This window comes from Phallusia mammillata, chromosome 6, assembly GCF_965637545.1.
Source record: "Phallusia mammillata chromosome 6, kaPhaMamm4.hap1.1, whole genome shotgun sequence".
Taxonomy (NCBI): domain Eukaryota; kingdom Metazoa; phylum Chordata; class Ascidiacea; order Phlebobranchia; family Ascidiidae; genus Phallusia; species Phallusia mammillata.
Genome location: NC_137257.1, coordinates 262,429 through 404,724, shown reverse-complemented (window position 1 = coordinate 404,724; position 142,296 = coordinate 262,429). Strand labels below are relative to the sequence as shown.

At 34.2% G+C, this 142,296-nt stretch overlaps 2 protein-coding genes and 5 long non-coding RNA genes across 18 annotated transcripts; all 7 read left to right on the top strand.

The window, feature by feature from the left end:
• The first annotated feature begins 27,524 nt into the window (after positions 1–27,524).
• On the top strand, positions 27,525–78,821 carry LOC145234029 (uncharacterized). 3 transcript variants are annotated; one of them, XR_013861250.1, is made up of 8 exons: positions 27,525–28,144; positions 28,479–28,581; positions 29,278–30,180; positions 30,515–30,617; positions 76,050–76,152; positions 76,926–77,027; positions 77,362–77,464; positions 78,236–78,821. It is a non-coding gene; the product is annotated as an uncharacterized LOC145234029 (long non-coding RNA). The 3 variants fall into 3 exon arrangements; XR_013861249.1 differs by lacking the exons at positions 27,525–28,144; positions 28,479–28,581; positions 29,278–30,180; positions 30,515–30,617; positions 76,050–76,152 and adding exons at positions 76,159–76,366; positions 76,512–76,532; XR_013861251.1 differs by lacking the exons at positions 27,525–28,144; positions 28,479–28,581; positions 29,278–30,180; positions 30,515–30,617; positions 76,050–76,152 and adding an exon at positions 76,159–76,366.
• On the top strand, positions 32,917–37,718 carry LOC145234026 (uncharacterized). Of its 3 annotated transcripts, XM_080098800.1 has the most exons (8): positions 32,917–33,305; positions 33,561–33,720; positions 34,267–34,355; positions 34,435–34,573; positions 34,844–35,029; positions 35,420–35,707; positions 35,980–36,306; positions 36,577–37,718. In XM_080098800.1, exons 6-8 carry the CDS (start codon positions 35,650–35,652, stop codon positions 36,618–36,620), a joined length of 429 nt encoding a protein of 142 aa, XP_079954926.1. In that variant the 5' UTR covers positions 32,917–33,305; positions 33,561–33,720; positions 34,267–34,355; positions 34,435–34,573; positions 34,844–35,029; positions 35,420–35,649; the 3' UTR covers positions 36,621–37,718. The 3 variants fall into 3 exon arrangements, with proteins under 3 accessions (XP_079954926.1, XP_079954927.1, XP_079954928.1); XM_080098801.1 differs by lacking the exon at positions 34,267–34,355 and having other exon boundaries at positions 32,917–33,720; XM_080098802.1 differs by lacking the exons at positions 32,917–33,305; positions 33,561–33,720; positions 34,267–34,355; positions 34,435–34,573 and having other exon boundaries at positions 34,615–35,029.
• On the top strand, positions 42,476–81,348 carry LOC145234027 (uncharacterized). Of its 2 annotated transcripts, XM_080098803.1 has the most exons (11): positions 42,476–43,001; positions 43,272–43,410; positions 43,715–45,852; positions 45,976–46,214; positions 46,382–46,484; positions 46,922–47,120; positions 47,894–47,961; positions 48,155–49,073; positions 75,613–75,714; positions 79,814–79,924; positions 80,259–81,348. In XM_080098803.1, exons 8-11 carry the CDS (start codon positions 49,025–49,027, stop codon positions 80,330–80,332), a joined length of 336 nt encoding a protein of 111 aa, XP_079954929.1. In that variant the 5' UTR covers positions 42,476–43,001; positions 43,272–43,410; positions 43,715–45,852; positions 45,976–46,214; positions 46,382–46,484; positions 46,922–47,120; positions 47,894–47,961; positions 48,155–49,024; the 3' UTR covers positions 80,333–81,348. The 2 variants fall into 2 exon arrangements, 1 of the variants encoding a protein (XP_079954929.1); XR_013861247.1 differs by lacking the exons at positions 75,613–75,714; positions 79,814–79,924; positions 80,259–81,348 and adding an exon at positions 49,125–49,562 and having other exon boundaries at positions 48,155–49,034.
• Positions 81,349–92,362: 11,014 nt separating this feature from the next.
• Positions 92,363–102,250, top strand: LOC145232929 (uncharacterized). Of its 4 annotated transcripts, XR_013860962.1 has the most exons (16): positions 92,363–92,783; positions 93,039–93,198; positions 93,745–93,833; positions 93,913–94,051; positions 94,324–94,509; positions 94,904–95,191; positions 95,465–95,791; positions 96,217–96,343; positions 96,648–98,724; positions 99,271–99,359; positions 99,439–99,577; positions 99,848–100,033; positions 100,415–100,702; positions 100,976–101,302; positions 101,728–101,854; positions 102,159–102,250. It is a non-coding gene; the product is annotated as an uncharacterized LOC145232929 (long non-coding RNA). The 4 variants fall into 4 exon arrangements; XR_013860961.1 differs by having other exon boundaries at positions 92,364–93,198; XR_013860964.1 differs by lacking the exon at positions 93,745–93,833 and having other exon boundaries at positions 92,364–93,198.
• A 1,171-nt stretch (positions 102,251–103,421) lies between these two features.
• Positions 103,422–114,061, top strand: LOC145232931 (uncharacterized). Of its 4 annotated transcripts, XR_013860966.1 has the most exons (16): positions 103,422–103,842; positions 104,098–104,257; positions 104,804–104,892; positions 104,972–105,110; positions 105,383–105,568; positions 105,963–106,250; positions 106,524–106,850; positions 107,276–107,402; positions 107,707–109,783; positions 110,330–110,418; positions 110,498–110,636; positions 110,907–111,092; positions 111,474–111,761; positions 112,035–112,361; positions 112,787–112,913; positions 113,218–114,061. It is a non-coding gene; the product is annotated as an uncharacterized LOC145232931 (long non-coding RNA). The 4 variants fall into 4 exon arrangements; XR_013860965.1 differs by having other exon boundaries at positions 103,423–104,257; XR_013860968.1 differs by lacking the exon at positions 104,804–104,892 and having other exon boundaries at positions 103,423–104,257.
• Positions 114,062–114,456: 395 nt separating this feature from the next.
• LOC145233493 (uncharacterized) lies at positions 114,457–116,420 on the top strand. The gene is made up of 3 exons (XR_013861130.1): positions 114,457–115,301; positions 115,848–115,936; positions 116,016–116,420. It is a non-coding gene; the product is annotated as an uncharacterized LOC145233493 (long non-coding RNA).
• A 2,418-nt stretch (positions 116,421–118,838) lies between these two features.
• LOC145233492 (uncharacterized) lies at positions 118,839–138,104 on the top strand. The gene is made up of 23 exons (XR_013861129.1): positions 118,839–120,833; positions 121,380–121,468; positions 121,548–121,686; positions 121,957–122,142; positions 122,524–122,811; positions 123,085–123,411; positions 123,837–123,963; positions 124,268–126,350; positions 126,897–126,985; positions 127,065–127,203; positions 127,474–127,659; positions 128,055–128,342; positions 128,616–128,942; positions 129,368–129,494; positions 129,799–131,884; positions 132,431–132,519; positions 132,599–132,737; positions 133,008–133,193; positions 133,585–133,872; positions 134,146–134,472; positions 134,898–135,024; positions 135,329–137,407; positions 137,954–138,104. It is a non-coding gene; the product is annotated as an uncharacterized LOC145233492 (long non-coding RNA).
• Positions 138,105–142,296: the final 4,192 nt, after the last annotated feature.

Here is a 142,296-nt window from a genome sequence, read left to right as displayed (position 1 = left end):
ATAAAGAAGTACCGTTTCATTGGCCTAAGAACGATAGTAGTGCGTCTTTTTGCTGCAAAAGTGATTTGCAAGTTAAACTTTTACGCCTCGATGGAATAGCAAGTTCAGGAGTTCGTTAATATGCATTTATTTTCGAAAAATATTGAGCGCGAAACATATTTATTGAACAACTGTGAAAATAAACATTGCGTCATCAGCGATCAGCTGTTTGTAAACAGACTTGGCGAAATTTTTTATCTCAAAAGTTGAGACTGTTTTTGGTCGTTTTGTCGCAAAATTATGAAGATCAAAGACAAAATCGTTTGGTAACTCGTTTTTGGAATAATATTGTAAAAGTTTGAGTTTCAATTTAACTTGGAAACATTGTCTGCCGATGACTCAGTTTTTCAGTTTACTAAGAAAAAACTTTGATTTCACTTCTAAATGTCTTTTTGTATTTTTATTACAGGCGTGCAAAGTCGCCAAAGGACACATACTTACAGACATTTGAATCATAGCTTGGATTTACTGACAGATTCTTTTCTTCGTGAATGCACCCCTACATTTATACGGTATTTGGTTTTGCTCTATAAGGACATTAAAAAAGCAATGGTTTTAGGTATAAACGTTTTTGCAAATGATCAATTACCATGATAGTGAGTTTTTTGTTATCATGAAATCTTTTTCACCAGGGGTGATAGACTAGAATGGCATACATAATTTTGTTGTTTATAACTAGCCTGCATTGCTGTGCTGTTTATGTTTGGCCCGGAAACAAATTTTCATAGTCAAGTGTAGCTGACACTTGCCACAAAATATTCTTGAGAACTAAAAGCTTGGTAAAGCCACATGTGCTTTTTAAACTTTGATTTCACTTCTAAATGTCTTTTTGTATTCTTATTACAGGCGTGCAAAGTCGCCAAAGGACGCATACATAGAGACATTTGAATCATAGCTTGGATTTACTGACAGATTCTTTTCTTCGTGAATGCACCCCTACATTTATACGGTATTTGGTTTTGCTCTATAAGGACATTAAAAAAGCAATGGTTTTAGGTATAAACTTTTTTGCAAATGACAGGGTTCCTGCAGGTATGGAAAACCTGGAAAAGTTATGGAATTTAAATTTGTATTTTTAAGGCCTGTAAAAGTTTTGAAAAAGGCCAACTCTTGCAAAAGTCCTTGAAAAAGTATGGAATTTGGCAACTGTTTTACCCAAAAAATGCCAGATAGGGATAGGAATATCAAATTACGTAATGTTTGTATATTCGTTGCAAGTATGGCAAATTGGCTGCATCTACCAAAGCCTCTTTATAAGTTTCACGATGGGAATAACTCGATTTGTTTCGAATAAGTTATGAAAAAAAATTTTTTTTCCTTGAAAAGTTTTGGAAAAGTCATGGAATTTGTGAACGAAAATTGTGCGGGAACCCTGAAATGATCAATTACCATGATAGTGAGTTTTTTGTCATCATAAAATTTTTTTCACCAGGGGTGATACACTAGAATGGCATACATAATTTTGTTGTTTATAACTAGCCTGCATTGCTGTGCTGTTTATGTTTGGCCCGGAAACAAATTTTCATGGTCAAGTGTAGCTGACACTTGCCATAAAATATTCTTGAGAACTATAAGCTTGGTAAAGCCACATGTGCATTTTAAACTTTGATTTCACTTCTAAATGTCTTTTTGTATTCTCTTTACAGGCGTGCAAAGTCGCCAAAGGACACATACATGCAGACATTTGAATCATAGCTTGGATTTACTGACAGATTCTTTTCTTCGTGAATGCACCCCTACATTTATATGGTATTTGGTTTTGCTCTATAAGGACATTAAAAAAGCAATGGTTTTAGGTATCAACTTTTTTGCAAATGATCAATTACCATGATAGTGAGTTTTTTGTCATCATGAAATCTTTTTCACCAGGGGTGATAGACTAGAATGGCATACATAATTTTGTGGTTTATAACTAGCCTGCATTGCTGTGCTGTTTATGTTTGGCCCGGAAACAAATTTTCATGGTCAAGTGTAGCTGACACTTGCCCCAAAATATTCTTCAGAACTATAAGCTTGGTAAAGCCACATGTGCATTTTAAACTTTGATTTCACTTCTAAATGTCTTTTTGTAATCTTGTTACAGGCGTGCAAAGTCGCCAAAGGACACATACATACAGACATTTGAATCATAGCTTGGATTTACTGACAGATTCTTTTCTTCGTGAATGCACCCCTACATTTATACGGTATTTGGTTTTGCTCTATAAGGACATTAAAAAAGCAATGGTTTTAGGTATAAACTTTTTTGCAAATGACAGGGTTCCTGCAGGTATGGAAAACCTGGAAAAGTTATGGAATTTAAATTTGTATTTTTAAGGCCTGTAAAAGTTTTGAAAAAGGCCAACTCTCGCAAAAGTCCTTGAAAAAGTATGGAATTTGGCAACTGTTTTACCCAAAAAATGCCAGATAGGGATAGGAATATCAAATTACGTAATGTTTGTATATTCGTTGCAAGTATGGCAAATTGGCTGCATCTACCAAAGCCTCTTTACAAGTTTCACGATGGGAATAACTCGATTTGTTTTGAATAAGTTATGAAAAAATTTTTTTTTTCCTTGAAAAGTTTTGGAAAAGTCATGGAATTTGTGAACGAAAATTGTGCGGGAACCCTGAAATGATCAATTACCATGATAGTGAGTTTTTTGTCATCATAAAATCTTTTCCACCAGGGGTGATACACTAGAATGGCATACATAATTTTGTTGTTTATAACTAGCCTGCATTGCTGTGCTGTTTATGTTTGGCCCGGAAACAAATTTTCATGGTCAAGTGTAGCTGACACTTGCCATAAAATATTCTTGAGAACTATAAGCTTGGTAAAGCCACATGTGCATTTTAAACTTTGATTTCACTTCTAAATGTCTTTTTGTATTCTCTTTACAGGCGTGCAAAGTCGCCAAAAGACACATACATGCAGACATTTGAATGATAGCTTGGATTTACTGACAGATTCTTTTCTTCGTGAATGCACCCCTACATTTATATGGTATTTGGTTTTGCTCTATAAGGACATTAAAAAAGCAATGGTTTTAGGTATCAACTTTTTTGCAAATGATCAATTACCATGGTAGTGAGTTTTTTGTCATCGTGAAATCTTTTTTACCAGGGGTGATAGACTAGAATGGCATACATAATTTTGTTGTTTATAACTAGCCTGCATTGCTGTGCTGTTTATGTTTGGCCCGGAAACAAATTTTCATGGTCAAGTGTAGCTGACACTTGCCACAAAATATTCTTGAGAACTATAAGCTTGGTAAAGCCACATGTGCTTTTTAAACTTTGATTTCACTTCCAAATGTCTTTTTGTATTCTTATTACAGGCGTGCAAAGTCGCCAAAGGACACATACATACAGACATTTGAATCATAGCTTGGATTTACTGACAGATTCTTTTCTTCGTGAATGCACCCTTACATTTGTACGGTATTTGGTTTTGCTCTATAAGGACATTAAAAAAGCAATGATTTGAGGGATCAACTTTTTTTGCAAATGATCAATTACCATGATAGTGAGTTTTTTGTCATCATGAAATCTTTTTCACCAGGGGTGATAGACTAGAATGGCATACATAATTTTGTTGTTTATAACTAGCCTGCATTGCTGTGCTGTTTATATTTGGCCCGGAAACAAATTTTCATGGTCAAGTGTAGCTGACACTTGCCACAAAATATTCTTGAGAACTATAAGCTTGGTAAAGCCACTTGTGCATTTTAAACTTTGATTTCACTTCTAAATGTCTTTTTGTATTCTTATTACAGGCGTGCAAAGTAGCCGAAGGATACATATGCTAAACCCAGGGCTTCCACATCTTTTCTTCGCTGTAAGTTTTCAAAGTTGTGTAATTGAAACCCGTCATAAAACATACTTTCAGATTTGCACTGTTTAAGCCACATGTGAGTATAGTACTGGGATTGTGTCTTTCCGTTTTTCATTTCTGGGTTATGTGTTGATCTCAGAAGGTAACATTTGATAAGACATCTTACATTCCAATTCCAGCCGTTATTTTTATGTTTTGATTCAAACAGGCTTACTTATGTGGATACAAACCCCTATCCTTTCAGCACCAATTGTTGTTTCTACTTTGTATTTGTAGCCTAATTGCTGTATATGTTCATTAGTGTGTCCCTTGATTTCACAAACCTGCCTGCTTGAAAACATTTGACATTGCATCGCTTCAGACAGTAAGGTTGCTGAAATAGTTTTAATAGAAGTTGTGTTTTGTAGAAGGCATGCTTTCAGTAAATGAAATGTCATTTTTTAGTCGATACTATTTTGTATGTTTTCGCCTGTGTTCAAAATCTGTTGCATGTTTTTGGCGTGAATAAAGTTTCTTCTAGATTGATCACTGGTGTTTTGCATTTTGTAAAGTATCTCTTGATTATGTTTGCGTTGTTTCTTGAGAAGGCAGATAGAGATTGATTTAAACATAGAACAAAAGGAGTCCATAAAATCACATGAAACCGTTGAGATTTGTCAAAAATGTTTGTTTACAAGCTTTTTGTGGAAATTTGGTCACGCACTAATGACAATGTCATGAAAAGTGATACCATAAAAAAATACTTTGTTATCAATTGTGGCATGAATTTGGGGAAAAAATTGCACTTTTGGAGTTAGAATAATATTTTGTGTTTTAATTTGCCGAAGTTGTTTAAAAACTTTATTAGTGAAGTTTTCTGAATCTAAATAACGTGACGCAATAATTCATGAGTTTGGCAAATATGATTTCAGTGTTTAGTTATGACTTAAAAATTTTCCAGAAGTTTCCAGTGCCGAAATTGAGCTACTGCTTGCTATGCCCGATTTTGTTTTCTGCCAATAAATGGGTAATAAATTCTTTTTTTTGAAAAAATTGATCGCGTGATGACGTTTTGCCGAATGCAAACTCAAATAAAGAAGTACCGTTTCATTGGCCTAAGAACGATAGTAGTGCGTCTTTTTGCTGCAAAAGTGATTTGCAAGTTAAACTTTTACGCCTCGATGGAATAGCAAGTTCAGGAGTTCGTTAATATGCATTTATTTTCGAAAAATATTGAGCGCGAAACATATTTATTGAACAACTGTGAAAATAAACATTGCGTCATCAGCGATCAGCTGTTTGTAAACAGACGTGGCGAAACTTTTTATCTTAAAAGTTGAGACTGTTTTTGGTCGTTTTGTCGCAAAATTATGAAGATCAAAGACAAAATCGTTTGGTAACTCGTTTTTGGAATAATATTGTAAAAGTTTGAGTTTCAATTTAACTTCGAAACATTGTCTGCCGATGACTCAGTTTTTCAGTTTACTAAGAAAAAACTTTGATTTCACTTCTAAATGTCTTTTTGTATTTTTATTACAGGCGTGCAAAGTCGCCAAAGGACACATACTTACAGACATTTGAATCATAGCTTGGATTTACTGACAGATTCTTTTCTTCGTGAATGCACCCCTACATTTATACGGTATTTGGTTTTGCTCTATAAGGACATTAAAAAAGCAATGATTTGAGGGATCAACTTTTTTTGCAAATGATCAATTACCATGATAGTGAGTTTTTTGTCATCATGAAATCTTTTTTACCAGGGGTGATAGACTAGAATGGCAAACATAATTTTGTTGTTTATAACTAGCCTGCATTGCTGTGCTGTTTATATTTGGCCCGGAAACAAATTTTCATGGTCAAGTGTAGCTGACACTTGCCACAAAATATTCTTGAGAACTATAAGCTTGGTAAAGCCACATGTGCATTTTAAACTTTGATTTCACTTCTAAATGTCTTTTTGTATTCTTATTACAGGCGTGCAAAGTCGCCAAAAAGGCACATACATACAGACATTTGAATCATAGCTTGGATTTACTGACATATTATTTTCTTCGTGAATGCACCCCTACATTTATACGGTATTTGGTTTTGCTCTATAAGGACATTAAAAAAGCAATGGTTTTAGGCATAAACTTTTTTGCAAATGATCAATTACCATGATAGTGAGTTTTTTGTCATCATGAAATCTTTTTTACCAGGGGTGATACACTAGAATGACATACATAATTTTGTTGTTTATAACTAGCCTGCATTGCTGTGCTGTTTATGTTTGGCCCGGAAACAAATTTTCATGGTCAAGTGTAGCTGACACTTGCCACAAAATATTCTTGAGAACTATAAGCTTGGTAAAGCCACTTGTGCATTTTAAACTTTGATTTCACTTCTAAATGTCTTTTTGTAATCTTGTTACAGGCGTGCAAAGTCGCCAAAGGACACATACATACAGACATTTGAATCATAGCTTGGATTTACTGACAGATTCTTTTCTTCGTGAATGCACCCCTACATTTATACAGTATTTGGTTTTGCTCTATAAGGACATTAAAAAAGGAATGGTTTTAGGTATCAACTTTTTTGCAAATGATCAATTACCATGATAGTGAGTTTTTTGTCATCATGGTATCTTTTTTACCAGGGGTGATAGACTAGAATGGCATACATAATTTTGTTGTTTATAACTAGCCTGCATTGCTGTGCTGTTTATGTTTGGCCCGGAAACAAATTTTCATGGTCAAGTGTAGCTGACACTTGCCACAAAATATTCTTGAGAACTATAAGCTTGGTAAAGTCACATGTGCATTTTAAACTTTGATTTCACTTCTAAATGTCTTTTTGTAATCTTGTTACAGGCGTGCAAAGTCGCCAAAGGACACATACATACAGACATTTGAATCATAGCTTGGATTTACTGACAGATTCTTTTCTTCATGAATGCACCCCTACATTTATACGGTATTTGGTTTTGCTCTATAAGGACATTAAAAAAGCAATGGTTTTAGGTATAAACTTTTTTGCAAATGATCAATTACCATGATAGTGAGTTTTTTGTCATCGTGACATCTTTTTAACCAGGGGTGATAGACTAGAATGGCATACATAATTTTGTTGTTTATAACTAGTCTGCATTGCTGTGCTGTTTATGTTTGGCCCGGAAACAAATTTTCATGGTCAAGTGTAGCTGACACTTGCCACAAAATATTCTTGAGAACTATAAGCTTGGTAAAGCCACATGTGCATTTTAAACTTTGATTTCACTTCTAAATGTCTTTTTGTAATCTTGTTACAGGCGTGCAAAGTCGCCAAAGGACACATACATACAGACATTTGAATCATAGCTTGGATTTACTGACAGATTCTTTTGTTCGTGAATGCACCCCTACATTTATACGGTATTTGGTTTTGCTCTATAAGGACATTAAAAAAGCAATGGTTTTAGGTATAAACTTTTTTGCAAATGATCAATTACCATGATAGTGAGTTTTTTGTCATCATGAAATCTTTTTCACCAGGGGTGATAGACTAGAATGGCATACATAATTTTGTTGTTTCTAACTAGCCTGCATTGCTGTGCTGTTTATGTTTGGCCCGGAAACAAATTTTCATGGTCAAGTGTAGCTGACACTTGCCACAAAATATTCTTGAGAACTATAAGCTTGGTAAAGCCACATGTGCATTTTAAACTTTGATTTCACTTCTAAATGTCTTTTTGTATTCTTATTACAGGCGTGCAAAGTAGCCGAAGGATACATATGCTAAACCCAGGGGTTCCACATCTTTTCTTCGCTGTAAGTTTTCAAAGCTGTGTAATTGAAACCCGTCATAAAACATACTTTCAGATTTGCACTCTTTAAGCCACATGTGAGTATAGTACTGGGATTGTGTCTTTCCGTTTTTCATTTCTGGGTTATGTGTTGGTCTCAGAAGGTAACATTTGATAAGACATCCTACATTGAAATTCCAGCCGTTATTTTTATGTTTTGATTCAAACAGGCTTACTTATGTGGATACAAACCCCTATCCTTTCAGCACCAATTGTTGTTTCTACTTTGTATTTGTAGCCTAATTGCTGTATATGTTCATTAGTGTGTCCCTTGATTTCACAAACCTGCCTGCTTGAAAACATTTGACATTGCATCGCTTCAGACAGTAAGGTTGCTGAAATAGTTTTAATAGAAGGTGTGTTTTGTAGAAGGCATGCTTTCAGTAAATGAAATGTCATTTTTTAGTCGATACTATTTTGTATGTTTTCGCCTGTGTTCAAAATCTGTTGCATGTTTTTGGCATGAATAAAGTTTCTTCTAGATTGATCAGTGGTGTTTTGCATTTTGTAAAGTATCTCTTGATTATGTTTACGTTGTTTCTTGAGAAGGCAGATAGAGATTGATTTAAACATAGAACAAAAGGAGTCCATAAAATCACATGAAACCGTTGAGATTTGTCAAAAATGTTTGTTTACAAGCTTTTTGTGGAAATTTGGTCACGCACTAATGACAATGTCATGAAAAGTGATACCATAAAAAAATACTTTGTTATCAATTGTGGCATGAATTTGGGGAAAAAATTGCACTTTTGGAGTTAGAATAATATTTTGTGTTTTAATTTGCCGAAGTTGTTTAAAAACTTTATTAGTGAAGTTTTCTGAATCTAATTAACGTGACGCAATAATTCATGAGTTTGGCAAATATGATTTCAGTGTTTAGTTATGACTTAAAATTTTTCCAGAAGTTTCCAGTGCCGAAATTGAGCTACTGCTTGCTATGTCCGATTTTGTTTTCTGCCAATCAATGGGTAATAAATTCTTTTTTTTGAAAAAATTGATCGCGTGATGACGTTTTGCCGAATGCAAACTCAAATAAAGAAGTACCGTTTCATTGGCCTAAGAACGATAGTAGTGCGTCTTTTTGCTGCAAAAGTGATTTGCAAGTTAAACTTTTACGCCTCGATGGAATAGCAAGTTCAGGAGTTCGTTAATATGCATTTATGTTCGAAAAATATTGAGCGCGAAACATATTTATTGAACAACTGTGAAAATAAACATTGCGTCATCAGCGATCAGCTGTTTGTAAACAGACGTGGCGAAATTTTTTATCTCAAAAGTTGAGACTGTTTTTGGTCGTTTTGTCGCAAAATTATGAAGATCAAAGACAAAATCGTTTGGTAACTCGTTTTTGGAATAATATTGTAAAAGTTTGAGTTTCAATTTAACTTGGAAACATTGTCTGCCGATGACTCAGTTTTTCAGTTTACTAAGAAAAAACTTTGATTTCACTTCTAAATGTCTTTTTGTATTTTTATTACAGGCGTGCAAAGTCGCCAAAGGACACATACTTACAGACATTTGAATCATAGCTTGGATTTACTGACAGATTCTTTTCTTCGTGAATGCACCCCTACATTTATACGGTATTTGGTTTTGCTCTATAAGGACATTAAAAAAGCAATGGTTTTAGGTATAAACGTTTTTGCAAATGATCAATTACCATGATAGTGAGTTTTTTGTTATCATGAAATCTTTTTCACCAGGGGTGATAGACTAGAATGGCATACATAATTTTGTTGTTTATAACTAGCCTGCATTGCTGTGCTGTTTATGTTTGGCCCGGAAACAAATTTTCATAGTCAAGTGTAGCTGACACTTGCCACAAAATATTCTTGAGAACTAAAAGCTTGGTAAAGCCACATGTGCTTTTTAAACTTTGATTTCACTTCTAAATGTCTTTTTGTATTCTTATTACAGGCGTGCAAAGTCGCCAAAGGACGCATACATAGAGACATTTGAATCATAGCTTGGATTTACTGACAGATTCTTTTCTTCGTGAATGCACCCCTACATTTATACGGTATTTGGTTTTGCTCTATAAGGACATTAAAAAAGCAATGGTTTTAGGTATAAACTTTTTTGCAAATGACAGGGTTCCTGCAGGTATGGAAAACCTGGAAAAGTTATGGAATTTAAATTTGTATTTTTAAGGCCTGTAAAAGTTTTGAAAAAGGCCAACTCTCGCAAAAGTCCTTGAAAAAGTATGGAATTTGGCAACTGTTTTACCCAAAAAATGCCAGATAGGGATAGGAATATCAAATTACGTAATGTTTGTATATTCGTTGCAAGTATGGCAAATTGGCTGCATCTACCAAAGCCTCTTTACAAGTTTCACGATGGGAATAACTCGATTTGTTTTGAATAAGTTATGAAAAAAATTTTTTTTTCCTTGAAAAGTTTTGGAAAAGTCATGGAATTTGTGAACGAAAATTGTGCGGGAACCCTGAAATGATCAATTACCATGATAGTGAGTTTTTTGTCATCATAAAATCTTTTCCACCAGGGGTGATACACTAGAATGGCATACATAATTTTGTTGTTTATAACTAGCCTGCATTGCTGTGCTGTTTATGTTTGGCCCGGAAACAAATTTTCATGGTCAAGTGTAGCTGACACTTGCCATAAAATATTCTTGAGAACTATAAGCTTGGTAAAGCCACATGTGCATTTTAAACTTTGATTTCACTTCTAAATGTCTTTTTGTATTCTCTTTACAGGCGTGCAAAGTCGCCAAAAGACACATACATGCAGACATTTGAATGATAGCTTGGATTTACTGACAGATTCTTTTCTTCGTGAATGCACCCCTACATTTATATGGTATTTGGTTTTGCTCTATAAGGACATTAAAAAAGCAATGGTTTTAGGTATCAACTTTTTTGCAAATGATCAATTACCATGGTAGTGAGTTTTTTGTCATCGTGAAATCTTTTTTACCAGGGGTGATAGACTAGAATGGCATACATAATTTTGTTGTTTATAACTAGCCTGCATTGCTGTGCTGTTTATGTTTGGCCCGGAAACAAATTTTCATGGTCAAGTGTAGCTGACACTTGCCACAAAATATTCTTGAGAACTATAAGCTTGGTAAAGCCACATGTGCTTTTTAAACTTTGATTTCACTTCCAAATGTCTTTTTGTATTCTTATTACAGGCGTGCAAAGTCGCCAAAGGACACATACATACAGACATTTGAATCATAGCTTGGATTTACTGACAGATTCTTTTCTTCGTGAATGCACCCTTACATTTGTACGGTATTTGGTTTTGCTCTATAAGGACATTAAAAAAGCAATGATTTGAGGGATCAACTTTTTTTGCAAATGATCAATTACCATGATAGTGAGTTTTTTGTCATCATGAAATCTTTTTCACCAGGGGTGATAGACTAGAATGGCATACATAATTTTGTTGTTTATAACTAGCCTGCATTGCTGTGCTGTTTATATTTGGCCCGGAAACAAATTTTCATGGTCAAGTGTAGCTGACACTTGCCACAAAATATTCTTGAGAACTATAAGCTTGGTAAAGCCACTTGTGCATTTTAAACTTTGATTTCACTTCTAAATGTCTTTTTGTATTCTTATTACAGGCGTGCAAAGTAGCCGAAGGATACATATGCTAAACCCAGGGCTTCCACATCTTTTCTTCGCTGTAAGTTTTCAAAGTTGTGTAATTGAAACCCGTCATAAAACATACTTTCAGATTTGCACTGTTTAAGCCACATGTGAGTATAGTACTGGGATTGTGTCTTTCCGTTTTTCATTTCTGGGTTATGTGTTGATCTCAGAAGGTAACATTTGATAAGACATCTTACATTCCAATTCCAGCCGTTATTTTTATGTTTTGATTCAAACAGGCTTACTTATGTGGATACAAACCCCTATCCTTTCAGCACCAATTGTTGTTTCTACTTTGTATTTGTAGCCTAATTGCTGTATATGTTCATTAGTGTGTCCCTTGATTTCACAAACCTGCCTGCTTGAAAACATTTGACATTGCATCGCTTCAGACAGTAAGGTTGCTGAAATAGTTTTAATAGAAGTTGTGTTTTGTAGAAGGCATGCTTTCAGTAAATGAAATGTCATTTTTTAGTCGATACTATTTTGTATGTTTTCGCCTGTGTTCAAAATCTGTTGCATGTTTTTGGCGTGAATAAAGTTTCTTCTAGATTGATCACTGGTGTTTTGCATTTTGTAAAGTATCTCTTGATTATGTTTGCGTTGTTTCTTGAGAAGGCAGATAGAGATTGATTTAAACATAGAACAAAAGGAGTCCATAAAATCACATGAAACCGTTGAGATTTGTCAAAAATGTTTGTTTACAAGCTTTTTGTGGAAATTTGGTCACGCACTAATGACAATGTCATGAAAAGTGATACCATAAAAAAATACTTTGTTATCAATTGTGGCATGAATTTGGGGAAAAAATTGCACTTTTGGAGTTAGAATAATATTTTGTGTTTTAATTTGCCGAAGTTGTTTAAAAACTTTATTAGTGAAGTTTTCTGAATCTAATTAACGTGACGCAATAATTCATGAGTTTGGCAAATATGATTTCAGTGTTTAGTTATGACTTAAAATTTTTCCAGAAGTTTCCAGTGCCGAAATTGAGCTACTGCTTGCTATGCCCGATTTTGTTTTCTGCCAATAAATGGGTAATAAATTCTTTTTTTTGAAAAAATTGATCGCGTGATGACGTTTTGCCGAATGCAAACTCAAATAAAGAAGTACCGTTTCATTGGCCTAAGAACGATAGTAGTGCGTCTTTTTGCTGCAAAAGTGATTTGCAAGTTAAACTTTTACGCCTCGATGGAATAGCAAGTTCAGGAGTTCGTTAATATGCATTTATTTTCGAAAAATATTGAGCGCGAAACATATTTATTGAACAACTGTGAAAATAAACATTGCGTCATCAGCGATCAGCTGTTTGTAAACAGACTTGGCGAAATTTTTTATCTCAAAAGTTGAGACTGTTTTTGGTCGTTTTGTCGCAAAATTATGAAGATCAAAGACAAAATCGTTTGGTAACTCGTTTTTGGAATAATATTGTAAAAGTTTGAGTTTCAATTTAACTTGGAAACATTGTCTGCCGATGACTCAGTTTTTCAGTTTACTAAGAAAAAACTTTGATTTCACTTCTAAATGTCTTTTTGTATTTTTATTACAGGCGTGCAAAGTCGCCAAAGGACACATACTTACAGACATTTGAATCATAGCTTGGATTTACTGACAGATTCTTTTCTTCGTGAATGCACCCCTACATTTATACGGTATTTGGTTTTGCTCTATAAGGACATTAAAAAAGCAATGGTTTTAGGTATAAACGTTTTTGCAAATGATCAATTACCATGATAGTGAGTTTTTTGTTATCATGAAATCTTTTTCACCAGGGGTGATAGACTAGAATGGCATACATAATTTTGTTGTTTATAACTAGCCTGCATTGCTGTGCTGTTTATGTTTGGCCCGGAAACAAATTTTCATAGTCAAGTGTAGCTGACACTTGCCACAAAATATTCTTGAGAACTAAAAGCTTGGTAAAGCCACATGTGCTTTTTAAACTTTGATTTCACTTCTAAATGTCTTTTTGTATTCTTATTACAGGCGTGCAAAGTCGCCAAAGGACGCATACATAGAGACATTTGAATCATAGCTTGGATTTACTGACAGATTCTTTTCTTCGTGAATGCACCCCTACATTTATACGGTATTTGGTTTTGCTCTATAAGGACATTAAAAAAGCAATGGTTTTAGGTATAAACTTTTTTGCAAATGACAGGGTTCCTGCAGGTATGGAAAACCTGGAAAAGTTATGGAATTTAAATTTGTATTTTTAAGGCCTGTAAAAGTTTTGAAAAAGGCCAACTCTTGCAAAAGTCCTTGAAAAAGTATGGAATTTGGCAACTGTTTTACCCAAAAAATGCCAGATAGGGATAGGAATATCAAATTACGTAATGTTTGTATATTCGTTGCAAGTATGGCAAATTGGCTGCATCTACCAAAGCCTCTTTATAAGTTTCACGATGGGAATAACTCGATTTGTTTCGAATAAGTTATGAAAAAAAATTTTTTTTCCTTGAAAAGTTTTGGAAAAGTCATGGAATTTGTGAACGAAAATTGTGCGGGAACCCTGAAATGATCAATTACCATGATAGTGAGTTTTTTGTCATCATAAAATTTTTTTCACCAGGGGTGATACACTAGAATGGCATACATAATTTTGTTGTTTATAACTAGCCTGCATTGCTGTGCTGTTTATGTTTGGCCCGGAAACAAATTTTCATGGTCAAGTGTAGCTGACACTTGCCATAAAATATTCTTGAGAACTATAAGCTTGGTAAAGCCACATGTGCATTTTAAACTTTGATTTCACTTCTAAATGTCTTTTTGTATTCTCTTTACAGGCGTGCAAAGTCGCCAAAGGACACATACATGCAGACATTTGAATCATAGCTTGGATTTACTGACAGATTCTTTTCTTCGTGAATGCACCCCTACATTTATATGGTATTTGGTTTTGCTCTATAAGGACATTAAAAAAGCAATGGTTTTAGGTATCAACTTTTTTGCAAATGATCAATTACCATGATAGTGAGTTTTTTGTCATCATGAAATCTTTTTCACCAGGGGTGATAGACTAGAATGGCATACATAATTTTGTGGTTTATAACTAGCCTGCATTGCTGTGCTGTTTATGTTTGGCCCGGAAACAAATTTTCATGGTCAAGTGTAGCTGACACTTGCCCCAAAATATTCTTCAGAACTATAAGCTTGGTAAAGCCACATGTGCATTTTAAACTTTGATTTCACTTCTAAATGTCTTTTTGTAATCTTGTTACAGGCGTGCAAAGTCGCCAAAGGACACATACATACAGACATTTGAATCATAGCTTGGATTTACTGACAGATTCTTTTCTTCGTGAATGCACCCCTACATTTATACGGTATTTGGTTTTGCTCTATAAGGACATTAAAAAAGCAATGGTTTTAGGTATAAACTTTTTTGCAAATGACAGGGTTCCTGCAGGTATGGAAAACCTGGAAAAGTTATGGAATTTAAATTTGTATTTTTAAGGCCTGTAAAAGTTTTGAAAAAGGCCAACTCTCGCAAAAGTCCTTGAAAAAGTATGGAATTTGGCAACTGTTTTACCCAAAAAATGCCAGATAGGGATAGGAATATCAAATTACGTAATGTTTGTATATTCGTTGCAAGTATGGCAAATTGGCTGCATCTACCAAAGCCTCTTTACAAGTTTCACGATGGGAATAACTCGATTTGTTTTGAATAAGTTATGAAAAAATTTTTTTTTTCCTTGAAAAGTTTTGGAAAAGTCATGGAATTTGTGAACGAAAATTGTGCGGGAACCCTGAAATGATCAATTACCATGATAGTGAGTTTTTTGTCATCATAAAATCTTTTCCACCAGGGGTGATACACTAGAATGGCATACATAATTTTGTTGTTTATAACTAGCCTGCATTGCTGTGCTGTTTATGTTTGGCCCGGAAACAAATTTTCATGGTCAAGTGTAGCTGACACTTGCCATAAAATATTCTTGAGAACTATAAGCTTGGTAAAGCCACATGTGCATTTTAAACTTTGATTTCACTTCTAAATGTCTTTTTGTATTCTCTTTACAGGCGTGCAAAGTCGCCAAAAGACACATACATGCAGACATTTGAATGATAGCTTGGATTTACTGACAGATTCTTTTCTTCGTGAATGCACCCCTACATTTATATGGTATTTGGTTTTGCTCTATAAGGACATTAAAAAAGCAATGGTTTTAGGTATCAACTTTTTTGCAAATGATCAATTACCATGGTAGTGAGTTTTTTGTCATCGTGAAATCTTTTTTACCAGGGGTGATAGACTAGAATGGCATACATAATTTTGTTGTTTATAACTAGCCTGCATTGCTGTGCTGTTTATGTTTGGCCCGGAAACAAATTTTCATGGTCAAGTGTAGCTGACACTTGCCACAAAATATTCTTGAGAACTATAAGCTTGGTAAAGCCACATGTGCTTTTTAAACTTTGATTTCACTTCCAAATGTCTTTTTGTATTCTTATTACAGGCGTGCAAAGTCGCCAAAGGACACATACATACAGACATTTGAATCATAGCTTGGATTTACTGACAGATTCTTTTCTTCGTGAATGCACCCTTACATTTGTACGGTATTTGGTTTTGCTCTATAAGGACATTAAAAAAGCAATGATTTGAGGGATCAACTTTTTTTGCAAATGATCAATTACCATGATAGTGAGTTTTTTGTCATCATGAAATCTTTTTCACCAGGGGTGATAGACTAGAATGGCATACATAATTTTGTTGTTTATAACTAGCCTGCATTGCTGTGCTGTTTATATTTGGCCCGGAAACAAATTTTCATGGTCAAGTGTAGCTGACACTTGCCACAAAATATTCTTGAGAACTATAAGCTTGGTAAAGCCACTTGTGCATTTTAAACTTTGATTTCACTTCTAAATGTCTTTTTGTATTCTTATTACAGGCGTGCAAAGTAGCCGAAGGATACATATGCTAAACCCAGGGCTTCCACATCTTTTCTTCGCTGTAAGTTTTCAAAGTTGTGTAATTGAAACCCGTCATAAAACATACTTTCAGATTTGCACTGTTTAAGCCACATGTGAGTATAGTACTGGGATTGTGTCTTTCCGTTTTTCATTTCTGGGTTATGTGTTGATCTCAGAAGGTAACATTTGATAAGACATCTTACATTCCAATTCCAGCCGTTATTTTTATGTTTTGATTCAAACAGGCTTACTTATGTGGATACAAACCCCTATCCTTTCAGCACCAATTGTTGTTTCTACTTTGTATTTGTAGCCTAATTGCTGTATATGTTCATTAGTGTGTCCCTTGATTTCACAAACCTGCCTGCTTGAAAACATTTGACATTGCATCGCTTCAGACAGTAAGGTTGCTGAAATAGTTTTAATAGAAGTTGTGTTTTGTAGAAGGCATGCTTTCAGTAAATGAAATGTCATTTTTTAGTCGATACTATTTTGTATGTTTTCGCCTGTGTTCAAAATCTGTTGCATGTTTTTGGCGTGAATAAAGTTTCTTCTAGATTGATCACTGGTGTTTTGCATTTTGTAAAGTATCTCTTGATTATGTTTGCGTTGTTTCTTGAGAAGGCAGATAGAGATTGATTTAAACATAGAACAAAAGGAGTCCATAAAATCACATGAAACCGTTGAGATTTGTCAAAAATGTTTGTTTACAAGCTTTTTGTGGAAATTTGGTCACGCACTAATGACAATGTCATGAAAAGTGATACCATAAAAAAATACTTTGTTATCAATTGTGGCATGAATTTGGGGAAAAAATTGCACTTTTGGAGTTAGAATAATATTTTGTGTTTTAATTTGCCGAAGTTGTTTAAAAACTTTATTAGTGAAGTTTTCTGAATCTAAATAACGTGACGCAATAATTCATGAGTTTGGCAAATATGATTTCAGTGTTTAGTTATGACTTAAAAATTTTCCAGAAGTTTCCAGTGCCGAAATTGAGCTACTGCTTGCTATGCCCGATTTTGTTTTCTGCCAATAAATGGGTAATAAATTCTTTTTTTTGAAAAAATTGATCGCGTGATGACGTTTTGCCGAATGCAAACTCAAATAAAGAAGTACCGTTTCATTGGCCTAAGAACGATAGTAGTGCGTCTTTTTGCTGCAAAAGTGATTTGCAAGTTAAACTTTTACGCCTCGATGGAATAGCAAGTTCAGGAGTTCGTTAATATGCATTTATTTTCGAAAAATATTGAGCGCGAAACATATTTATTGAACAACTGTGAAAATAAACATTGCGTCATCAGCGATCAGCTGTTTGTAAACAGACTTGGCGAAATTTTTTATCTCAAAAGTTGAGACTGTTTTTGGTCGTTTTGTCGCAAAATTATGAAGATCAAAGACAAAATCGTTTGGTAACTCGTTTTTGGAATAATATTGTAAAAGTTTGAGTTTCAATTTAACTTGGAAACATTGTCTGCCGATGACTCAGTTTTTCAGTTTACTAAGAAAAAACTTTGATTTCACTTCTAAATGTCTTTTTGTATTTTTATTACAGGCGTGCAAAGTCGCCAAAGGACACATACTTACAGACATTTGAATCATAGCTTGGATTTACTGACAGATTCTTTTCTTCGTGAATGCACCCCTACATTTATACGGTATTTGGTTTTGCTCTATAAGGACATTAAAAAAGCAATGGTTTTAGGTATAAACGTTTTTGCAAATGATCAATTACCATGATAGTGAGTTTTTTGTTATCATGAAATCTTTTTCACCAGGGGTGATAGACTAGAATGGCATACATAATTTTGTTGTTTATAACTAGCCTGCATTGCTGTGCTGTTTATGTTTGGCCCGGAAACAAATTTTCATAGTCAAGTGTAGCTGACACTTGCCACAAAATATTCTTGAGAACTAAAAGCTTGGTAAAGCCACATGTGCTTTTTAAACTTTGATTTCACTTCTAAATGTCTTTTTGTATTCTTATTACAGGCGTGCAAAGTCGCCAAAGGACGCATACATAGAGACATTTGAATCATAGCTTGGATTTACTGACAGATTCTTTTCTTCGTGAATGCACCCCTACATTTATACGGTATTTGGTTTTGCTCTATAAGGACATTAAAAAAGCAATGGTTTTAGGTATAAACTTTTTTGCAAATGACAGGGTTCCTGCAGGTATGGAAAACCTGGAAAAGTTATGGAATTTAAATTTGTATTTTTAAGGCCTGTAAAAGTTTTGAAAAAGGCCAACTCTTGCAAAAGTCCTTGAAAAAGTATGGAATTTGGCAACTGTTTTACCCAAAAAATGCCAGATAGGGATAGGAATATCAAATTACGTAATGTTTGTATATTCGTTGCAAGTATGGCAAATTGGCTGCATCTACCAAAGCCTCTTTATAAGTTTCACGATGGGAATAACTCGATTTGTTTCGAATAAGTTATGAAAAAAAAATTTTTTTCCTTGAAAAGTTTTGGAAAAGTCATGGAATTTGTGAACGAAAATTGTGCGGGAACCCTGAAATGATCAATTACCATGATAGTGAGTTTTTTGTCATCATAAAATTTTTTTCACCAGGGGTGATACACTAGAATGGCATACATAATTTTGTTGTTTATAACTAGCCTGCATTGCTGTGCTGTTTATGTTTGGCCCGGAAACAAATTTTCATGGTCAAGTGTAGCTGACACTTGCCATAAAATATTCTTGAGAACTATAAGCTTGGTAAAGCCACATGTGCATTTTAAACTTTGATTTCACTTCTAAATGTCTTTTTGTATTCTCTTTACAGGCGTGCAAAGTCGCCAAAGGACACATACATGCAGACATTTGAATCATAGCTTGGATTTACTGACAGATTCTTTTCTTCGTGAATGCACCCCTACATTTATATGGTATTTGGTTTTGCTCTATAAGGACATTAAAAAAGCAATGGTTTTAGGTATCAACTTTTTTGCAAATGATCAATTACCATGATAGTGAGTTTTTTGTCATCATGAAATCTTTTTCACCAGGGGTGATAGACTAGAATGGCATACATAATTTTGTGGTTTATAACTAGCCTGCATTGCTGTGCTGTTTATGTTTGGCCCGGAAACAAATTTTCATGGTCAAGTGTAGCTGACACTTGCCCCAAAATATTCTTGAGAACTATAAGCTTGGTAAAGCCACATGTGCATTTTAAACTTTGATTTCACTTCTAAATGTCTTTTTGTAATCTTGTTACAGGCGTGCAAAGTCGCCAAAGGACACATACATACAGACATTTGAATCATAGCTTGGATTTACTGACAGATTCTTTTCTTCGTGAATGCACCCCTACATTTATACGGTATTTGGTTTTGCTCTATAAGGACATTAAAAAAGCAATGGTTTTAGGTATAAACTTTTTTGCAAATGACAGGGTTCCTGCAGGTATGGAAAACCTGGAAAAGTTATGGAATTTAAATTTGTATTTTTAAGGCCTGTAAAAGTTTTGAAAAAGGCCAACTCTCGCAAAAGTCCTTGAAAAAGTATGGAATTTGGCAACTGTTTTACCCAAAAAATGCCAGATAGGGATAGGAATATCAAATTACGTAATGTTTGTATATTCGTTGCAAGTATGGCAAATTGGCTGCATCTACCAAAGCCTCTTTACAAGTTTCACGATGGGAATAACTCGATTTGTTTTGAATAAGTTATGAAAAAATTTTTTTTTTCCTTGAAAAGTTTTGGAAAAGTCATGGAATTTGTGAACGAAAATTGTGCGGGAACCCTGAAATGATCAATTACCATGATAGTGAGTTTTTTGTCATCATAAAATCTTTTCCACCAGGGGTGATACACTAGAATGGCATACATAATTTTGTTGTTTATAACTAGCCTGCATTGCTGTGCTGTTTATGTTTGGCCCGGAAACAAATTTTCATGGTCAAGTGTAGCTGACACTTGCCATAAAATATTCTTGAGAACTATAAGCTTGGTAAAGCCACATGTGCATTTTAAACTTTGATTTCACTTCTAAATGTCTTTTTGTATTCTCTTTACAGGCGTGCAAAGTCGCCAAAAGACACATACATGCAGACATTTGAATGATAGCTTGGATTTACTGACAGATTCTTTTCTTCGTGAATGCACCCCTACATTTATATGGTATTTGGTTTTGCTCTATAAGGACATTAAAAAAGCAATGGTTTTAGGTATCAACTTTTTTGCAAATGATCAATTACCATGGTAGTGAGTTTTTTGTCATCGTGAAATCTTTTTTACCAGGGGTGATAGACTAGAATGGCATACATAATTTTGTTGTTTATAACTAGCCTGCATTGCTGTGCTGTTTATGTTTGGCCCGGAAACAAATTTTCATGGTCAAGTGTAGCTGACACTTGCCACAAAATATTCTTGAGAACTATAAGCTTGGTAAAGCCACATGTGCTTTTTAAACTTTGATTTCACTTCCAAATGTCTTTTTGTATTCTTATTACAGGCGTGCAAAGTCGCCAAAGGACACATACATACAGACATTTGAATCATAGCTTGGATTTACTGACAGATTCTTTTCTTCGTGAATGCACCCTTACATTTGTACGGTATTTGGTTTTGCTCTATAAGGACATTAAAAAAGCAATGATTTGAGGGATCAACTTTTTTTGCAAATGATCAATTACCATGATAGTGAGTTTTTTGTCATCATGAAATCTTTTTCACCAGGGGTGATAGACTAGAATGGCATACATAATTTTGTTGTTTATAACTAGCCTGCATTGCTGTGCTGTTTATATTTGGCCCGGAAACAAATTTTCATGGTCAAGTGTAGCTGACACTTGCCACAAAATATTCTTGAGAACTATAAGCTTGGTAAAGCCACTTGTGCATTTTAAACTTTGATTTCACTTCTAAATGTCTTTTTGTATTCTTATTACAGGCGTGCAAAGTAGCCGAAGGATACATATGCTAAACCCAGGGCTTCCACATCTTTTCTTCGCTGTAAGTTTTCAAAGTTGTGTAATTGAAACCCGTCATAAAACATACTTTCAGATTTGCACTGTTTAAGCCACATGTGAGTATAGTACTGGGATTGTGTCTTTCCGTTTTTCATTTCTGGGTTATGTGTTGATCTCAGAAGGTAACATTTGATAAGACATCTTACATTCCAATTCCAGCCGTTATTTTTATGTTTTGATTCAAACAGGCTTACTTATGTGGATACAAACCCCTATCCTTTCAGCACCAATTGTTGTTTCTACTTTGTATTTGTAGCCTAATTGCTGTATATGTTCATTAGTGTGTCCCTTGATTTCACAAACCTGCCTGCTTGAAAACATTTGACATTGCATCGCTTCAGACAGTAAGGTTGCTGAAATAGTTTTAATAGAAGTTGTGTTTTGTAGAAGGCATGCTTTCAGTAAATGAAATGTCATTTTTTAGTCGATACTATTTTGTATGTTTTCGCCTGTGTTCAAAATCTGTTGCATGTTTTTGGCGTGAATAAAGTTTCTTCTAGATTGATCACTGGTGTTTTGCATTTTGTAAAGTATCTCTTGATTATGTTTGCGTTGTTTCTTGAGAAGGCAGATAGAGATTGATTTAAACATAGAACAAAAGGAGTCCATAAAATCACATGAAACCGTTGAGATTTGTCAAAAATGTTTGTTTACAAGCTTTTTGTGGAAATTTGGTCACGCACTAATGACAATGTCATGAAAAGTGATACCATAAAAAAATACTTTGTTATCAATTGTGGCATGAATTTGGGGAAAAAATTGCACTTTTGGAGTTAGAATAATATTTTGTGTTTTAATTTGCCGAAGTTGTTTAAAAACTTTATTAGTGAAGTTTTCTGAATCTAAATAACGTGACGCAATAATTCATGAGTTTGGCAAATATGATTTCAGTGTTTAGTTATGACTTAAAAATTTTCCAGAAGTTTCCAGTGCCGAAATTGAGCTACTGCTTGCTATCTCCGATTTTGTTTTGTGCCAATAATTGGGTAATAAATTCTTTTTTTTGAAAAAATTGATCGCGTGATGACGTTTTGCCGAATGCAAACTCAAATAAAGAAGTACCGTTTCATTGGCCTAAGAACGATAGTAGTGCGTCTTTTTGCTGCAAAAGTGATTTGCAAGTTAAACTTTTACGCCTCGATGGAATAGCAAGTTCAGGAGTTCGTTAATATGCATTTATTTTCGAAAAATATTGAGCGCGAAACATATTTATTGAACAACTGTGAAAATAAACATTGCGTCATCAGCGATCAGCTGTTTGTAAACAGACTTGGCGAAATTTTTCATCTCAAAAGTTGAGACTGTTTTTGGTCGTTTTGTCGCAAAATTATGAAGATCAAAGACAAAATCGTTTGGTAACTCGTTTTTGGAATAATATTGTAAAAGTTTGAGTTTCAATTTAACTTGGAAACATTGTCTGCCGATGACTCAGTTTTTCAGTTTACTAAGAAAAAACTTTGATTTCACTTCTAAATGTCTTTTTGTATTTTTATTACAGGCGTGCAAAGTCGCCAAAGGACACATACTTACAGACATTTGAATCATAGCTTGGATTTACTGACAGATTCTTTTCTTCGTGAATGCACCCCTACATTTATACGGTATTTGGTTTTGCTCTATAAGGACATTAAAAAAGCAATGGTTTTAGGTATAAACGTTTTTGCAAATGATCAATTACCATGATAGTGAGTTTTTTGTTATCATGAAATCTTTTTCACCAGGGGTGATAGACTAGAATGGCATACATAATTTTGTTGTTTATAACTAGCCTGCATTGCTGTGCTGTTTATGTTTGGCCCGGAAACAAATTTTCATAGTCAAGTGTAGCTGACACTTGCCACAAAATATTCTTGAGAACTAAAAGCTTGGTAAAGCCACATGTGCTTTTTAAACTTTGATTTCACTTCTAAATGTCTTTTTGTATTCTTATTACAGGCGTGCAAAGTCGCCAAAGGACGCATACATAGAGACATTTGAATCATAGCTTGGATTTACTGACAGATTCTTTTCTTCGTGAATGCACCCCTACATTTATACGGTATTTGGTTTTGCTCTATAAGGACATTAAAAAAGCAATGGTTTTAGGTATAAACTTTTTTGCAAATGACAGGGTTCCTGCAGGTATGGAAAACCTGGAAAAGTTATGGAATTTAAATTTGTATTTTTAAGGCCTGTAAAAGTTTTGAAAAAGGCCAACTCTTGCAAAAGTCCTTGAAAAAGTATGGAATTTGGCAACTGTTTTACCCAAAAAATGCCAGATAGGGATAGGAATATCAAATTACGTAATGTTTGTATATTCGTTGCAAGTATGGCAAATTGGCTGCATCTACCAAAGCCTCTTTATAAGTTTCACGATGGGAATAACTCGATTTGTTTCGAATAAGTTATGAAAAAAAAATTTTTTTCCTTGAAAAGTTTTGGAAAAGTCATGGAATTTGTGAACGAAAATTGTGCGGGAACCCTGAAATGATCAATTACCATGATAGTGAGTTTTTTGTCATCATAAAATTTTTTTCACCAGGGGTGATACACTAGAATGGCATACATAATTTTGTTGTTTATAACTAGCCTGCATTGCTGTGCTGTTTATGTTTGGCCCGGAAACAAATTTTCATGGTCAAGTGTAGCTGACACTTGCCATAAAATATTCTTGAGAACTATAAGCTTGGTAAAGCCACATGTGCATTTTAAACTTTGATTTCACTTCTAAATGTCTTTTTGTATTCTCTTTACAGGCGTGCAAAGTCGCCAAAGGACACATACATACAGACATTTGAATCATAGCTTGGATTTACTGACAGATTCTTTTCTTCGTGAATGCACCCCTACATTTATATGGTATTTGGTTTTGCTCTATAAGGACATTAAAAAAGCAATGGTTTTAGGTATCAACTTTTTTGCAAATGATCAATTACCATGATAGTGAGTTTTTTGTCATCATGAAATCTTTTTCACCAGGGGTGATAGACTAGAATGGCATACATAATTTTGTGGTTTATAACTAGCCTGCATTGCTGTGCTGTTTATGTTTGGCCCGGAAACAAATTTTCATGGTCAAGTGTAGCTGACACTTGCCCCAAAATATTCTTCAGAACTATAAGCTTGGTAAAGCCACATGTGCATTTTAAACTTTGATTTCACTTCTAAATGTCTTTTTGTAATCTTGTTACAGGCGTGCAAAGTCGCCAAAGGACACATACATACAGACATTTGAATCATAGCTTGGATTTACTGACAGATTCTTTTCTTCGTGAATGCACCCCTACATTTATACGGTATTTGGTTTTGCTCTATAAGGACATTAAAAAAGCAATGGTTTTAGGTATAAACTTTTTTGCAAATGACAGGGTTCCTGCAGGTATGGAAAACCTGGAAAAGTTATGGAATTTAAATTTGTATTTTTAAGGCCTGTAAAAGTTTTGAAAAAGGCCAACTCTCGCAAAAGTCCTTGAAAAAGTATGGAATTTGGCAACTGTTTTACCCAAAAAATGCCAGATAGGGATAGGAATATCAAATTACGTAATGTTTGTATATTCGTTGCAAGTATGGCAAATTGGCTGCATCTACCAAAGCCTCTTTACAAGTTTCACGATGGGAATAACTCGATTTGTTTCGAATAAGTTATAAAAAAAATTTTTTTTCCTTGAAAAGTTTTGGAAAAGTCATGGAATTTGTGAACGAAAATTGTGCGGGAACCCTGAAATGATCAATTACCATGATAGTGAGTTTTTTGTCATCATAAAATCTTTTCCACCAGGGGTGATACACTAGAATGGCATACATAATTTTGTTGTTTATAACTAGCCTGCATTGCTGTGCTGTTTATGTTTGGCCCGGAAACAAATTTTCATGGTCAAGTGTAGCTGACACTTGCCATAAAATATTCTTGAGAACTATAAGCTTGGTAAAGCCACATGTGCATTTTAAACTTTGATTTCACTTCTAAATGTCTTTTTGTATTCTCTTTACAGGCGTGCAAAGTCGCCAAAAGACACATACATGCAGACATTTGAATGATAGCTTGGATTTACTGACAGATTCTTTTCTTCGTGAATGCACCCCTACATTTATATGGTATTTGGTTTTGCTCTATAAGGACATTAAAAAAGCAATGGTTTTAGGTATCAACTTTTTTGCAAATGATCAATTACCATGGTAGTGAGTTTTTTGTCATCGTGAAATCTTTTTTACCAGGGGTGATAGACTAGAATGGCATACATAATTTTGTTGTTTATAACTAGCCTGCATTGCTGTGCTGTTTATGTTTGGCCCGGAAACAAATTTTCATGGTCAAGTGTAGCTGACACTTGCCATAAAATATTCTTGAGAACTATAAGCTTGGTAAAGCCACATGTGCATTTTAAACTTTGATTTCACTTCTAAATGTCTTTTTGTATTCTCTTTACAGGCGTGCAAAGTCGCCAAAAGACACATACATGCAGACATTTGAATGATAGCTTGGATTTACTGACAGATTCTTTTCTTCGTGAATGCACCCCTACATTTATATGGTATTTGGTTTTGCTCTATAAGGACATTAAAAAAGCAATGGTTTTAGGTATCAACTTTTTTGCAAATGATCAATTACCATGGTAGTGAGTTTTTTGTCATCGTGAAATCTTTTTTACCAGGGGTGATAGACTAGAATGGCATACATAATTTTGTTGTTTATAACTAGCCTGCATTGCTGTGCTGTTTATGTTTGGCCCGGAAACAAATTTTCATGGTCAAGTGTAGCTGACACTTGCCACAAAATATTCTTGAGAACTATAAGCTTGGTAAAGCCACATGTGCTTTTTAAACTTTGATTTCACTTCCAAATGTCTTTTTGTATTCTTATTACAGGCGTGCAAAGTCGCCAAAGGACACATACATACAGACATTTGAATCATAGCTTGGATTTACTGACAGATTCTTTTCTTCGTGAATGCACCCTTACATTTGTACGGTATTTGGTTTTGCTCTATAAGGACATTAAAAAAGCAATGATTTGAGGGATCAACTTTTTTTGCAAATGATCAATTACCATGATAGTGAGTTTTTTGTCATCATGAAATCTTTTTCACCAGGGGTGATAGACTAGAATGGCATACATAATTTTGTTGTTTATAACTAGCCTGCATTGCTGTGCTGTTTATATTTGGCCCGGAAACAAATTTTCATGGTCAAGTGTAGCTGACACTTGCCACAAAATATTCTTGAGAACTATAAGCTTGGTAAAGCCACTTGTGCATTTTAAACTTTGATTTCACTTCTAAATGTCTTTTTGTATTCTTATTACAGGCGTGCAAAGTAGCCGAAGGATACATATGCTAAACCCAGGGCTTCCACATCTTTTCTTCGCTGTAAGTTTTCAAAGTTGTGTAATTGAAACCCGTCATAAAACATACTTTCAGATTTGCACTCTTTAAGCCACATGTGAGTATAGTACTGGGATTGTGTCTTTCCGTTTTTCATTTCTGGGTTATGTGTTGATCTCAGAAGGTAACATTTGATAAGACATCTTACATTCCAATTCCAGCCGTTATTTTTATGTTTTGATTCAAACAGGCTTACTTATGTGGATACAAACCCCTATCCTTTCAGCACCAATTGTTGTTTCTACTTTGTATTTGTAGCCTAATTGCTGTATATGTTCATTAGTGTGTCCCTTGATTTCACAAACCTGCCTGCTTGAAAACATTTGACATTGCATCGCTTCAGACAGTAAGGTTGCTGAAATAGTTTTAATAGAAGTTGTGTTTTGTAGAAGGCATGCTTTCAGTAAATGAAATGTCATTTTTTAGTCGATACTATTTTGTATGTTTTCGCCTGTGTTCAAAATCTGTTGCATGTTTTTGGCGTGAATAAAGTTTCTTCTAGATTGATCACTGGTGTTTTGCATTTTGTAAAGTATCTCTTGATTATGTTTGCGTTGTTTCTTGAGAAGGCAGATAGAGATTGATTTAAACATAGAACAAAAGGAGTCCATAAAATCACATGAAACCGTTGAGATTTGTCAAAAATTTTTGTTTACAAGCTTTTTGTGGAAATTTGGTCACGCACTAATGACAATGTCATGAAAAGTGATACCATAAAAAAATACTTTGTTATCAATTGTGGCATGAATTTGGGGAAAAAATTGCACTTTTGGAGTTAGAATAATATTTTGTGTTTTAATTTGCCGAAGTTGTTTAAAAACTTTATTAGTGAAGTTTTCTGAATCTAATTAACGTGACGCAATAATTCATGAGTTTGGCAAATATGATTTCAGTGTTTAGTTATGACTTAAAATTTTTCCAGAAGTTTCCAGTGCCGAAATTGAGCTACTGCTTGCTATGCCCGATTTTGTTTTCTGCCAATAAATGGGTAATAAATTCTTTTTTTTGAAAAAATTGATCGCGTGATGACGTTTTGCCGAATGCAAACTCAAATAAAGAAGTACCGTTTCATTGGCCTAAGAACGATAGTAGTGCGTCTTTTTGCTGCAAAAGTGATTTGCAAGTTAAACTTTTACGCCTCGATGGAATAGCAAGTTCAGGAGTTCGTTAATATGCATTTATTTTCGAAAAATATTGAGCGCGAAACATATTTATTGAACAACTGTGAAAATAAACATTGCGTCATCAGCGATCAGCTGTTTGTAAACAGACGTGGCGAAACTTTTTATCTTAAAAGTTGAGACTGTTTTTGGTCGTTTTGTCGCAAAATTATGAAGATCAAAGACAAAATCGTTTTGTAACTCGTTTTTGGAATAATATTCTAAAAGTTTGAGTTTCAATTTAACTTGGAAACATTGTCTGCCGATGACTCAGTTTTTCAGTTTACTAAGAAAAAACTTTGATTTCACTTCTAAATGTCTTTTTGTATTTTTATTACAGGCGTGCAAAGTCGCCAAAGGACACATACTTACAGACATTTGAATCATACCTTGGATTTACTGACAGATTCTTTTCTTCGTGAATGCACCCCTACATTTATACGGTATTTGGTTTTGCTCTATAAGGACATTAAAAAAGCAATGGTTTTAGGTATAAACGTTTTTGCAAATGATCAATTACCATGATAGTGAGTTTTTTGTCATCATGAAATCTTTTTCACCAGGGGTGATACACTAGAATGGCATACATAATTTTGTTGTTTATAACTAGCCTGCATTGCTGTGCTGTTTATGTTTGGCCCGGAAACAAATTTTCATAGTCAAGTGTAGCTGACACTTGCCACAAAATATTCTTGAGAACTAAAAGCTTGGTAAAGCCACATGTGCTTTTAAAACTTTGATTTCACTTCTAAATGTCTTTTTGTATTCTTATTACAGGCGTGCAAAGTCGCCAAAGGCCACATACATACAGACATTTGAATCATAGCTTGGATTTACTGACAGATTCTTTTCTTCGTGAATGCACCCCTACATTTATACGGTATTTGGTTTTGCTCTATAAGGACATTAAAAAAGCAATGGTTTTAGGTATAAACTTTTTTGCAAATGACAGGGTTCCTGCAGGTATGGAAAACCTGGAAAAGTTATGGAATTTAAATTTGTATTTTTAAGGCCTGTAAAAGTTTTGAAAAAGGCCAACTCTCGCAAAAGTCCTTGAAAAATATGGAATTTGGCAACTGTTTTACCCAAAAAATGCCAGATAGGGATAGGAATATCAAATTACGTAATGTTTGTATATTCGTTGCAAGTATGGCAAATTGGCTGCATCTACCAAAGCTTCTTTACAAGTTTCACGATGGGAATAACTCGATTTGTTTCGATTAAGTTATGAAAAAAATTTTTTTTTCCTTGAAAAGTTTTGGAAAATTCATGGAATTTGTGAACGAAAATTGTGCGGGAACCCTGAAATGATCAATTACCATGATAGTGAGTTTTTTGTCATCATAAAATCTTTTTTACCAGGGGTGATAGACTAGAATGGCATACATAATTTTGTTGTTTAAAACTAGCCTGCATTGCTGTGCTGTTTATGTTTGGCCCGGAAACAAATTTTCATAGTCAAGTGTAGCTGACACTTGCCACAAAATATTCTTGAGAACTATAAGCTTGGTAAAGCCACATGTGCTTTTTAAACTTTGATTTCACTTCTAAATGTCTTTTTGTATTCTTATTACAGGCGTGCAAAGTCGCCAAAGGCCACATACATACAGACATTTGAATCATAGCTTGGATTTACTGACAGATTCTTTTCTTCGTGAATGCACCCCTACATTTATACGGTATTTGGTTTTGCTCTATAAGGACATTAAAAAAGCAATGGTTTTAGGTATAAACTTTTTTGCAAATGACAGGGTTCCTGCAGGTATGGAAAACCTGGAAAAGTTATGGAATTTAAATTTGTATTTTTAAGGCCTGTAAAAGTTTTGAAAAAGGCCAACTCTTGCAAAAGTCCTTGAAAAAGTATGGAATTTGGCAACTGTTTTACCCAAAAAATGCCAGATAGGGATAGGAATATCAAATTACGTAATGTTTGTATATTCGTTGCAAGTATGGCAAATTGGCTGCATCTACCAAAGCCTCTTTACAAGTTTCACGATGGGAATAACTCGATTTGTTTCGAATAAGTTATGAAAAAAATTTTTTTTTCCTTGAAAAGTTTTGGAAAAGTCATGGAATTTGTGAACGAAAATTGTGCGGGAACCCTGAAATGATCAATTACCATGATAGTGAGTTTTTTGTCATCATAAAATTTTTTTCACCAGGGGTGATACACTAGAATGGCATACATAATTTTGTTGTTTATAACTAGCCTGCATTGCTGTGCTGTTTATGTTTGGCCCGGAAACAAATTTTCATGGTCAAGTGTAGCTGACACTTGCCATAAAATATTCTTGAGAACTATAAGCTTGGTAAAGCCACATGTGCATTTTAAACTTTGATTTCACTTCTAAATGTCTTTTTGTATTCTCTTTACAGGCGTGCAAAGTCGCCAAAGGACACATACATGCAGACATTTGAATGATAGCTTGGATTTACTGACAGATTCTTTTCTTCGTGAATGCACCCCTACATTTATATGGTATTTGGTTTTGCTCTATAAGGACATTAAAAAAGCAATGGTTTTAGGTATCAACTTTTTTGCAAATGATCAATTACCATGATAGTGAGTTTTTTGTCATCATGAAATCTTTTTCACCAGGGGTGATAGACTAGAATGGCATACATAATTTTGTGGTTTATAACTAGCCTGCATTGCTGTGCTGTTTATGTTTGGCCCGGAAACAAATTTTCATGGTCAAGTGTAGCTGACACTTGCCACAAAATATTCTTGAGAACTATAAGCTTGGTTAAGCCACATGTGCATTTTAAACTTTGATTTCACTTCTAAATGTCTTTTTGTATTCTTATTACAGGCGTGCAAAGTAGCCGAAGGACACATACATACAGACATTTGAATCATAGCTTGGATTTACTGACAGATTCTTTTCTTCGTGAATGCACCCCTACATTTATACGGTATTTGGTTTTGCTCTATAAGGACATTAAAAAAGCAATAGTTTTAGGCATAAACTTTTTTGCAAATGATCAATTACCATGATAGTGAGTTTTTTGTCATCATGAAATCTTTTTTACCAGGGGTGATACACTAGAATGGCATACATAATTTTGTTGTTTATAACTAGCCTGCATTGCTGTGCTGTTTATGTTTGGCCCGGAAATAAATTTTCATGGTCATGTGTAGCTGACACTTGCCACAAAATATTCTTGAGAACTATCAGCTTGGTTAAGCCACATGTGCATTTTAAACTTTGATTTCACTTCTAAATGTCTTTTTGTATTCTTATTACAGGCGTGCAAAGTAGCCGAAGGACACATACATACAGACATTTGAATCATAGCTTGGATTTAGTGACAGATTCTTTTTTTCGTGAATGCACCCCTACATTTATATGGTATTTGGTTTTGCTCTATAAGGACATTAAAAAAGCAATGGTTTTAGGTACAAACTTTTTTGCAAATGATCAATTACCATGATAGTGAGTTTTTTGTCATCATGAAATCTTTTTCACCGGGGGTGATAGACTAGAATGGCACACATAATTTTGTTTTTATAACTAGCCTGCATTGCTGTGCTGTTTATGTTTGGCCCGGAAACAAATTTTCATGGTCAAGTGTAGCTGACACTTGCCACAAAATATTGTTGAGAACTATTAGCTTGGTAAAGCCACATGTGCATTTTAAACTTTGATTTCACTTCTAAATGTCTTTTTGTATTCTTGTTGCTGGCGTGCAAAGTCGCCAAAGGACACATACATACCGACATTTGAATCATAGCTTGGATTTAGTGACAGATTCTTTCCTTCGTGAATGCACCCCTACATTTATACGGTATTTGGTTTTGCTCTATAGGGACACTAAAAAAGCAATGGTTTTAGGTATCAACTTCTTTGCAAATGATCAATTACCATGATAGTGGGTTTTTTGTCATCGTGACATCTTTTTAACCAGAGATGATAGACTAGAATGGCATACATAATTTTGTTGTTTATAACTAGCCTGCATTGCTGTGCTGTTTATGTTTGGCCCGGAAACAAATTTTCATGGTCAAGTGTAGCTGACACTTGCCACAAAATATTGTTGAGAACTACAAGCTTGGTAAAGCCACATGTGCATTTTAAACTTTGATTTCACTTCTAAATGTCTTTTTATATTCTTATTACAGGCGTGCAAAGTAGCCAAAGGATACATATGCTAAACCCTGGGGTTCCGCATCTTTTTCTTCACTGTAAGTTTTTCTAGCTGTGTAATTGAAACCCTTCATAAAACATACTTTCGGATTTGCACTCTTTGAGCCACATGTGAGTATAGTACTGGGATTGTGTCTTTCCGTTTTTCATTTCTGGGTTAATGTGTTGGTCTCAGAAGGTAACATTTGATAAGACATATTACATTTAAATTCCAGTCGTTATTTTTATGTTTTGATTCAAACAGGCTAACTTATGTGGATACAAACCCCTATCCTTTCAGCACCAATTGTTGTTTCTACTTTGTATTTGTAGCCTAATTGCTGTATATGTTCATTAGTGTGTCCCTTGATTTCACAAACCTGCCTGCTTGAAAACATTTGACATTGCATCGCCTCAGACAGTAAGGTTGCTGAAATAGTTTTAATAGAAGATGTGTTTTGTAGAAGGCATGGTTCCAGTAAATGAAATGTCCTATTTTAGTGGATCCTATTATGTATGCTTTCGCTTGTGTTCAAAATCTGGTGCATGTTTTTGGCGTAAATAAAGTTTTCGTTTAGATCCTTCCGTGTTGTTTTGCATTGTGTAAAATATCTCTTTATTATGTTTGTGCTGTGACTTGATAAGGCAGACAGAGATTTATTTGAACGTAGAATAAAAGGAATCCATAAAATCACATGTAAACGTTGAGATTTGTCAAAAAATGTTTGTTGACAAGGTTTTTGTGGAAATTTGGTCACGCACTAACGACCATGTCATGAAAAGTGATACCATAAAAAAATACTTTGTTATCAATTGCGGCATGAATTTGGGGAAAAAATTGCACTTTTGGAGTTATAATAAAATTTGGTGTTTTAATTTACCGCAGTTGTTTAAAAAATTTATTAGTAATGTTTTCTGAATCTAATTAACGTGACGCAATAATTCATGAGTTGGCCAAATATGATTTCAGTGGTTAGTTATGACGTAACATTTTTTCAGAAATTTCCAGTGCCGAAATTCAGCTATTGCTGGCTATCTCCGGTTTTGTTTTGTTACAATGAATGGGTAATAAATTATTTTTCCTAATAATTTGACCGCGTGATAACCTTTTGCCGAATGCAAACTCAAATAAAGAAGTAACGTTTCATTGGTCCAAGAACGATAGTAGATTGCGTTTTTTTGCTGCACAAGTGATTTACAAGTTAAACTTTTACGCCTTGATGGAATTGCAAGTTCAGAAGTTCGTTAATGTGCATTTATTTCCGAAAATTATTGATCGCGAAACATATTTATTGAACAGCTGTGAAAATAAACATTGCGTCATCAGCGATCAGCTGTTTGTAAACAGACGTGGCGAAAAATTTTCATCTTTAAAGTTGAGACTGTTTTCGGTCGTTTTGTCGCAAAATTATGAAGATTAAAGACAAAATCGTGCTTTTGCTTTTGCTTTTGCTGCCTGATAAGAAGTCGTATTTTGGTAAAAGTTAGTTTCAAAATTTTTACATATTTAATGAGAAAAATAACGGCCCAAGTAGACATAAAAAGCAACTTGCCTCAATATCACTGATGTGGGCATGAGCATTTGCAGAAGCAGTTATAAAATAATAAACCATGTTGCATTTACATCTATTTGAGCTTTTATTTTTATGACTAAATTTATGAACAGATCCATGCATATTGTTTAATATATTTTTACATTAATTATTTTGAACTTACAATTGGATTCTTGCAGAGGTTATGAAGTGCTTGCGATGTCAGTAGATGTCTACAACATGTGGCTGCATCTTGTATTTTCTAATTACTCACTTGTTATAACTGATGTGATGGATTTTGAAAAATCAAATGTCACTTCAATTTCCAGGTTTCACAGCTCGTGTGTCTAGGAAATCAAGGTTTGTCTTTGTAACATACATATATTGAAGTTACATCACTAAAAAAATTATATTTCATCACAAAAGACAATTGTAAACAATAAATGTTATTAATCAGGACACACTGCTCTTCGATATCCAAAATACTTAAAAACAGTGACTGATCATTTTTTAGTGATTTTTTTTAATGTTAAATGTGCTCAAAAAAAGCATCGTCAGTTTCTGTACCCCTCACATCCATGGAGATCATTACATAATTCATAACAAAAAGTATATAAGCTTATGTCAATAGACATACTATAACTATTCAAATATCATCAGTAGTGGCTGAAAATGAATGAAATGTTGTAACGTCAGCTGCTGTAATCATGTCTCATGAGTGTAAATTGTCTGCTCCACACTAATTATAACAGTGGAATTATAAATGTAAACCAAATTCAGAAAAGTCTTTCTGATTTAATTTATTTAGTCAAATTCTTGTTTTGTTTTTGTCACTGATTTAAATCACTGGGGCACAAAACCCTGTTTACATGTAATAATAGTTTCTTCCTTATGGTGTTTTTGCAGACTCTTTCTGATTGTGCTGAGTCAGCTGTTTTGTTTCGGTTTCAAATGACGGCAGAGTCAGGATTTGGAAAATCGATGACCAAACATGTGTACGAACCTTATATATTGTGGCTGTTTGTAGGATATATGTATTGAACGAGCAATAAGTTAGTTATTAAATATTTGTAGGTTCTGAAACACACAATTCTATTGGAAAGTATGGAGAAACACTTCACGGACACTAAAACATCGGTTGAAGCACGTTGCATTTCTGTTCATAATGACGGCAAACACATGTGGTTGGCGACAGGAGTGGGAGTATCCAGCAGTATGTATTCAACATACTTCCTAATTCAATTTGTAGTCATCTTTATGTCTGGGCACATCGGGGAATTCTGCACACAATTTAACACTCTATCATAAATATGCATCAGTAATTTCATCGCTGGTTTCTAGGCTGCACCTATTTTAGCTTGTTTTTCCAAGCCACAGTAAATTTGGAATTTGGTTTTAAGTTGTTATTTTGGATTTGTTTTTTTGTAATCCTTAAGACTAAATAGTTTTGCGTTTTTTATGACAACCAATCATTTGTTTTTAGTGTGTACGACCTTATGACGTTTAAGAGGATATCATTTATTTCGTCACACGACGGGGATATATTAAGCATGGATTATTCTCACCGTGGTTCGATGCTTGCAAGCGCGAGTAGAGATCGATGTGTTCACATGTTTACTGATGATTCTATTCCGTCCATTTGGCTAATTCGACCCAGTTGACACAAAATGTAAATTCAATGCACTAAGTATCATTTACACGAACTACAATAAACTGCATTAAAACGCTGGAATCTAAATCATACAAGTAAACAAGGGTAAATTTGGAAAATGAAACACGCATGTTTAAGTGATTTGCCTTTGAACCAAATGTGTCACATTTAAAAATCTGACTTTTTTCCGAACCTTTCTTTGTACATTGCATTTTGCTTTGCCTAAGCTTTTTTAATTATATATATATATATCAGTCACAGTGAAAGTGTCCAGTTTTCAGCTGCATTTGTTTTTGTACCACTTTTGTGATTTTTGTGTTTTAGTGTCATTATGTTGTTTAACAGAGAGCATAGTTGTTTAATCTTGATGCTGACAATTCTTGGTCTAAATCAGATTTATAATTACAGTTTCGACTAATGAGCTGTGGAACAGACAAGTCTCTTTACTACTACAACTGACATCAGTTGAGAACAACATTACATTGAGAAACACTCGATGGCTGACATGGACATTGTTGAGTAAGCAAATCCACAAAATTTTAAACCCAGCCATTCTAATTGTGGATTTTATTCATCGATGATTCAGTGCTAGTTGCGTGCAGCTGCAATTTAACCGAATATGACATCTTTGGTGCAAAATGCTTGTTGCAAGCTCGTGTGTTGATAAAAACATCTATGTCCTCCCGTACACCACAGGTCAGTGTTGGTTTGCATTTGTTGAGAAAATTGAAAAGCAATTTGCAGTTATGCAGTATTAATAAGTATTTCCACTTAATTCAATCAAACATGTTTTATTCATGTCAAATGATTAATGTGTGTCTAGCAAATTTACTCATGGTAGGAATTTCACAATACTGGCCTTTTACAAGTTTGCATTTTTTCTGCATCAGTTTTTAAATTGCTTTAATGTATTTGCAACTGTTTTTCCAATTAAAATTTTTAACAAGAATCTTTTGTTTGTCTCGCAGGAGATTGTGTTTGCATGATCAGCCGGCATTCAGAGGTAGCGGTTGCTCTCACTTTCGACCACAACTCTCACTTAATCTCCGCATCTGCCGACAGTTGCATATTTGGGCGGACATTTAGCCATCGGGTGACAGAAGAGCTCAAACAAACCCAGAAAGGTGCCACCTCCATGCCTGGAAGTCCAGATTTGAATAAAACCTCGTATTTTGCTACAAACGACCAGTTTACAGTAGAAATAATCGATGATTCGACGCATCCTAGTAATGTTGACATCCCGTTCAGTGATGAGTTTGACGACCCTTCAACTTTGACATTTCAAAACAATCCAGGTAATGTCCCTTGCTGCGATTTCCAAATGATTTGTCCGTTAGTTGAGGTGTTTGCAGAGGTTTGATATGTTACTATTATCATATTTATTGACATTCAGAATACACTTTTTTATTTTATTATGATTCCTTTATTGTTTTTCTTATTACACACATCAGTACAAACTTCATTATGCAAATTTAATTTGTAAAGAAGTGTCAACATTTTTATGCATTTTGCTGGTTTGTATTTATTTTGTTTGGCTTTTTAAGAACTTACAATTGCTTTTTCAGATGCTGAGCAACAAAATACTGATGAGTCATTGTTGTCAAAGTGAGTGACTAAGCAGTTGTCCAACGATGAGTCAGGGTTACCTTTACCTGAACTGGGGAAATGGGAGATAAATTACACAAAGAAAAGGTGGGATGTTGGGATTTAACTTTACAAATATGTGACAGACTAAAAACTTTGACAAGCAGTAATAGGCAGTGTTAGTTTCTAAAAACAACTAAGTCACATTGCTAAGCTGTTTATGTTTGGCCTGGAAACCAATTTTCTTAGGCAAGTGTAGGCTGACCCTTGGGGCTAAATATTTTTGACTAGTATATGCTTGGCAAAGCCACATATACATTTTAAACTTTGATTTCATTTCTAAATGTCTTTTTGTATTCTTATTTCAGGCTTGCACAGTAGCAGAAGGACACATACATACCAACATTTGAGTCATAGCTTGGATTTACTGATGGATTATTTTCTTTGTCCCCCCCCACACACACACACACTTTTATCTGGTATTTTCAAGATTATCCACCAGAGCATTGATGGTTTAATGTGTCGGGTATGCAATTTTTTTACAGCAAGTGTTTTGTGTTATGGCAAAGTACGGAAACCCCTGGTTTTTGCACCTTTTTCTTCACTGTAGGTTTTTAAAGCTGTTTAATTGAAGCCGGTCATAGAATATACTTTACAAATTTACACTCTTTAAGCCATGTGTGCGTATAGTGGGATCGTGTCTTTCCGTTTTTGATTTTGGGTGTAATGTGTTGGTCTCAGAAGGTAACATAAGATAAGACATGTTACATTTAAATTCAAGCTGTTATTTTTATGTTTTGATCAAACAGGCTTACTTATGTTGATACAAACCCCTATGTTTTCTGCACCAATTGTTGTTTCTACTTTGTATTTGTAGTCTAATTGCTGTATATGTTCATTAGTGTGTCCCTTGATTTCACAAACCTTCCTGCTTGAAAACATTTGACATTGCATCGCCTCAGACAGTAAGGTTGCTGAAATAGTTTTAATAGAAGATGTGTTTTGTAGAAGGCATGGTTCCAGTAAATGAAATGTCCTATTTTAGTGGATCCTATTATGTATGCTTTCGCTTGTGTTCAAAATCTGGTGCATGTTTTTGGCGTAAATAAAGTTTTCTTTTAGATCCTTCCGTGTTGTTTTGCATTGTGTAAAATATCTCTTTATTATGTTTGTGCTGTTACTTGATAAGGCAGACAGAGATTTATTTAAACGTAGAATAAAAGGAATCCATAAAATCACATGTAAACGTTGAGATTTGTCAAAAAATGTTTGTTGACAAGCTTTTTGTGGAAATTTGGTCACGCACTAACGACCATGTCATGAAAAGTGATACCATAAAAAAATACTTTGTTATCAATTGCGGCATGAATTTGGGGAAAAAATTGCACTTTTGGATTTATAATAAAATTTGGTGTTTTAATTTACCGCAGTTGTTTAAAAAATTTATTAGTAATGTTTTCTGAATCTAATTAACGTGACGCAATAATTCATGAGTTGGCCAAATATGATTTCAGTGGTTAGTTATGACGTAACATTTTTTCAGAAATTTCCAGTGCCGAAATTCAGCTATTGCTGGCTATCTCCGGTTTTGTTTTGTGCCAATGAATGGGTAATAAATTATTTTTCCTAATAATTTGACCGCGTGATAACCTTTTGCCGAATGCAAACTCAAATAAAGAAGTAACGTTTCATTGGTCCAAGAACGATAGTAGATTGCGTTTTTTTGCTGCACAAGTGATTTACAAGTTAAACTTTTACGCCTTGATGGAATTGCAAGTTCAGAAGTTCGTTAATGTGCATTTATTTCATTGATTTAAATTATTGATCGCGAAACATATTTATTGAACAGCTGTGAAAATAAACATTGCGTCATCAGCGATCAGCTGTTTGTAAACAGACGTGGCGAAAAATTTTCATCTTTAAAGTTGAGACTGTTTTTGGTCGTTTTGTCGCAAAATTATGAAGATTAAAGACAAAATCGTGCTTTTGCTTTTGCTGCCTGATAAGAAGTCGTATTTTGGTAAAAGTTAGTTTCAAAATTTTTACATATTTAATGAGAAAAATAACGGCCCAAGTAGACATAAAAAGCAACTTGCCTCAATATCACTGATGTGGGCATGAGCATTTGCAGAAGCAGTTATAAAATAATAAACCATGTTGCATTTACATCTATTTGAGCTTTTATTTTTATGACTAAATTTATGAACAGATCCATGCATATTGTTTAATATATTTTTACATTAATTATTTTGAACTTACAATTGGATTCTTGCAGAGGTTATGGAGTGCTTGCGATGTCAGTAGATGTCTACAACATGTGGCTGCATCTTGTATTTTCTAATTACTCACTTGTTATAACTGATGTGATGGATTTTGAAAAATCAAATGTCACTTCAATTTCCAGGTTTCACAGCTCGTGTGTCTAGGAAATCAAGGTTTGTCTTTGTAACATACATGAAGTTACATCACTAAAAAAATTATATTTCATCACAAAAGACAATTGTAAACAATAAATGTTATTAATCGGGACACACTGCTCTTCGATATCCAAAATACTTAAAAACAGTGACTGATCATTTTTTAGTGATTTTTTTTAATGTTAAATGTGCTCAAAAAAGCATCGTCAGTTTCTGTACCCCTCACATCCATGGAGATCATTACATAATTCATAACAAAAAGTATATAAGCTTATGTCAATAGACATACTATAACTATTCAAATATCATCAGTAGTGGCTGAAAATGAATGAAATGTTGTAACGTCAGCTGCTGTAATCATGTCTCATGAGTGTAAATTGTCTGCTCCACACTAATTATAACAGTGAAATTATAAATGTAAACCAAATTCAGAAAAGTCTTTCTGATTTAATTTATTTAGTCAAATTCTTGTTTTGTTTTTGTCACTGATTTAAATCACTGGGGCACAAAACCCTGTTTACATGTAATAATAGTTTCTTCCTTATGGTGTTTTTGCAGACTCTTTCTGATTGTGCTGAGTCAGCTGTTTTGTTTCGGTTTCAAATGACGGCAGAGTCAGGATTTGGAAAATCGATGACCAAACATGTGTACGAACCTTATATATTGTGGCTGTTTGTAGGATATATGTATTGGACGATCAATAAGAACATTATATATTGTGGCTGTTTGTAGGATATATAGTCAAGTGGGATAAAAAAAAACAATTTTTTGAAACTTTGTTACCAAACTTTTATTTTAGGCAACAAAATGTCAGTTTTTCTTCCCAACAAAGCTGATAGGACTACTTTTATAGTTATGTGACAAGTTTTTGATTTTACTAATAAACAAAAAAAATATTTGACAAAAACTGTTCTTCTTTTTTAACCCGAAAAAGGTACAAAAAAAAACAATGTCGGGGTAAAAAAACAACAAGTGGACATTAGGACCATTCAAAAAAAATTGAGTGGCAGTTGGAACTTCAATTCAGTTATATGAACTTAATCAACCATCTTAAAGTCAAACATAAGACAGAAATTTCATTAATAACTCTGTTACAATAAATAAGCCAAAAAAACATGAGCCACATAAAAATTCTTTGTTTTCGAATTTTTACAAACCAAACTTACAGCAGTTAGTAAACTGTTTGTAAATTAATAAAACACTTTCAAATTGGGGCTAAGACTTTCCATGGCTTTGTACCTTTATTGCACTGCATTTATTGCCTTTGATTTGGTCTTTTTTGTCATTTTCCAGTCTTTTGTTGGTATGCAACTAGGTTTAAATAGAGCTCACCCACTTGCTGACTGGTCATGTAACCTAAAACCTTATTGAAATAAAGTTTAATTTTCTACCCCAAACTGCTTGAATTGCCACATAATGATTTGATAACCTGTTTTTCTTACTTAGTAGCATTTTTCTTTACACCTGGATCCCAATTTGTACTTTTATCCATGCAGGTATACTTTTTGGTAAAAATTTCTCCAAAACTGGGCCTCAAAGAAATTTTATACAAGTTTGGTTTAAGTACATGTTTTATAGGCTTTCTTTTTTATTTTCTAAACTTCCAGGTGACAAATAAAAATGTTTGGGCAAAAAAAATTTTTGGGGTGCAAAAAATACATAGTTTTTTATTACCCCATTCCTATAGAACCGTTTGGGGTAAAAACGAACAACAAGATAACTGAAAAAATTTAGAAGCTAGCCAAGTGGAGTCTTTTTTGTTTATTAGGTCATAGTTATGACACAACACAGAACAAAGGTCATTGACACCAAACTTGTAATAAAAAATCTGCAGGAAAGTTTTTAAAGGTTGTTCAAGACTTTTTAACATACGAATTTTACTACTGTTGTTTCAACCTGCAGAACATTGCCTGCAAACAAAATCTGAGAATGGTTTATGCCTTATTTTGTTGGTAGAGAATAAATACATCCTATGAAAAAGAAACCATTTAAAAAAAATTTTTGGTTTAGCTGTGAAGGTATTGTTTTTTTTACCCCAACTTCAGCAAAAAATTTTTTTACCCCATTTGACTATATGTATTGAACGAGCAATAAGTTAGTTATTAAATATTTGTAGGTTCTGAAACACACAATTCTATTGGAAAGTATGGAGAAACACTTCACGGACACTAAAACATCGGTTGAAGCACGTTGCATTTCAGTTCATAATGACGGCAAACACATGTGGTTGGCGACAGGAGTGGGAGTATCCAGCAGTATGTATTCAACATACTTCCTAATTCAATTTGTAGTCATCTTTATGTCTGGGCACATTGGGGAATTCTGCACACAATTTAACACTCTTTATCATAAATATGCATCAGTAATTTCATCGCTGGTTTCTAGACTGCACCTATTTTAGCTTGTTTTTCTAAGCCACAGTAAATTTGGAATTTGGTTTTAAGTTGTTATTTTGGATTTGTTTTTTTGTAATCCTTAAGACTAAATAGTTTTGCGTTTTTTATGACAACCAATCATTTGTTTTTAGTGTGTATGACCTTATGAAGTTTAAGAGGATATCATTTATTTCGTCACCTGACGGGGATATATTAAGCATGGATTATTCTCACCGTGGTTCGATGCTTGCAAGCGCGAGTAGAGATCGATGTGTTCACATGTTTACTGATGATTATATTCCGTCCATTTGGCTAATTCGACCCAGTTGACACAAAATGTAAATTCAATGCACTAAGTATCATTTACACGAACTACAATAAACTGCATTAAAATGCTGGAATCTAAATCATACAAGTTAACAAGGGTAAATTTGGAAAATGAAACACGCATGTTTAAGTGATTTGCCTTTGAACCAAATGTGTCACATTTAATAATCTGACTTTTTTCCGAACCTTTCTTTGTACATTGCATTTTGCTTTGCCTAAGCTTTTTTAATTATATATATATATCAGTCACAGTGAAAGTGTCCAGTTTTCAGCTGCATTTGTTTTTGTACCACTTTTGTGATTTTTGTGTTTTAGTGTCATTATGTTGTTTAACAGAGAGCATAGTTGTTTAATCTTGATGCTGACAATTCTTGGTCTAAATCAAATTTATAATTACAGTTTCGACTAATGAGCTGTGGAACAGACAAGTCTCTTTACTACTACAACTGACATCAGTTGAGAACAACATTACATTGAGAAACACTCGATGGCTGACATGGACATTGTTGAGTAAGCAAATCCACAAAATTTTAAACCCAGCCATTCTAACTGTGGATTTTATTCATCGATGATTCAGTGCTAGTTGCGTGCAGCTGCAATTTAACCAAATATGACATCTTTGGTGCAAAACGCTTGTTGCAACCTCGTGTGTTGATAAAAACATCTATGTCCTCCCGTACACCACAGGTCAGTGTTGGTTTGCATTTGTTGAGAAAATTGAAAAGCAATTTGCAGTTATACAATATTAATGAGCATTTCCACTTAATTCAATCAAACATGTTTTATTCATGTCAAATGACTAAATGTATGTCTAGCAAATTTACTCATGGTAGGAATTTCACAATACTGGCCTTTTACAAGTTTGCATTTTTTCTGCATCAGTTTTTAAATTGCTTTAATGTATTTGCAACTGTTTTTCCAATTAACATTTTTAACAAGAATCTTTTGTTTGTCTCGCAGGAGATTGTGTTTGCATGATCAGCCGGCATTCAGAGGTAGCGGTTGCTCTCACTTTCGACCACAACTCTCACTTAATCTCCGCATCTGCCGACAGTTGCATATTTGGGCGGACATTTAGCCATCGGGTGACAGAAGAGCTCAAACAAACCCAGAAAGGTGCCACCTCCATGCCTGGAAGTCCAGATTTGAATAAAACCTCGTATTTTGCTACAAACGACTAGTTTACAGTAGAAATAATCGATGATTCGACGCATCCTAGTAATGTTGACATCCCGTTCAGTGATGAGTTTGACGACCCTTCAACTTTGACATTTCAAAACAATCCAGGTAATGTCCCTTGCTGCGATTTCCAAATGATTTGTCCGTTAGTTGAGGTGTTTGCAGAGGTTTGATATGTTACTATTATCATATTTATTGACATTCAGAATACACTTTTTTATTTTATTATGATTCCTTTATTGTTTTTCTTATTACACACATCAGTACAAACTTCATTATGCAAATTTAATTTGTAAAGAAGTGTCAACATTTTTATGCATTTTGCTGGTTTGTATTTATTTTGTTTGGCTTTTTAAGAACTTACAATTGCTTTTTCAGATGCTGAGCAACAAAATACTGATGAGTCATTGTTGTCAAAGTGAGTGACTAAGCAGTTGTCCAACGATGAGTCAGGGTTATTAAGCAACAAACCTTTACCTGAAGTGGGGCAGTGGGAGATAAATTACACAAAGAAAAGGTGGGATGTTGGGATTTAACTTTACAAATATGTGACAGACTAAAAACTTTGACAAGTCTGAAGTTGTCCACTGTTTTATTTAGACATATATATTTCACCTAAGTAATAGGCAGTGTTAGTTTCTAAAAACAACTAAGTCACATTGCTAAGCTGTTTATGTTTGGCCTGGAAACCAATTTTCTTAGGCAAGTGTAGGCTGACCCTTGGGGCTAAATATTTTTGACTAGTATATGCTTGGCAAAGCCACATATACATTTTGAACTTTGATTTCATTTCTAAATGTCTTTTTGTATTCTTATTTCAGGCTTGCACAGTAGCAGAAGGACACATACATACCAACATTTGAGTCATAGCTTGGATTTACTGATGGATTATTTTCTTTGTCCCCCCCCCCCCCCCCCCCACACACACACACACTTTTATCTGGTATTTTCAAGATTATCCACCAGAGCATTGATGGTTTAATGTGTCGGGTATGCAATTTTTTTACAGCAAGTGTTTTGTGTTATGGCAAAGTACGGAAACCCCTGGTTTTGCACCTTTTTCTTCACTGTAGGTTTTTAAAGCTGTTTAATTGAAGCCGGTCATAGAATATACTTTACAAATTTACACTCTTTAAGCCATGTGTGCGTATAGTGGGATTGTGTCTTTCGGTTTTTGATTTTGGGTGTAATGTGTTGGTCTGAGAAGGTAACATAAGATAAGACATGTTACATTTAAATTCAAGCTGTTATTTTTATGTTTTGATTCAAACAGGCTAACTTATGTAGATACAAACCCCTATCCTTTCAGCACCAATTGTTGTTTCTACTTTGTCTTTGTAGCCTAATTGCTGTATATGTTCATTAGTGTGTCCCTTGATTTCACAAACCTGCCTGCTTGAAAACATTTGACATCGCATCGCCTCAGACAGTAAGGTTGCTGAAATAGTTTTAATAGAAGATGTGTTTTGTAGAAGGCATGGTTCCAGTAAATGAAATGTCCTATTTTAGTGGATCCTATTATGTATGCTTTCGCTTGTGTTCAAAATCTGGTGCATGTTTTTGGCGTAAATAAAGTTTTCTTTTAGATCCGTCCGTGTTGTTTTGCATTGTGTAAAATATCTCTTTATTATGTTTGTGCTGTTACTTGATAAGGCAGACAGAGATTTATTTAAACTTAGAATAAAAGGAATCCATAAAATCACATGTAAACGTTGAGATTTGTCAAAAAATGTTTGTTGACAAGCTTTTTGTGGAAATTTGGTCACGCACTAACGACCATGTCATGAAAAGTGATACCATAAAAAAATATTTTGTTATCAATTGCGGCATGAATTTGGGAAAAAAATTGCACTTTTGGAGTTAAAATAATGTTTGGTGTCTTAATTGACCGCAATTGTTTGCAAACTTTTTTGGTACAGTTTTCTGAATCTAATAAATGTGATGTAATAATTCCTAAATTGCCAAATATGATTTCAGTGTTTAGTTATGACGTAACATTTTTTCAGAAATTTCCAGTGCCGAAATTCAGCTATTGCTGGCTATCTCCGGTTTTGTTTTGTGCCAATGAATGGGTAATAAATTATTTTTCCTAATAATTTGACCGCGTGATAACCTTTTGCCGAATGCAAACTCAAATAAAGAAGTAACGTTTCATTGATCCAAGAACGATAGTAGATTGCGTTTTTTTGCTGCACAAGTGATTTACAAGTTAAACTGACGCCTTGATGGAATTGCATGTTCAGAAGTTCGTTAATGTGCATTTATTTTCGAAAATTATTGAGCGCGAAACATGTTTTTTGAACAGCTGTGAAAATAAACATTACGTCATCAGCTGTTTGTAAACAGACGTGGTGAAAATTTGTGTCTTAAAAGTTGAGACCTTGAGACTGTTTTTGGTCGTTTTGTCGCAAAATTATGAAGATTAAAGACAGAATCGTTAGGTAACTCAGCAGGGCTGCCACTCCTTGGGATTTTTCCCAAGAACTTGGGATTTCAGTGCTGAGCTTGGGACTTTGGGAAAAAACGTTTCAAATCTTGGGATTTTTTTATATTATCCGTTGAATACGTTTAAGGTTAACTTATTACCATTTTTCATCAAAAATAATCGTTTTGCAAAATCCATTTTTTGAATTAACAGTTTGCATAACAGTGCTTTGTCAATTTAGTGATCGAAGCCGTGTAAGTTGATTGAAAAACACTGTCAAAACTAGTAAGTCAGGCCAGCATTATTGCTTTTTCGATGTATCATGTACCAGTAAAAAGATGTACACAAAAACTATTTTTTCTTTCGTATTTTACTGGTATTTCTTAGCGTCTGTTTGAAGGTACGGTACGTGGTGGTGGCTGGGTTCTGGCGTAACTATAATAATTATGTTGCCTGCACTAGATTACATATATACTGTGTGTTTGCCATTTTTTAGGTGATCTTGTGATTTTTCGACAAACCTTGGAATTTTTGGTAAGTGATGAACCTTGGGATATTTTAAAATTTTCAGTGGCAGCTCTGTGACCCTGTTTTACAGTTTACTAAGAAACTTTTCTGCCTTGTACGAACTTTAACTTGTACCTTATGTTTTGTCAGGTTTCTAGAGTATTAATATTCAATTCGTTTTAAAGATCTGAATTGCAACAGAAAGAATGGCATCCAAACTTTGTCTTCTACTTTAGCCCAGATTATGACAAGATTGGGTGCTATTTTTCCATTGCCAGTCACCTACCTTATATCACTGTCCTGTGAAGATGCAGCTGGTGGGCTTGGACGGCTGAGGCAGTTTTTTCGTTCTAAGCAAAGACTTTAGAACAACACTCAACATCTGAAAGGTGGGCATGTGTGTTGTAGTTTTCTACTGTTTAGCTGTTAGCCTTGGAACAGTACTATACAGCCGAATTATGTCCAATTGGTACCTAGTCCGAAATGGCCTCTGCGATAATTTGGATTTTCTCTTGTATCCTATATGCTGTAAAATTTAGGATAGATTTTGTTTTAGGTTTGAGATTTTGGCTAACCCGCTGAGGCATACACTTATGATACCAATTAGAAAACTGATGGATATTATTTTTTTTGAAGACAGCACAGCATCTATTAATGAGGTATTTTAATGTGAGGTGATATGTTAACTTTTATTTGTTTGATTTTAATGTATATGCTACATGGTTTGGAGTAGCATGCTCTTCTCCACTATAAAGCTCTTTGAATGAGACATGATACTGCTGGTTGACTTTTTGATGACAGTGAGCCCAGTATCAGTAAATGCCTCAGTAGCAAGCAAAATGTGTATGTATATTATAGTTTTTGACTCAGTTAGGCGATGGGGCTGTAGGTACATACCGAGCATTTTAAGACTCATTGATTTATTCATAGTATAAATCATTAGTTGAGTGTTTCTTGGCACATGTAGGTTTTTCAACCAGTGTCCTCAAATATTTAAGAGGCTCCTAGGTTGATTTTTGAAGAATAGTACCATAACACATTATCTCGCCAAACATTTTTTGTTTGCCTTATCTACTGCTCTTCGTACATGTTGCAGGTGGCCACATAAGTTCAATTCGCTTTCCATGCGAACTGTTGTCTTAGCGGGATGCAGTGGTGATGCAGGAGGTAGAAGAAATCATTGCAATAAACTCCTTTGGGCTACAAAATACAGTGCTTTTGCTGCATGATCAGAAGTATCCACCAGCGTATGTACACAAAAATGCTGTCTTTGCAATTTCGAACAGCTATCCTAGGTAAATGCTGCAAAATGACACTTATACAATTAGTCTTTTTCCTGTTTTTTTTGTTTTTTTTTTGTAGTGCAATGTTTATGTGTTGTACCTAAACAAATCCCACAGCCTGGCAATGAGTTGTGGCAAACATATTGTCATCTTCTGCTTTAGAGTGTAGAAAACAAACATAGGATCGATGCATTTACTGCTTTGATTAGATCAGTGGTTCTTAACCTTTTTTCTGTTGTTACCCACAAAATGTTTTGATGGATCAATTACCCCTTTTTAGAAAAATATCACCTAACATTTTTGGGCTCTAAATTATCCTTATTACTACAAAGGAAACAAATGCTACCTCATGCCTATGATGCCTATCACTAACTGGACTATACCGTCAATTGTATATGAAACAGATGTTTACGAAAGACTCTAGTTCTAGTTTGATGACATCACAAATAGCATGGTTATGAGTGAAACATATTGAGACTGTTAGAGTAGAAGTGCATAACAACATTTGCCATCGAAGTTACTTCTTTTTTATTTTGAAAACGTTGCAGGACGCAGAGAAATTTATTTAGTTTGACTTTTTATTGAATTATTTTGAATAAATTTTAGCCTCATTACAAAATTTTTGCTGGTTACAATAATGATAATTAAGAATCTAAAAATAACTATAACAGAAAATCTATGTTACCCCTTTCAAAATGCCAAATTACCACTTTGGGGGTAACTACCCACAGGTTAAGAACCACTGGATTAGATCTTAAATTTATATATTGTTGATTTTGTTTTAGGTTTGAGATATTAGCTAACTTCTTTGTTTTGGAAGACAGCACAGCATCTATTAATTAGGAATTTTAATGTGAGGTGATATGTTAACTTTTATTTGTTTGATTTGGAATAAAATGGTAAACAACCCTATCTTAGGTCGCAACACATAGGTTAAACACCACTGGTGTAGATTCTGCTCAAACCATTGGTAGCTGTTGTTTTTTTGTTGTTTGATGCACAGGTATATTTTCCTATTAGATGTTAAACTTTTCTGTTTTTAACAGGTTTGTTTGGTCACATGATCCAACATGTGTTCATCCAGATTACAAGTGACATCCATCATGAGTCTTTTATGCAAGCCTGATATAGAAAAGATTGGATTATTATGGATCCCTTTCCCTGAAGGGGACACATATTGATTTTACTCAAAATGTTTTTGTTTTTTTCTTCTTTTTTCTTCTACCCAAAGTTTGTCCGACTCTTTTTTTTCATTTAATGTTTGATGGCTTTTCCTGAAATTTACACAGATGGTACATATAGTTATGTTAATGTGCATCCCACTTTGTTTGTCCGGATAATCGTAGTATTTACCCCACCAGCCCCCTAAAATGGGTGAGTTTGTGAACAATGTCAGAATTGGCTAAAATTTGGATGTCTTGTATAGTATGCCAATTATCGTTATTGCACCATTGCAGTTCGGGGGTTGTTAACAGCCCTTTGACTTTCAACTTTGCATATGTGGGGACCCATGAGTTTTTGCCTGCAGAAACAACCAAGGTTATAAAAGACGATGGCTAATATGGGGCCCAATACAAAAAAAGGATAGGAAATTAATGTATGTTTTAAAAATAGATCATAGTGTATGTGCAAGAGCAATGTGTTCTAAGCCACCCTTCTAGTTTTCTGTTGTTTAATGCCCCAATGTATTCCTTTGAGATGTTAAACTTTTCTGTTTTTAACTGGTTTGCTTGGTCACATGATCCAACATGTGCTCATCTAAACATTTTTTGTTTGCCTTACCTACTTCTCTTTGCATGTATTGTAGGTGACCACATAAGTTCCATTCGCTTTCCATGTGAGCTGTTGTCTTAGCAGGATGCAGTGGTGATGCAGGATGTGGAAGGAATCATTGCAATAAAAAGTGCTTTTGCTGCATGATCAGAAGTATACACACAAAAATGTTGTCGTTGCAATTTGACACAGGTAACCAAGGTAGCTCCTGTAAATGATACCCATTTTTGTATTTATTTTCAGTGTTTATGTGTTGCCCACGAACAAATCCCACAGCCTGTTCTTGGAAACTCTTTGGCACACTGCCCGACATACATATGCAAATTTCATACTCGGGTCAGTTTGTGCAACTGCTCAGCCGAGCAGCGAGCATCAAAACAACAGTGCTCGGTACCGAGTACTCGGGTTCTAGCTCGGCTTGGCCCATCCCTTGCCAATAAGGTACATAAGAACGACCTGATTTAATCGCGTAAATAAGCGTGCCCCCGAAAAACAGTATGAAGTTCGCTTGTCATTTCCGTTTTGCTTACATGAACGAATTAAACCTTTGCAAGCTATGTCTAAATGCAATTCCGAATTGCATCGTGAAAACCGTTTAATTTTATCTCATTTCGTTTACGTTTTATGGCCAGCAAGGTATATTAAGAACGACCTGATTTAATCGCGTTAATAGTCTTGCACTCGAAAAAAAATGAAGTTCGCTTGTCATTTCCGTTTTGCTTACATGAACGAATTGAAACTTTTCAAGCTATGTCTGACTGCAATTCCGAATTGGCTCGTGAAAACCGTTTTATTTTATCTCATTTCATTTACGTTTTATAGCCAGTAAGGTATATTAAGAACGACCTGATTTAATCGCGTTAATAGTCTTGCCCCCCAAAAAATGAAGTTCGGTTGTCATTTCCGTTTTGCTTACATGAACGAATTAAACCTTTGCAAGCTATGTCTAAATGCAATTCCGAATTGCATCGTGAAAACCGTTTAATTTTATCTCATTTCGTTTACGTTTTATGGCCAGCAAGGTATATTAAGAACGACCTGATTTAATCGCGTTAATAGTCTTGCACTCGAAAAAAAATGAAGTTCGCTTGTCATTTCCGTTTTGCTTACATGAACGAATTGAAACTTTTCAAGCTATGTCTGACTGCAATTCCGAATTGGCTCGTGAAAACCGTTTTATTTTATCTCATTTCATTTACGTTTTATAGCCAGTAAGGTATATTAAGAACGACCTGATTTAATCGCGTTAATAGTCTTGCCCCCCAAAAAATGAAGTTCGGTTGTCATTTCCGTTTTGCTTACATGAACGAATTAAACCTTTGCAAGCTATGTCTAAATGCAATTCCGAATTGCATCGTGAAAACCGTTTAATTTTATCTCATTTCGTTTACGTTTTATGGCCAGCAAGGTATATTAAGAACGACCTGATTTAATCGCGTTAATAGTCTTGCACTCGAAAAAAAATGAAGTTCGCTTGTCATTTCCGTTTTGCTTACATGAACGAATTGAAACTTTTCAAGCTATGTCTGACTGCAATTCCGAATTGGCTCGTGAAAACCGTTTTATTTTATCTCATTTCATTTACGTTTTATAGCCAGTAAGGTATATTAAGAACGACCTGATTTAATCGCGTTAATAGTCTTGCCCCCCAAAAAATGAAGTTCGGTTGTCATTTCCGTTTTGCTTACATGAACGAACTGTAACTTTTCAAGCTATTTCTCAATGCAATTCCGAATTGGCTCGTGAAAACCGTTTAATTTTATCTCATTTCGTTTACGTTTTATGGCCAGCAAGGTATATTAAGAACGACCTGATTTAATCGCGTTAATAGTCTTGCACTCGAAAAAAAATGAAGTTCGCTTGTCATTTCCGTTTTGCTTACATGAACGAATTGAAACTTTTCAAGCTATGTCTGACTGCAATTCCGAATTGGCTCGTGAAAACCGTTTTATTTTATCTCATTTCATTTACGTTTTATAGCCAGTAAGGTATATTAAGAACGACCTGATTTAATCGCGTTAATAGTCTTGCCCCCCAAAAAATGAAGTTCGGTCGTCATTTCCGTTTTGCTTACATGAACGAACTGTAACTTTTCAAGCTATTTCTCAATGCAATTCCGAATTGGCTCGTGAAAACCGTTTAATTTTATCTCATTTCGTTTACGTTTTATGGCCAATAAGGTATATTAAGAACGACCTGATTTAATCGCGTTAATAGTCTTGCACTCGAAAAAAAATGAAGTTCGCTTGTCATTTCCGTTTTGCTTACATGAACGAATTGAAACTTTTCAAGCTATGTCTGACTGCAATTCCGAATTGGCTCGTGAAAACCGTTTTATTTTATCTCATTTCATTTACGTTTTATAGCCAGTAAGGTATATTAAGAACGACCTGATTTAATCGCGTTAATAGTCTTGCCCCCCAAAAAAAGAAGTTCGGTTGTCATTTCCGTTTTGCTTACATGAACGAACTGTAACTTTTCAAGCTATTTCTCAATGCAATTCCGAATTGGCTCGTGAAAACCGTTTAATTTTATCTCATTTCGTTTACGTTTTATGGCCAATAAGGTATATTAAGAACGACCTGATTTAATCGCGTTAATAGTCTTGCACTCGAAAAAAAATGAAGTTCGCTTGTCATTTCCGTTTTGCTTACATGAACGAATTAAACCTTTGCAAGCTATGTCTAAATGCAATTCCGAATTGCATCGTGAAAACCGTTTAATTTTATCTCATTTCGTTTACGTTTTATGGCCAGCAAGGTATATTAAGAACGACCTGATTTAATCGCGTTAATAGTCTTGCACTCGAAAAAAAATGAAGTTCGCTTGTCATTTCCGTTTTGCTTACATGAACGAATTGAAACTTTTCAAGCTATGTCTGACTGCAATTCCGAATTGGCTCGTGAAAACCGTTTTATTTTATCTCATTTCATTTACGTTTTATAGCCAGTAAGGTATATTAAGAACGACCTGATTTAATCGCGTTAATAGTCTTGCCCCCCAAAAAATGAAGTTCGGTTGTCATTTCCGTTTTGCTTACATGAACGAACTGTAACTTTTCAAGCTATTTCTCAATGCAATTCCGAATTGGCTCGTGAAAACCGTTTAATTTTATCTCATTTCGTTTACGTTTTATGGCCAGCAAGGTATATTAAGAACGACCTGATTTAATCGCGTTAATAGTCTTGCACTCGAAAAAAAATGAAGTTCGCTTGTCATTTCCGTTTTGCTTACATGAACGAATTGAAACTTTTCAAGCTATGTCTGACTGCAATTCCGAATTGGCTCGTGAAAACCGTTTTATTTTATCTCATTTCATTTACGTTTTATAGCCAGTAAGGTATATTAAGAACGACCTGATTTAATCGCGTTAATAGTCTTGCCCCCCAAAAAATGAAGTTCGCTCGTCATTTCCGTTTTGCTTATATGAACGAACTGTAACTTTTCAAGCTATTTCTCAATGCAATTCCGAATTGGCTCGTGAAAACCGTTTAATTTTATCTCATTTCGTTTACGTTTTATGGCCAATAAGGTATATTAAGAACGACCTGATTTAATCGCGTTAATAGTTTTGCACTCGAAAAAAAATGAAGTTCGCTTGTCATTTCCGTTTTGCTTACATGAACGAATTGAAACTTTTCAAGCTATGTCTGACTGCAATTCCGAATTGGCTCGTGAAAACCGTTTTATTTTATCTCATTTCATTTACGTTTTATAGCCAGTAAGGTATATTAAGAACGACCTGATTTAATCGCGTTAATAGTCTTGCCCCCCAAAAAATGAAGTTCGGTTGTCATTTCCGTTTTGCTTACATGAACGAACTGTAACTTTTCAAGCTATTTCTCAATGCAATTCCGAATTGGCTCGTGAAAACCGTTTAATTTTATCTCATTTCGTTTACGTTTTATGGCCAGCAAGGTATATTAAGAACGACCTGATTTAATCGCGTTAATAGTCTTGCACTCGAAAAAAAATGAAGTTCGCTTGTCATTTCCGTTTTGCTTACATGAACGAATTGAAACTTTTCAAGCTATGTCTAAATGCAATTCCGAATTGGTTCGTGAAAACCGTCAAATTTTATCTCATTTCGTTTACGTTTTATAGTCAATAAGGTATATTAAGAACGACCTGATTTAATCGCGTTAATAGCCTTGCACTCGAAAAAAATGAAGTTCGCTTGTCATTTCCGTTTTGCTTACATGAACGAATTAAAACTTTTCAAGCTATGTCTAAATGCAATTCCGAATTGGCTCGTGAAAACCGTTTAAATTTATCTCATTTCGTTTACGTTTTATAGCCAATAAGGTATATTAAGAACGACCTGATTTAATCGCGTTAATAGTCTTGCACTCGAAAAAAAAGAAGTTCGCTTGTCATTTCCGTTTTGTTTACATGAACGAATTGAAACTTTTCAAGCTATGTCTGACTGCAATTCCGAATTGGCTCGTGAAAACCGTTTTATTTTATCTCATTTCATTTACGTTTTATAGCCAGTAAGGTATATTAAGAACGACCTGATTTAATCGCGTTAATAGTCTTGCCCCCCCAAAAATGAAGTTCGGTCGTCATTTCCGTTTTGCTTACATGAACGAACTGTAACTTTTCAAGCTATTTCTCAATGCAATTCCGAATTGGCTCGTGAAAACCGTTTAATTTTATCTCATTTCGTTTACGTTTTATGGCCAATAAGGTATATTAAGAACGACCTGATTTAATCGCGTTAATAGTCTTGCACTCGAAAAAAAATGAAGTTCGCTTGTCATTTCCGTTTTGCTTACATGAACGAATTAAAACTTTTCAAGCTATGTCTAAATGCAATTCCGAATTGGTTCGTGAAAACCGTCAAATTTTATCTCATTTCGTTTACGTTTTATAGTCAATAAGGTATATTAAGAACGACCTGATTTAATCGCGTTAATAGCCTTGCACTCGAAAAAAATGAAGTTCGCTTGTCATTTCCGTTTTGCTTACATGAACGAATTAAAACTTTTCAAGCTATGTCTAAATGCAATTCCGAATTGGTTCGTGAAAACCGTTTAAATTTATCTCATTTCGTTTACGTTTTATAGCCAATAAGGTATATTAAGAACGACCTGATTTAATCGCGTTAATAGTCTTGCACTCGAAAAAAAAGAAGTTCGCTTGTCATTTCCGTTTTGTTTACATGAACGAATTGAAACTTTTCAAGCTATGTTTGACTGCAATTCCGAATTGGTTCGTGAAAACCGTTTAATTTTATCTCATTTCGTTCACGTTTTATAGCCAATAAGGTATATTAAGAACGACCTGATTTAATCGCGTTAATAGTCTTGCCCTCGAAAAAAAATGAAGTTCGGTTGTCATTTCCGTTTTGCTTACATGAACGAATTAAAACTTTTCAAGCTATGTCTAAATGCAATTCCGAATTGGCTCGTGAAAACCGTTTAATTTTATCTCATTTCGTTCACGTTTTATAGCCAATAAGGTATATTAAGAACGACCTGATTTAATCGCGTTAATATAGTCTTGCCCTCGAAAAAAAAGAAGTTCGCTTGTCATTTCCGTTTTGCTTACATGAACGAATTGAAACTTTTCAAGCTATTTCTGACTGCAATTCCGAATTGGTTCGTGAAAACCGTTTAATTTTATCTCATTTCGTTTACCTTTTATAGCCAATCAGGTATATTAAGAACGACCTGATTTAATCGCGTTAATAGTCTTGCACTCGAAAAAAAAGAAGTTCGCTTGTCATTTCCGTTTTGCTTACATGAACGAATTGAAACTTTTCAAGCTATGTCTGACTGCAATTCCGAATTGCATCGTGAAAACCGTTTAATTTTATCTCATTTCGTTTACGTTTTATGGCCAGCAAGGTATATTAAGAACGACCTGATTTAATCGCGTTAATAGTCTTGCACTCGAAAAAAAATGAAGTTCGCTTGTCATTTCCGTTTTGCTTACATGAACGAATTGAAACTTTTCAAGCTATGTCTGACTGCAATTCCGAATTGGCTCGTGAAAACCGTTTTATTTTATCTCATTTCATTTACGTTTTATAGCCAGTAAGGTATATTAAGAACGACCTGATTTAATCGCGTTAATAGTCTTGCCCCCCAAAAAATGAAGTTCGGTTGTCATTTCCGTTTTGCTTACATGAACGAACTGTAACTTTTCAAGCTATTTCTCAATGCAATTCCGAATTGGCTCGTGAAAACCGTTTAATTTTATCTCATTTCGTTTACGTTTTATGGCCAGCAAGGTATATTAAGAACGACCTGATTTAATCGCGTTAATAGTCTTGCACTCGAAAAAAAATGAAGTTCGCTTGTCATTTCCGTTTTGCTTACATGAACGAATTGAAACTTTTCAAGCTATGTCTGACTGCAATTCCGAATTGGCTCGTGAAAACCGTTTTATTTTATCTCATTTCATTTACGTTTTATAGCCAGTAAGGTATATTAAGAACGACCTGATTTAATCGCGTTAATAGTCTTGCCCCCCAAAAAATGAAGTTCGGTCGTCATTTCCGTTTTGCTTACATGAACGAACTGTAACTTTTCAAGCTATTTCTCAATGCAATTCCGAATTGGCTCGTGAAAACCGTTTAATTTTATCTCATTTCGTTTACGTTTTATGGCCAATAAGGTATATTAAGAACGACCTGATTTAATCGCGTTAATAGTCTTGCACTCGAAAAAAAATGAAGTTCGCTTGTCATTTCCGTTTTGCTTACATGAACGAATTGAAACTTTTCAAGCTATGTCTGACTGCAATTCCGAATTGGCTCGTGAAAACCGTCAAATTTTATCTCATTTCATTTACGTTTTATAGCCAGTAAGGTATATTAAGAACGACCTGATTTAATCGCGTTAATAGTCTTGCCCCCCAAAAAATGAAGTTCGGTTGTCATTTCCGTTTTGCTTACATGAACGAACTGTAACTTTTCAAGCTATTTCTCAATGCAATTCCGAATTGGCTCGTGAAAACCGTTTAATTTTATCTCATTTCGTTTACGTTTTATGGCCAATAAGGTATATTAAGAACGACCTGATTTAATCGCGTTAATAGTCTTGCCCCCCAAAAAATGAAGTTCGCTTGTCATTTCCGTTTTGCTTACATGAACGAATTAAACCTTTGCAAGCTATGTCTAAATGCAATTCCGAATTGCATCGTGAAAACCGTTTAATTTTATCTCATTTCGTTTACGTTTTATAGCCAGCAAGGTATATTAAGAACGACCTGATTTAATCGCGTTAATAGTCTTGCACTCGAAAAAAAATGAAGTTCGCTTGTCATTTCCGTTTTGCTTACATGAACGAATTGAAACTTTTCAAGCTATGTCTGACTGCAATTCCGAATTGGCTCGTGAAAACCGTTTTATTTTATCTCATTTCATTTACGTTTTATAGCCAGTAAGGTATATTAAGAACGACCTGATTTAATCGCGTTAATAGTCTTGCCCCCCAAAAAATGAAGTTCGGTTGTCATTTCCGTTTTGCTTACATGAACGAACTGTAACTTTTCAAGCTATTTCTCAATGCAATTCCGAATTGGCTCGTGAAAACCGTTTAATTTTATCTCATTTCGTTTACGTTTTATGGCCAGCAAGGTATATTAAGAACGACCTGATTTAATCGCGTTAATAGTCTTGCACTCGAAAAAAAATGAAGTTCGCTTGTCATTTCCGTTTTGCTTACATGAACGAATTGAAACTTTTCAAGCTATGTCTGACTGCAATTCCGAATTGGCTCGTGAAAACCGTTTTATTTTATCTCATTTCATTTACGTTTTATAGCCAGTAAGGTATATTAAGAACGACCTGATTTAATCGCGTTAATAGTCTTGCCCCCCAAAAAATGAAGTTCGGTCGTCATTTCCGTTTTGCTTACATGAACGAACTGTAACTTTTCAAGCTATTTCTCAATGCAATTCCGAATTGGCTCGTGAAAACCGTTTAATTTTATCTCATTTCGTTTACGTTTTATGGCCAATAAGGTATATTAAGAACGACCTGATTTAATCGCGTTAATAGTCTTGCACTCGAAAAAAAATGAAGTTCGCTTGTCATTTCCGTTTTGCTTACATGAACGAATTGAAACTTTTCAAGCTATGTCTGACTGCAATTCCGAATTGGCTCGTGAAAACCGTTTAATTTTATCTCATTTCATTTACGTTTTATAGCCAGTAAGGTATATTAAGAACGACCTGATTTAATCGCGTTAATAGTCTTGCCCCCCAAAAAAAGAAGTTCGGTTGTCATTTCCGTTTTGCTTACATGAACGAACTGTAACTTTTCAAGCTATTTCTCAATGCAATTCCGAATTGGCTCGTGAAAACCGTTTAATTTTATCTCATTTCGTTTACGTTTTATGGCCAATAAGGTATATTAAGAACGACCTGATTTAATCGCGTTAATAGTCTTGCACTCGAAAAAAAATGAAGTTCGCTTGTCATTTCCGTTTTGCTTACATGAACGAATTAAAACTTTTCAAGCTATGTCTAAATGCAATTCCGAATTGGTTCGTGAAAACCGTTTTATTTTATCTCATTTCGTTTACGTTTTATAGTCAATAAGGTATATTAAGAACGACCTGATTTAATCGCGTTAATAGTCTTGCCCCCCAAAAAATGAAGTTCGCTTGTCATTTCCGTTTTGCTTACATGAACGAATTAAACCTTTGCAAGCTATGTCTAAATGCAATTCCGAATTGCATCGTGAAAACCGTTTAATTTTATCTCATTTCGTTTACGTTTTATAGCCAGCAAGGTATATTAAGAACGACCTGATTTAATCGCGTTAATAGTCTTGCACTCGAAAAAAAATGAAGTTCGCTTGTCATTTCCGTTTTGCTTACATGAACGAATTGAAACTTTTCAAGCTATGTCTGACTGCAATTCCGAATTGGCTCGTGAAAACCGTTTTATTTTATCTCATTTCATTTACGTTTTATAGCCAGTAAGGTATATTAAGAACGACCTGATTTAATCGCGTTAATAGTCTTGCCCCCCAAAAAATGAAGTTCGGTTGTCATTTCCGTTTTGCTTACATGAACGAACTGTAACTTTTCAAGCTATTTCTCAATGCAATTCCGAATTGGCTCGTGAAAACCGTTTAATTTTATCTCATTTCGTTTACGTTTTATGGCCAGCAAGGTATATTAAGAACGACCTGATTTAATCGCGTTAATAGTCTTGCACTCGAAAAAAAATGAAGTTCGCTTGTCATTTCCGTTTTGCTTACATGAACGAATTGAAACTTTTCAAGCTATGTCTGACTGCAATTCCGAATTGGCTCGTGAAAACCGTTTTATTTTATCTCATTTCATTTACGTTTTATAGCCAGTAAGGTATATTAAGAACGACCTGATTTAATCGCGTTAATAGTCTTGCCCCCCAAAAAATGAAGTTCGGTCGTCATTTCCGTTTTGCTTACATGAACGAACTGTAACTTTTCAAGCTATTTCTCAATGCAATTCCGAATTGGCTCGTGAAAACCGTTTAATTTTATCTCATTTCGTTTACGTTTTATGGCCAATAAGGTATATTAAGAACGACCTGATTTAATCGCGTTAATAGTCTTGCACTCGAAAAAAAATGAAGTTCGCTTGTCATTTCCGTTTTGCTTACATGAACGAATTGAAACTTTTCAAGCTATGTCTGACTGCAATTCCGAATTGGCTCGTGAAAACCGTTTAATTTTATCTCATTTCATTTACGTTTTATAGCCAGTAAGGTATATTAAGAACGACCTGATTTAATCGCGTTAATAGTCTTGCCCCCCAAAAAATGAAGTTCGGTTGTCATTTCCGTTTTGCTTACATGAACGAACTGTAACTTTTCAAGCTATTTCTCAATGCAATTCCGAATTGGCTCGTGAAAACCGTTTAATTTTATCTCATTTCGTTTACGTTTTATGGCCAATAAGGTATATTAAGAACGACCTGATTTAATCGCGTTAATAGTCTTGCACTCGAAAAAAAATGAAGTTCGCTTGTCATTTCCGTTTTGCTTACATGAACGAATTAATACTTTTCAAGCTATGTCTAAATGCAATTCCGAATTGGTTCGTGAAAACCGTTTTATTTTATCTCATTTCGTTTACGTTTTATAGTCAATAAGGTATATTAAGAACGACCTGATTTAATCGCGTTAATAGCCTTGCACTCGAAAAAAATGAAGTTCGCTTGTCATTTCCGTTTTGCTTACATGAACGAATTAAAACTTTTCAAGCTATGTCTGACTGCAATTCCGAATTGGTTCGTGAAAACCGTTTAAATTTATCTCATTTCGTTTACGTTTTATAGCCAATAAGGTATATTAAGAACGACCTGATTTAATCGCGTTAATAGTCTTGCACTCGAAAAAAGAAGTTCGCTTGTCATTTCCGTTTTGTTTACATGAACGAATTGAAACTTTTCAAGCTATGTTTGACTGCAATTCCGAATTGGTTCGTGAAAACCGTTTAATTTTATCTCATTTCGTTCACGTTTTATAGCCAATAAGGTATATTAAGAACGACCTGATTTAATCGCGTTAATAGTCTTGCCCTCGAAAAAAAATGAAGTTCGCTTGTCATTTCCGTTTTGCTTACATGAACGAATTAAAACTTTTCAAGCTATGTCTAAATGCAATTCCGAATTGGCTCGTGAAAACCGTTTAATTTTATCTCATTTCGTTCACGTTTTATAGCCAATAAGGTATATTAAGAACGACCTGATTTAATCGCGTTAATATAGTCTTGCCCTCGAAAAAAAAGAAGTTCGCTTGTCATTTCCGTTTTGCTTACATGAACGAATTGAAACTTTTCAAGCTATTTCTGACTGCAATTCCGAATTGGTTCGTGAAAACCGTTTAATTTTATCTCATTTCGTTTACCTTTTATAGCCAATCAGGTATATTAAGAACGACCTGATTTAATCGCGTTAATAGTCTTGCACTCGAAAAAAAAGAAGTTCGCTTGTCATTTCCGTTTTGCTTACATGAACGAATTGAAACTTTTCAAGCTATGTCTGACTGCAATTCCGAATTGCATCGTGAAAACCGTTTAATTTTATCTCATTTCGTTTACGTTTTATGGCCAGCAAGGTATATTAAGAACGACCTGATTTAATCGCGTTAATAGTCTTGCACTCGAAAAAAAATGAAGTTCGCTTGTCATTTCCGTTTTGCTTACATGAACGAATTGAAACTTTTCAAGCTATGTCTGACTGCAATTCCGAATTGGCTCGTGAAAACCGTTTTATTTTATCTCATTTCATTTACGTTTTATAGCCAGTAAGGTATATTAAGAACGACCTGATTTAATCGCGTTAATAGTCTTGCCCCCCAAAAAATGAAGTTCGGTTGTCATTTCCGTTTTGCTTACATGAACGAACTGTAACTTTTCAAGCTATTTCTCAATGCAATTCCGAATTGGCTCGTGAAAACCGTTTAATTTTATCTCATTTCGTTTACGTTTTATGGCCAGCAAGGTATATTAAGAACGACCTGATTTAATCGCGTTAATAGTCTTGCACTCGAAAAAAAATGAAGTTCGCTTGTCATTTCCGTTTTGCTTACATGAACGAATTGAAACTTTTCAAGCTATGTCTGACTGCAATTCCGAATTGGCTCGTGAAAACCGTTTTATTTTATCTCATTTCATTTACGTTTTATAGCCAGTAAGGTATATTAAGAACGACCTGATTTAATCGCGTTAATAGTCTTGCCCCCCAAAAAATGAAGTTCGGTCGTCATTTCCGTTTTGCTTACATGAACGAACTGTAACTTTTCAAGCTATTTCTCAATGCAATTCCGAATTGGCTCGTGAAAACCGTTTAATTTTATCTCATTTCGTTTACGTTTTATGGCCAATAAGGTATATTAAGAACGACCTGATTTAATCGCGTTAATAGTCTTGCACTCGAAAAAAAATGAAGTTCGCTTGTCATTTCCGTTTTGCTTACATGAACGAATTGAAACTTTTCAAGCTATGTCTGACTGCAATTCCGAATTGGCTCGTGAAAACCGTTTTATTTTATCTCATTTCATTTACGTTTTATAGCCAGTAAGGTATATTAAGAACGACCTGATTTAATCGCGTTAATAGTCTTGCCCCCCAAAAAATGAAGTTCGGTTGTCATTTCCGTTTTGCTTACATGAACGAACTGTAACTTTTCAAGCTATTTCTCAATGCAATTCCGAATTGGCTCGTGAAAACCGTTTAATTTTATCTCATTTCGTTTACGTTTTATGGCCAATAAGGTATATTAAGAACGACCTGATTTAATAGCGTTAATAGTCTTGCACTCGAAAAAAAATGAAGTTCGCTTGTCATTTCCGTTTTGCTTACATGAACGAATTAAAACTTTTCAAGCTATGTCTAAATGCAATTCCGAATTGGTTCGTGAAAACCGTCAAATTTTATCTCATTTCGTTTACGTTTTATAGTCAATAGGGTATATTAAGAACGACCTGATTTAATCGCGTTAATAGCCTTGCACTCGAAAAAAATGAAGTTCGCTTGTCATTTCCGTTTTGCTTACATGAACGAATTAAAACTTTTCAAGCTATGTCTGACTGCAATTCCGAATTGGTTCGTGAAAACCGTTTAATTTTATCTCATTTCGTTTACGTTTTATAGCCAATAAGGTATATTAAGAACGACCTGATTTAATCGCGTTAATAGTCTTGCACTCGAAAAAAAAGAAGTTCGCTTGTCATTTCCGTTTTGTTTACATGAACGAATTGAAACTTTTCAAGCTATGTTTGACTGCAATTCCGAATTGGTTCGTGAAAACCGTTTAATTTTATCTCATTTCGTTCACGTTTTATAGCCAATAAGGTATATTAAGAACGACCTGATTTAATCGCGTTAATAGTCTTGCCCTCGAAAAAAAATGAAGTTCGCTTGTCATTTCCGTTTTGCTTACATGAACGAATTAAAACTTTTCAAGCTATGTCTAAATGCAATTCCGAATTGGCTCGTGAAAACCGTTTAATTTTATCTCATTTCGTTCACGTTTTATAGCCAATAAGGTATATTAAGAACGACCTGATTTAATCGCGTTAATATAGTCTTGCCCTCGAAAAAAAAGAAGTTCGCTTGTCATTTCCGTTTTGCTTACATGAACGAATTGAAACTTTTCAAGCTATTTCTGACTGCAATTCCGAATTGGTTCGTGAAAACCGTTTAATTTTATCTCATTTCGTTTACCTTTTATAGCCAATCAGGTATATTAAGAACGACCTGATTTAATCGCGTTAATAGTCTTGCACTCGAAAAAAAAGAAGTTCGCTTGTCATTTCCGTTTTGCTTACATGAACGAATTGAAACTTTTCAAGCTATGTCTGACTGCAATTCCGAATTGGTTCGTGAAAACCGTTTAATTTTATCTCATTTCGTTCACGTTTTATAGCCAATAAGGTATATTAAGAACGACCTGATTTAATCGCGTTAATATAGTCTTGCCCTCGAAAAAAAAGAAGTTCGGTTGTCATTTCCGTTTTGCTTACATGAACGAATTGAAACTTTTCAAGCTATTTCTGACTGCAATTCCGAATTGGTTCGTGAAAACCGTTTAATTTTATCTCATTTCGTTTACCTTTTATAGCCAATCAGGTATATTAAGAACGACCTGATTTAATCGCGTTAATAGTCTTGCACTCGAAAAAAAAGAAGTTCGCTTGTCATTTCCGTTTTGCTTACATGAACGAATTGAAACTTTTCAAGCTGTGTCTGACTGCAATTCCGAATTGGTTCGTGAAAACCGTTTAATTTTATCTCATTTCGTTTACGTTTTATAGCCAATAAGGTATATTAAGAACGACCTGATTTAATCGCGTTAATAGTCTTGCACTCGAAAAAAAATGAAGTTCGCTTGTCATTTCCGTTTTGCTTACATGAACGAATTGAAACTTTTCAAGCTTTTTCTAAATGCAATTCCGAATTGGCTCGTGAAAACCGTTTAATTTTATCTCATTTCGTTTACGTTTTATAGCCAAAAAGGTATATTAAGAACGACCTGATTTAATCGCGTTAATAGTCTTGCCCTCGAAAAAAAATGAAGTTCGCTTGTCATTTCCGTTTTGCTTACATGAACGAATTGAAACTTTTCAAGCTATTTCTAAATGCAATTCCGAATTGGCTCGTGAAAACCGTTTAATTTTATCTCATTTCGTTTACCTTTTATAGCCAATAAGGTATATTAAGAACGACCTGATTTAATCGCGTTAATAGTCTTGCACTCGAAAAAAAATGAAGTTCGCTTGTCATTTCCGTTTTGCTTACATGAACGAATTGAAACTTTTCAAGCTTTTTCTCAATGCAATTCCGAATTGGCTCGTGAAAACCGTTTAATTTTATCTCATTTCGTTTACGTTTTATAGCCAAAAAGGTATATTAAGAACGACCTGATTTAATCGCGTTAATAGTCTTGCACTCGAAAAACAATGAAATTCGCTTGTCATTTCTGTTTTGCTTACATGAACGAACTGTAACTTTTCAAGCTATGTCTGACTGCAATTCCGAATTGGCTCGTGAAAACCGTTTAATTTTATCTCATTTCGTTTACGTTTTATGGTCAATAAGGTGTATTAAGAACGACCTGATTTAATCGCGTTAATAGTCTTGCACTCGAAAAACAATGAAATTCGCTTGTCATTTCTGTTTTGCTTACATGAACGAACTGTAACTTTTCAAGCTATGTCTAAATGCAATTCCGAATTTGCTCGTGAAAACCGTTTAATTTTATCTCATTTCGTTTACGTTTTATGGCCAATAAGGTATATTAAGAACAATCTGATTTAATCGCGTTAATAGTCTTGCACTCGAAAAAAATGAAGTTCGCTTGTCATTTCCGTTTTGCTTACATGAACGAATTGAAACTTTTCAAGCTATGTCTGACTGCAATTCCGAATTGGTTCGTGAAAACCGTTTAATTTTATCTCATTTCGTTTACGTTTTATGGCCAATAAGGTATATTAAGAACGACCTGATTTAATCGCGTTAATAGTCTTGCACTCGAAAAAAAATGAAGTTCGCTTGTCATTTCTGTTTTGCTTACATGAACGAATTAAAACTTCCCAAGCTATTTCTAAATGCAATTCCGAATTGGCTCGTGAAAACCGTTTAATTTTATCTCATTTCGTTTACGTTTTATAGCCAATAAGGTATATTAAGAACGACCTGATTTAATCGCGTTAATAGTCTTGCACTCGAAAAAAAAAATGAAGTTCGCTTGTCATTTCTGTTTTGCTAACATGAACGAACTGTAACTTTTCAAGCTATGTCTGACTGCAATTCCGAATTGGCTCGTGAAAACCGTTTAATTTTATCTCATTTCGTTTACGTTTTATGGCCAATAAGATATATTAAGAACGACCTGATTTAATCGCGTTAATAGTCTTGCACTCGAAAAAATATGAAGTTCGCTTGTCATTTCCGTTTTGCTTACATGAACGAATTAAAACTTCGCAAGCTATTTCTCAATGCAATTCCGAATTGGCTCGTGAAAACCGTTTAATTTTATCTCATTTCGTTTACGTTTTATGGCCAATAAGGTATATTAAGAACGACCTGATTTAATCGCGTTAATAGTCTTGCACTCGAAAAAAAATGAAGTTCGCTTGTCATTTCTGTTTTGCTTACATGAACGAATTAAAACTTCCCAAGCTATTTCTAAATGCAATTCCGAATTGGCTCGTGAAAACCGTTTAATTTTATCTCATTTCGTTTACGTTTTATAGCCAATAAGGTATATTAAGAACGACCTGATTTAATCGCGTTAATAGTCTTGCACTCGAAAAAAAAAATGAAGTTCGCTTGTCATTTCTGTTTTGCTAACATGAACGAACTGTAACTTTTCAAGCTATGTCTGACTGCAATTCCGAATTGGCTCGTGAAAACCGTTTAATTTTATCTCATTTCGTTTACGTTTTATGGCCAATAAGATATATTAAGAACGACCTGATTTAATCGCGTTAATAGTCTTGCACTCGAAAAAATATGAAGTTCGCTTGTCATTTCCGTTTTGCTTACATGAACGAATTAAAACTTCGCAAGCTATTTCTCAATGCAATTCCGAATTGGCTCGTGAAAACCGTTTAATTTTATCTCATTTCGTTTTCGTTTGATAGCCAGTAAGGTATATTAAGAACGACCTGATTTAATCGCGTTAATAGTCTTGCACTCGAAAAAAAATGAAGTTCGCTTGTCATTTCTGTTTTGCTTACATGAACGAACTGTAACTTTTCAAGCTATGTCTAAATGCAATTCCGAATTGGCTCGTAAAAACCGTTTAATTTTATCTCATTTCGTTTACGTTTTATGGCCAATAAGGTATATTAAGAACGACCTGATTTAATCGCGTTAATAGTCTTGCACTCGAAAAAAATGAAGTTCGCTTGTCATTTCCGTTTTGCTTACATGAACGAACTGTAACTTTTTTAGCTATGTCTAAATGCAATTCCGAATTGGTTCGGTAAAACCGTTTAATTTTATCTCATTTCGTTTACGTTTTATAGCCAAAAAGGTATATTAAGAACGACCTGATTTAATCGCGTTAATAGTCTTGCACTCGAAAAAAAATGAAGTTCGCTTGTCATTTCCGTTTTGCTTACATGAACGAATTGAAACTTTTCAAGCTTTTTCTAAATGCAATTCCGAATTGGCTCGTGAAAACCGTTTAATTTTATCTCATTTCGTTTACGTTTTATAGCCAGTAAGGTATATTAAGAACGACCTGATTTAATCGCGTTAATAGTCTTGCCCCCCAAAAAATGAAGTTCGGTTGTCATTTCCGTTTTGCTTACATGAACGAATTGAAACTTTTCAAGCTATGTCTAAATGCAATTCCGAATTGGCTCGTGAAAACCGTTTAATTTTATCTCATTTCGTTTACGTTTTATAGCCAAAAAGGTATATTAAGAACGACCTGATTTAATCGCGTTAATAGTCTTGCCCTCGAAAAAAAATGAAGTTCGCTTGTCATTTCCGTTTTGCTTACATGAACGAATTGAAACTTTTCAAGCTATTTCTAAATGCAATTCCGAATTGGCTCGTGAAAACCGTTTAATTTTATCTCATTTCGTTTTCGTTTTATAGCCAGTAAGGTATATTAAGAACGACCTGATTTAATCGCGTTAATAGTCTTGCACTCGAAAAAAAAAATGAAGTTCGCTTGTCATTTCTGTTTTGCTTACATGAACGAACTGTAACTTTTCAAGCTATGTCTGACTGCAATTCCGAATTGGCTCGTGAAAACCGTTTAATTTTATCTCATTTCGTTTACGTTTTATGGTCAATAAGGTGTATTAAGAACGACCTGATTTAATCGCGTTAATAGTCTTGCACTCGAAAAACAATGAAATTCGCTTGTCATTTCTGTTCTGCTTACATGAACGAACTGTAACTTTTCAAGCTATTTCTCAATGCAATTCCGAATTGGCTCGTGAAAACCGTTTAATTTTATCTCATTTCGTTTACGTTTTATGGCCAATAAGGTATATTAAGAACGACCTGATTTAATCGCGTTAATAGTCTTGCACTCGAAAAAAAATGAAGTTCGCTTGTCATTTCTGTTTTGCTTACATGAACGAATTAAAACTTCCCAAGCTATTTCTAAATGCAATTCCGAATTGGCTCGTGAAAACCGTTTAATTTTATCTCATTTCGTTTACGTTTTATAGCCAATAAGGTATATTAAGAACGACCTGATTTAATCGCGTTAATAGTCTTGCACTCGAAAAAAAAAATGAAGTTCGCTTGTCATTTCTGTTTTGCTAACATGAACGAACTGTAACTTTTCAAGCTATGTCTGACTGCAATTCCGAATTGGCTCGTGAAAACCGTTTAATTTTATCTCATTTCGTTTACGTTTTATGGCCAATAAGATATATTAAGAACGACCTGATTTAATCGCGTTAATAGTCTTGCACTCGAAAAAATATGAAGTTCGCTTGTCATTTCCGTTTTGCTTACATGAACGAATTAAAACTTCGCAAGCTATTTCTCAATGCAATTCCGAATTGGCTCGTGAAAACCGTTTAATTTTATCTCATTTCGTTTTCGTTTGATAGCCAGTAAGGTATATTAAGAACGACCTGATTTAATCGCGTTAATAGTCTTGCACTCGAAAAAAAATGAAGTTCGCTTGTCATTTCTGTTTTGCTTACATGAACGAACTGTAACTTTTCAAGCTATGTCTAAATGCAATTCCGAATTGGCTCGTAAAAACCGTTTAATTTTATCTCATTTCGTTTACGTTTTATGGCCAATAAGGTATATTAAGAACGACCTGATTTAATCGCGTTAATAGTCTTGCACTCGAAAAAAATGAAGTTCGCTTGTCATTTCCGTTTTGCTTACATGAACGAACTGTAACTTTTTTAGCTATGTCTAAATGCAATTCCGAATTGGTTCGGTAAAACCGTTTAATTTTATCTCATTTCGTTTACGTTTTATAGCCAAAAAGGTATATTAAGAACGACCTGATTTAATCGCGTTAATAGTCTTGCACTCGAAAAAAAATGAAGTTCGCTTGTCATTTCCGTTTTGCTTACATGAACGAATTGAAACTTTTCAAGCTTTTTCTAAATGCAATTCCGAATTGGCTCGTGAAAACCGTTTAATTTTATCTCATTTCGTTTACGTTTTATAGCCAGTAAGGTATATTAAGAACGACCTGATTTAATCGCGTTAATAGTCTTGCCCCCCAAAAAATGAAGTTCGGTTGTCATTTCCGTTTTGCTTACATGAACGAATTGAAACTTTTCAAGCTATGTCTAAATGCAATTCCGAATTGGCTCGTGAAAACCGTTTAATTTTATCTCATTTCGTTTACGTTTTATAGCCAAAAAGGTATATTAAGAACGACCTGATTTAATCGCGTTAATAGTCTTGCCCTCGAAAAAAAATGAAGTTCGCTTGTCATTTCCGTTTTGCTTACATGAACGAATTGAAACTTTTCAAGCTATTTCTAAATGCAATTCCGAATTGGCTCGTGAAAACCGTTTAATTTTATCTCATTTCGTTTTCGTTTTATAGCCAGTAAGGTATATTAAGAACGACCTGATTTAATCGCGTTAATAGTCTTGCACTCGAAAAAAAAAATGAAGTTCGCTTGTCATTTCTGTTTTGCTTACATGAACGAACTGTAACTTTTCAAGCTATGTCTGACTGCAATTCCGAATTGGCTCGTGAAAACCGTTTAATTTTATCTCATTTCGTTTACGTTTTATGGTCAATAAGGTGTATTAAGAACGACCTGATTTAATCGCGTTAATAGTCTTGCACTCGAAAAACAATGAAATTCGCTTGTCATTTCTGTTCTGCTTACATGAACGAACTGTAACTTTTCAAGCTATGTCTAAATGCAATTCCGAATTTGCTCGTGAAAACCGTTTAATTTTATCTCATTTCGTTTACGTTTTATGGCCAATAAGGTATATTAAGAACAATCTGATTTAATCGCGTTAATAGTCTTGCACTCGAAAAAAATGAAGTTCGCTTGTCATTTCCGTTTTGCTTACATGAACGAATTGAAACTTTTCAAGCTATGTCTGACTGCAATTCCGAATTGGTTCGTGAAAACCGTTTAATTTTATCTCATTTCGTTTACGTTTTATGGCCAATAAGGTATATTAAGAACGACCTGATTTAATCGCGTTAATAGTCTTGCACTCGAAAAAAAATGAAGTTCGCTTGTCATTTCTGTTTTGCTTACATGAACGAATTAAAACTTCCCAAGCTATTTCTAAATGCAATTCCGAATTGGCTCGTGAAAACCGTTTAATTTTATCTCATTTCGTTTACGTTTTATAGCCAATAAGGTATATTAAGAACGACCTGATTTAATCGCGTTAATAGTCTTGCACTCGAAAAAAAAAATGAAGTTCGCTTGTCATTTCTGTTTTGCTAACATGAACGAACTGTAACTTTTCAAGCTATGTCTGACTGCAATTCCGAATTGGCTCGTGAAAACCGTTTAATTTTATCTCATTTCGTTTACGTTTTATGGCCAATAAGATATATTAAGAACGACCTGATTTAATCGCGTTAATAGTCTTGCACTCGAAAAAATATGAAGTTCGCTTGTCATTTCTGTTTTGCTTACATGAACGAATTAAAACTTCGCAAGCTATTTCTCAATGCAATTCCGAATTGGCTCGTGAAAACCGTTTAATTTTATCTCATTTCGTTTTCGTTTTATAGCCAGTAAGGTATATTAAGAACGACCTGATTTAATCGCGTTAATAGTCTTGCACTCGAAAAAAAATGAAGTTCGCTTGTCATTTCTGTTTTGCTTACATGAACGAACTGTAACTTTTCAAGCTATGTCTAAATGCAATTCCGAATTGGCTCGTAAAAACCGTTTAATTTTATCTCATTTCGTTTACGTTTTATGGCCAATAAGGTATATTAAGAACGACCTGATTTAATCGCGTTAATAGTCTTGCACTCGAAAAAAATGAAGTTCGCTTGTCATTTCCGTTTTGCTTACATGAACGAATTGAAACTTTTCAAGCTATGTCTGACTGCAATTCCGAATTGGTTCGTGAAAACCGTTTAATTTTATCTCATTTCGTTTACGTTTTATGGCCAATAAGGTATATTAAGAACGACCTGATTTAATCGCGTTAATAGTCTTGCACTCGAAAAAAAATGAAGTTCGCTTGTCATTTCTGTTTTGCTTACATGAACGAATTAAAACTTCCCAAGCTATTTCTAAATGCAATTCCGAATTGGCTCGTGAAAACCGTTTAATTTTATCTCATTTCGTTTACGTTTTATAGCCAATAAGGTATATTAAGAACGACCTGATTTAATCGCGTTAATAGTCTTGCACTCGAAAAAAAAATGAAGTTCGCTTGTCATTTCTGTTTTGCTAACATGAACGAACTGTAACTTTTCAAGCTATGTCTGACTGCAATTCCGAATTGGCTCGTGAAAACCGTTTAATTTTATCTCATTTCGTTTACGTTTTATGGCCAATAAGATATATTAAGAACGACCTGATTTAATCGCGTTAATAGTCTTGCACTCGAAAAAATATGAAGTTCGCTTGTCATTTCTGTTTTGCTTACATGAACGAATTAAAACTTCGCAAGCTATTTCTCAATGCAATTCCGAATTGGCTCGTGAAAACCGTTTAATTTTATCTCATTTCGTTTTCGTTTTATAGCCAGTAAGGTATATTAAGAACGACCTGATTTAATCGCGTTAATAGTCTTGCACTCGAAAAAAAATGAAGTTCGCTTGTCATTTCCGTTTTGCTTACATGAACGAATTGAAACTTTTCAAGCTTTTTCTAAATGCAATTCCGAATTGGCTCGTGAAAACCGTTTAATTTTATCTCATTTCGTTTACGTTTTATAGCCAAAAAGGTATATTAAGAACGACCTGATTTAATCGCGTTAATAGTCTTGCCCTCGAAAAAAAATGAAGTTCGCTTGTCATTTCCGTTTTGCTTACATGAACGAATTGAAACTTTTCAAGCTATTTCTAAATGCAATTCCGAATTGGCTCGTGAAAACCGTTTAATTTTATCTCATTTCGTTTTCGTTTTATAGCCAGTAAGGTATATTAAGAACGACCTGATTTAATCGCGTTAATAGTCTTGCACTCGAAAAAAAAATGAAGTTCGCTTGTCATTTCTGTTTTGCTTACATGAACGAACTGTAACTTTTCAAGCTATGTCTGACTGCAATTCCGAATTGGCTCGTGAAAACCGTTTAATTTTATCTCATTTCGTTTACGTTTTATGGTCAATAAGGTGTATTAAGAACGACCTGATTTAATCGCGTTAATAGTCTTGCACTCGAAAAACAATGAAATTCGCTTGTCATTTCTGTTTTGCTTACATGAACGAACTGTAACTTTTCAGCTATGTCTAAATGCAATTCCGAATTGGCTCGTGAAAACCGTTTAATTTTATCTCATTTCGTTTACGTTTTATGGCCAATAAGGTATATTAAGAACAATCTGATTTAATCGCGTTAATAGTCTTGCACTCGAAAAAAATGAAGTTCGCTTGTCATTTCCGTTTTGCTTACATGAACGAATTGAAACTTTTCAAGCTATGTCTGACTGCAATTCCGAATTGGTTCGTGAAAACCGTTTAATTTTATCTCATTTCGTTTACGTTTTATGGCCAATAAGGTATATTAAGAACGACCTGATTTAATCGCGTTAATAGTCTTGCACTCGAAAAAATATGAAGTTCGCTTGTCATTTCTGTTTTGCTTACATGAACGAACTGTAACTTTTCAAGCTATGTCTGACTGCAATTCCGAATTGGCTTGTGAAAACCGTTTAATTTTATCTCATTTCGTTTACGTTTTATGGCCAATAAGGTATATTAAGAACGACCTGATTTAATCGCGTTAATAGTCTTGCACTCGAAAAAAATGAAGTTCGCTTGTCATTTCCGTTTTGCTTACATGAACGAACTGTAACTTTTCAAGCTATGTCTGACTGCAATTCCGAATTGGCTCGTGAAAACCGTTTAATTTTATCTCATTTCGTTTACGTTTTATGGCCAATAAGATATATTAAGAACGACCTGATTTAATCGCGTTAATAGTCTTGCACTCGAAAAAATATGAAGTTCGCTTGTCATTTCTGTTTTGCTTACATGAACGAACTGTAACTTTTCAAGCTATGTCTGACTGCAATTCCGAATTGGCTTGTGAAAACCGTTTAATTTTATCTCATTTCGTTTACGTTTTATGGCCAATAAGGTATATTAAGAACGACCTGATTTAATCGCGTTAATAGTCTTGCACTCGAAAAAAATAAAGTTCGCTTGTCATTTCCGTTTTGCTTACATGAACGAACTGTAACTTTTTTAGCTATGTCTAAATGCAATTCCGAATTGGCTCGTGAAAACCGTTTAATTTTATCTCATTTCGTTTACGTTTTATAGTTAATAAGGTATATTAAGAACGACCTGATTTAATCGCGTTAATAGTCTTGCACTCGAAAAACAATGAAGTTCGCTTGTCATTTCTGTTTTGCTTACATGAACGAACTGTAACTTTTCAAGCTATGTCTGACTGCAATTCCGAATTGGCTCGTGAAAACCGTTTAATTTTATCTCATTTCGTTTACGTTTTATGGTCAATAAGGTGTATTAAGAACGACCTGATTTAATCGCGTTAATAGTCTTGCACTCGAAAAACAATGAAGTTCGCTTGTCATTTCTGTTTTGCTTACATGAACGAATTAAAACTTCGCAAGCTATTTCTCAATGCAATTCCGAATTGGCTCGTGAAAACCGTTTAATTTTATCTCATTTCGTTTTCGTTTTATAGCCAGTAAGGTATATTAAGAACGACCTGATTTAATCGCGTTAATAGTCTTGCACTCGAAAAAAAATGAAGTTCGCTTGTCATTTCTGTTTTGCTTACATGAACGAACTGTAACTTTTCAAGCTATGTCTAAATGCAATTCCGAATTGGCTCGTAAAAACCGTTTAATTTTATCTCATTTCGTTTACGTTTTATGGCCAATAAGGTATATTAAGAACGACCTGATTTAATCGCGTTAATAGTCTTGCACTCGAAAAAAATGAAGTTCGCTTGTCATTTCCGTTTTGCTTACATGAACGAACTGTAACTTTTTTAGCTATGTCTAAATGCAATTCCGAATTGGTTCGGTAAAACCGTTTAATTTTATCTCATTTCGTTTACGTTTTATAGCCAAAAAGGTATATTAAGAACGACCTGATTTAATCGCGTTAATAGTCTTGCACTCGAAAAAAAATGAAGTTCGCTTGTCATTTCCGTTTTGCTTACATGAACGAATTGAAACTTTTCAAGCTTTTTCTAAATGCAATTCCGAATTGGCTCGTGAAAACCGTTTAATTTTATCTCATTTCGTTTACGTTTTATAGCCAAAAAGGTATATTAAGAACGACCTGATTTAATCGCGTTAATAGTCTTGCCCTCGAAAAAAAATGAAGTTCGCTTGTCATTTCCGTTTTGCTTACATGAACGAATTGAAACTTTTCAAGCTATTTCTAAATGCAATTCCGAATTGGCTCGTGAAAACCGTTTAATTTTATCTCATTTCGTTTTCGTTTTATAGCCAGTAAGGTATATTAAGAACGACCTGATTTAATCGCGTTAATAGTCTTGCACTCGAAAAAAAAATGAAGTTCGCTTGTCATTTCTGTTTTGCTTACATGAACGAACTGTAACTTTTCAAGCTATGTCTGACTGCAATTCCGAATTGGCTCGTGAAAACCGTTTAATTTTATCTCATTTCGTTTACGTTTTATGGTCAATAAGGTGTATTAAGAACGACCTGATTTAATCGCGTTAATAGTCTTGCACTCGAAAAACAATGAAATTCGCTTGTCATTTCTGTTTTGCTTACATGAACGAACTGTAACTTTTCAAGCTATGTCTAAATGCAATTCCGAATTGGCTCGTGAAAACCGTTTAATTTTATCTCATTTCGTTTACGTTTTATGGCCAATAAGGTATATTAAGAACAATCTGATTTAATCGCGTTAATAGTCTTGCACTCGAAAAAAATGAAGTTCGCTTGTCATTTCCGTTTTGCTTACATGAACGAATTGAAACTTTTCAAGCTATGTCTGACTGCAATTCCGAATTGGTTCGTGAAAACCGTTTAATTTTATCTCATTTCGTTTACGTTTTATGGCCAATAAGGTATATTAAGAACGACCTGATTTAATCGCGTTAATAGTCTTGCACTCGAAAAAAATGAAGTTCGCTTGTCATTTCTGTTTTGCTTACATGAACGAATTAAAACTTCCCAAGCTATGTCTGACTGCAATTCCGAATTGGCTCGTGAAAACCGTTTAATTTTATCTCATTTCGTTTACGTTTTATGGCCAATAAGATATATTAAGAACGACCTGATTTAATCGCGTTAATAGTCTTGCACTCGAAAAAATATGAAGTTCGCTTGTCATTTCTGTTTTGCTTACATGAACGAACTGTAACTTTTCAAGCTATGTCTGACTGCAATTCCGAATTGGCTTGTGAAAACCGTTTAATTTTATCTCATTTCGTTTACGTTTTATGGCCAATAAGGTATATTAAGAACGACCTGATTTAATCGCGTTAATAGTCTTGCACTCGAAAAAAATAAAGTTCGCTTGTCATTTCCGTTTTGCTTACATGAACGAACTGTAACTTTTTTAGCTATGTCTAAATGCAATTCCGAATTGGCTCGTGAAAACCGTTTAATTTTATCTCATTTCGTTTACGTTTTATAGTTAATAAGGTATATTAAGAACGACCTGATTTAATCGCGTTAATAGTCTTGCACTCGAAAAAAAATGAAGTTCGCTTGTCATTTCCGTTTTGCTTACATGAACGAATTAAAACTTTTCAAGCTTTTTCTAAATGCAATTCCGTATTGGCTCGTGAAAACCGTTTAATTTTATCTCATTTCGTTTACGTTTTATAGCCAAAAAGGTATATTAAGAACGACCTGATTTAATCGCGTTAATAGTCTTGCCCTCGAAAAAAAATGAAGTTCGCTTGTCATTTCTGTTTTGCTTACATGAACGAACTGTAACTTTTCAAGCTATGTCTGACTGCAATTCCGAATTGGCTCGTGAAAACCGTTTAATTTTATCTCATTTCGTTTACGTTTTATGGTCAATAAGGTGTATTAAGAACGACCTGATTTAATCGCGTTAATAGTCTTGCACTCGAAAAACAATGAAATTCGCTTGTCATTTCCGTTTTGCTTACATGAACGAATTGAAACTTTTCAAGCTATTTCTAAATGCAATTCCGAATTGGCTCGTGAAAACCGTTTAATTTTATGTCATTTCGTTTTCGTTTTATAGCCAAAAAGGTATATTAAGAACGACCTGATTTAATCGCGTTAATAGTCTTGCCCTCGAAAAAAAATGAAGTTCGCTTGTCATTTCCGTTTTGCTTACATGAACGAATTGAAACTTTTCAAGCTATTTCTAAATGCAATTCCGAATTGGCTCGTGAAAACCGTTTAATTTTATCTCATTTCGTTTTCGTTTTATAGCCAGTAAGGTATATTAAGAACGACCTGATTTAATCGCGTTAATAGTCTTGCACTCGAAAAAAAAATGAAGTTCGCTTGTCATTTCTGTTTTGCTTACATGAACGAACTGTAACTTTTCAAGCTATGTCTGACTGCAATTCCGAATTGGCTCGTGAAAACCGTTTAATTTTATCTCATTTCGTTTACGTTTTATGGCCAATAAGGTATATTAAGAACGACCTGATTTAATCGCGTTAATAGTCTTGCACTCGAAAAAAATGAAGTTCGCTTGTCATTTCCGTTTTGCTTACATGAACGAATTAAAACTTTTCAAGCTATGTCTGACTGCAATTCCGAATTGGCTCGTGAAAACCGTTTAATTTTATCTCATTTCGTTTACGTTTTATAGCCAATAAGGTATATTAAGAACGACCTGATTTAATCGCGTTCAATAGTCTTGCCCTCGAAAAAAAATGAAGTTCGCTTGTCATTTCCGTTTTGCTTACATGAACGAATTAAACCTTTGCAAGCTATGTCTAAAAATTCGAAAAATTTTATCTTAAAAGTTGAGACTGTTTTTGGTCGTTTTGTTGCAAAATTATGAAGATCAAAGACAAAATCGTTTGGTAACTCGTTTTTGGAATAATATTCTAAAAGTTTGAGTTTCAATTTAACTTGGAAACATTGTCTGCCGATGACTCAGTTTTCAGTTTACTAAGAAAAAACTTTGATTTCACTTCTAAATGTCTTTTTGTATTCTTATTACAGGCGTCCAAATTCGCCAAATGACACATACATACAGACATTTGAATCATAGCTTGGATTTACTGACAGATTCTTTTCTTTGTGAATGCACCCCTACATTATACGGTATTTGGTTTTGCTCTATAAGGACATTAAAAAAGCACTGGTTTTAGGTATCAACTTTTTTGCAAATGATCAATTACCATGATAGTGAGTTTTTTTGTCATCATAAAATCTTTTTCACCTGCGGTGATAGACTAGAATGGCATACATAATTTTGTTGTTTACAACTAGCCTACATTGCTGTACTGCTTATGTTTGGCCCGGAAACAAATTTTCATGGTCAAGTGTAGCTGATACTTGCCACAAAATATTCTTGAGTATTATAAGCTTGGTAAAGCTGCATGTACCTTTTAAACTTTGATTTCACTTTTAAATGTCTTTTTGTATTCTTATTACAGGCGTGCAAAGTAGCCAAAGGACGCATACATACAGACATTTGAATCATAGCTTGGTATTACTGACAAATTCTTTTCTTCATGAATGCACCCTTACATTTATATGGTATTTTGTTTTGCTCTATAAGGACATTAAAAAAGCAATGGTTTTAGGTATCAACTTTTTTGCAAATGATCAATTACCATGATAGTGAGTTTTTTGTCGTCATGAAATGTTTTTCATAGGGGTGATAGACTAGAACAGTGCTCTTCAATCTTTTTTGGTGTTGTGAACCCTTGAAGTTGTTGTGACGAACTCATGCACCCTGTTTACTTAAAAGGTAAACTGAGATAAAAAGCGATATGAAAAATTGTTATGCATATCATTTTGTCAAATAAATCCAAGCATATGTTCGCAAATTTTCTATGAAACATTGGCGAAAAAATCATCACTCAATATTCAAACATCACCCGATTGCAACACAGACACTATCAAACTGGACACAGGTATAAACCATGGAAAAAGTTTACCTTGGTGTTGTACATGAGTTGAAACCTACATCTTTTTTCTAATATCTTCTAAGTCAAATATTAATGGTTCATTAAAAGTTTGTGATGCACCCTTGTATACTTTTTCGTACTGGTGCACCCCATGCATGTTTTGGTGCACCTTGCACACCGGTTGAAGAGCATTGGACTAGAATGGTGTACATAATTTGTTGCCTATAACTATCCTGCATTGCTGTGCTGTTTATGTTTGGCCCGGAAACAAATTTTTATGATCAGGTGTAGCTGACACTTGTCTCACAATATTCTTGAGAACTATATGCTTGGTAAAGCCACCTGTGCATTTTAAACTTTGATTTCACTTCTAAATGTCTGTTTGTATTCTTATTACAGGTGTGCAAAGTAGCCAAAGGACACATACATACAGACATTTGAATCATAGCTTGGATTTACTGACAGATTCTTTTCTTCTGAATGCACCCCTACATTTATATGGTATTTGGTTTTGCTCTATAAGGACATTAAAAAAGCAATGGTTTTAGGTATAAACTTTTTTGCAAATGATCAATTACCATGATAGTGAGTTTTTTGTCATCATGAAATCTTTTTCACCGGGGGTGATAGACTAGAATGGCATACATAATTTTGTTTTTTATAACTAGCCTGCATTGCTGTGCTGTTTATGTTTGGCCCGGAAACAAATTTTCATGGTCAAGTGTAGCTGACACTTGCCACAAAATATTCTTGAGAACTATAAGCTTGGTAAAGCCACATGTGCATTTTAAACTTTGATTTCACTTCTAAATGTCTTTTTGTATTCTTATTGCAGGCGTGCAAAGTCGCCAAAGGACACATACATACCGACATTTGAATCATAGCTTGGATTTGCTGACAGATTCTTTTCTTCATGAATGCACCCTTACATTTATACGGTATTTGGTTTTGCTCTATAGGGACATTAAAAAAGCAATGGTTTTAGGTATCAACTTTTTTGCAAATGATCAATTACCATGATAGTGGGTTTTTTGTCATCGTGACATCTTTTTAACCAGAGGTGATAGACTAGAATGGCATACATAATTTTGTTGTTTATAACTAGCCTGCATTGCTGTGCTGTTTATGTTTGGCCCGGAAACAAATTTTCATGGTCAAGTGTAGCTGACACTTGCCACAAAATATTGTTGAGAACTATAAGCTTGGTAAAGCCACATGTGCATTTTAAACTTTGATTTCACTTCTAAATGTCTTTTTGTATTCTTATTGCAGGCGTGCAAAGTCGCCAAAGGACACATACATACCGACATTTGAATCATAGCTTGGATTTACTGACAGATTCTTTCCTTCGTGAATGCACCCCTACATTTATACGGTATTTGGTTTTGCTCTATAGGGACATTAAAAAAGCAATGGTTTTAGGTATCAACTTTTTTGCAAATGATCAATTACCATGATAGTGGGTTTTTTGTCATCGTGACATCTTTTTAACCAGAGGTGATAGACTAGAATGGCATACATAATTTTGTTGTTTATAACTAGCCTGCATTGCTGTGCTGTTTATGTTTGGCCCGGAAACAAATTTTCATGGTCAAGTGTAGCTGACACTTGCCACAAAATATTGTTGAGAACTACAAGCTTGGTAAAGCCACATGTGCATTTTAAACTTTGATTTCACTTCTAAATGTCTTTTTATATTCTTATTACAGGCGTGCAAAGTAGCCGAAGGATACATTTGCTAAACCCAGGGGTTCCGCATCTTTTTCTTCGCTGTAAGTTTTAAAGCTGTGTAATTGAAACCCGTCATAAAACATACTTTCGGATTTGCACTCTTTGAGCCACATGTGAGTATAGTACTGGGATTGTGTCTTTCCGTTTTTCATTTCTGGGTTAATGTGTTGGTCTCAGAAGGTAACATTTGATAAGACATATTACATTTAAATTCCAGTCGTTATTTTTATGTTTTGATTCAAACAGGCTAACTTATGTAGATATAAACCCCTATCCTTTCAGCACCAATTGTTGTTTCTACTTTGTATTTGTAGCCTAATTGCTGTATATGTTTATTAGTGTGTCCCTTGATTTCACAAACCTTCCTGCTTGAAAATATTTGACATTGCATCGCTTCAGACAGTAAGGTTGCTGAAATAGTTTTATTAGAAGATGTGTTTTGTAGAAGGCATGCTTCCAGTAAATGAAATGTTATTTTTTAGTCGATACTATTTTGTATGTTTTCGCCTGTGTTCAAAATCTGTTGCATGTTTTTGGCGTGAATAAAGTTTTCTTCTAGATTGATCAGTGTTGTTTTGCATTTTGTAAAGTATCTCTTGATTATGTTTGCGTTGTTTCTTGAGAAGGCAAACAGAGATTGATTTAAACATAGAATAAAAGGAGTCCATAAAATCACATGTAACCGCTGAGATTTGTCAAAAATGTTTGTTTACAAGCTTTTTGTGGAAATTTGTTCACGCACTAACGACCATGTCATGAAAAGTGATACCATTAAAAAATACTTTGTTATCAATTGCGGCATGAATTTGGGGACAAAATTGCACTTTTAGAGTTAAAATAATATTTTGTGTTTTAATTTGCCGAAGATGTTCAAAAACTTTATTAGTGAAGTTTTCTGAATCTAATTAACGTGACGCAATAATTCATGAGTTTGCCAAATATGATTTCAGTGGTTAGTTATGACGTAACATTTTTTCAGAAGTTTCCAGTGCCGAAATTGAGCTACTGCTTGCTATGTCCGATTTTGTTTTGTGCCAATCAATGGGTAATAAATTCCTTTTTTAAAAATTGATCGCGTGATGACGTTTTGCCGAATGCAAACTCAAGTATAGAAGTGTCGTTTCATTGGCCTAAGAACGATAGTAGATTGCGTCTTTTTGCTGCAAAAGTGATTTGCAAGTTAAACTTTTACGCCTCGATGGAATAGCAAGTTCAGGAGTTCGTTAATATGCATTTATGTTCGAAAAATGTTGAGCGCGAAACATATTTATTGAACAACTGTGAAAATAAACATTGCGTCATCAGCGATCAGCTGTTTGTAAACAGACGTGGCGAAAAATTTTATCTTAAAAGTTGAGACTGTTTTTGGTCGTTTTGTTGCAAAATTATGAAGATCAAAGACAAAATCGTTTGGTAAGTCGTTTTTGGAATAATATTCTAAAAGTTTGAGTTTCAATTTAACTTGGAAACATTGTCTGCCCATGACTCAGTTTTTCAGTTTACTAAGAAAAAACTTTGATTTCACTTCTAAATTTCTTTTTGTATTTTTATTGCAGGCGTCCAAATTCGCCAAATTCGCCAAATGACACATACATACAGACATTTGAATCATAGCTTGGATTTACTGACAGATTCTTTTCTTCGTGAATGCACCCCTACATTATACGGTATTTTGTTTTGCTCTATAAGGACATTAAAAAAGCAATGGTTTGAGGTATCAACTTTTTTGCAAATGATCAATTACCATGATAGTGAGTTTTTTGTCATCGTGACATTATTTTAACCAGGTGTGATAGACTAGAATGGCATACATAATTTTGTTGTTTATAACTAGCCTGCATTGCTGTGCTGTTTATGTTTGGCCCGGAAACAAATTTTCATGGTCAAGTGTAGCTGACACTTGCCACAAAATATTGTTGAGAACTACAAGCTTGGTAAAGCCACATGTGCATTTTAAACTTTGATTTCACTTCTAAATGTCTTTTTATATTCTTATTACAGGCGTGCAAAGTAGCCAAAGGATACATATGCTAAACCCTGGGGTTCCGCATCTTTTTCTTCGCTGTAAGTTTTAAAGCTGTGTAATTGAAACCCGTCATAAAACATACTTTCGGATTTGCACTCTTTGAGCCACATGTGAGTATAGTACTGGGATTGTGTCTTTCCGTTTTTCATTTCTGGGTTAATGTGTTGGTCTCAGAAGGTAACATTTGATAAGACATATTACATTTAAATTCCAGTCGTTATTTTTATGTTTTGATTCAAACAGGCTAACTTATGTGGATACAAACCCCTATCCTTTCAGCACCAATTGTTGTTTCTACTTTGTATTTGTAGCCTAATTGCTGTATATGTTTATTAGTGTGTCCCTTGATTTCACAAACCTGCCTGCTTGAAAATATTTGACGTTGCATCGCCTCAGACAGTAAGGTTGCTGAATTAGTTTTAATAGAAGGTGTGTTTTGTAGAAGGCATGCTTCCAGTAAATGAAATGTCATTTTTTAGTCGATACTATTTTGTATGTTTTCGCCTGTGTTCAAAATCTGGTGCATGTTTTTGGCGTGAATAAAGTTTTCTTCTAGATTGATCAGTGTTGTTTTGCATTTTGTAAAGTATCTCTTGATTATGTTTGCGTTGTTTCTTGAGAAGGCAGATAGAGATTGATTTAAACATAGAATAAAAGGAGTCCATAAAATCACATGTAACCGCTGAGATTTGTCAAAAATGTTTGTTTACAAGCTTTTTGTGGAAATTTGTTCACGCAATAATGACCATGTCATGAAAAGTGATACCATAAAAAAATACTTTGTTATCAATTGCGGCATGAATTTGGGGAAAAAATTGCACTTTTGGAGTTAGAATAATATTTTGTGTTTTAATTTGCGGAAGTTGTTCAAAAACTTTATTAGTGAAGTTTTCTGAATCTAATTAACGTGACGCAATAATTCATGAGTTTGGCAAATATGATTTCAGTGTTTAGTTATGACGTAAAATATTTCGAGAAGTTTCCAGTGCCGAAATTGAGCTACTGCTGGCTATCTCCGATTTTGTTTTGTGCCAATAAATGGGTAATAAATTCTTTTTTTTTAAATTGATCGCGTGATGACGTTTTGCCGAATGCAAACTCAAATAAAGAAGTACCGTTTCATTGGCCTAAGAACGATAGTAGATTGCGTCTTTTTGCTGCAAAAGTGATTTGCAAGTTAAACTTTTACGCCTTGATGGAATTGCAAGTTCAGAAGTTCGTTAATGTGCATTTATTTCCGAAAATTATTGAGCGCGAAACATATTTATTGAACAGCTGTGAAAATAAACATTGCGTCATCAGCGATCAGCTGTTTGTAAACAGACGTGGCGAAAAATTTCATCTTTAAAGTTGAAACTGTTTTTGGTCGTTTTGTCGCAAAATTATGAAGATTAAAGACAAAATCGTGCTTTTGCTTTTGCTGCCTGATAAGAAGTCGTATTTTGGTAAAAGTTAGTTTCAAAATTTTTACATATTTAATGAGAAAAATAACGGCCCTAGTAGACATAAAAAGCAACTTGCCTCAATATCACTGATGTGGGCATGAGCATTTGCAGAAGCAGTTATAAAATAATAAACCATGTTGCATTTACATCTATTTGAGCTTTTATTTTTATGACTAAATTTATGAACAGATCCATGCATATTGTTTAATATATTTTAACATTAATTATTTTGAACTTACAATTGGATTCTTGCAGAGGTTATGAAGTGCTTGCGATGTCAGTAGATGTCTACAACATGTGGCTGCATCTTGTATTTTCTAATCACTCACTTGTTATAACTGATGTGATGGATTTTGAAAAATCAAATGTCACTTCAGTTTCCAGGTTTCACAGCTCGTGTGTCTAGGAAATCAAGGTTTGTCTTTGTAACATACATATATTGAAGTTACATCACTAAAAAAATTATATTTCATCACAAAAGACAATTGTAAACAATAAATGTTATTAATCGGGACACACTGCTCTTCGATATCCAAAATACTTAAAAACAGTGACTGATCATTTTTTAGTGATTTTTTTGTAATGTTAAATGTGCTCAAAAAAAGCATCATCAGTTTCTGTACCCCTCACATCCATGGAGATCATTACATAATTCATAACAAAAAGTATATAGGCTTATGTCAATAGACATACTATAACTATTCAAATATCATCAGTAGTGGCTGAAAATGAATGAAATGTTGTAACGTCAGCTGCTGTAATCATGTCTCATGAGTGTAAATTGTCTGCTCCACACTAATTATAACAGTGGAATTATAAATGTAAACCAAATTCAGAAAAGTCTTTCTGATTTAATTTATTTAGTCAAATTCTTGTTTTGTTTTTGTCACTGATTTAAATCACTGGGGCACAAAACCCTGTTTACATGTAATAATAGTTTCTTCCTTATGGTGTTTTTGCAGACTCTTTCTGATTGTGCTGAGTCAGCTGTTTTGTTTCGGTTTCAAATGACGGCAGAGTCAGGATTTGGAAAATCGATGACCAAACATGTGTACGAACCTTATATATTGTGGCTGTTTGTAGGATATATGTATTGAACGAGCAATAAGTTAGTTATTAAATATTTGTAGGTTCTGAAACACACAATTCTATTGGAAAGTATGGAGAAACACTTCACGGACACTAAAACATCGTTTGAAGCACGTTGAATTTCTGTTCATAATGACGGCAAACACATGTGGTTGGCGACAGGAGTGGGAGTATCCAGCAGTGTGTATTCAACATACTTCCTAATTCAATTTGTAGTCATCTTTATGTCTGGGCACATTGGGGAATTCTGCACACAATTTAACACTCTATCATAAATATGCATCAGTAATTTCATCGCTGGTTTCTAGGCTGCACCTATTTTAGCTTGTTTTTCCAAGCCACAGTAAATTTGGAATTTGGTTTTAAGTTGTTATTTTGGATTTGTTTTTTTGTAATCCTTAAGACTAAATAGTTTTGCGTTTTTTATGACAACCAATCATTTGTTTTTAGTGTGTACGACCTTATGACGTTTAAGAGGATATCATTTATTTTGTCACACGACGGGGATATATTAAGCATGGATTATTCTCACTGTGGTTCGATGCTTGCAAGCGCGAGTAGAGATCGATGTGTTCACATGTTTACTGATGATTCTATTCCGTCCATTTGGCTAATTCGACCCAGTTGACACAAAATGTAAATTCAATGCACTAAGTATCATTTACACGAACTACAATAAACTGCATTAAAACGCTGGAATTTAAATCATACAAGTAAACAAGGGTAAATTTGGAAAATGAAACAGGCATGTTTAAGTGATTTGCCTTTGAACCAAATGTGTCACATTTAAAAATCTGACTTTTTTCCGAACCTTTCTTTGTACATTGCATTTTGCTTTGCCTAAGCTTTTTTAATTATATATATATATATATCAGTCACAGTGAAAGTGTCCAGTTTTCAGCTGCATTTGTTTTTGTGATTTTTGTGTTTTAGTCTCATTATGTTGTTTAACAGAGAGCATAGTTGTTTAATCTTGATGCTGACAATTCTTGGTCTAAATCAGATTTATAATTACAGTTTCGACTAATGAGCTGTGGAACAGACAAGTCTCTTTACTACTACAACTGACATCAGTTGAGAACAACATTACATTGAGAAACACTCGATGGCTGAAATGGACATTGTTGAGTAAGCAAATCCACAAAATTTTAAACCCAGCCATTCTAATTGTGGATTTTATTCATCGATGATTCAGTGCTAGTTGCGTGCAGCTGCAATTTAACCGAATATGACATCTTTGGTGCAAAACGCTTGTTGCAACCTCGTGTGTTGATAAAAACATCTATGTCCTCCCGTACACCACAGGTCAGTGTTGGTTTGCATTTGTTGAGAAAATTGAAAAGCAATTTGCAGTTATACAATATTAATAAGCATTTCCACTTAATTCAATCAAACATGTTTTATTCATGTCAAATGACTAAATGTATGTCTAGCAAATTTACTCATGGTAGGAATTTCACAATACTGGCCTTTTACAAGTTTGCATTTTTTCTGCATCAGTTTTTAAATTGCTTTAATGTATTTGCAACTGTTTTTCCAATTAACATTTTTAACAAGAATCTTTTGTTTGTCTCGCAGGAGATTGTGTTTGCATGATCAGCCGGCATTCAGAGGTAGCGGTTGCTCTCACTTTCGACCACAACTCTCACTTAATCTCTGCATCTGCCGACAGTTGCATATTTGGGCAGACATTTAGCCATCGGGTGACAGAAGAGCTCAAACAAAGCCAGAAAGGTGCCACCTTCATGCCTGGAAGTCCAGATTTGAATAAAACCTCATATTTTGCTACAAACGACTAGTTCACATAGGAAATAATCGATGATTCGACGCATCCTAGTAATGTTGACATCCCGTTCAGTGATGAGTTTGACGACACTTCAACTTTCACATTTCACAACAATCCGGGTAATGTCTGTTGCTGCGGTTTCCAAATGATTTGTCCGTTAGTTGAGGTGTTTGCAGAGTTGCTTTGGTAATGATCCCAGAAAATATCCTGCATTAAGAAAGATATTATTTATGTTTTCTGAAATAATTTTATTTTATCACATATTTAAACTTATAATCGTTTGTTGTATCTTGATTTTTGTTCCTTGATTTAAACAGAATGACCACTGTTTTGGCTGGTTTGATATGTTACTATTATCATATTTATTGACATTCAGAATACACTTTTTTTATTATGATTCCTTTATTGTTTTTCTTATTACACACATCAGTACAAACTTCATTATGCAAATTTAATTTGTAAAGAAGTGTCAACATTTTTATGCATTTTGCTGGTTTGTATTTATTTTGTTTGGCTTTTTAAGAACTTACAATTGCTTTTTCAGATGCTGAGCAACAAAATGCTGATGAGTCATTGTTGTCAAAGTGAGTGACTAAGCAGTTGTCCAACGATGAGTCAGGGTTACCTTTACCTGAACTGGGGAAATGGGAGATAAATTACACAAAGAAAAGGTGGGATGTTGGGATTTAACTTTACAAATATGTGACAGACTAAAAACTTTGACAAGCCTGAAGTCGTCCACTGTTTTATTTAGACATATATATTTCACCTAAGTAATAGACAGTGTTAGTTTCTAAAAACAACTAAGTCACATTGCTAAGCTGTTTATGTTTGGCCTGGAAACCAATTTTCTTAGGCAAGTGTAGGCTGACCCTTGGGGCTAAATATTTTTGACTAGTAAATGCTTGGCAAAGCCACATATACATTTTAAACTTTGATTTCATTTCTAAATGTCTTTTTGTATTCTTATTTCAGGCTTGCACAGTAGCAGAAGGACACATACATACCAACATTTGAGTCATAGCTTGGATTTACTGATGGATTATTTTCTTTGTCCCCCCCCCCCCCCCCCACACACACACACACACTTTTATCTGGTATTTTCAAGATTATCCACCAGAGCATTGATGGTTTAATGTGTCGGGTATGCAATTTTTTTACAGCAAGTGTTTTGTGTTATGGCAAAGTACGGAAACCCCTGGTTTTGCACCTTTTTCTTCACTGTAGGTTTTTAAAGCTGTTTAATTGAAGCCGGTCATAGAATATACTTTACAAATTTACACTCTTTAAGCCATGTGTGCGTATAGTGGGATTGTGTCTTTCCGTTTTTGATTTTGGGTGTAATGTGTTGGTCTCAGAAGGTAACATAAGATAAGACATGTTACATTTAAATTCAAGCTGTTATTTTTATGTTTTGATTCAAACAGGCTAACTTATGTAGATATAAATCCCTATGTTTTTTGCACCAATTGTTAAAGTTGTTTCTACTTTGTATTTGTAGCCTAATTGCTGTATATGTTCATTAGTGTGTCCCTTGATTTCACAAACCTTCCTGCTTGAAAACATTTGACATTGCATCGCCTCAGACAGTAAGGTTGCTGAAATAGTTTTAATAGAAGATGTGTTTTGTAGAAGGCATGGTTCCAGTAAATGAAATGTCCTATTTTAGTGGATCCTATTATGTATGCTTTCGCTTGTGTTCAAAATCTGGTGCATGTTTTTGGCGTAAATAAAGTTTTCTTTTAGATCCTTCCGTGTTGTTTTGCATTGTGTAAAATATCTCTTTATTATGTTTGTGCTGTTACTTGATAAGGCAGACAGAGATTTATTTAAACGTAGAATAAAAGGAATCCATAAAATCACATGTAAACGTTGAGATTTGTCAAAAAATGTTTGTTGACAAGCTTTTTGTGGAAATTTGGTCACGCACTAACGACCATGTCATGAAAAGTGATACCATAAAAAAATACTTTGTTATCAATTGCGGCATGAATTTGGGGAAAAAATTGCACTTTTGGAGTTATAATAAAATTTGGTGTTTTAATTTACCGCAGTTGTTTAAAAAATTTATTAGTAATGTTTTCTGAATCTAATTAACGTGACGCAATAATTCATGAGTTGGCCAAATATGATTTCAGTGGTTAGTTATGACGTAACATTTTTTCAGAAATTTCCAGTGCCGAAATTCAGCTATTGCTGGCTATCTCCGATTTTGTTTTGTGCCAATGAATGGGTAATAAATTATTTTTCCTAATAATTTGACCGCGTGATAACCTTTTGCCGAATGCAAACTCAAATAAAGAAGTAACGTTTCATTGGTCCAAGAACGATAGTAGATTGCGTTTTTTTGCTGCACAAGTGATTTACAAGTTAAACTTTTACGCCTTGATGGAATTGCAAGTTCAGAAGTTCGTTAATGTGCATTTATTTCCGAAAATTATTGATCGCGAAACATATTTATTGAACAGCTGTGAAAATAAACATTGCGTCATCAGCGATCAGCTGTTTGTAAACAGACGTGGCGAAAAATTTTCATCTTTAAAGTTGAGACTGTTTTCGGTCGTTTTGTCGCAAAATTATGAAGATTAAAGACAAAATCGTGCTTTTGCTTTTGCTGCCTGATAAGAAGTCGTATTTTGGTAAAAGTTAGTTTCAAAATTTTTACATATTTAATGAGAAAAATAACGGCCCAAGTAGACATAAAAAGCAACTTGCCTCAATATCACTGATGTGGGCATGAGCATTTGCAGAAGCAGTTATAAAATAATAAACCATGTTGCATTTACATCTATTTGAGCTTTTATTTTTATGACTAAATTTATGAACAGATCCATGCATATTGTTTAATATATTTTTACATTAATTATTTTGAACTTACAATTGGATTCTTGCAGAGGTTATGAAGTGCTTGCGATGTCAGTAGATGTCTACAACATGTGGCTGCATCTTGTATTTTCTAATTACTCACTTGTTATAACTGATGTGATGGATTTTGAAAAATCAAATGTCACTTCAGTTTCCAGGTTTCACAGCTCGTGTGTCTAGGAAATCAAGGTTTGTCTTTGTAACATACATATATTGAAGTTACATCACTAAAAAAATTATATTTCATCACAAAAGACAATTGTAAACAATAAATGTTATTAATCGGGACACACTGCTCTTCGATATCCAAAATACTTAAAAACAGTGACTGATCATTTTTTAGTGATTTTTTTTAATGTTAAATGTGCTCAAAAAAAGCATCGTCAGTTTCTGTACCCCTCACATCCATGGAGATCATTACATAATTCATAACAAAAAGTATATAGGCTTATGTCAATAGACATACTATAACTATTCAAATATCATCAGTAGTGGCTGAAAATGAATGAAATGTTGTAACGTCAGCTGCTGTAATCATGTCTCATGAGTGTAAATTGTCTGCTCCACACTAATTATAACAGTGGAATTATAAATGTAAACCAAATTCAGAAAAGTCTTTGTGATTTAATTTATTTAGTCAAATTCTTGTTTTGTTTTTGTCACTGATTTAAATCACTGGGGCACAAAACCCTGTTTACATGTAATAATAGTTTCTTCCTTATGGTGTTTTTGCAGACTCTTTCTGATTGTGCTGAGTCAGCTGTTTTGTTTCGGTTTCAAATGACGGCAGAGTCAGGATTTGGAAAATCGATGACCAAACATGTGTACGAACCTTATATATTGTGGCTGTTTGTAGGATATATGTATTGAACGAGCAATAAGTTAGTTATTAAATATTTGTAGGTTCTGAAACACACAATTCTATTGGAAAGTATGGAGAAACACTTCACGGACACTAAAACATCGGTTGAAGCACGTTGCATTTCTGTTCATAATGACGGCAAACACATGTGGTTGGCGACAGGAGTGGGAGTATCCAGCAGTATGTATTCAACATACTTCCTAATTCAATTTGTAGTCATCTTTATGTCTGGGCACATTGGGGAATTCTGCACACAATTTAACACTCTATCATAAATATGCATCAGTAATTTCATCGCTGGTTTCTAGGCTGCACCTATTTTAGCTTGTTTTTCCAAGCCACAGTAAATTTGGAATTTGGTTTTAAGTTGTTATTTTGGATTTGTTTTTTTGTAATCCTTAAGACTAAATAGTTTTGCGTTTTTTATGACAACCAATCATTTGTTTTTAGTGTGTACGACCTTATGACGTTTAAGAGGATATCATTTATTTCGTCACACGACGGGGATATATTAAGCATGGATTATTCTCACCGTGGTTCGATGCTTGCAAGCGCGAGTAGAGATCGATGTGTTCACATGTTTACTGATGATTCTATTCCGTCCATTTGGCTAATTCGACCCAGTTGACACAAAATGTAAATTCAATGCACTAAGTATCATTTACACGAACTACAATAAACTGCATTAAAACGCTGGAATTTAAATCATACAAGTAAACAAGGGTAAATTTGGAAAATGAAACAGGCATGTTTAAGTGATTTGCCTTTGAACCAAATGTGTCACATTTAAAAATCTGACTTTTTTCCGAACCTTTCTTTGTACATTGCATTTTGCTTTGCCTAAGCTTTTTTAATTATATATATATATATATATATATATATCAGTCACAGTGAAAGTGTCCAGTTTTCAGCTGCATTTGTTTTTGTGATTTTTGTGTTTTAGTCTCATTATGTTGTTTAACAGAGAGCATAGTTGTTTAATCTTGATGCTGACAATTCTTGGTCTAAATCAGATTTATAATTACAGTTTCGACTAATGAGCTGTGGAACAGACAAGTCTCTTTACTACTACAACTGACATCAGTTGAGAACAACATTACATTGAGAAACACTCGATGGCTGAAATGGACATTGTTGAGTAAGCAAATCCACAAAATTTTAAACCCAGCCATTCTAATTGTGGATTTTATTCATCGATGATTCAGTGCTAGTTGCGTGCAGCTGCAATTTAACCGAATATGACATCTTTGGTGCAAAACGCTTGTTGCAACCTCGTGTGTTGATAAAAACATCTATGTCCTCCCGTACACCACAGGTCAGTGTTGGTTTGCATTTGTTGAGAAAATTGAAAAGCAATTTGCAGTTATACAATATTAATAAGCATTTCCACTTAATTCAATCAAACATGTTTTATTCATGTCAAATGACTAAATGTATGTCTAGCAAATTTACTCATGGTAGGAATTTCACAATACTGGCCTTTTACAAGTTTGCATTTTTTCTGCATCAGTTTTTAAATTGCTTTAATGTATTTGCAACTGTTTTTCCAATTAACATTTTTAACAAGAATCTTTTGTTTGTCTCGCAGGAGATTGTGTTTGCATGATCAGCCGGCATTCAGAGGTAGCGGTTGCTCTCACTTTCGACCACAACTCTCACTTAATCTCTGCATCTGCCGACAGTTGCATATTTGGGCAGACATTTAGCCATCGGGTGACAGAAGAGCTCAAACAAAGCCAGAAAGGTGCCACCTTCATGCCTGGAAGTCCAGATTTGAATAAAACCTCATATTTTGCTACAAACGACTAGTTCACATAGGAAATAATCGATGATTCGACGCATCCTAGTAATGTTGACATCCCGTTCAGTGATGAGTTTGACGACACTTCAACTTTCACATTTCACAACAATCCGGGTAATGTCTGTTGCTGCGGTTTCCAAATGATTTGTCCGTTAGTTGAGGTGTTTGCAGAGTTGCTTTGGTAATGATCCCAGAAAATATCCTGCATTAAGAAAGATATTATTTATGTTTTCTGAAATAATTTTATTTTATCACATATTTAAACTTATAATCGTTTGTTGTATCTTGATTTTTGTTCCTTGATTTAAACAGAATGACCACTGTTTTGGCTGGTTTGATATGTTACTATTATCATATTTATTGACATTCAGAATACACTTTTTTTATTATGATTCCTTTATTGTTTTTCTTATTACACACATCAGTACAAACTTCATTATGCAAATTTAATTTGTAAAGAAGTGTCAACATTTTTATGCATTTTGCTGGTTTGCATTTATTTTGTTTGGCTTTTTAAGAACTTACAATTGCTTTTTCAGATGCTGAGCAACAAAATGCTGATGAGTCATTGTTGTCAAAGTGAGTGACTAAGCAGTTGTCCAACGATGAGTCAGGGTTACCTTTACCTGAACTGGGGAAATGGGAGATAAATTACACAAAGAAAAGGTGGGATGTTGGGATTTAACTTTACAAATATGTGACAGACTAAAAACTTTGACAAGCCTGAAGTCGTCCACTGTTTTATTTAGACATATATATTTCACCTAAGTAATAGGCAGTGTTAGTTTCTAAAAACAACTAAGTCACATTGCTAAGCTGTTTATGTTTGGCCTGGAAACCAATTTTCTTAGGCAAGTGTAGGCTGACCCTTGGGGCTAAATATTTTTGACTAGTATATGCTTGGCAAAGCCACATATACATTTTAAACTTTGATTTCATTTCTAAATGTCTTTTTGTATTCTTATTTCAGGCTTGCACAGTAGCAGAAGGACACATACATACCAACATTTGAGTCATAGCTTGGATTTATTGATGGATTATTTTCTTTGTCCCCCCCCCCCACACACACACACACACACACACACACACACACACTTTTATCTGGTATTTTCAAGATTATCCACCAGAGCATTGATGGTTTAATGTGTCGGGTATGCAATTTTTTTACAGCAAGTGTTTTGTGTTATGGCAAAGTACGGAAACCCCTGGTTTTGCACCTTTTTCTTCACTGTAGGTTTTTAAAGCTGTTTAATTGAAGCCGGTCATAGAATATACTTTACAAATTTACACTCTTTAAGCCATGTGTGCGTATAGTGGGATTGTGTCTTTCCGTTTTTGATTTTGGGTGTAATGTGTTGGTCTCAGAAGGTAACATAAGATAAGACATGTTACATTTAAATTCAAGCTGTTATTTTTATGTTTTGATTCAAACAGGCTAACTTATGTAGATATAAATCCCTATGTTTTTTGCACCAATTGTTAAAGTTGTTTCTACTTTGTATTTGTAGCCTAATTGCTGTATATGTTCATTAGTGTGTCCCTTGATTTCACAAACCTTCCTGCTTGAAAACATTTGACATTGCATCGCCTCAGACAGTAAGGTTGCTGAAATAGTTTTAATAGAAGATGTGTTTTGTAGAAGGCATGGTTCCAGTAAATGAAATGTCCTATTTTAGTGGATCCTATTATGTATGCTTTCGCTTGTGTTCAAAATCTGGTGCATATTTTTGGCGTAAATAAAGTTTTCTTTTAGATCCTTCCGTGTTGTTTTGCATTGTGTAAAATATATCTTTATTATGTTTGTGCTGTTACTTGATAAGGCAGACAGAGATTTATTTAAACGTAGAATAAAAGGAATCCATAAAATCACATGTAAACGTTGAGATTTGTCAAAAAATGTTTGTTGACAAGCTTTTTGTGGAAATTTGGTCACGCACTAACGACCATGTCATGAAAAGTGATACCATAAAAAAATACTTTGTTATCAATTGCGGCATGAATTTGGGGAAAAAATTGCACTTTTGGAGTTATAATAAAATTTGGTGTTTTAATTTACCGCAGTTGTTTAAAAAATTTATTAGTAATGTTTTCTGAATCTAATTAACGTGACGCAATAATTCATGAGTTGGCCACATATGATTTCAGTGGTTAGTTATGACGTAAAATATTTCGAGAAGTTTCCAGTGCCGAAATTGAGCTACTGCTGGCTATCTCCGATTTTGTTTTGTGCCAATGAATGGGTAATAAATTATTTTTCCTAATAATTTGACCGCGTGATAACCTTTTGCCGAATGCAAACTCAAATAAAGAAGTAACGTTTCATTGGTCCAAGAACGATAGTAGATTGCGTTTTTTTGCTGCACAAGTGATTTACAAGTTAAACTTTTACGCCTTGATGGAATTGCAAGTTCAGAAGTTCGTTAATGTGCATTTATTTCCGAAAATTATTGAGCGCGAAACATATTTATTGAACAGCTGTGAAAATAAACATTGCGTCATCAGCGATCAGCTGTTTGTAAACAGACGTGGCGAAAAATTTTCATCTTTAAAGTTGAGACTGTTTTCGGTCGTTTTGTCGCAAAATTATGAAGATTAAAGACAAAATCGTGCTTTTGCTTTTGCTTTTGCTGCCTGATAAGAAGTCGTATTTTGGTAAAAGTTAGTTTCAAAATTTTTACATATTTAATGAGAAAAATAACGGCCCAAGTAGACATAAAAAGCAACTTGCCTCAATATCACTGATGTGGGCATGAGCATTTGCAGAAGCAGTTATAAAATAATAAACCATGTTGCATTTACATCTATTTGAGCTTTTATTTTTATGACTAAATTTATGAACAGATCCATGCATATTGTTTAATATATTTTTACATTAATTATTTTGAACTTACAATTGGATTCTTGCAGAGGTTATGAAGTGCTTGCGATGTCAGTAGATGTCTACAACATGTGGCTGCATCTTGTATTTTCTAATTACTCACTTGTTATAACTGATGTGATGGATTTTGAAAAATCAAATGTCACTTCAGTTTCCAGGTTTCACAGCTCGTGTGTCTAGGAAATCAAGGTTTGTCTTTGTAACATACATATATTGAAGTTACATCACTAAAAAAATTATATTTCATCACAAAAGACAATTGTAAACAATAAATGTTATTAATCGGGACACACTGCTCTTCGATATCCAAAATACTTAAAAACAGTGACTGATCATTTTTTAGTGATTTTTTTTAATGTTAAATGTGCTCAAAAAAAGCATCGTCAGTTTCTGTACCCCTCACATCCATGGAGATCATTACATAATTCATAACAAAAAGTATATAGGCTTATGTCAATAGACATACTATAACTATTCAAATATCATCAGTAGTGGCTGAAAATGAATGAAATGTTGTAACGTCAGCTGCTGTAATCATGTCTCATGAGTGTAAATTGTCTGCTCCACACTAATTATAACAGTGGAATTATAAATGTAAACCAAATTCAGAAAAGTCTTTCTGATTTAATTTATTTAGTCAAATTCTTGTTTTGTTTTTGTCACTGATTTAAATCACTGGGGCACAAAACCCTGTTTACATGTAATAATAGTTTCTTCCTTATGGTGTTTTTGCAGACTCTTTCTGATTGTGCTGAGTCAGCTGTTTTGTTTCGGTTTCAAATGACGGCAGAGTCAGGATTTGGAAAATCGATGACCAAACATGTGTACGAACCTTATATATTGTGGCTGTTTGTAGGATATATGTATTGAACGAGCAATAAGTTAGTTATTAAATATTTGTAGGTTCTGAAACACACAATTCTATTGGAAAGTATGGAGAAACACTTCACGGACACTAAAACATCGGTTGAAGCACGTTGAATTTCTGTTCATAATGACGGCAAACACATGTGGTTGGCGACAGGAGTGGGAGTATCCAGCAGTATGTATTCAACATACTTCCTAATTCAATTTGTAGTCATCTTTATGTCTGGGCACATTGGGGAATTCTGCACACAATTTAACACTCTATCATAAATATGCATCAGTAATTTCATCGCTGGTTTCTAGGCTGCACCTATTTTAGCTTGTTTTTCCAAGCCACAGTAAATTTGGAATTTGGTTTTAAGTTGTTATTTTGGATTTGTTTTTTTTTGTAATCCTCAAGACTAAATAGTTTTCCGTTTTTTATGACAACCAATCATTTGTTTTTAGTGTGTACGACCTTATGACGTTTAAGAGGATATCATTTATTTCGTCACATGACGGGGATATATTAAGCATGGATTATTCTCACTGTGGTTCGATGCTTGCAAGCGCGAGTAGAGATCGATGTGTTCACATGTTTACTGATGATTATATTCCGTCCATTTGGCTAATTCGACCCAGTTGACACAAAATGTAAATTCAATGCACTAAGTATCATTTACACGAACTACAATAAACTGCATTAAAACGCTGGAATTTAAATCATACAAGTAAACAAGGGTAAATTTGGAAAATGAAACACGCATGTTTAAGTGATTTGCCTTTGAACCAAATGTGTAACATTTAAAAATCTGACTTTTTTCCGAACCTTTCTTTGTACATTGCATTTTGCTTTGCCTAAGCTTTTTTAATTATATATTTATATATATATCAGTCACAGTGAAAGTGTCCAGTTTTCAGCTGCATTTGTATTTGTACCACTTTTGTGATTTTTGTGTTTTAGTCTCATTATGTTGTTTAACAGAGAGCATAGTTGTTTAATCTTGATGCTGACAATTCTTGGTCTAAATCAGATTTATAATTACAGTTTCGACTAATGAGCTGTGGAACAGACAAGTCTCTTTACTACTACAACTGACATCAGTTGAGAACAACATTACATTGAGAAACACTCGATGGCTGAAATGGACATTGTTGAGTAAGCAAATCCACAAAATTTTAAACCCAGCCATTCTAATTGTGGATTTTATTCATCGATGATTCAGTGCTAGTTGCGTGCAGCTGCAATTTAACCGAATATGACATCTTTGGTGCAAAACGCTTGTTGCAACCTCGTGTGTTGATAAAAACATCTATGTCCTCCCGTACACCACAGGTCAGTGTTGGTTTGCATTTGTTGAGAAAATTGAAAAGCAATTTGCAGTTATACAATATTAATAAGCATTTCCACTTAATTCAATCAAACATGTTTTATTCATGTCAAATGACTAAATGTATGTCTAGCAAATTTACTCATGGTAGGAATTTCACAATACTGGCCTTTTACAAGTTTGCATTTTTTCTGCATCAGTTTTTAAATTGCTTTAATGTATTTGCAACTGTTTTTCCAATTAACATTTTTAACTAGACTCTTTTGTTTGTCTCGCAGGAGATTGTGTTTGCATGATCAGCCGGCATTCAGAGGTAGCGGTTGCTCTCACTTTCGACCACAACTCTCACTTAATCTCTGCATCTGCCGACAGTTGCATATTTGGGCAGACATTTAGCCATCGGGTGACAGAAGAGCTCAAACAAAGCCAGAAAGGTGCCACCTTCATGCCTGGAAGTCCAGATTTGAATAAAACCTCATATTTTGCTACAAACGACTAGTTCACATAGGAAATAATCGATGATTCGACGCATCCTAGTAATGTTGACATCCCGTTCAGTGATGAGTTTGACGACACTTCAACTTTCACATTTCACAACAATCCGGGTAATGTCTGTTGCTGCGGTTTCCAAATGATTTGTCCGTTAGTTGAGGTGTTTGCAGAGTTGCTTTGGTAATGATCCCAGAAAATATCCTGCATTAAGAAAGATATTATTTATGTTTTCTGAAATAATTTTATTTTATCACATATTTAAACTTATAATCGTTTGTTGTATCTTGATTTTTGTTCCTTGATTTAAACAGAATGACCACTGTTTTGGCTGGTTTGATATGTTACTATTATCATATTTATTGACATTCAGAATACACTTTTTTTATTATGATTCCTTTATTGTTTTTCTTATTACACACATCAGTACAAACTTCATTATGCAAATTTAATTTGTAAAGAAGTGTCAACATTTTTATGCATTTTGCTGGTTTGTATTTATTTTGTTTGGCTTTTTAAGAACTTACAATTGCTTTTTCAGATGCTGAGCAACAAAATGCTGATGAGTCATTGTTGTCAAAGTGAGTGACTAAGCAGTTGTCCAACGATGAGTCAGGGTTACCTTTACCTGAACTGGGGAAATGGGAGATAAATTACACAAAGAAAAGGTGGGATGTTGGGATTTAACTTTACAAATATGTGACAGACTAAAAACTTTGACAAGCCTGAAGTCGTCCACTGTTTTATTTAGACATATATATTTCACCTAAGTAATAGACAGTGTTAGTTTCTAAAAACAACTAAGTCACATTGCTAAGCTGTTTATGTTTGGCCTGGAAACCAATTTTCTTAGGCAAGTGTAGGCTGACCCTTGGGGCTAAATATTTTTGACTAGTATATGCTTGGCAAAGCCACATATACATTTTAAACTTTGATTTCATTTCTAAATGTCTTTTTGTATTCTTATTTCAGGCTTGCACAGTAGCAGAAGGACACATACATACCAACATTTGAGTCATAGCTTGGATTTACTGATGGATTATTTTCTTTGTCCCCCCCCCACACACACACACACACACACACTTTTATCTGGTATTTTCAAGATTATCCACCAGAGCATTGATGGTTTAATGTGTCGGGTATGCAATTTTTTTACAGCAAGTGTTTTGTGTTATGGCAAAGTACGGAAACCCCTGGTTTTGCACCTTTTTCTTCACTGTAGGTTTTTAAAGCTGTTTAATTGAAGCCGGTCATAGAATATACTTTACAAATTTACACTCTTTAAGCCATGTGTGCGTATAGTGGGATTGTGTCTTTCCGTTTTTGATTTTGGGTGTAATGTGTTGGTCTCAGAAGGTAACATAAGATAAGACATGTTACATTTAAATTCAAGCTGTTATTTTTATGTTTTGATTCAAACAGGCTAACTTATGTAGATATAAATCCCTATGTTTTTTGCACCAATTGTTAAAGTTGTTTCTACTTTGTATTTGTAGCCTAATTGCTGTATATGTTCATTAGTGTGTCCCTTGATTTCACAAACCTTCCTGCTTGAAAACATTTGACATTGCATCGCCTCAGACAGTAAGGTTGCTGAAATAGTTTTAATAGAAGATGTGTTTTGTAGAAGGCATGGTTCCAGTAAATGAAATGTCCTATTTTAGTGGATCCTATTATGTATGCTTTCGCTTGTGTTCAAAATCTGGTGCATGTTTTTGGCGTAAATAAAGTTTTCTTTTAGATCCTTCCGTGTTGTTTTGCATTGTGTAAAATATATCTTTATTATGTTTGTGCTGTTACTTGATAAGGCAGACAGAGATTTATTTAAACGTAGAATAAAAGGAATCCATAAAATCACATGTAAACGTTGAGATTTGTCAAAAAATGTTTGTTGACAAGCTTTTTGTGGAAATTTGGTCACGCACTAACGACCATGTCATGAAAAGTGATACCATAAAAAAATACTTTGTTATCAATTGCGGCATGAATTTGGGGAAAAAATTGCACTTTTGGAGTTATAATAAAATTTGGTGTTTTAATTTACCGCAGTTGTTTAAAAAATTTATTAGTAATGTTTTCTGAATCTAATTAACGTGACGCAATAATTCATGAGTTGGCCAAATATGATTTCAGTGGTTAGTTATGACGTAACATTTTTTCAGAAATTTCCAGTGCCGAAATTCAGCTATTGCTGGCTATCTCCGGTTTTGTTTTGTGCCAATGAATGGGTAATAAATTATTTTTCCTAATAATTTGACCGCGTGATAACCTTTTGCCGAATGCAAACTCAAATAAAGAAGTAACGTTTCATTGGTCCAAGAACGATAGTAGATTGCGTTTTTTTGCTGCACAAGTGATTTACAAGTTAAACTTTTACGCCTTGATGGAATTGCAAGTTCAGAAGTTCGTTAATGTGCATTTATTTCCGAAAATTATTGAGCGCGAAACATATTTATTGAACAGCTGTGAAAATAAACATTGCGTCATCAGCGATCAGCTGTTTGTAAACAGACGTGGCGAAAAATTTTCATCTTTAAAGTTGAGACTGTTTTCGGTCGTTTTGTCGCAAAATTATGAAGATTAAAGACAAAATCGTGCTTTTGCTTTTGCTGCCTGATAAGAAGTCGTATTTTGGTAAAAGTTAGTTTCAAAATTTTTACATATTTAATGAGAAAAATAACGGCCCAAGTAGACATAAAAAGCAACTTGCCTCAATATCACTGATGTGGGCATGAGCATTTGCAGAAGCAGTTATAAAATAATAAACCATGTTGCATTTACATCTATTTGAGCTTTTATTTTTATGACTAAATTTATGAACAGATCCATGCATATTGTTTAATATATTTTTACATTAATTATTTTGAACTTACAATTGGATTCTTGCAGAGGTTATGAAGTGCTTGCGATGTCAGTAGATGTCTACAACATGTGGCTGCATCTTGTATTTTCTAATTACTCACTTGTTATAACTGATGTGATGGATTTTGAAAAATCAAATGTCACTTCAATTTCCAGGTTTCACAGCTCGTGTGTCTAGGAAATCAAGGTTTGTCTTTGTAACATACATATATTGAAGTTACATCACTAAAAAAATTATATTTCATCACAAAAGACAATTGTAAACAATAAATGTTATTAATCGGGACACACTGCTCTTCGATATCCAAAATACTTAAAAACAGTGACTGATCATTTTTTAGTGATTTTTTTTAATGTTAAATGTGCTCAAAAAAAGCATCGTCAGTTTCTGTACCCCTCACATCCATGGAGATCATTACATAATTCATAACAAAAAGTATATAAGCTTATGTCAATAGACATACTATAACTATTCAAATATCATCAGTAGTGGCTGAAAATGAATGAAATGTTGTAACGTCAGCTGCTGTAATCATGTCTCATGAGTGTAAATTGTCTGCTCCACACTAATTATAACAGTGGAATTATAAATGTAAACCAAATTCAGAAAAGTCTTTCTGATTTAATTTATTTGGTCAAATTCTTGTTTTGTTTTTGTCACTGATTTAAATCACTGGGGCACAAAACCCTGTTTACATGTAATAATAGTTTCTTCCTTATGGTGTTTTTGCAGACTCTTTCTGATTGTGCTGAGTCAGCTGTTTTGTTTCGGTTTCAAATGACGGCAGAGTCAGGATTTGGAAAATCGATGACCTAACATTTGTACGAACCTTATATATTGTGGCTGTTTGTAGGATATATGTATTGAACGAGCAATAAGTTAGTTATTAAATATTTGTAGGTTCTGAAACACACAATTCTATTGGAAAGTATGGAGAAACACTCCACGGACACTAAAACATCGTTTGAAGCACGTTGCATTTCTGTTCATAATGACGGCAAACACATGTGGTTGGCGACAGGAGTGGGAGTATCCAGCAGTATGTATTCAACATACTTCCTAATTCAATTTGTAGTCATCTTTATGTCTGGGCACATTGGGGAATTCTGCACACAATTTAACACTCTATCATAAATATGCATCAGTAATTTCATCGCTGGTTTCTAGGCTGCACCTATTTTAGCTTGTTTTTCCAAGCCACAGTAAATTTGGAATTTGGTTTTAAGTTGTTATTTTGGATTTGTTTTTTTGTAATCCTTAAGACTAAATAGTTTTGCGTTTTTTATGACAACCAATCATTTGTTTTTAGTGTGTACGACCTTATGACGTTTAAGAGGATATCATTTATTTTGTCACACGACGGGGATATATTAAGCATGGATTATTCTCACCGTGGTTCGATGCTTGCAAGCGCGAGTAGAGATTGATGTGTTCACATGTTTACTGATGATTCTATTCCGTCCATTTGGCTAATTCGACCCAGTTGACACAAAATGTAAATTCAATGCACTAAGTATCATTTACACGAACTACAATAAACTGCATTAAAACGCTGGAATTTAAATCATACAAGTAAACAAGGGTAAATTTGGAAAATGAAACAGGCATGTTTAAGTGATTTGCCTTTGAACCAAATGTGTCACATTTAAAAATCTGACTTTTTTCCGAACCTTTCTTTGTACATTGCATTTTGCTTTGCCTAAGCTTTTTTAATTATATATATATATATATCAGTCACAGTGAAAGTGTCCAGTTTTCAGCTGCATTTGTTTTTGTGATTTTTGTGTTTTAGTCTCATTATGTTGTTTAACAGAGAGCATAGTTGTTTAATCTTGATGCTGACAATTCTTGGTCTAAATCAGATTTATAATTACAGTTTCGACTAATGAGCTGTGGAACAGACAAGTCTCTTTACTACTACAACTGACATCAGTTGAGAACAACATTACATTGAGAAACACTCGATGGCTGAAATGGACATTGTTGAGTAAGCAAATCCACAAAATTTTAAACCCAGCCATTCTAATTGTGGATTTTATTCATCGATGATTCAGTGCTAGTTGCGTGCAGCTGCAATTTAACCGAATATGACATCTTTGGTGCAAAACACTTGTTGCAACCTCGTGTGTTGATAAAAACATCTATGTCCTCCCGTACACCACAGGTCAGTGTTGGTTTGCATTTGTTGAGAAAATTGAAAAGCAATTTGCAGTTATACAATATTAATAAGCATTTCCACTTAATTCAATCAAACATGTTTTATTCATGTCAAATGACTAAATGTATGTCTAGCAAATTTACTCATGGTAGGAATTTCACAATACTGGCCTTTTACAAGTTTGCATTTTTTCTGCATCAGTTTTTAAATTGCTTTAATGTATTTGCAACTGTTTTTCCAATTAACATTTTTAACAAGAATCTTTTGTTTGTCTCGCAGGAGATTGTGTTTGCATGATCAGCCGGCATTCAGAGGTAGCGGTTGCTCTCACTTTCGACCACAACTCTCACTTAATCTCTGCATCTGCCGACAGTTGCATATTTGGGCAGACATTTAGCCATCGGGTGACAGAAGAGCTCAAACAAAGCCAGAAAGGTGCCACCTTCATGCCTGGAAGTCCAGATTTGAATAAAACCTCATATTTTGCTACAAACGACTAGTTCACATAGGAAATAATCGATGATTCGACGCATCCTAGTAATGTTGACATCCCGTTCAGTGATGAGTTTGACGACACTTCAACTTTCACATTTCACAACAATCCGGGTAATGTCTGTTGCTGCGGTTTCCAAATGATTTGTCCGTTAGTTGAGGTGTTTGCAGAGTTGCTTTGGTAATGATCCCAGAAAATATCCTGCATTAAGAAAGATATTATTTATGTTTTCTGAAATAATTTTATTTTATCACATATTTAAACTTATAATCGTTTGTTGTATCTTGATTTTTGTTCCTTGATTTAAACAGAATGACCACTGTTTTGGCTGGTTTGATATGTTACTATTATCATATTTATTGACATTCAGAATACACTTTTTTTATTATGATTCCTTTATTGTTTTTCTTATTACACACATCAGTACAAACTTCATTATGCAAATTTAATTTGTAAAGAAGTGTCAACATTTTTATGCATTTTGCTGGTTTGCATTTATTTTGTTTGGCTTTTTAAGAACTTACAATTGCTTTTTCAGATGCTGAGCAACAAAATGCTGATGAGTCATTGTTGTCAAAGTGAGTGACTAAGCAGTTGTCCAACGATGAGTCAGGGTTACCTTTACCTGAACTGGGGAAATGGGAGATAAATTACACAAAGAAAAGGTGGGATGTTGGGATTTAACTTTACAAATATGTGACAGACTAAAAACTTTGACAAGCCTGAAGTCGTCCACTGTTTTATTTAGACATATATATTTCACCTAAGTAATAGGCAGTGTTAGTTTCTAAAAACAACTAAGTCACATTGCTAAGCTGTTTATGTTTGGCCTGGAAACCAATTTTCTTAGGCAAGTGTAGGCTGACCCTTGGGGCTAAATATTTTTGACTAGTATATGCTTGGCAAAGCCACATATACATTTTAAACTTTGATTTCATTTCTAAATGTCTTTTTGTATTCTTATTTCAGGCTTGCACAGTAGCAGAAGGACACATACATACCAACATTTGAGTCATAGCTTGGATTTATTGATGGATTATTTTCTTTGTCCCCCCCCCCCCCCCCCCCCCCCACACACACACACACACACACACACTTTTATCTGGTATTTTCAAGATTATCCACCAGAGCATTGATGGTTTAATGTGTCGGGTATGCAATTTTTTTACAGCAAGTGTTTTGTGTTATGGCAAAGTACGGAAACCCCTGGTTTTGCACCTTTTTCTTCACTGTAGGTTTTTAAAGCTGTTTAATTGAAGCCGGTCATAGAATATACTTTACAAATTTACACTCTTTAAGCCATGTGTGCGTATAGTGGGATTGTGTCTTTCCGTTTTTGATTTTGGGTGTAATGTGTTGGTCTCAGAAGGTAACATAAGATAAGACATGTTACATTTAAATTCAAGCTGTTATTTTTATGTTTTGATTCAAACAGGCTAACTTATGTAGATATAAATCCCTATGTTTTTTGCACCAATTGTTAAAGTTGTTTCTACTTTGTATTTGTAGCCTAATTGCTGTATATGTTCATTAGTGTGTCCCTTGATTTCACAAACCTTCCTGCTTGAAAACATTTGACATTGCATCGCCTCAGACAGTAAGGTTGCTGAAATAGTTTTAATAGAAGATGTGTTTTGTAGAAGGCATGGTTCTAGTAAATGAAATGTCCTATTTTAGTGGATCCTATTATGTATGCTTTCGCTTGTGTTCAAAATCTGGTGCATATTTTTGGCGTAAATAAAGTTTTCTTTTAGATCCTTCCGTGTTGTTTTGCATTGTGTAAAATATATCTTTATTATGTTTGTGCTGTTACTTGATAAGGCAGACAGAGATTTATTTAAACGTAGAATAAAAGGAATCCATAAAATCACATGTAAACGTTGAGATTTGTCAAAAAATGTTTGTTGACAAGCTTTTTGTGGAAATTTGGTCACGCACTAACGACCATGTCATGAAAAGTGATACCATAAAAAAATACTTTGTTATCAATTGCGGCATGAATTTGGGGAAAAAATTGCACTTTTGGAGTTATAATAAAATTTGGTGTTTTAATTTACCGCAGTTGTTTAAAAAATTTATTAGTAATGTTTTCTGAATCTAATTAACGTGACGCAATAATTCATGAGTTGGCCACATATGATTTCAGTGGTTAGTTATGACGTAAAATATTTCGAGAAGTTTCCAGTGCCGAAATTGAGCTACTGCTGGCTATCTCCGATTTTGTTTTGTGCCAATGAATGGGTAATAAATTATTTTTCCTAATAATTTGACCGCGTGATAACCTTTTGCCGAATGCAAACTCAAATAAAGAAGTAACGTTTCATTGGTCCAAGAACGATAGTAGATTGCGTTTTTTTGCTGCACAAGTGATTTACAAGTTAAACTTTTACGCCTTGATGGAATTGCAAGTTCAGAAGTTCGTTAATGTGCATTTATTTCCGAAAATTATTGAGCGCGAAACATATTTATTGAACAGCTGTGAAAATAAACATTGCGTCATCAGCGATCAGCTGTTTGTAAACAGACGTGGCGAAAAATTTTCATCTTTAAAGTTGAGACTGTTTTCGGTCGTTTTGTCGCAAAATTATGAAGATTAAAGACAAAATCGTGCTTTTGCTTTTGCTTTTGCTGCCTGATAAGAAGTCGTATTTTGGTAAAAGTTAGTTTCAAAATTTTTACATATTTAATGAGAAAAATAACGGCCCAAGTAGACATAAAAAGCAACTTGCCTCAATATCACTGATGTGGGCATGAGCATTTGCAGAAGCAGTTATAAAATAATAAACCATGTTGCATTTACATCTATTTGAGCTTTTATTTTTATGACTAAATTTATGAACAGATCCATGCATATTGTTTAATATATTTTTACATTAATTATTTTGAACTTACAATTGGATTCTTGCAGAGGTTATGAAGTGCTTGCGATGTCAGTAGATGTCTACAACATGTGGCTGCATCTTGTATTTTCTAATTACTCACTTGTTATAACTGATGTGATGGATTTTGAAAAATCAAATGTCACTTCAGTTTCCAGGTTTCACAGCTCGTGTGTCTAGGAAATCAAGGTTTGTCTTTGTAACATACATATATTGAAGTTACATCACTAAAAAAATTATATTTCATCACAAAAGACAATTGTAAACAATAAATGTTATTAATCGGGACACACTGCTCTTCGATATCCAAAATACTTAAAAACAGTGACTGATCATTTTTTAGTGATTTTTTTTAATGTTAAATGTGCTCAAAAAAAGCATCGTCAGTTTCTGTACCCCTCACATCCATGGAGATCATTACATAATTCATAACAAAAAGTATATAGGCTTATGTCAATAGACATACTATAACTATTCAAATATCATCAGTAGTGGCTGAAAATGAATGAAATGTTGTAACGTCAGCTGCTGTAATCATGTCTCATGAGTGTAAATTGTCTGCTCCACACTAATTATAACAGTGGAATTATAAATGTAAACCAAATTCAGAAAAGTCTTTGTGATTTAATTTATTTAGTCAAATTCTTGTTTTGTTTTTGTCACTGATTTAAATCACTGGGGCACAAAACCCTGTTTACATGTAATAATAGTTTCTTCCTTATGGTGTTTTTGCAGACTCTTTCTGATTGTGCTGAGTCAGCTGTTTTGTTTCGGTTTCAAATGACGGCAGAGTCAGGATTTGGAAAATCGATGACCAAACATGTGTACGAACCTTATATATTGTGGCTGTTTGTAGGATATATGTATTGAACGAGCAATAAGTTAGTTATTAAATATTTGTAGGTTCTGAAACACACAATTCTATTGGAAAGTATGGAGAAACACTTCACGGACACTAAAACATCGGTTGAAGCACGTTGAATTTCTGTTCATAATGACGGCAAACACATGTGGTTGGCGACAGGAGTGGGAGTATCCAGCAGTATGTATTCAACATACTTCCTAATTCAATTTGTAGTCATCTTTATGTCTGGGCACATTGGGGAATTCTGCACACAATTTAACACTCTATCATAAATATGCATCAGTAATTTCATCGCTGGTTTCTAGGCTGCACCTATTTTAGCTTGTTTTTCCAAGCCACAGTAAATTTGGAATTTGGTTTTAAGTTGTTATTTTGGATTTGTTTTTTTTTGTAATCCTCAAGACTAAATAGTTTTCCGTTTTTTATGACAACCAATCATTTGTTTTTAGTGTGTACGACCTTATGACGTTTAAGAGGATATCATTTATTTCGTCACATGACGGGGATATATTAAGCATGGATTATTCTCACTGTGGTTCGATGCTTGCAAGCGCGAGTAGAGATCGATGTGTTCACATGTTTACTGATGATTATATTCCGTCCATTTGGCTAATTCGACCCAGTTGACACAAAATGTAAATTCAATGCACTAAGTATCATTTACACGAACTACAATAAACTGCATTAAAACGCTGGAATTTAAATCATACAAGTAAACAAGGGTAAATTTGGAAAATGAAACAGGCATGTTTAAGTGATTTGCCTTTGAACCAAATGTGTAACATTTAAAAATCTGACTTTTTTCCGAACCTTTCTTTGTACATTGCATTTTGCTTTGCCTAAGCTTTTTTAATTATATATTTATATATATATCAGTCACAGTGAAAGTGTCCAGTTTTCAGCTGCATTTGTATTTGTACCACTTTTGTGATTTTTGTGTTTTAGTCTCATTATGTTGTTTAACAGAGAGCATAGTTGTTTAATCTTGATGCTGACAATTCTTGGTCTAAATCAGATTTATAATTACAGTTTCGACTAATGAGCTGTGGAACAGACAAGTCTCTTTACTACTACAACTGACATCAGTTGAGAACAACATTACATTGAGAAACACTCGATGGCTGAAATGGACATTGTTGAGTAAGCAAATCCACAAAATTTTAAACCCAGCCATTCTAATTGTGGATTTTATTCATCGATGATTCAGTGCTAGTTGCGTGCAGCTGCAATTTAACCGAATATGACATCTTTGGTGCAAAACGCTTGTTGCAACCTCGTGTGTTGATAAAAACATCTATGTCCTCCCGTACACCACAGGTCAGTGTTGGTTTGCATTTGTTGAGAAAATTGAAAAGCAATTTGCAGTTATACAATATTAATAAGCATTTCCACTTAATTCAATCAAACATGTTTTATTCATGTCAAATGACTAAATGTATGTCTAGCAAATTTACTCATGGTAGGAATTTCACAATACTGGCCTTTTACAAGTTTGCATTTTTTCTGCATCAGTTTTTAAATTGCTTTAATGTATTTGCAACTGTTTTTCCAATTAACATTTTTAACTAGACTCTTTTGTTTGTCTCGCAGGAGATTGTGTTTGCATGATCAGCCGGCATTCAGAGGTAGCGGTTGCTCTCACTTTCGACCACAACTCTCACTTAATCTCTGCATCTGCCGACAGTTGCATATTTGGGCAGACATTTAGCCATCGGGTGACAGAAGAGCTCAAACAAAGCCAGAAAGGTGCCACCTTCATGCCTGGAAGTCCAGATTTGAATAAAACCTCATATTTTGCTACAAACGACTAGTTCACATAGGAAATAATCGATGATTCGACGCATCCTAGTAATGTTGACATCCCGTTCAGTGATGAGTTTGACGACACTTCAACTTTCACATTTCACAACAATCCGGGTAATGTCTGTTGCTGCGGTTTCCAAATGATTTGTCCGTTAGTTGAGGTGTTTGCAGAGTTGCTTTGGTAATGATCCCAGAAAATATCCTGCATTAAGAAAGATATTATTTATGTTTTCTGAAATAATTTTATTTTATCACATATTTAAACTTATAATCGTTTGTTGTATCTTGATTTTTGTTCCTTGATTTAAACAGAATGACCACTGTTTTGGCTGGTTTGATATGTTACTATTATCATATTTATTGACATTCAGAATACACTTTTTTTATTATGATTCCTTTATTGTTTTTCTTATTACACACATCAGTACAAACTTCATTATGCAAATTTAATTTGTAAAGAAGTGTCAACATTTTTATGCATTTTGCTGGTTTGTATTTATTTTGTTTGGCTTTTTAAGAACTTACAATTGCTTTTTCAGATGCTGAGCAACAAAATGCTGATGAGTCATTGTTGTCAAAGTGAGTGACTAAGCAGTTGTCCAACGATGAGTCAGGGTTACCTTTACCTGAACTGGGGAAATGGGAGATAAATTACACAAAGAAAAGGTGGGATGTTGGGATTTAACTTTACAAATATGTGACAGACTAAAAACTTTGACAAGCCTGAAGTCGTCCACTGTTTTATTTAGACATATATATTTCACCTAAGTAATAGACAGTGTTAGTTTCTAAAAACAACTAAGTCACATTGCTAAGCTGTTTATGTTTGGCCTGGAAACCAATTTTCTTAGGCAAGTGTAGGCTGACCCTTGGGGCTAAATATTTTTGACTAGTATATGCTTGGCAAAGCCACATATACATTTTAAACTTTGATTTCATTTCTAAATGTCTTTTTGTATTCTTATTTCAGGCTTGCACAGTAGCAGAAGGACACATACATACCAACATTTGAGTCATAGCTTGGATTTACTGATGGATTATTTTCTTTGTCCCCCCCCCCCCCCCACACACACACACACACTTTTATCTGGTATTTTCAAGATTATCCACCAGAGCATTGATGGTTTAATGTGTCGGGTATGCATTTTTTTTACAGCAAGTGTTTTGTGTTATGGCAAAGTACGGAAACCCCTGGTTTTGCACCTTTTTCTTCACTGTAGGTTTTTAAAGCTGTTTAATTGAAGCCGGTCATAGAATATACTTTACAAATTTACACTCTTTAAGCCATGTGTGCGTATAGTGGGATTGTGTCTTTCCGTTTTTGATTTTGGGTGTAATGTGTTGGTCTCAGAAGGTAACATAAGATAAGACATGTTACATTTAAATTCAAGCTGTTATTTTTATGTTTTGATTCAAACAGGCTAACTTATGTAGATATAAATCCCTATGTTTTTTGCACCAATTGTTAAAGTTGTTTCTACTTTGTATTTGTAGCCTAATTGCTGTATATGTTCATTAGTGTGTCCCTTGATTTCACAAACCTTCCTGCTTGAAAACATTTGACATTGCATCGCCTCAGACAGTAAGGTTGCTGAAATAGTTTTAATAGAAGATGTGTTTTGTAGAAGGCATGGTTCCAGTAAATGAAATGTCCTATTTTAGTGGATCCTATTATGTATGCTTTCGCTTGTGTTCAAAATCTGGTGCATGTTTTTGGCGTAAATAAAGTTTTCTTTTAGATCCTTCCGTGTTGTTTTGCATTGTGTAAAATATATCTTTATTATGTTTGTGCTGTTACTTGATAAGGCAGACAGAGATTTATTTAAACGTAGAATAAAAGGAATCCATAAAATCACATGTAAACGTTGAGATTTGTCAAAAAATGTTTGTTGACAAGCTTTTTGTGGAAATTTGGTCACGCACTAACGACCATGTCATGAAAAGTGATACCATAAAAAAATACTTTGTTATCAATTGCGGCATGAATTTGGGGAAAAAATTGCACTTTTGGAGTTATAATAAAATTTGGTGTTTTAATTTACCGCAGTTGTTTAAAAAATTTATTAGTAATGTTTTCTGAATCTAATTAACGTGACGCAATAATTCATGAGTTGGCCAAATATGATTTCAGTGGTTAGTTATGACGTAACATTTTTTCAGAAATTTCCAGTGCCGAAATTCAGCTATTGCTGGCTATCTCCGGTTTTGTTTTGTGCCAATGAATGGGTAATAAATTATTTTTCCTAATAATTTGACCGCGTGATAACCTTTTGCCGAATGCAAACTCAAATAAAGAAGTAACGTTTCATTGGTCCAAGAACGATAGTAGATTGCGTTTTTTTGCTGCACAAGTGATTTACAAGTTAAACTTTTACGCCTTGATGGAATTGCAAGTTCAGAAGTTCGTTAATGTGCATTTATTTCCGAAAATTATTGAGCGCGAAACATATTTATTGAACAGCTGTGAAAATAAACATTGCGTCATCAGCGATCAGCTGTTTGTAAACAGACGTGGCGAAAAATTTTCATCTTTAAAGTTGAGACTGTTTTCGGTCGTTTTGTCGCAAAATTATGAAGATTAAAGACAAAATCGTGCTTTTGCTTTTGCTGCCTGATAAGAAGTCGTATTTTGGTAAAAGTTAGTTTCAAAATTTTTACATATTTAATGAGAAAAATAACGGCCCAAGTAGACATAAAAAGCAACTTGCCTCAATATCACTGATGTGGGCATGAGCATTTGCAGAAGCAGTTATAAAATAATAAACCATGTTGCATTTACATCTATTTGAGCTTTTATTTTTATGACTAAATTTATGAACAGATCCATGCATATTGTTTAATATATTTTTACATTAATTATTTTGAACTTACAATTGGATTCTTGCAGAGGTTATGAAGTGCTTGCGATGTCAGTAGATGTCTACAACATGTGGCTGCATCTTGTATTTTCTAATTACTCACTTGTTATAACTGATGTGATGGATTTTGAAAAATCAAATGTCACTTCAATTTCCAGGTTTCACAGCTCGTGTGTCTAGGAAATCAAGGTTTGTCTTTGTAACATACATATATTGAAGTTACATCACTAAAAAAATTATATTTCATCACAAAAGACAATTGTAAACAATAAATGTTATTAATCGGGACACACTGCTCTTCGATATCCAAAATACTTAAAAACAGTGACTGATCATTTTTTAGTGATTTTTTTTAATGTTAAATGTGCTCAAAAAAAGCATCGTCAGTTTCTGTACCCCTCACATCCATGGAGATCATTACATAATTCATAACAAAAAGTATATAAGCTTATGTCAATAGACATACTATAACTATTCAAATATCATCAGTAGTGGCTGAAAATGAATGAAATGTTGTAACGTCAGCTGCTGTAATCATGTCTCATGAGTGTAAATTGTCTGCTCCACACTAATTATAACAGTGGAATTATAAATGTAAACCAAATTCAGAAAAGTCTTTCTGATTTAATTTATTTGGTCAAATTCTTGTTTTGTTTTTGTCACTGATTTAAATCACTGGGGCACAAAACCCTGTTTACATGTAATAATAGTTTCTTCCTTATGGTGTTTTTGCAGACTCTTTCTGATTGTGCTGAGTCAGCTGTTTTGTTTCGGTTTCAAATGACGGCAGAGTCAGGATTTGGAAAATCGATGACCTAACATTTGTACGAACCTTATATATTGTGGCTGTTTGTAGGATATATGTATTGAACGAGCAATAAGTTAGTTATTAAATATTTGTAGGTTCTGAAACACACAATTCTATTGGAAAGTATGGAGAAACACTCCACGGACACTAAAACATCGTTTGAAGCACGTTGCATTTCTGTTCATAATGACGGCAAACACATGTGGTTGGCGACAGGAGTGGGAGTATCCAGCAGTATGTATTCAACATACTTCCTAATTCAATTTGTAGTCATCTTTATGTCTGGGCACATTGGGGAATTCTGCACACAATTTAACACTCTATCATAAATATGCATCAGTAATTTCATCGCTGGTTTCTAGGCTGCACCTATTTTAGCTTGTTTTTCCAAGCCACAGTAAATTTGGAATTTGGTTTTAAGTTGTTATTTTGGATTTGTTTTTTTGTAATCCTTAAGACTAAATAGTTTTGCGTTTTTTATGACAACCAATCATTTGTTTTTAGTGTGTACGACCTTATGACGTTTAAGAGGATATCATTTATTTTGTCACACGACGGGGATATATTAAGCATGGATTATTCTCACCGTGGTTCGATGCTTGCAAGCGCGAGTAGAGATCGATGTGTTCACATGTTTACTGATGATTCTATTCCGTCCATTTGGCTAATTCGACCCAGTTGACACAAAATGTAAATTCAATGCACTAAGTATCATTTACACGAACTACAATAAACTGCATTAAAACGCTGGAATTTAAATCATACAAGTAAACAAGGGTAAATTTGGAAAATGAAACAGGCATGTTTAAGTGATTTGCCTTTGAACCAAATGTGTCACATTTAAAAATCTGACTTTTTTCCGAACCTTTCTTTGTACATTGCATTTTGCTTTGCCTAAGCTTTTTTAATTATATATATATATATATCAGTCACAGTGAAAGTGTCCAGTTTTCAGCTGCATTTGTTTTTGTGATTTTTGTGTTTTAGTCTCATTATGTTGTTTAACAGAGAGCATAGTTGTTTAATCTTGATGCTGACAATTCTTGGTCTAAATCAGATTTATAATTACAGTTTCGACTAATGAGCTGTGGAACAGACAAGTCTCTTTACTACTACAACTGACATCAGTTGAGAACAACATTACATTGAGAAACACTCGATGGCTGAAATGGACATTGTTGAGTAAGCAAATCCACAAAATTTTAAACCCAGCCATTCTAATTGTGGATTTTATTCATCGATGATTCAGTGCTAGTTGCGTGCAGCTGCAATTTAACCGAATATGACATCTTTGGTGCAAAACACTTGTTGCAACCTCGTGTGTTGATAAAAACATCTATGTCCTCCCGTACACCACAGGTCAGTGTTGGTTTGCATTTGTTGAGAAAATTGAAAAGCAATTTGCAGTTATACAATATTAATAAGCATTTCCACTTAATTCAATCAAACATGTTTTATTCATGTCAAATGACTAAATGTATGTCTAGCAAATTTACTCATGGTAGGAATTTCACAATACTGGCCTTTTACAAGTTTGCATTTTTTCTGCATCAGTTTTTAAATTGCTTTAATGTATTTGCAACTGTTTTTCCAATTAACATTTTTAACAAGAATCTTTTGTTTGTCTCGCAGGAGATTGTGTTTGCATGATCAGCCGGCATTCAGAGGTAGCGGTTGCTCTCACTTTCGACCACAACTCTCACTTAATCTCTGCATCTGCCGACAGTTGCATATTTGGGCAGACATTTAGCCATCGGGTGACAGAAGAGCTCAAACAAAGCCAGAAAGGTGCCACCTTCATGCCTGGAAGTCCAGATTTGAATAAAACCTCATATTTTGCTACAAACGACTAGTTCACATAGGAAATAATCGATGATTCGACGCATCCTAGTAATGTTGACATCCCGTTCAGTGATGAGTTTGACGACACTTCAACTTTCACATTTCACAACAATCCGGGTAATGTCTGTTGCTGCGGTTTCCAAATGATTTGTCCGTTAGTTGAGGTGTTTGCAGAGTTGCTTTGGTAATGATCCCAGAAAATATCCTGCATTAAGAAAGATATTATTTATGTTTTCTGAAATAATTTTATTTTATCACATATTTAAACTTATAATCGTTTGTTGTATCTTGATTTTTGTTCCTTGATTTAAACAGAATGACCACTGTTTTGGCTGGTTTGATATGTTACTATTATCATATTTATTGACATTCAGAATACACTTTTTTTATTATGATTCCTTTATTGTTTTTCTTATTACACACATCAGTACAAACTTCATTATGCAAATTTAATTTGTAAAGAAGTGTCAACATTTTTATGCATTTTGCTGGTTTGCATTTATTTTGTTTGGCTTTTTAAGAACTTACAATTGCTTTTTCAGATGCTGAGCAACAAAATGCTGATGAGTCATTGTTGTCAAAGTGAGTGACTAAGCAGTTGTCCAACGATGAGTCAGGGTTACCTTTACCTGAACTGGGGAAATGGGAGATAAATTACACAAAGAAAAGGTGGGATGTTGGGATTTAACTTTACAAATATGTGACAGACTAAAAACTTTGACAAGCCTGAAGTCGTCCACTGTTTTATTTAGACATATATATTTCACCTAAGTAATAGGCAGTGTTAGTTTCTAAAAACAACTAAGTCACATTGCTAAGCTGTTTATGTTTGGCCTGGAAACCAATTTTCTTAGGCAAGTGTAGGCTGACCCTTGGGGCTAAATATTTTTGACTAGTATATGCTTGGCAAAGCCACATATACATTTTAAACTTTGATTTCATTTCTAAATGTCTTTTTGTATTCTTATTTCAGGCTTGCACAGTAGCAGAAGGACACATACATACCAACATTTGAGTCATAGCTTGGATTTATTGATGGATTATTTTCTTTGTCCCCCCCCCCACACACACACACACACACACACTTTTATCTGGTATTTTCAAGATTATCCACCAGAGCATTGATGGTTTAATGTGTCGGGTATGCAATTTTTTTACAGCAAGTGTTTTGTGTTATGGCAAAGTACGGAAACCCCTGGTTTTGCACCTTTTTCTTCACTGTAGGTTTTTAAAGCTGTTTAATTGAAGCCGGTCATAGAATATACTTTACAAATTTACACTCTTTAAGCCATGTGTGCGTATAGTGGGATTGTGTCTTTCCGTTTTTGATTTTGGGTGTAATGTGTTGGTCTCAGAAGGTAACATAAGATAAGACATGTTACATTTAAATTCAAGCTGTTATTTTTATGTTTTGATTCAAACAGGCTAACTTATGTAGATATAAATCCCTATGTTTTTTGCACCAATTGTTAAAGTTGTTTCTACTTTGTATTTGTAGCCTAATTGCTGTATATGTTCATTAGTGTGTCCCTTGATTTCACAAACCTTCCTGCTTGAAAACATTTGACATTGCATCGCCTCAGACAGTAAGGTTGCTGAAATAGTTTTAATAGAAGATGTGTTTTGTAGAAGGCATGGTTCTAGTAAATGAAATGTCCTATTTTAGTGGATCCTATTATGTATGCTTTCGCTTGTGTTCAAAATCTGGTGCATATTTTTGGCGTAAATAAAGTTTTCTTTTAGATCCTTCCGTGTTGTTTTGCATTGTGTAAAATATCTCTTTATTATGTTTGTGCTGTTACTTGATAAGGCAGACAGAGATTTATTTAAACGTAGAATAAAAGGAATCCATAAAATCACATGTAAACGTTGAGATTTGTCAAAAAATGTTTGTTGACAAGCTTTTTGTGGAAATTTGGTCACGCACTAACGACCATGTCATGAAAAGTGATACCATAAAAAAATACTTTGTTATCAATTGCGGCATGAATTTGGGGAAAAAATTGCACTTTTGGAGTTATAATAAAATTTGGTGTTTTAATTTACCGCAGTTGTTTAAAAAATTTATTAGTAATGTTTTCTGAATCTAATTAACGTGACGCAATAATTCATGAGTTTGCCACATATGATTTCAGTGGTTAGTTATGACGTAAAATATTTCGAGAAGTTTCCAGTGCCGAAATTGAGCTACTGCTGGCTATCTCCGATTTTGTTTTGTGCCAATGAATGGGTAATAAATTATTTTTCCTAATAATTTGACCGCGTGATAACCTTTTGCCGAATGCAAACTCAAATAAAGAAGTAACGTTTCATTGGTCCAAGAACGATAGTAGATTGCGTTTTTTTGCTGCACAAGTGATTTACAAGTTAAACTTTTACGCCTTGATGGAATTGCAAGTTCAGAAGTTCGTTAATGTGCATTTATTTCCGAAAATTATTGAGCGCGAAACATATTTATTGAACAGCTGTGAAAATAAACATTGCGTCATCAGCGATCAGCTGTTTGTAAACAGACGTGGCGAAAAATTTTCATCTTTAAAGTTGAGACTGTTTTCGGTCGTTTTGTCGCAAAATTATGAAGATTAAAGACAAAATCGTGCTTTTGCTTTTGCTTTTGCTGCCTGATAAGAAGTCGTATTTTGGTAAAAGTTAGTTTCAAAATTTTTACATATTTAATGAGAAAAATAACGGCCCAAGTAGACATAAAAAGCAACTTGCCTCAATATCACTGATGTGGGCATGAGCATTTGCAGAAGCAGTTATAAAATAATAAACCATGTTGCATTTACATCTATTTGAGCTTTTATTTTTATGACTAAATTTATGAACAGATCCATGCATATTGTTTAATATATTTTTACATTAATTATTTTGAACTTACAATTGGATTCTTGCAGAGGTTATGAAGTGCTTGCGATGTCAGTAGATGTCTACAACATGTGGCTGCATCTTGTATTTTCTAATTACTCACTTGTTATAACTGATGTGATGGATTTTGAAAAATCAAATGTCACTTCAGTTTCCAGGTTTCACAGCTCGTGTGTCTAGGAAATCAAGGTTTGTCTTTGTAACATACATATATTGAAGTTACATCACTAAAAAAATTATATTTCATCACAAAAGACAATTGTAAACAATAAATGTTATTAATCGGGACACACTGCTCTTCGATATCCAAAATACTTAAAAACAGTGACTGATCATTTTTTAGTGATTTTTTTTAATGTTAAATGTGCTCAAAAAAAGCATCGTCAGTTTCTGTACCCCTCACATCCATGGAGATCATTACATAATTCATAACAAAAAGTATATAGGCTTATGTCAATAGACATACTATAACTATTCAAATATCATCAGTAGTGGCTGAAAATGAATGAAATGTTGTAACGTCAGCTGCTGTAATCATGTCTCATGAGTGTAAATTGTCTGCTCCACACTAATTATAACAGTGGAATTATAAATGTAAACCAAATTCAGAAAAGTCTTTGTGATTTAATTTATTTAGTCAAATTCTTGTTTTGTTTTTGTCACTGATTTAAATCACTGGGGCACAAAACCCTGTTTACATGTAATAATAGTTTCTTCCTTATGGTGTTTTTGCAGACTCTTTCTGATTGTGCTGAGTCAGCTGTTTTGTTTCGGTTTCAAATGACGGCAGAGTCAGGATTTGGAAAATCGATGACCAAACATGTGTACGAACCTTATATATTGTGGCTGTTTGTAGGATATATGTATTGAACGAGCAATAAGTTAGTTATTAAATATTTGTAGGTTCTGAAACACACAATTCTATTGGAAAGTATGGAGAAACACTTCACGGACACTAAAACATCGGTTGAAGCACGTTGAATTTCTGTTCATAATGACGGCAAACACATGTGGTTGGCGACAGGAGTGGGAGTATCCAGCAGTATGTATTCAACATACTTCCTAATTCAATTTGTAGTCATCTTTATGTCTGGGCACATTGGGGAATTCTGCACACAATTTAACACTCTATCATAAATATGCATCAGTAATTTCATCGCTGGTTTCTAGGCTGCACCTATTTTAGCTTGTTTTTCCAAGCCACAGTAAATTTGGAATTTGGTTTTAAGTTGTTATTTTGGATTTGTTTTTTTTTGTAATCCTCAAGACTAAATAGTTTTCCGTTTTTTATGACAACCAATCATTTGTTTTTAGTGTGTACGACCTTATGACGTTTAAGAGGATATCATTTATTTCGTCACATGACGGGGATATATTAAGCATGGATTATTCTCACTGTGGTTCGATGCTTGCAAGCGCGAGTAGAGATCGATGTGTTCACATGTTTACTGATGATTATATTCCGTCCATTTGGCTAATTCGACCCAGTTGACACAAAATGTAAATTCAATGCACTAAGTATCATTTACACGAACTACAATAAACTGCATTAAAACGCTGGAATTTAAATCATACAAGTAAACAAGGGTAAATTTGGAAAATGAAACACGCATGTTTAAGTGATTTGCCTTTGAACCAAATGTGTAACATTTAAAAATCTGACTTTTTTCCGAACCTTTCTTTGTACATTGCATTTTGCTTTGCCTAAGCTTTTTTAATTATATATTTATATATATATCAGTCACAGTGAAAGTGTCCAGTTTTCAGCTGCATTTGTATTTGTACCACTTTTGTGATTTTTGTGTTTTAGTCTCATTATGTTGTTTAACAGAGAGCATAGTTGTTTAATCTTGATGCTGACAATTCTTGGTCTAAATCAGATTTATAATTACAGTTTCGACTAATGAGCTGTGGAACAGACAAGTCTCTTTACTACTACAACTGACATCAGTTGAGAACAACATTACATTGAGAAACACTCGATGGCTGAAATGGACATTGTGAGTAAGCAAATCCACAAAATTTTAAACCCAGCCATTCTAATTGTGGATTTTATTCATCGATGATTCAGTGCTAGTTGCGTGCAGCTGCAATTTAACCGAATATGACATCTTTGGTGCAAAACGCTTGTTGCAACCTCGTGTGTTGATAAAAACATCTATGTCCTCCCGTACACCACAGGTCAGTGTTGGTTTGCATTTGTTGAGAAAATTGAAAAGCAATTTGCAGTTATACAATATTAATAAGCATTTCCACTTAATTCAATCAAACATGTTTTATTCATGTCAAATGACTAAATGTATGTCTAGCAAATTTACTCATGGTAGGAATTTCACAATACTGGCCTTTTACAAGTTTGCATTTTTTCTGCATCAGTTTTTAAATTGCTTTAATGTATTTGCAACTGTTTTTCCAATTAACATTTTTAACTAGACTCTTTTGTTTGTCTCGCAGGAGATTGTGTTTGCATGATCAGCCGGCATTCAGAGGTAGCGGTTGCTCTCACTTTCGACCACAACTCTCACTTAATCTCTGCATCTGCCGACAGTTGCATATTTGGGCAGACATTTAGCCATCGGGTGACAGAAGAGCTCAAACAAAGCCAGAAAGGTGCCACCTTCATGCCTGGAAGTCCAGATTTGAATAAAACCTCATATTTTGCTACAAACGACTAGTTCACATAGGAAATAATCGATGATTCGACGCATCCTAGTAATGTTGACATCCCGTTCAGTGATGAGTTTGACGACACTTCAACTTTCACATTTCACAACAATCCGGGTAATGTCTGTTGCTGCGGTTTCCAAATGATTTGTCCGTTAGTTGAGGTGTTTGCAGAGTTGCTTTGGTAATGATCCCAGAAAATATCCTGCATTAAGAAAGATATTATTTATGTTTTCTGAAATAATTTTATTTTATCACATATTTAAACTTATAATCGTTTGTTGTATCTTGATTTTTGTTCCTTGATTTAAACAGAATGACCACTGTTTTGGCTGGTTTGATATGTTACTATTATCATATTTATTGACATTCAGAATACACTTTTTTTATTATGATTCCTTTATTGTTTTTCTTATTACACACATCAGTACAAACTTCATTATGCAAATTTAATTTGTAAAGAAGTGTCAACATTTTTATGCATTTTGCTGGTTTGTATTTATTTTGTTTGGCTTTTTAAGAACTTACAATTGCTTTTTCAGATGCTGAGCAACAAAATGCTGATGAGTCATTGTTGTCAAAGTGAGTGACTAAGCAGTTGTCCAACGATGAGTCAGGGTTACCTTTACCTGAACTGGGGAAATGGGAGATAAATTACACAAAGAAAAGGTGGGATGTTGGGATTTAACTTTACAAATATGTGACAGACTAAAAACTTTGACAAGCCTGAAGTCGTCCACTGTTTTATTTAGACATATATATTTCACCTAAGTAATAGACAGTGTTAGTTTCTAAAAACAACTAAGTCACATTGCTAAGCTGTTTATGTTTGGCCTGGAAACCAATTTTCTTAGGCAAGTGTAGGCTGACCCTTGGGGCTAAATATTTTTGACTAGTATATGCTTGGCAAAGCCACATATACATTTTAAACTTTGATTTCATTTCTAAATGTCTTTTTGTATTCTTATTTCAGGCTTGCACAGTAGCAGAAGGACACATACATACCAACATTTGAGTCATAGCTTGGATTTACTGATGGATTATTTTCTTTGTCCCCCCCCCCCCCCCCCCCCCCACACACACACACACACTTTTATCTGGTATTTTCAAGATTATCCACCAGAGCATTGATGGTTTAATGTGTCGGGTATGCAATTTTTTTACAGCAAGTGTTTTGTGTTATGGCAAAGTACGGAAACCCCTGGTTTTGCACCTTTTTCTTCACTGTAGGTTTTTAAAGCTGTTTAATTGAAGCCGGTCATAGAATATACTTTACAAATTTACACTCTTTAAGCCATGTGTGCGTATAGTGGGATTGTGTCTTTCCGTTTTTGATTTTGGGTGTAATGTGTTGGTCTCAGAAGGTAACATAAGATAAGACATGTTACATTTAAATTCAAGCTGTTATTTTTATGTTTTGATTCAAACAGGCTAACTTATGTAGATATAAATCCCTATGTTTTTTGCACCAATTGTTAAAGTTGTTTCTACTTTGTATTTGTAGCCTAATTGCTGTATATGTTCATTAGTGTGTCCCTTGATTTCACAAACCTTCCTGCTTGAAAACATTTGACATTGCATCGCCTCAGACAGTAAGGTTGCTGAAATAGTTTTAATAGAAGATGTGTTTTGTAGAAGGCATGGTTCCAGTAAATGAAATGTCCTATTTTAGTGGATCCTATTATGTATGCTTTCGCTTGTGTTCAAAATCTGGTGCATGTTTTTGGCGTAAATAAAGTTTTCTTTTAGATCCTTCCGTGTTGTTTTGCATTGTGTAAAATATCTCTTTATTATGTTTGTGCTGTTACTTGATAAGGCAGACAGAGATTTATTTAAACGTAGAATAAAAGGAATCCATAAAATCACATGTAAACGTTGAGATTTGTCAAAAAATGTTTGTTGACAAGCTTTTTGTGGAAATTTGGTCACGCACTAACGACCATGTCATGAAAAGTGATACCATAAAAAAATACTTTGTTATCAATTGCGGCATGAATTTGGGGAAAAAATTGCACTTTTGGAGTTATAATAAAATTTGGTGTTTTAATTTACCGCAGTTGTTTAAAAAATTTATTAGTAATGTTTTCTGAATCTAATTAACGTGACGCAATAATTCATGAGTTGGCCAAATATGATTTCAGTGGTTAGTTATGACGTAACATTTTTTCAGAAATTTCCAGTGCCGAAATTCAGCTATTGCTGGCTATCTCCGGTTTTGTTTTGTGCCAATGAATGGGTAATAAATTATTTTTCCTAATAATTTGACCGCGTGATAACCTTTTGCCGAATGCAAACTCAAATAAAGAAGTAACGTTTCATTGGTCCAAGAACGATAGTAGATTGCGTTTTTTTGCTGCACAAGTGATTTACAAGTTAAACTTTTACGCCTTGATGGAATTGCAAGTTCAGAAGTTCGTTAATGTGCATTTATTTCCGAAAATTATTGAGCGCGAAACATATTTATTGAACAGCTGTGAAAATAAACATTGCGTCATCAGCGATCAGCTGTTTGTAAACAGACGTGGCGAAAAATTTTCATCTTTAAAGTTGAGACTGTTTTCGGTCGTTTTGTCGCAAAATTATGAAGATTAAAGACAAAATCGTGCTTTTGCTTTTGCTGCCTGATAAGAAGTCGTATTTTGGTAAAAGTTAGTTTCAAAATTTTTACATATTTAATGAGAAAAATAACGGCCCAAGTAGACATAAAAAGCAACTTGCCTCAATATCACTGATGTGGGCATGAGCATTTGCAGAAGCAGTTATAAAATAATAAACCATGTTGCATTTACATCTATTTGAGCTTTTATTTTTATGACTAAATTTATGAACAGATCCATGCATATTGTTTAATATATTTTTACATTAATTATTTTGAACTTACAATTGGATTCTTGCAGAGGTTATGAAGTGCTTGCGATGTCAGTAGATGTCTACAACATGTGGCTGCATCTTGTATTTTCTAATTACTCACTTGTTATAACTGATGTGATGGATTTTGAAAAATCAAATGTCACTTCAATTTCCAGGTTTCACAGCTCGTGTGTCTAGGAAATCAAGGTTTGTCTTTGTAACATACATATATTGAAGTTACATCACTAAAAAAATTATATTTCATCACAAAAGACAATTGTAAACAATAAATGTTATTAATCGGGACACACTGCTCTTCGATATCCAAAATACTTAAAAACAGTGACTGATCATTTTTTAGTGATTTTTTTTAATGTTAAATGTGCTCAAAAAAAGCATCGTCAGTTTCTGTACCCCTCACATCCATGGAGATCATTACATAATTCATAACAAAAAGTATATAAGCTTATGTCAATAGACATACTATAACTATTCAAATATCATCAGTAGTGGCTGAAAATGAATGAAATGTTGTAACGTCAGCTGCTGTAATCATGTCTCATGAGTGTAAATTGTCTGCTCCACACTAATTATAACAGTGGAATTATAAATGTAAACCAAATTCAGAAAAGTCTTTCTGATTTAATTTATTTGGTCAAATTCTTGTTTTGTTTTTGTCACTGATTTAAATCACTGGGGCACAAAACCCTGTTTACATGTAATAATAGTTTCTTCCTTATGGTGTTTTTGCAGACTCTTTCTGATTGTGCTGAGTCAGCTGTTTTGTTTCGGTTTCAAATGACGGCAGAGTCAGGATTTGGAAAATCGATGACCTAACATTTGTACGAACCTTATATATTGTGGCTGTTTGTAGGATATATGTATTGAACGAGCAATAAGTTAGTTATTAAATATTTGTAGGTTCTGAAACACACAATTCTATTGGAAAGTATGGAGAAACACTCCACGGACACTAAAACATCGTTTGAAGCACGTTGCATTTCTGTTCATAATGACGGCAAACACATGTGGTTGGCGACAGGAGTGGGAGTATCCAGCAGTATGTATTCAACATACTTCCTAATTCAATTTGTAGTCATCTTTATGTCTGGGCACATTGGGGAATTCTGCACACAATTTAACACTCTATCATAAATATGCATCAGTAATTTCATCGCTGGTTTCTAGGCTGCACCTATTTTAGCTTGTTTTTCCAAGCCACAGTAAATTTGGAATTTGGTTTTAAGTTGTTATTTTGGATTTGTTTTTTTGTAATCCTTAAGACTAAATAGTTTTGCGTTTTTTATGACAACCAATCATTTGTTTTTAGTGTGTACGACCTTATGACGTTTAAGAGGATATCATTTATTTTGTCACACGACGGGGATATATTAAGCATGGATTATTCTCACCGTGGTTCGATGCTTGCAAGCGCGAGTAGAGATCGATGTGTTCACATGTTTACTGATGATTCTATTCCGTCCATTTGGCTAATTCGACCCAGTTGACACAAAATGTAAATTCAATGCACTAAGTATCATTTACACGAACTACAATAAACTGCATTAAAACGCTGGAATTTAAATCATACAAGTAAACAAGGGTAAATTTGGAAAATGAAACAGGCATGTTTAAGTGATTTGCCTTTGAACCAAATGTGTCACATTTAAAAATCTGACTTTTTTCCGAACCTTTCTTTGTACATTGCATTTTGCTTTGCCTAAGCTTTTTTAATTATATATATATATATATCAGTCACAGTGAAAGTGTCCAGTTTTCAGCTGCATTTGTTTTTGTGATTTTTGTGTTTTAGTCTCATTATGTTGTTTAACAGAGAGCATAGTTGTTTAATCTTGATGCTGACAATTCTTGGTCTAAATCAGATTTATAATTACAGTTTCGACTAATGAGCTGTGGAACAGACAAGTCTCTTTACTACTACAACTGACATCAGTTGAGAACAACATTACATTGAGAAACACTCGATGGCTGAAATGGACATTGTTGAGTAAGCAAATCCACAAAATTTTAAACCCAGCCATTCTAATTGTGGATTTTATTCATCGATGATTCAGTGCTAGTTGCGTGCAGCTGCAATTTAACCGAATATGACATCTTTGGTGCAAAACGCTTGTTGCAACCTCGTGTGTTGATAAAAACATCTATGTCCTCCCGTACACCACAGGTCAGTGTTGGTTTGCATTTGTTGAGAAAATTGAAAAGCAATTTGCAGTTATACAATATTAATAAGCATTTCCACTTAATTCAATCAAACATGTTTTATTCATGTCAAATGACTAAATGTATGTCTAGCAAATTTACTCATGGTAGGAATTTCACAATACTGGCCTTTTACAAGTTTGCATTTTTTCTGCATCAGTTTTTAAATTGCTTTAATGTATTTGCAACTGTTTTTCCAATTAACATTTTTAACTAGACTCTTTTGTTTGTCTCGCAGGAGATTGTGTTTGCATGATCAGCCGGCATTCAGAGGTAGCGGTTGCTCTCACTTTCGACCACAACTCTCACTTAATCTCTGCATCTGCCGACAGTTGCATATTTGGGCAGACATTTAGCCATCGGGTGACAGAAGAGCTCAAACAAAGCCAGAAAGGTGCCACCTTCATGCCTGGAAGTCCAGATTTGAATAAAACCTCATATTTTGCTACAAACGACTAGTTCACATAGGAAATAATCGATGATTCGACGCATCCTAGTAATGTTGACATCCCGTTCAGTGATGAGTTTGACGACACTTCAACTTTCACATTTCACAACAATCCGGGTAATGTCTGTTGCTGCGGTTTCCAAATGATTTGTCCGTTAGTTGAGGTGTTTGCAGAGTTGCTTTGGTAATGATCCCAGAAAATATCCTGCATTAAGAAAGATATTATTTATGTTTTCTGAAATAATTTTATTTTATCACATATTTAAACTTATAATCGTTTGTTGTATCTTGATTTTTGTTCCTTGATTTAAACAGAATGACCACTGTTTTGGCTGGTTTGATATGTTACTATTATCATATTTATTGACATTCAGAATACACTTTTTTTATTATGATTCCTTTATTGTTTTTCTTATTACACACATCAGTACAAACTTCATTATGCAAATTTAATTTGTAAAGAAGTGTCAACATTTTTATGCATTTTGCTGGTTTGTATTTATTTTGTTTGGCTTTTTAAGAACTTACAATTGCTTTTTCAGATGCTGAGCAACAAAATGCTGATGAGTCATTGTTGTCAAAGTGAGTGACTAAGCAGTTGTCCAACGATGAGTCAGGGTTACCTTTACCTGAACTGGGGAAATGGGAGATAAATTACACAAAGAAAAGGTGGGATGTTGGGATTTAACTTTACAAATATGTGACAGACTAAAAACTTTGACAAGCCTGAAGTCGTCCACTGTTTTATTTAGACATATATATTTCACCTAAGTAATAGACAGTGTTAGTTTCTAAAAACAACTAAGTCACATTGCTAAGCTGTTTATGTTTGGCCTGGAAACCAATTTTCTTAGGCAAGTGTAGGCTGACCCTTGGGGCTAAATATTTTTGACTAGTATATGCTTGGCAAAGCCACATATACATTTTAAACTTTGATTTCATTTCTAAATGTCTTTTTGTATTCTTATTTCAGGCTTGCACAGTAGCAGAAGGACACATACATACCAACATTTGAGTCATAGCTTGGATTTACTGATGGATTATTTTCTTTGTCCCCCCCCCACACACACACACACACACACACTTTTATCTGGTATTTTCAAGATTATCCACCAGAGCATTGATGGTTTAATGTGTCGGGTATGCAATTTTTTTACAGCAAGTGTTTTGTGTTATGGCAAAGTACGGAAACCCCTGGTTTTGCACCTTTTTCTTCACTGTAGGTTTTTAAAGCTGTTTAATTGAAGCCGGTCATAGAATATACTTTACAAATTTACACTCTTTAAGCCATGTGTGCGTATAGTGGGATTGTGTCTTTCCGTTTTTGATTTTGGGTGTAATGTGTTGGTCTCAGAAGGTAACATAAGATAAGACATGTTACATTTAAATTCAAGCTGTTATTTTTATGTTTTGATTCAAACAGGCTAACTTATGTAGATATAAATCCCTATGTTTTTTGCACCAATTGTTAAAGTTGTTTCTACTTTGTATTTGTAGCCTAATTGCTGTATATGTTCATTAGTGTGTCCCTTGATTTCACAAACCTTCCTGCTTGAAAACATTTGACATTGCATCGCCTCAGACAGTAAGGTTGCTGAAATAGTTTTAATAGAAGATGTGTTTTGTAGAAGGCATGGTTCCAGTAAATGAAATGTCCTATTTTAGTGGATCCTATTATGTATGCTTTCGCTTGTGTTCAAAATCTGGTGCATGTTTTTGGCGTAAATAAAGTTTTCTTTTAGATCCTTCCGTGTTGTTTTGCATTGTGTAAAATATCTCTTTATTATGTTTGTGCTGTTACTTGATAAGGCAGACAGAGATTTATTTAAACGTAGAATAAAAGGAATCCATAAAATCACATGTAAACGTTGAGATTTGTCAAAAAATGTTTGTTGACAAGCTTTTTGTGGAAATTTGGTCACGCACTAACGACCATGTCATGAAAAGTGATACCATAAAAAAATACTTTGTTATCAATTGCGGCATGAATTTGGGGAAAAAATTGCACTTTTGGAGTTATAATAAAATTTGGTGTTTTAATTTACCGCAGTTGTTTAAAAAATTTATTAGTAATGTTTTCTGAATCTAATTAACGTGACGCAATAATTCATGAGTTGGCCAAATATGATTTCAGTGGTTAGTTATGACGTAACATTTTTTCAGAAATTTCCAGTGCCGAAATTCAGCTATTGCTGGCTATCTCCGATTTTGTTTTGTGCCAATGAATGGGTAATAAATTATTTTTCCTAATAATTTGACCGCGTGATAACCTTTTGCCGAATGCAAACTCAAATAAAGAAGTAACGTTTCATTGGTCCAAGAACGATAGTAGATTGCGTTTTTTTGCTGCACAAGTGATTTACAAGTTAAACTTTTACGCCTTGATGGAATTGCAAGTTCAGAAGTTCGTTAATGTGCATTTATTTCCGAAAATTATTGAGCGCGAAACATATTTATTGAACAGCTGTGAAAATAAACATTGCGTCATCAGCGATCAGCTGTTTGTAAACAGACGTGGCGAAAAATTTTCATCTTTAAAGTTGAGACTGTTTTCGGTCGTTTTGTCGCAAAATTATGAAGATTAAAGACAAAATCGTGCTTTTGCTTTTGCTTTTGCTGCCTGATAAGAAGTCGTATTTTGGTAAAAGTTAGTTTCAAAATTTTTACATATTTAATGAGAAAAATAACGGCCCAAGTAGACATAAAAAGCAACTTGCCTCAATATCACTGATGTGGGCATGAGCATTTGCAGAAGCAGTTATAAAATAATAAACCATGTTGCATTTACATCTATTTGAGCTTTTATTTTTATGACTAAATTTATGAACAGATCCATGCATATTGTTTAATATATTTTTACATTAATTATTTTGAACTTACAATTGGATTCTTGCAGAGGTTATGAAGTGCTTGCGATGTCAGTAGATGTCTACAACATGTGGCTGCATCTTGTATTTTCTAATTACTCACTTGTTATAACTGATGTGATGGATTTTGAAAAATCAAATGTCACTTCAGTTTCCAGGTTTCACAGCTCGTGTGTCTAGGAAATCAAGGTTTGTCTTTGTAACATACATATATTGAAGTTACATCACTAAAAAAATTATATTTCATCACAAAAGACAATTGTAAACAATAAATGTTATTAATCGGGACACACTGCTCTTCGATATCCAAAATACTTAAAAACAGTGACTGATCATTTTTTAGTGATTTTTTTTAATGTTAAATGTGCTCAAAAAAAGCATCGTCAGTTTCTGTACCCCTCACATCCATGGAGATCATTACATAATTCATAACAAAAAGTATATAGGCTTATGTCAATAGACATACTATAACTATTCAAATATCATCAGTAGTGGCTGAAAATGAATGAAATGTTGTAACGTCAGCTGCTGTAATCATGTCTCATGAGTGTAAATTGTCTGCTCCACACTAATTATAACAGTGGAATTATAAATGTAAACCAAATTCAGAAAAGTCTTTCTGATTTAATTTATTTAGTCAAATTCTTGTTTTGTTTTTGTCACTGATTTAAATCACTGGGGCACAAAACCCTGTTTACATGTAATAATAGTTTCTTCCTTATGGTGTTTTTGCAGACTCTTTCTGATTGTGCTGAGTCAGCTGTTTTGTTTCGGTTTCAAATGACGGCAGAGTCAGGATTTGGAAAATCGATGACCAAACATGTGTACGAACCTTATATATTGTGGCTGTTTGTAGGATATATGTATTGAACGAGCAATAAGTTAGTTATTAAATATTTGTAGGTTCTGAAACACACAATTCTATTGGAAAGTATGGAGAAACACTTCACGGACACTAAAACATCGGTTGAAGCACGTTGCATTTCTGTTCATAATGACGGCAAACACATGTGGTTGGCGACAGGAGTGGGAGTATCCAGCAGTATGTATTCAACATACTTCCTAATTCAATTTGTAGTCATCTTTATGTCTGGGCACATTGGGGAATTCTGCACACAATTTAACACTCTATCATAAATATGCATCAGTAATTTCATCGCTGGTTTCTAGGCTGCACCTATTTTAGCTTGTTTTTCCAAGCCACAGTAAATTTGGAATTTGGTTTTAAGTTGTTATTTTGGATTTGTTTTTTTGTAATCCTTAAGACTAAATAGTTTTGCGTTTTTTATGACAACCAATCATTTGTTTTTAGTGTGTACGACCTTATGACGTTTAAGAGGATATCATTTATTTCGTCACACGACGGGGATATATTAAGCATGGATTATTCTCACCGTGGTTCGATGCTTGCAAGCGCGAGTAGAGATCGATGTGTTCACATGTTTACTGATGATTCTATTCCGTCCATTTGGCTAATTCGACCCAGTTGACACAAAATGTAAATTCAATGCACTAAGTATCATTTACACGAACTACAATAAACTGCATTAAAACGCTGGAATTTAAATCATACAAGTAAACAAGGGTAAATTTGGAAAATGAAACAGGCATGTTTAAGTGATTTGCCTTTGAACCAAATGTGTCACATTTAAAAATCTGACTTTTTTCCGAACCTTTCTTTGTACATTGCATTTTGCTTTGCCTAAGCTTTTTTAATTATATATATATATATATATATATATATATATCAGTCACAGTGAAAGTGTCCAGTTTTCAGCTGCATTTGTTTTTGTGATTTTTGTGTTTTAGTCTCATTATGTTGTTTAACAGAGAGCATAGTTGTTTAATCTTGATGCTGACAATTCTTGGTCTAAATCAGATTTATAATTACAGTTTCGACTAATGAGCTGTGGAACAGACAAGTCTCTTTACTACTACAACTGACATCAGTTGAGAACAACATTACATTGAGAAACACTCGATGGCTGAAATGGACATTGTTGAGTAAGCAAATCCACAAAATTTTAAACCCAGCCATTCTAATTGTGGATTTTATTCATCGATGATTCAGTGCTAGTTGCGTGCAGCTGCAATTTAACCGAATATGACATCTTTGGTGCAAAACGCTTGTTGCAACCTCGTGTGTTGATAAAAACATCTATGTCCTCCCGTACACCACAGGTCAGTGTTGGTTTGCATTTGTTGAGAAAATTGAAAAGCAATTTGCAGTTATACAATATTAATAAGCATTTCCACTTAATTCAATCAAACATGTTTTATTCATGTCAAATGACTAAATGTATGTCTAGCAAATTTACTCATGGTAGGAATTTCACAATACTGGCCTTTTACAAGTTTGCATTTTTTCTGCATCAGTTTTTAAATTGCTTTAATGTATTTGCAACTGTTTTTCCAATTAACATTTTTAACAAGAATCTTTTGTTTGTCTCGCAGGAGATTGTGTTTGCATGATCAGCCGGCATTCAGAGGTAGCGGTTGCTCTCACTTTCGACCACAACTCTCACTTAATCTCTGCATCTGCCGACAGTTGCATATTTGGGCAGACATTTAGCCATCGGGTGACAGAAGAGCTCAAACAAAGCCAGAAAGGTGCCACCTTCATGCCTGGAAGTCCAGATTTGAATAAAACCTCATATTTTGCTACAAACGACTAGTTCACATAGGAAATAATCGATGATTCGACGCATCCTAGTAATGTTGACATCCCGTTCAGTGATGAGTTTGACGACACTTCAACTTTCACATTTCACAACAATCCGGGTAATGTCTGTTGCTGCGGTTTCCAAATGATTTGTCCGTTAGTTGAGGTGTTTGCAGAGTTGCTTTGGTAATGATCCCAGAAAATATCCTGCATTAAGAAAGATATTATTTATGTTTTCTGAAATAATTTTATTTTATCACATATTTAAACTTATAATCGTTTGTTGTATCTTGATTTTTGTTCCTTGATTTAAACAGAATGACCACTGTTTTGGCTGGTTTGATATGTTACTATTATCATATTTATTGACATTCAGAATACACTTTTTTTATTATGATTCCTTTATTGTTTTTCTTATTACACACATCAGTACAAACTTCATTATGCAAATTTAATTTGTAAAGAAGTGTCAACATTTTTATGCATTTTGCTGGTTTGCATTTATTTTGTTTGGCTTTTTAAGAACTTACAATTGCTTTTTCAGATGCTGAGCAACAAAATGCTGATGAGTCATTGTTGTCAAAGTGAGTGACTAAGCAGTTGTCCAACGATGAGTCAGGGTTACCTTTACCTGAACTGGGGAAATGGGAGATAAATTACACAAAGAAAAGGTGGGATGTTGGGATTTAACTTTACAAATATGTGACAGACTAAAAACTTTGACAAGCCTGAAGTCGTCCACTGTTTTATTTAGACATATATATTTCACCTAAGTAATAGGCAGTGTTAGTTTCTAAAAACAACTAAGTCACATTGCTAAGCTGTTTATGTTTGGCCTGGAAACCAATTTTCTTAGGCAAGTGTAGGCTGACCCTTGGGGCTAAATATTTTTGACTAGTATATGCTTGGCAAAGCCACATATACATTTTAAACTTTGATTTCATTTCTAAATGTCTTTTTGTATTCTTATTTCAGGCTTGCACAGTAGCAGAAGGACACATACATACCAACATTTGAGTCATAGCTTGGATTTATTGATGGATTATTTTCTTTGTCCCCCCCCCCCCCCACACACACACACACACACACTTTTATCTGGTATTTTCAAGATTATCCACCAGAGCATTGATGGTTTAATGTGTCGGGTATGCAATTTTTTTACAGCAAGTGTTTTGTGTTATGGCAAAGTACGGAAACCCCTGGTTTTGCACCTTTTTCTTCACTGTAGGTTTTTAAAGCTGTTTAATTGAAGCCGGTCATAGAATATACTTTACAAATTTACACTCTTTAAGCCATGTGTGCGTATAGTGGGATTGTGTCTTTCCGTTTTTGATTTTGGGTGTAATGTGTTGGTCTCAGAAGGTAACATAAGATAAGACATGTTACATTTAAATTCAAGCTGTTATTTTTATGTTTTGATTCAAACAGGCTAACTTATGTAGATATAAATCCCTATGTTTTTTGCACCAATTGTTAAAGTTGTTTCTACTTTGTATTTGTAGCCTAATTGCTGTATATGTTCATTAGTGTGTCCCTTGATTTCACAAACCTTCCTGCTTGAAAACATTTGACATTGCATCGCCTCAGACAGTAAGGTTGCTGAAATAGTTTTAATAGAAGATGTGTTTTGTAGAAGGCATGGTTCTAGTAAATGAAATGTCCTATTTTAGTGGATCCTATTATGTATGCTTTCGCTTGTGTTCAAAATCTGGTGCATATTTTTGGCGTAAATAAAGTTTTCTTTTAGATCCTTCCGTGTTGTTTTGCATTGTGTAAAATATCTCTTTATTATGTTTGTGCTGTTACTTGATAAGGCAGACAGAGATTTATTTAAACGTAGAATAAAAGGAATCCATAAAATCACATGTAAACGTTGAGATTTGTCAAAAAATGTTTGTTGACAAGCTTTTTGTGGAAATTTGGTCACGCACTAACGACCATGTCATGAAAAGTGATACCATAAAAAAATACTTTGTTATCAATTGCGGCATGAATTTGGGGAAAAAATTGCACTTTTGGAGTTATAATAAAATTTGGTGTTTTAATTTACCGCAGTTGTTTAAAAAATTTATTAGTAATGTTTTCTGAATCTAATTAACGTGACGCAATAATTCATGAGTTTGCCAAATATGATTTCAGTGGTTAGTTATGACGTAAAATATTTCGAGAAGTTTCCAGTGCCGAAATTGAGCTACTGCTGGCTATCTCCGATTTTGTTTTGTGCCAATGAATGGGTAATAAATTATTTTTCCTAATAATTTGACCGCGTGATAACCTTTTGCCGAATGCAAACTCAAATAAAGAAGTAACGTTTCATTGGTCCAAGAACGATAGTAGATTGCGTTTTTTTGCTGCACAAGTGATTTACAAGTTAAACTTTTACGCCTTGATGGAATTGCAAGTTCAGAAGTTCGTTAATGTGCATTTATTTCCGAAAATTATTGAGCGCGAAACATATTTATTGAACAGCTGTGAAAATAAACATTGCGTCATCAGCGATCAGCTGTTTGTAAACAGACGTGGCGAAAAATTTTCATCTTTAAAGTTGAGACTGTTTTCGGTCGTTTTGTCGCAAAATTATGAAGATTAAAGACAAAATCGTGCTTTTGCTTTTGCTTTTGCTGCCTGATAAGAAGTCGTATTTTGGTAAAAGTTAGTTTCAAAATTTTTACATATTTAATGAGAAAAATAACGGCCCAAGTAGACATAAAAAGCAACTTGCCTCAATATCACTGATGTGGGCATGAGCATTTGCAGAAGCAGTTATAAAATAATAAACCATGTTGCATTTACATCTATTTGAGCTTTTATTTTTATGACTAAATTTATGAACAGATCCATGCATATTGTTTAATATATTTTTACATTAATTATTTTGAACTTACAATTGGATTCTTGCAGAAGTTATGAAGTGCTTGCGATGTCAGTAGATGTCTACAACATGTGGCTGCATCTTGTATTTTCTAATTACTCACTTGTTATAACTGATGTGATGGATTTTGAAAAATCAAATGTCACTTCAGTTTCCAGGTTTCACAGCTCGTGTGTCTAGGAAATCAAGGTTTGTCTTTGTAACATACATATATTGAAGTTACATCACTAAAAAAATTATATTTCATCACAAAAGACAATTGTAAACAATAAATGTTATTAATCGGGACACACTGCTCTTCGATATCCAAAATACTTAAAAACAGTGACTGATCATTTTTTAGTGATTTTTTTTAATGTTAAATGTGCTCAAAAAAAGCATCGTCAGTTTCTGTACCCCTCACATCCATGGAGATCATTACATAATTCATAACAAAAAGTATATAGGCTTATGTCAATAGACATACTATAACTATTCAAATATCATCAGTAGTGGCTGAAAATGAATGAAATGTTGTAACGTCAGCTGCTGTAATCATGTCTCATGAGTGTAAATTGTCTGCTCCACACTAATTATAACAGTGGAATTATAAATGTAAACCAAATTCAGAAAAGTCTTTCTGATTTAATTTATTTAGTCAAATTCTTGTTTTGTTTTTGTCACTGATTTAAATCACTGGGGCACAAAACCCTGTTTACATGTAATAATAGTTTCTTCCTTATGGTGTTTTTGCAGACTCTTTCTGATTGTGCTGAGTCAGCTGTTTTGTTTCGGTTTCAAATGACGGCAGAGTCAGGATTTGGAAAATCGATGACCAAACATGTGTACGAACCTTATATATTGTGGCTGTTTGTAGGATATATGTATTGAACGAGCAATAAGTTAGTTATTAAATATTTGTAGGTTCTGAAACACACAATTCTATTGGAAAGTATGGAGAAACACTTCACGGACACTAAAACATCGGTTGAAGCACGTTGCATTTCTGTTCATAATGACGGCAAACACATGTGGTTGGCGACAGGAGTGGGAGTATCCAGCAGTATGTATTCAACATACTTCCTAATTCAATTTGTAGTCATCTTTATGTCTGGGCACATTGGGGAATTCTGCACACAATTTAACACTCTATCATAAATATGCATCAGTAATTTCATCGCTGGTTTCTAGGCTGCACCTATTTTAGCTTGTTTTTCCAAGCCACAGTAAATTTGGAATTTGGTTTTAAGTTGTTATTTTGGATTTGTTTTTTTGTAATCCTTAAGACTAAATAGTTTTGCGTTTTTTATGACAACCAATCATTTGTTTTTAGTGTGTACGACCTTATGACGTTTAAGAGGATATCATTTATTTCGTCACACGACGGGGATATATTAAGCATGGATTATTCTCACCGTGGTTCGATGCTTGCAAGCGCGAGTAGAGATCGATGTGTTCACATGTTTACTGATGATTCTATTCCGTCCATTTGGCTAATTCGACCCAGTTGACACAAAATGTAAATTCAATGCACTAAGTATCATTTACACGAACTACAATAAACTGCATTAAAACGCTGGAATTTAAATCATACAAGTAAACAAGGGTAAATTTGGAAAATGAAACAGGCATGTTTAAGTGATTTGCCTTTGAACCAAATGTGTCACATTTAAAAATCTGACTTTTTTCCGAACCTTTCTTTGTTCATTGCATTTTGCTTTGCCTAAGCTTTTTTAATTATATATATATATATATATATATATATCAGTCACAGTGAAAGTGTCCAGTTTTCAGCTGCATTTGTTTTTGTGATTTTTGTGTTTTAGTCTCATTATGTTGTTTAACAGAGAGCATAGTTGTTTAATCTTGATGCTGACAATTCTTGGTCTAAATCAGATTTATAATTACAGTTTCGACTAATGAGCTGTGGAACAGACAAGTCTCTTTACTACTACAACTGACATCAGTTGAGAACAACATTACATTGAGAAACACTCAATGGCTGAAATGGACATTGTTGAGTAAGCAAATCCACAAAATTTTAAACCCAGCCATTCTAATTGTGGATTTTATTCATCGATGATTCAGTGCTAGTTGCGTGCAGCTGCAATTTAACCGAATATGACATCTTTGGTGCAAAACGCTTGTTGCAACCTCGTGTGTTGATAAAAACATCTATGTCCTCCCGTACACCACAGGTCAGTGTTGGTTTGCATTTGTTGAGAAAATTGAAAAGCAATTTGCAGTTATACAATATTAATAAGCATTTCCACTTAATTCAATCAAACATGTTTTATTCATGTCAAATGACTAAATGTATGTCTAGCAAATTTACTCATGGTAGGAATTTCACAATACTGGCCTTTTACAAGTTTGCATTTTTTCTGCATCAGTTTTTAAATTGCTTTAATGTATTTGCAACTGTTTTTCCAATTAACATTTTTAACAAGAATCTTTTGTTTGTCTCGCAGGAGATTGTGTTTGCATGATCAGCCGGCATTCAGAGGTAGCGGTTGCTCTCACTTTCGACCACAACTCTCACTTAATCTCTGCATCTGCCGACAGTTGCATATTTGGGCAGACATTTAGCCATCGGGTGACAGAAGAGCTCAAACAAAGCCAGAAAGGTGCCACCTTCATGCCTGGAAGTCCAGATTTGAATAAAACCTCATATTTTGCTACAAACGACTAGTTCACATAGGAAATAATCGATGATTCGACGCATCCTAGTAATGTTGACATCCCGTTCAGTGATGAGTTTGACGACACTTCAACTTTCACATTTCACAACAATCCGGGTAATGTCTGTTGCTGCGGTTTCCAAATGATTTGTCCGTTAGTTGAGGTGTTTGCAGAGTTGCTTTGGTAATGATCCCAGAAAATATCCTGCATTAAGAAAGATATTATTTATGTTTTCTGAAATAATTTTATTTTATCACATATTTAAACTTATAATCGTTTGTTGTATCTTGATTTTTGTTCCTTGATTTAAACAGAATGACCACTGTTTTGGCTGGTTTGATATGTTACTATTATCATATTTATTGACATTCAGAATACACTTTTTTTATTATGATTCCTTTATTGTTTTTCTTATTACACACATCAGTACAAACTTCATTATGCAAATTTAATTTGTAAAGAAGTGTCAACATTTTTATGCATTTTGCTGGTTTGCATTTATTTTGTTTGGCTTTTTAAGAACTTACAATTGCTTTTTCAGATGCTGAGCAACAAAATGCTGATGAGTCATTGTTGTCAAAGTGAGTGACTAAGCAGTTGTCCAACGATGAGTCAGGGTTACCTTTACCTGAACTGGGGAAATGGGAGATAAATTACACAAAGAAAAGGTGGGATGTTGGGATTTAACTTTACAAATATGTGACAGACTAAAAACTTTGACAAGCCTGAAGTCGTCCACTGTTTTATTTAGACATATATATTTCACCTAAGTAATAGACAGTGTTAGTTTCTAAAAACAACTAAGTCACATTGCTAAGCTGTTTATGTTTGGCCTGGAAACCAATTTTCTTAGGCAAGTGTAGGCTGACCCTTGGGGCTAAATATTTTTGACTAGTATATGCTTGGCAAAGCCACATATACATTTTAAACTTTGATTTCATTTCTAAATGTCTTTTTGTATTCTTATTTCAGGCTTGCACAGTAGCAGAAGGACACATACATACCAACATTTGAGTCATAGCTTGGATTTACTGATGGATTATTTTCTTTGTCCCCCCCCCCCACACACACACACACACACACACTTTTATCTGGTATTTTCAAGATTATCCACCAGAGCATTGATGGTTTAATGTGTCGGGTATGCAATTTTTTTACAGCAAGTGTTTTGTGTTATGGCAAAGTACGGAAACCCCTGGTTTTGCACCTTTTTCTTCACTGTAGGTTTTTAAAGCTGTTTAATTGAAGCCGGTCATAGAATATACTTTACAAATTTACACTCTTTAAGCCATGTGTGCGTATAGTGGGATTGTGTCTTTCCGTTTTTGATTTTGGGTGTAATGTGTTGGTCTCAGAAGGTAACATAAGATAAGACATGTTACATTTAAATTCAAGCTGTTATTTTTATGTTTTGATTCAAACAGGCTAACTTATGTAGATATAAATCCCTATGTTTTTTGCACCAATTGTTAAAGTTGTTTCTACTTTGTATTTGTAGCCTAATTGCTGTATATGTTCATTAGTGTGTCCCTTGATTTCACAAACCTTCCTGCTTGAAAACATTTGACATTGCATCGCCTCAGACAGTAAGGTTGCTGAAATAGTTTTAATAGAAGATGTGTTTTGTAGAAGGCATGGTTCCAGTAAATGAAATGTCCTATTTTAGTGGATCCTATTATGTATGCTTTCGCTTGTGTTCAAAATCTGGTGCATGTTTTTGGCGTAAATAAAGTTTTCTTTTAGATCCTTCCGTGTTGTTTTGCATTGTGTAAAATATCTCTTTATTATGTTTGTGCTGTTACTTGATAAGGCAGACAGAGATTTATTTAAACGTAGAATAAAAGGAATCCATAAAATCACATGTAAACGTTGAGATTTGTCAAAAAATGTTTGTTGACAAGCTTTTTGTGGAAATTTGGTCACGCACTAACGACCATGTCATGAAAAGTGATACCATAAAAAAATACTTTGTTATCAATTGCGGCATGAATTTGGGGAAAAAATTGCACTTTTGGAGTTATAATAAAATTTGGTGTTTTAATTTACCGCAGTTGTTTAAAAAATTTATTAGTAATGTTTTCTGAATCTAATTAACGTGACGCAATAATTCATGAGTTGGCCAAATATGATTTCAGTGGTTAGTTATGACGTAACATTTTTTCAGAAATTTCCAGTGCCGAAATTCAGCTATTGCTGGCTATCTCCGATTTTGTTTTGTGCCAATGAATGGGTAATAAATTATTTTTCCTAATAATTTGACCGCGTGATAACCTTTTGCCGAATGCAAACTCAAATAAAGAAGTAACGTTTCATTGGTCCAAGAACGATAGTAGATTGCGTTTTTTTGCTGCACAAGTGATTTACAAGTTAAACTTTTACGCCTTGATGGAATTGCAAGTTCAGAAGTTCGTTAATGTGCATTTATTTCCGAAAATTATTGAGCGCGAAACATATTTATTGAACAGCTGTGAAAATAAACATTGCGTCATCAGCGATCAGCTGTTTGTAAACAGACGTGGCGAAAAATTTTCATCTTTAAAGTTGAGACTGTTTTCGGTCGTTTTGTCGCAAAATTATGAAGATTAAAGACAAAATCGTGCTTTTGCTTTTGCTGCCTGATAAGAAGTCGTATTTTGGTAAAAGTTAGTTTCAAAATTTTTACATATTTAATGAGAAAAATAACGGCCCAAGTAGACATAAAAAGCAACTTGCCTCAATATCACTGATGTGGGCATGAGCATTTGCAGAAGCAGTTATAAAATAATAAACCATGTTGCATTTACATCTATTTGAGCTTTTATTTTTATGACTAAATTTATGAACAGATCCATGCATATTGTTTAATATATTTTTACATTAATTATTTTGAACTTACAATTGGATTCTTGCAGAGGTTATGAAGTGCTTGCGATGTCAGTAGATGTCTACAACATGTGGCTGCATCTTGTATTTTCTAATTACTCACTTGTTATAACTGATGTGATGGATTTTGAAAAATCAAATGTCACTTCAGTTTCCAGGTTTCACAGCTCGTGTGTCTAGGAAATCAAGGTTTGTCTTTGTAACATACATATATTGAAGTTACATCACTAAAAAAATTATATTTCATCACAAAAGACAATTGTAAACAATAAATGTTATTAATCGGGACACACTGCTCTTCGATATCCAAAATACTTAAAAACAGTGACTGATCATTTTTTAGTGATTTTTTTTAATGTTAAATGTGCTCAAAAAAAGCATCGTCAGTTTCTGTACCCCTCACATCCATGGAGATCATTACATAATTCATAACAAAAAGTATATAGGCTTATGTCAATAGACATACTATAACTATTCAAATATCATCAGTAGTGGCTGAAAATGAATGAAATGTTGTAACGTCAGCTGCTGTAATCATGTCTCATGAGTGTAAATTGTCTGCTCCACACTAATTATAACAGTGGAATTATAAATGTAAACCAAATTCAGAAAAGTCTTTCTGATTTAATTTATTTAGTCAAATTCTTGTTTTGTTTTTGTCACTGATTTAAATCACTGGGGCACAAAACCCTGTTTACATGTAATAATAGTTTCTTCCTTATGGTGTTTTTGCAGACTCTTTCTGATTGTGCTGAGTCAGCTGTTTTGTTTCGGTTTCAAATGACGGCAGAGTCAGGATTTGGAAAATCGATGACCAAACATGTGTACGAACCTTATATATTGTGGCTGTTTGTAGGATATATGTATTGAACGAGCAATAAGTTAGTTATTAAATATTTGTAGGTTCTGAAACACACAATTCTATTGGAAAGTATGGAGAAACACTTCACGGACACTAAAACATCGGTTGAAGCACGTTGCATTTCTGTTCATAATGACGGCAAACACATGTGGTTGGCGACAGGAGTGGGAGTATCCAGCAGTATGTATTCAACATACTTCCTAATTCAATTTGTAGTCATCTTTATGTCTGGGCACATTGGGGAATTCTGCACACAATTTAACACTCTATCATAAATATGCATCAGTAATTTCATCGCTGGTTTCTAGGCTGCACCTATTTTAGCTTGTTTTTCCAAGCCACAGTAAATTTGGAATTTGGTTTTAAGTTGTTATTTTGGATTTGTTTTTTTGTAATCCTTAAGACTAAATAGTTTTGCGTTTTTTATGACAACCAATCATTTGTTTTTAGTGTGTACGACCTTATGACGTTTAAGAGGATATCATTTATTTCGTCACACGACGGGGATATATTAAGCATGGATTATTCTCACCGTGGTTCGATGCTTGCAAGCGCGAGTAGAGATCGATGTGTTCACATGTTTACTGATGATTCTATTCCGTCCATTTGGCTAATTCGACCCAGTTGACACAAAATGTAAATTCAATGCACTAAGTATCATTTACACGAACTACAATAAACTGCATTAAAACGCTGGAATTTAAATCATACAAGTAAACAAGGGTAAATTTGGAAAATGAAACAGGCATGTTTAAGTGATTTGCCTTTGAACCAAATGTGTCACATTTAAAAATCTGACTTTTTTCCGAACCTTTCTTTGTTCATTGCATTTTGCTTTGCCTAAGCTTTTTTAATTATATATATATATATATATATATATCAGTCACAGTGAAAGTGTCCAGTTTTCAGCTGCATTTGTTTTTGTGATTTTTGTGTTTTAGTCTCATTATGTTGTTTAACAGAGAGCATAGTTGTTTAATCTTGATGCTGACAATTCTTGGTCTAAATCAGATTTATAATTACAGTTTCGACTAATGAGCTGTGGAACAGACAAGTCTCTTTACTACTACAACTGACATCAGTTGAGAACAACATTACATTGAGAAACACTCAATGGCTGAAATGGACATTGTTGAGTAAGCAAATCCACAAAATTTTAAACCCAGCCATTCTAATTGTGGATTTTATTCATCGATGATTCAGTGCTAGTTGCGTGCAGCTGCAATTTAACCGAATATGACATCTTTGGTGCAAAACGCTTGTTGCAACCTCGTGTGTTGATAAAAACATCTATGTCCTCCCGTACACCACAGGTCAGTGTTGGTTTGCATTTGTTGAGAAAATTGAAAAGCAATTTGCAGTTATACAATATTAATAAGCATTTCCACTTAATTCAATCAAACATGTTTTATTCATGTCAAATGACTAAATGTATGTCTAGCAAATTTACTCATGGTAGGAATTTCACAATACTGGCCTTTTACAAGTTTGCATTTTTTCTGCATCAGTTTTTAAATTGCTTTAATGTATTTGCAACTGTTTTTCCAATTAACATTTTTAACAAGAATCTTTTGTTTGTCTCGCAGGAGATTGTGTTTGCATGATCAGCCGGCATTCAGAGGTAGCGGTTGCTCTCACTTTCGACCACAACTCTCACTTAATCTCCGCATCTGCCGACAGTTGCATATTTGGGCGGGTGTCGTCCACTGTTTTATTTAGACATATATATTTCACCTAAGTAATAGGCAGTGTTAGTTTCTAAAAACAACTAAGTCACATTGCTAAGCTGTTTATGTTTGGCCTGGAAACCAATCTTCTTAGGCAAGTGTAGGCTGACCCTTGGGGCTAAATATTTTTGACTAGTATATGCTTGGCAAAGCCACATATACATTTTAAACTTTGATTTCATTTCTAAATGTCTTTTTGTATTCTTATTTCAGGCTTGCACAGTAGCAGAAGGACACATACATACCAACATTTGAGTCATAGCTTGGATTTGCTGATGGATTATTTTCTTTGTCCCCCCCCCCCCCCCCCCCCCCACACACACACACACACACACACTTTTATACGGTATTTTCAAGATTATCCACCAGAGCATTGATGGTTTAATGTGTCGGGTATGCAGTTTTTTTACAGCAAGTGTTTTGTGTTATGGCAAAGTACGGAAACCCTAGGTTTTTGCACCTTTTTCTTCACTGTAGGTTTTTAAAGCTGTTTAATTGAAGCCGGTCATAGAATATACTTTACAAATTTACACTCTTTAAGCCATGTGTGCGTATAGTGGGATTGTGTCTTTCTGTTTTTGATTTTGGGTGTAATGTGTTGGTCTGAGAAGGTAACATAAGATAAGACATGTTACATTTAAATTCAAGCTGTTATTTTTATGTTTTGATTCAAACAGGCTAACTTATGTAGATACAAACCCCTATCCTTTCAGCACCAATTGTTGTTTCTACTTTGTCTTTGTAGCCTAATTGCTGTATATGTTCATTAGTGTGTCCCTTGATTTCACAAACCTGCCTGCTTGAAAACATTTGACATCGCATCGCCTCAGACAGTAAGGTTGCTGAAATAGTTTTAATAGAAGATGTGTTTTGTAGAAGGCATGGTTCCAGTAAATGAAATGTCCTGTTTTAGTGGATGCTATTATGTATGCTTTCACTTGTGTTCAAAATCTGGTGCATGTTTTTGGCGTAAATAAAGTTTTCTTTTAGATCCGTCCGTGTTGTTTTGCATTGTGTAAAATATCTCTTTATTATGTTTGTGCTGTTACTTGATAAGGCAGACAGAGATTTATTTAAACATAGAATAAAAGGAATCCATAAAATCACATGTAAACGTTGAGATTTGTCAAAAAATGTTTGTTGACAAGCTTTTTGTGGAAATTTGGTCACGCACTAACGACCATGTCATGAAAAGTGATACCATAAAAAAATATTTTGTTATCAATTGCGGCATGAATTTGGGAAAAAAATTGCACTTTTGGAGTTAAAATAATGTTTGGTGTCTTAATTGACCGCAATTGTTTGCAAACTTTTTTGGTACAGTTTTCTGAATCTAATAAATGTGACGCAATAATTCCTAAATTGCCAAATATGATTTCAGTGTTTAGTTATGACGTAACATTTTTTCAGAAATTTCCAGTGCCGAAATTTAGCTATTGCTGGCTATCTCCGGTTTTGTTTTGTGCCAATGAATGGGGAATAAATGCTTTTTCATAAAAAAATTGATCGCGTGATAACCTTTTGCCGAATGCAAACTCAAATAAAGAAGTAACGTTTCATTGGTCCAAGAACGATAGTAGATTGCGTCTTTTTGCTGCAAAAGTGATTTACAAGTTAAACTTTTACGCCTCGATGGAATAGCAAGTTCAGAAGTTCGTTAATGTGCATTTATTTTCGAAAATTATTGAGCGCGAAACATGTTTTTTGAACAGCTGTGAAAATAAACATTGCGTCATCAGCTGTTTGTAAACAGACGTGGTGAAAATTTGTGTCTTAAAAGTTGAGACCTTGAGACTGTTTTTGGTCGTTTTGTCGCAAAATTATGAAGATTAAAGACAGAATCGTTAGGTAACTCAGCAGGGCTGCCACTCCTTGGGATTTTTCCCAAGAACTTGGGATTTCAGTGCTGAGCTTGGGACTTTGGGAAAAAACGTTTCAAATCTTGGGATTTTTTTATATTATCCGTTGAATACGTTTAAGGTTAACTTATTACCATTTTTCATCAAAAATAATCGTTTTGCAAAATCCATTTTTTGAATTAACAGTTTGCATAACAGTGCTTTGTCAATTTAGTGATCGAAGCCGTGTAAGTTGATTGAAAAACACTGTCAAAACTAGTAAGTCAGGCCAGCATTATTGCTTTTTCGATGTATCATGTACCAGTAAAAAGATGTACACAAAAACTATTTTTTCTTTCGTATTTTACTGGTATTTCTTAGCGTCTGTTTGAAGGTACGGTACGTGGTGGTGGCTGGGTTCTGGCGTAACTATAATAATTATGTTGCCTGCACTAGATTACATATATACTGTGTGTTTGCCATTTTTTAGGTGATCTTGTGATTTTTCGACAAACCTTGGAATTTTTGGTAAGTGATGAACCTTGGGATATTTTAAAATTTTCAGTGGCAGCTCTGTGACCCTGTTTTACAGTTTACTAAGAAACTTTTCTGCCTTGTACGAACTTTAACTTGTACCTTATGTTTTGTCAG

Excerpts from the sequence above, each read along its gene's own strand:
- LOC145234026 (XM_080098800.1), top strand. The coding sequence starts at position 35,650 with ATGCTTGTTGCAAGCTCGTGTGTTGATAAAAACATCTATGTCCTCCCG. Across the intron at positions 35,708-35,979 it reads TGTCCTCCCGTACACCACAG|GAGATTGTGTTTGCATGATC; the intron begins GTCAGTGTTGGT and ends TTTGTCTCGCAG. Across the intron at positions 36,307-36,576 it reads GACATTTCAAAACAATCCAG|ATGCTGAGCAACAAAATACT; the intron begins GTAATGTCCCTT and ends TTGCTTTTTCAG.
- LOC145234027 (XM_080098803.1), top strand. The coding sequence starts at position 49,025 with ATGATCAGAAGTATACACACAAAAATGTTGTCGTTGCAATTTGACACA. Across the intron at positions 75,715-79,813 it reads ATGCACCCCTACATTATACG|GCGTCCAAATTCGCCAAATT; the intron begins GTATTTGGTTTT and ends TTTTTATTGCAG. Across the intron at positions 79,925-80,258 it reads ATGCACCCCTACATTATACG|GCGTGCAAAGTAGCCAAAGG; the intron begins GTATTTTGTTTT and ends TTCTTATTACAG.